We start from the raw sequence: 144179 nt of genomic DNA on the forward strand, positions 1-144179 counted from the left end.
AGTAAACCACTTCGCACATTGACACGTTTTACTGTATTCATTCTAAATAACCAAGCAGTAATCGCAGCTACAAATACAGAAACACACTAGAGAACTTTATTTTTATCAATCAGTAAAATTACGCTGGTATCAAATAGACACCTCGATGTGTTTTGTCGTGGTATTGAGTGTGGAAATGGGAGCCATAACCATACCACATCATAACTGGCTACGCATTATAATACAGGGAATGTAATTGTCTTCATCAGATGAAAATTCAGTGCGAGTATTGTCCAGTTATACCCAGGGTGCAGCAGCTATTAACAGGCTTGTTGTGGACCAATGGCACGCCACACATTCATGTAGTGTGTGGGTTAGAGGGAGGGTTAAGGCTTTTTCAGCTGCTTTGACTACCAGCCTCCAGGTAACAGGAGGACATCATGTCCCCTTCCTTTCGGTTTAAATTACTTTTATGTGTCTCTGGAAAATCCCCCTGTGTGTGTGCCAGTGTAATGACTGTATCTGCCAGCAGGTTCGCTCAGTGCTCAGTGAAGAGAAATGCGTACGAAATGCAGTCCGAAAAACAAACGCAGGGTGAACCAGCACACGGTTCTCGAAAGAGGAAAACCACAGCAAGTTGTTTTTATTTATTATCAAGCTCTAGAGTGAGGTGCAGTCGTCTTGTTTGCAAGAAAGCACACAGTCACGCTGATCCGGCGTGCAAAATGCAAAACATGCATGCAGCCAGGGAATATTTAAACAAAATGTAGAAAATGAGCACACCTTCAAAACCTGAAGCAAGCAACACAAAGTGCTTCTAGTTTGTTGTTTGATGTGCACAGTCATTATGCTTTCCAGTAAAAGATTCCAATCACAAGGGTCTAAATGCAAATGTCTGATTTGCACATAACATGGTGCAAAACACTTTGGTCAAATTCGATCTCCGCTCCCAGCTTTGAGTAGATTCTTGAGATGAAAAAAGATGGTTCTTCGCACACTTCAAAAGAAACTGACTCGTCAGATCTCCAGGCTTGAGGGAGGAAGCCATGCAGCCCTCTGCCGTGCTCTGTAACTCTTCAACAGCATCACAGTCCTGGGCTGAATACCTTTCATTAGCTTCGGTACCATTTTCACTGTGTTCCTGATCATTGTGGAGCATGAACTCCGATTTTAGTCTTTGAGCAACAGGGATTAACCCGTCAGCTAAACCTTTAGCTGCTTAAATTATAACTTCAAAGACAGAGAGCTTGGGTGAAGAAGGGGAAGTGCCAGCGAAAGGTTTGAATACAGCACAGGAAAAGAGGCGCAAGGGTTGTGATGCCGTGTGAAGGCTCATCTGTTAATGTGAATCAATAATCTGAATTTGTTCCCATGTCCTTCCTTTATTTCTTCCTTCCCCTCAATGCCAACAGTCCCTTACGTTCAGCTCAGCCACTTGAACAGCGAATCAGGTACCAAGAACTCGTGCCTTCAGCACTGCTGCACCAATTCCTCAGTGCTACCATCTTTACAACAAGCGCTGTTTTTTTTCAACCTTTTATGCCCGTGCTAGTTATCTTTTATAATTTCCATTCTTGTTTTGTTTGTTTCTTGTTTGTTCCTCAGCATGATCTGTGTGTTTTGTTTTTTTGTTTTTTTTTTAGAAATGTGTGAAACTGATGTAGAGATTGCACTTATTTCTTCTGGTTTATACATATTCATTTCTGTCTGGTTGCATGATGTATTATACATACCAGTGTTTTTTTTTTTTGTTGTATTAGAAGGATTAATGAGAATAAGTCCTAAGTTCATGTCAGGCTACCCCAGGACATGGGAGGCAGGTGAGATTAAGTTGGATCCTAGCTCTGTTTATTGTACAGTGGAGTCGGTAGTTTATATTTTAAATGCTTTCTGCATACTTTGTCCAATAACCAGGACTGATGTGCATTGAAGGTGTAGGTTGCAGACTGTACTACAGCCTTTGCACTTGTGCAGTCCAGTTACATCTCTGCAAACAAGCTGGACTGATCAAAACTGTGAGTGCACTAGTGACTGATCTGGAGAGTGCAGCGAAGCTGTGGGATCCAATTTATCTCTACAGGGTGGATCAAAAACAAGCCAGGAAACTGAATTAGCTGCCATTTTGATCCTCTTAAATTTGAGCGCCTCCTTTTTCTAAGTCTCTAACGCAGCTGTTTCTCTCTCCTCTGTCCTCCGCAGTGCCCACCGTGAGCATGACGCGTCTGAACCGATCACGCACCCACTCCTTGTCGAGCGCGGGCTCAGGGGAGGGAACTCGCAGGAGCTCACACACCAACAGCCAGCTGGAGGGAGCGGCTGCCGCAGTCAGCAACAGTAGCCAGGCCCAGACCATGGAGGTGTCCTGTTAAACACAGAGCCCTGCACTACCGGCCAGCACTCCACCCCCATCCCATCTCCACTTCTGCAACCGTTATAAATATATATTACAGAATGTAAAGGTTGCAGTTCAAGAGCTTACAACCCTCCACAATGTACAGCTTCCTGTTTTCTCGTTAAGTATGCATGCTTCTGGGAGCACTTCCCCAACACATCTTTTTTTTTATTTATTTTTTTGTCGTTGTTTTTTTTTCGGTGTTTTGACTTTTATTTCTGCAAGGAAAAAAGAGTAAGCGGGTTTGTGTGAATTATCAGAATGAGATTCCTGAGACCTACATGATTTAAATTTCTGCATTTACACATTTACAAAATAAAAAAAAAAAGCTGTTGCTTTATCTTTTTCACTATCTTCAGTCAAAATAGACTCCCTGCTTTTCTCAAATGCACTGTTTTTTTTTTTTTTTTGTTGTGGTTTTGTGAATTAAATAATTGCTTCCTTCAATTGCAAAAATATAGTGTGAAAATGGTGTTCTAGTACTGTATATTTTTACGCAGCATTTAGTACATTGATGTAAGTAAGAGCAAATTGCTGGGATTGTATGTAAACAGATTCTTGTAGCTGTCTCAGTTTATGATTTTTGATGTTTTAAAAGCACTAGTCAGGAACAATAAAAATAAATAAAAGATCCAATGTCTTTCCCATAGTTTGTTTTGAGTCGTTGCACCTTTTCTGAATCGGATTGCTTTTTTTCTTTCTGTATTTGCTGCCTGTATTGTGCTGTTACTGTGGGTGTGATGAACAGGGAACACCTTGGAAACTGCTTATTAAAGTGTGTATTAACCATATATTCATGGGAGAATCCTTTAGCCAACAGCAAAGGAACCATAGGACATTAACAGTGGGGGGTGGGATGGGGCTTGAATTGGGCAACCAATCAAACAAGGGAGATCAACATTCTGATGGGTCTTTGAGCTGTCCACAGACTATGGTATAGATCTGTACACTGTGTAGGCATGCCATAGAGTAACTATATGAAAATCTAAGGCTGTTCGTAAAACTTTCTTAGTTTGGAGGTGCTTTTGCATTAAAATACAAGACCTGTTGATGGCGTACCTTTTGAAGCTTTGCATTGCATTGCTGTGGTTCATTAAGGCAATTGCATTTTTCCTTTCGTAAAATCCCACATACTGTAGATTGGTTCCCATTAGTTGTTATGTGTGGGAGGCTGGGCATTTTGGTTTTACTGCACATTCCCAGCTGTAGAATTAAACATCTTCTATAAGATATATTCTTTTTTTTTTTTTTTTTTTTTTTTTTTAAATGCTTTGTTTCCCTGTTTATTTTTTGACAGTCATACTGTCACAGTCGTACTACATTTTGAGTTGAAGCAGATGTTCGCTGTTGTTTCTGGTTAGATTAAGGCCCGGGACTGTTTGTCATGGTGCGAGAAGGGTCCATCATAGCAGAGGGAACAGCTCCTTGTACTGTCTGCTGACGATATCAATTTGTGCTAATTATTGAATAAAGCTAGCAGTTGTAAATTGGCTACTCCTCAGTCTTGTTTCATCACCAAACTGTATGGCCTTTATGAAGTGATGACGCTGCAGTTGCAGGAGTCTGCATTCAAGGTGAATATTTCCAGCGGAGTGACAGATGTTCCAGATTGTGCAAGTCACACTTCAGGCATGTTTAAGACTTAAGAATAAACCCATTTGAGTAAATCTACTCACTTTTGTTTATATGCTCAAACCAAGATCCTTCATATCAGAAATGTTTTAAATAAATGAGTCTTTGTCTAGTTACATATTCAGGTAACACTGTAAGGAAACCGTGCCAAGCAGTCCAGCGTTTCAGGTGATGCATTGATCGGTCTCACACGATGGTCTTTTTTCTCGCGCTGTTTTTTTTGTAAGGTACTGCTGCCCCAGGACAGGCTTTTTTTTTGGCCAGGTTTGCTTGCTGGCCAGTAGCCTCAGTTTTATTAGGTGGTGTTTCTGATCCGGTCCTCAGCCTAGAAGCAGTGTGTAGTTCTAGCTGAATTAAGTGCTTGTGTAGCCAATACCCAGGTCACACTGCAACATTCTGGATTATTTATAGATAACTTTGCCGCTTATCCTGTATTATCAGGGATGCAAATCTGTCATACATATTTGTCTTTGCTGAGGAGTGGAACTTTGCTTACCATTTCAGTGGGGATACCAAACTTGACCAAGCAGATCTGAGTTCTGTATTCAGATTCGCTCGATATGTTCGATACTAGCTGTGGTTTTAATCTGACTGTGCACGTGGCACGTTTTTATAGTGTTTTGCTCCATTGCATATTTCTGATTAGGAATATAATATGGTTCAAAACTATGGACAACCCCCACTATGTTCGGGTTGGAGCTCTGTAACAACATATTGTACGTAGAGCACAAGCTTAGTAAATATGCTTAAGTTTTTGTTTCAAATCAGCCTTTAAAGCTGCACTGAAATGGAAGAGGGCGGGAGGCCAATAAAAGTAGAACAGTCCATCTATATTTTTAGCAGCATGCCTCTGTGTTAACAGCGTAGAGCACAAAGAGGCAGTTTGTGTTACAGCGAGAAATGAGACCCCAAAAAAGACCCTATAGGAAGCTTTAAACACATGTAATTACAAATCCAAAAATGTTTTAAACTTTTAACATAAGTGAAGTAATTTTGGGGAACTGTTGAATTGGTTATTAGCATTTTTAGCACATCTAGTAATATTGGTGTAACTTTCCGACCACAACCCCTCTTCTCAAGACAAGATATTAATGTAGATTGAACATTATAGAGGAGCTTATTTTTAGGCACTTCATGTATCGCCACATTTATCTGTGTATATTTCTATGTGTGAATGCAGCAGTGTATCATGATTTAAAAGTGCCAGGTCCCCAATTTTCATGTACAATTTCCCTTCGAATCTAAACTGCACACTCGAGAGAAATCAAGGTTCCTTTTTCTTATCTGAGTAAACACAAATATTTTGCCTTGCAACAGACACCTGTGCTGAAAAGGAGTCAAACCTCTACGCATTTAAGGCCATCACGTTCTGATGTCTTTCTTGCAAGGTGGTGACAAAATCACTCACCCACTTCACACCGCAGTCACCCATGAGCACTGCAAGTGCAGGTCAGGCATGGTACCAATCAACAGGCCTCAACACGCTAGGACTGCCATAAATCATAGAGATCAGCTCGAAAAGCTTGCTTTCAATGTAGGGAAACAAAAGTTACATCTAAGTAAGCTCTTAAAACTCTAAGGCACAAGAATTGTATTTATTTTAATTTTGGTTTCTAGTGCGTGTCTGTGACGAGGTTCAACTCTCACACCCTCCTACACTATCCAGCAGCCTGCCAGCCCTGGTCAACCCCACTGAGAGAAGCAGTCTGGTGAATTCTCTGGGGTTGTTGTTTGACAATGGTGACGTCAGTCCCTTGTGAAATGACCTCAAAGAAGCAAACACACATCAGTCACGGGGCAGACAAACTGCTGCCTCATCTACTATGGTTTTGTACAGCAGAAGATGACGTTGACCTTCAATTAACCTTTTACTGAACAACTGTTTGTGCTAGAGACTTGTGTTAGGTGCTATTTAGAAAAAAAGGTTCCAGCAATGTACAGGTCATGTCACCTAAATATTGTTTTTAGACTGCAATGGAAGGGATATGTTAACACTCAACACAATTCTCCAGCCCCAGCAGTAGTTGAGTAAAAGGTTGATTTAAAGGCTGGAGGGGTCACACATGGACCAAATTATGACCTTCCTATAACTTGACACTTTGACCCTATTAAGATGAAATTAACCCTAAGCATAGAGCTTGGTGTAAATGATTTATGTGCTAACTGTTGGGTGCTTTGTCAAGAAATGGCCCTGTCTGCACATGTAAAAATGTAAGCTTGGAATAGAGAGAGAAATGGGGAGATGCCTCGTGTTCTATTTGTATAGGTTTTTTTATATTAAAAAAATGAGTTTGGTGGACATGCACTGAATATTTTATGGTTCCCTAGTCGCCGTCCTATTGGTTGTCCTGAGACAAGCCGAAATTCTGAATTCACAACACTGCCTCAGATCAGATTAAATAAATTGTGTTTATTTCCTGTACAATTCTATACCATTTAGGCTATTGAAAACTGATTCTGACAGACGGTCCTCCAAACAATTGTGGTAATTATCTATTATAAGAGCGACCGTTTTCTATATTGTTGCGGATGTCTTTCAAACAGGCACTTGTGAGTGACTGAGTTTCAGTCTAAAGCCCTGTTAGTCATAACCCCCTTTCATTAGACTGTTTATTACCCCAACTAAACTGTTATTAACTGCAAACCCCTGTTCAAGGAAGCTGTGACACCAGAGCAGTGTAGAGAAAATGAGTTGAGTTGCAACACTGATAAGCAGGTGGTGCCAGTGTTGATAAACGTTCTATTTTGAGTTCAGACACTGCTTGTCCTGGTTCCACAGGATACCCTCTCAGCAGACCTCCCCTGTGGTATCTGTACGTTTGCTGGCTGGAAATAGTGGTGCGGCACATTACATAGCCAATCGGTAATATTTATCATGTACGAGTGTGTGTCATCAACTATTAGATTAAATTTGTTTCCAGAAAACAGTTTGAGTCATTAATTGTAAAGCATATTTTTTTAGGTAATTCTGCCTCCACACTAGCGTGCTCTTTTGTATATCGGGTGAAATTGTTAGTTTATTAGTGGTAAACCATTAATCATAAGGAAAGAAACCTTTTTTCCCCCCAGATTCCATTTATATAACAGTCTCATTTTAATTGTATGTGATCTTCAAATAAATTATCCCCCAGTAATACCCAAATGGTGAAGAATTACAATGGGGGACACTATATATATTTTGAGCAATGCTACAAGCTGGACAACATAAATTCAACATTCATTGTATACCCAGTATATGGCCTTTTCAATTTTAAAAGTTCACTTCCAATACAATATACAGTACAAATATATATTTTATAGTGCCCTTTCCACCATGGTATCCCAGAGCACTGTGCAAAATAAAAAAAAACTAAACAAGAGAGCTCATATGTGCAATACACTCCAGCTCCAACCAATTATATAGAAGTACATTCAAAAAGGTATGTGATTGACTTAAAAGAATCAAATGTTTCAACCTGCCTAATGTAAACCAGAATAGAGTTCCAGAACCTAAAAGAGAGTATTAAAAATAAATAAAACAGTAGGCTTGGATTTCAAATGTAAAGAGGGAGTGGCCTCAGCCCCCCCACCCCCCACACCTGTTTTTGAGGTTTTCTCTTGTGGCCTTGAACTTTGCTTCTAGTTTGAATGTACCAAACTCTAAACAACAGAGCTTTCTGTAGAACAAACAACAAACAGGTCTGCTGGTGTGTGGTTCGAGACACAAACGGCAGGATCCAAGCAGGAGGCGCGTGAAGGCACATCGCTCCTGTCGTCACAGGAAATTCACTTTGAGAGCGAGGCAGGCCCACAGATAGGGACAGAGAAGCAGAAACTAACCAGCCCCCAGCTGTACAAAGGTAGTGCTACTCTGGCTTTACATCAGCTCACACCTGCACACTGAACTCCACAGGAACAAGTAAGAGGACCACCTCAGAACTTCAGACAGTACACGAGGACTTGAGGGAGAGTGTAGAGCACACAGAGGAATACAGTGTCTACCCACTGAGGATAAAGGACAAGACAGCTGAAGAAACACAGCATCACACCCAGAATAACCGAAAGGGTACAATGATGTAAGTTTATTTATCTTAAAGCTTACTGATAGCAGCATGTTACACTAGTAAATTACTGCCACTGGCTATAAGAATGTTATAGATCTCAAACTACATCATGCTGGATCTGTGTGTGGTTTTATGCAACATATTATATAATCTTTAATATGTGGATATGCATACACATACACCTGTGTAATATTCTCCAAAACTTTGATAAAGTGTGCAGGCTTTTTTTTTTTTTTTTTTTTTGTAAAGGTGCTAGACTCAAAAGAGCCAGTGTTCTTGAGTTTTCAGAAAGCGTGACAAGTGGGTATATCTCACAAAAAGAATACCAGTGCCTGCTACAGGTTAAAATATATACCCAGGGCTGGGTGGCTGGGTAGGGAAGGAGTAGGGGAACTCTCTGAGGTGTTATTTACACTCTAGCAGCACATTTGAAAGCACTGTATAATTGCACAGAAGCATTACCCATTTCCAAAGAGTTTAGATTTGCAGTAACAGCCTGTTGTGTTCTATTCATTATTTCACCATGCTCTGTTTTGAATGCATACTAAAAAAATAAATGTTGCACCATCGATGGCTTGGTTGGCATTTATTAGAATTGATTTATGTTCAAAAACAGCAATACCTCTGGCAGGGAAAATGCCATGTTTTTCTAATGGATCTAACCTCCAAAGGGCTGTTCACGTGTTTGACTTCAGAACAAAATTGAATTTTTCCTTAGTGTTGTAAGAACAATTGGGGCTATTGTAACGCAAATAACAACACTTACATGTTTGTGGGGCCGGAAATACCCGTTTTTAAAATCCTTTTCCCCAGCAACAAAAATACATGTATGTGTTGTAACACTTCTCTTGGCTAAGATGCGTTGCACCCTTTAAAATAGCAGAACCAAAACACTTTAATTATTTACAGAAAATAAAACAAAAACTCCCATCAGAGTGCTAAACTAAACGTTTCTTCGCTCTTAACTGACTAAGCAGTTTACCAGCCAAAAAAAACACGTGCTTCACATCCAGTTTGCAAGTTATCACACTTTACAAGGTTGACACAGTACCCCCCCCTCCCTCTCCCTCTCCCTCTCCCTCTCCCTCTCCCTCTCTCTCTCTCTCTCTCTCTCTCTCTCTCTCTCCCTCTCTCTCTCTCTCTCTCTCTCTCTCTCTCTCTCTCAACTTCTGGTCTTTCCACTGAGACCTGAGCTTCAGAAAGAGAGCCAAGCCCAAACATTTTAACCTGTTTATATACCTGCCTGCTAATTACAGGCAGATGACACTAATTAAATGAATACCACTATTAAATAAATAATGAATTACACCTGTGGATGTGCACACACAGCCACAAAACCCACATCTTCACATTTATTTGGCAGGGATAGAAATTAACCCCATCCCTGCCAACCACCACCAACACATAACCCAACACTTTATATACAGGCAGGGATCTGTCACGATGTATTTAATTTTGAGTATTTTAAAGAATAGCATGTGATTGCTGTGGCAACAATTTTCCCCTTTACATGAAACAAATGTTTAAATAGGCAAAGTAAACTGCAAACTGTAATAAATGAGTAAAAGCTGCAGTTTAATATACTCTACCACTAGGGATTGGACAAAAATACACTACCTGACTGGGATTAGGGTCATTATTAATCTAGTGCTTCTACATGCATGCAGACAAGATCACTACAGCAACACCGTAATGCCAGCCCCATCAATTGAGCTAAATAAATCAAGATACTACTACTGCAATAGACGCACACTATTAATTGGTTGTCAGTGCTATAATAGTAATATTACCAATCTTACCTATTTGATGGCTATAGAATTTCTAGATAGTTTAAATTTTTAGCAACAGCCCTTCTGTTCAGGTGTCCCTTTTTTGTACCTCAGAGGTGACAATCCTAGATGGGATACATCAGGGATTACAGCCTCTTTCCAGGAATTTAATGTAAATCAGCATAAAACGCTCAGGAATCTCTATAAAGTCCTGCATTTTGATGCAGTCTAACTACAGCCCTTTCACTTGAGTTTTGTGGCAAGTTGTTTTACAGAGTATGTTCTAATAAACAACAAGCATTTGTCCGAGGTTTTCTGTTTGACGTAGTTAAAAAAAACAACAAAAACCAAAAGTGGGCCACAAAGCATCTAAAAAAGAGGTATTTTTGCTCTTGGTCATCAATCCAGAGGCTATTTCTAGAACTCCAGTGCTCCTCACCCACCCCCTCACATTAGCAGCTGTATCTTATAAGGCCTGCGGTTGGAAAACTCGGTTTTGTGAAAAAGCGTCAAGCAGCAGTTATCTACATCCTCCAAGCAAGTTCAATAAACATTCAGATTTAACACAGCCGCAATAAAAATATGCCATTGTACAGACCCTTTTCTAGAGTATACCTTTATACAACCAGCGTTGAGTTCTATTTGAAGATAAAACGGACTATTTTATACTGAAAAAAAAACATGTTGGCAATTACTGCACTGCAATTACACATTAATAACAATATGCTTATCTTTAGTGGTATCACAGCATCCAAAAATGTTCATTTTGTTTTTAGTGTTGAATCTGCATTCTAAGCAGAGCGGTATTATTATTATTATTGAAGCTCTGGGTGTCTCAATTCACCCAGTCTCCTGTGCAAAATGGTAGGGTCTTGGTACATGAAGCATGCTATATACTTGATGCACATGGTGTACCATGCTAGCTCAAAGTAGGACGTGGTAAGGACACTTCCCAGAAATATAAATATTCAACAACTTTTTCTTTATCTTTATTTGATGCCATTGTAGCAAAGGATGCAACCTGTCGTCAAAATCAGTCATTCACTTCAGTTTACTGATTGTAAAAGCAGGTCAGGGTTTATTTCAGGAGGCTGTTAATTAAATACAGCTGAATTGCTGTTTTTCGATAAAAAGCACTAATATGTATCAATATGCAGATATTCTCTGCTTTTGTTTAAATACATTGCAGTAAAAAAAAAGAAAATGCACATATTCCTAAATCAAATCAAATATTATACAGCTAGATATTTCAACAAAGCAGGGGTACAGCATGACATGCCCTGTGCTGTCTGGTCACATTGTGTTATACATGCTGTACATGTAAGTCATTGGCTAATCATACCAATGCCTCCTTTCTAACCTGTTATATTACATTATATACTCTTGTATAACACGTTTTCTGAAATAGCACATCAATCGAGTGCCAGTTCCAATGTAACTATTGCTCTTGAAGTCTCTGTAATGGAATTGAATCAGTCAAGTTTCCTCTTTTCACAATATTTCACCCAGATGTGTTGAATCAGGAGGCTTCAGCAAGGCTGAGGCAAGGTTATGAAAGAGCTAAATATATTCCAGTGAATCTCTATGTAAATGACAGCAGCCTCTTCTACTCTTAAGCTGAAATGTTTACCAACTAAAGACAAGTAGGTTTTTGTTTTCAAAGCACATGAGAAATTGGGTTTTAACACATTGCATCAAAGGTGCTAATTCAGTTGAAGAGTAATGTACAGCAGTTACGGTCAGTCTCAGATAAATGAACCCGCAGTTTATAACCTCACACTTGTCACATTTTGTCTTCGTAATATTAAGAGAAAAGGCACAGAGCTACAAATGGTGAAGACTTTTTAGAAGTTGTTTAAGATGCCTAATCGAAGCTCAAAGGGATCTAACATTTTCACGCATGAGTGCCTATTGTTTAAATATCACTGTTTACTGGGAATTGAAATTCTCCCACCCAGAGGTTTTCATGCATGTAGGTATATAAAGGATAGACATGACAAATTGAGGCTTTCGAATACATTTACACACTGCTGTGTGTATGTGTGTGTGTATATATATAGTATATATCTCGTACAAGAGATATGGAGGAAATGTCTGCTTTTCCTTCAGCCCACAGAGCCAGCGTCAAGGTGTTGTGAGTTTGTGATCAGCAGCCAGTGGAATCCAGTGTGAGATGGGAAGTCATCCCACTAAAGCAAGGTGCAGCTCTTCCTTACAGTCCAGCTCAACCAACCAGCAGACAGCCTCCACTCCACAGCAGAACAGCATGACCCTGCCCTGCAACACAGGTGAGAATCAGCCACTGCCACACACTGCTTATACCAGTCCTGGCACTCAGGGATCAGTATCCAAATACTGCAGCACCTAAACTCATAAACCCAATATAGTGTGGACCTCAAGTTAATGTATCTTATTAACAGTGATGCTAATAAGAAGGGGGTCAACACAACCTCCAGAATGGGAGAAACACCAGCAGAATGTGCTACAGACAAAATCTGTTTCTGTTGTCTCCGAAATAAAAGCAGGGCAGATTTAGAAATAGGCTCAAGGTTTTAATAGCATGCATTTCGATCAGATAAAAGATACGCATGAAGACAGACCACATATACAGATAGGTCAGCAACACGTTCGGTTTATAATTAGCTGTAACCTGTCACTCAAGATCACAAAGGACGAATGTTGACCTGGTGTTATTTCACCCAGAATGTAGATGCACATCACACACTTACTAATTTACCACGGCTTTTATTTTTATGACAAGGATTCGAAGCAAGAAGCACAGTGTTAGATCTTTTGTTGTCTGTTTTCTCCTGTTAGCTCAGTATGATGTCTCTAACCCGAAGCAATTGTTTTGTAGCTCTTAAGAAGTATGTGGCGGTGTCTCTTTACACCTACCCTTCTGGAGGGCCAGCAGAGCCTACTGTTCAAGTAGGAGAGAGGCTCAATGTTCTTTCAGAGTAAGTGCAAATAACAACAACCATGCACAGACACTTTGACAATTACAATTTGAAATGCATTCTGTTTAGTGGCTCTTAATGACTGGGCTGAAAAAGACTTTTACCCACCTCCTTCTTCTGTACAGCAAACCATCTTTATCTTAGTCTATGAATAATACACACAGTAGTTCAGTATGGTCTACCTAACTTTAAACCACAGCTGGTAAACGGGCCCACAGAATAGAGATCTCTAAAGGTACCGTAATTTTTATTTCCCATAGTATTAAGCCAACACTAAACAGTTACTTTATTGTAGGGAAGGCGACTGGTGGAAAGTGTCCTCTTCAGCAACAGGCAAAGAAGGGTACATACCGAGCAACTACGCAGCCAAAGTGCATCAGAGGTAAGCAGAACAAAAAGCCGTCCAATATAGTTCTGCTGTAGCATGGGCTGAGAAGCGTGGTTAAGCCTGGCAAGAAACCATTAGATACTGTAAATCCTAGGACAGCATACATCAGAGCACTGCGGTATAATGACCAGCTCGCTGTTTGTCTGTTTTCATTTCCCATAGTACAGAATGGTAATGATAACTGAAGACATTGACAGTTTTACACGCTTCCTTTGGTATTACTTCCCTTCCATGTCTACAATGATAAAATACCTCTTCTATGTTGGCCATTCGTCTTTTAACACCAACTTTCCCAGCCCTTTTGGTAGGTGTAACAGAAGTCACATGTACAAACATGGCCCTGGAATGGGAAACTGAGAAATGAACCTTAATGGCTGTATTCATTTACCAAGCAACCCCTAATTCAGAAAGAGGGGGAAATGTCACATCCAGCCTACCGAATGAATACTTACATGAATGCTAGCTAGTTCTTGTGTAAGTGGGATGAACTAGTTCAGGTAGAACAGACAGCTGCTGTAGTTGCTCAAGTGTGTAAGAGTGACATCATACGTTCCCCAGTGGGCGACTTCATGCCTGCCTGTTAGAGTTTCCATAGGCACTGTGCTCTATTGGGGATTCACAGCAGTGGAAAGAGCTCCTCCAGATGCTTCTACTACCCGCCAGAGCTCGCTCACACCTGTCTCCTCTCTCAACCTCCCCCAGGTGGCTCTATGAAGGAATCAGCCGCGACAAGGCAGAGGAGCTGCTGCTCCTACCTTACAACTGCGCCGGGTCTTTTCTGATCCGGGAGAGCCAGACTCGCAGAGGTGAGAGCGCCGCGCTGAGGGCAATGTAACTGCAGAGTAATTACCTTTGAACACATGTGATTTCCCATTAAGTGATTGCATTGCCTGTTTAATTCATATGAAGAAGTCATCAGTAATGATACTTTCAACATGCTGCTATCCACCCAGTACTGAGGAATTGATGTTAGGTCCGGGTTCATTATAATTGTCATGAATGTTTATTTCACATGAATATACAAGTGCTGTTGTATTGTTGAATGGGCCTTTCTGAAGTAATTGTATAGTGTTATGAAGAGGCATGCTTGGAAAGGCCATGGTTTGCATGATGCCACACTATTATACACTGAAGCAGAGTTTAGTAAGCTGCAGTCAGATAGAATTCACTTTAATTTACCAATTTTTAAAAGTGCTTCTCAGTTAAGCCAGGAAGTTTTGATGAATTAATTTAGTTACTATTTGACTAATTCTGTGATTGATGAAAATTATGTCTGGCCTGTTTGCTTTTGCTTACAGCAAGTCATAAAGACAAGTAAAGTATGATAATAAAGCACACCACCTCTCTCTGCTTGCTTGCTGCCTTATCAGTCAGAAACCCACTAAACGACAGTGACACAAAGCCCCTGCTGCCAGATTGAACACAGGATAAGAGAGAGAGAACAGAGTTATCAGGATAATAACAAAAGGAACAAAATGAATCGCTGATTTACTAGATAGTCCCCTCAGAACACAAGCACAAGTTTTTACTTAGTTAATATGAAATCAGCATCATAAAACTGTCGCACAGTCATTCTCCAGAGCTCACAGTAACAACAAGGTAACATCTGCAGCTAAGCGGCACAGAACAAAGGTTAATGCAGCAGAGACAATGAGAAGAGGAAACCACAGCACAATAACTGCTGAGGATCCCAGGTGCACACAATATTGACAAGGTTACAATTAATAGAGACGACCACACAAAAAAAGAATGCGACATGCAAGCTGATTGATGTAATGTGCAGAAACAGCAATGGGATGGCATGCTTCAAGCATTTGGCTGTGGAGATGGCATTTATCATCTCTTATATAGAACACAATGGAAACATTTAACACTAGCAGAGCTAACCTTCGTCAGCTCATTTCCTTCCTGAGAGATGTGTGCCACTTATGTGTGGATCGCGAAACTCCAGCCTACCAAACTACCAGCAGATAATAATAAATACCTGCTTCCCATTGCTTGCTCACATTTTATACAGACTGGGTGACATTATCAATGGGTATTAATTGCCCAGGTGGAAATATAGTTCTCAACTTTATTATACAGTATTTAAAAAGAGTCATATTTGAGTTTCTTTCAGATGTAGGGAAAGGAATGTAAAGGAATCACTTTTTTCTTTTTTTTTTTTTAGATTCTTATTCGTTGTCGGTGAGGAGGTCTAACAGTGCCACATGGGAGTCCATCAAACACTATCGTATCAACCGACTGGGGAACGGCTGGTTCTACATCTCTGCACGCCTCACCTTCCCCTCCCTTCAGCACATGGTCGACTTTTACACAGGTGAGTGTGAGCAAGGGACCCTGGGTGTGTCAGAAGATCAGGAACACACTGCACGAAACTAGAGCAAGAGAGACGAGAAGCTTTGTTATGATATTTCCAGTCATTCTGAGCATAACATCCGTTTGGGTACACAAGCTGACTCCATCTAGTTGATTGCGTTTTCTTTTGTACTGCGGGTAATACAGTCTGTGCGCACAATACCTGTTCACAAGCTGGAGAGCTGCTGCTGAATTCGGGGACCATATTCAGAGAAATGTGACCTTTTTAGAAACTCTTCAATGTTCCAGTGTCAGTAGGTAGTGATTAAAGTTCCAGATGTGGTAGATCTATCTTTTCGTAAATAATTTGGGTGAGAACCATGAGTCACGTCTACTTACAATGAAAAAAGAAAAATTCTGTACAAGCTGTAAGTCAATAGCACACGCACATACAGAAAACAAAGACGTATTCATGTAAAGGTTAAGATGGGTTAATACAGGGGGTGGAACATCTGGCTTCACTAACAGTCAAGCTGCCATACAGTATTGCTCTCAACCTCCTCCTCTGAGCGTTTGTTTTTAAGATGGGGCTTTTTCTTCACACCTTCCCTCAGCACTGGTGTCTTTGAGGCTGGAATGAGTCGGCCTGTCAGCCGCTGTGATGGGCGGAGGGAATGGAGTCTCGAGGAACGTTTTTCAGTTTTTAGTTACAGCTCAAGAACATTGAAAAATATTATATATATATATATATATATATATATATATATATATATATATATATATATATATATATATATATATATATATATATATATATATAAATACTATTAAACGTTTTGTGAAACTTTTTTTAAAATAGAAAACAGATTATACAAAGGTGCAGCAAGGAGCAGTATTAATCTCATTTATTTTGCCTCTAGTTTGAGTATTCGGTGCCTTTCCATTCTGGTGACTTTGAGGTTGTATGCCTGGTGGTTGTGGTAGCAAAGAATACTCATTTGTTTTCTGCCCTTCCCTACAGATTCAGGAGAGGGTCTGTGCTGCACTCTGAAAGAGCCATGCTATATCCAGGGCTCCAATAACGTCCCTGTTCAGAACATGCCAGAGCCCATCATGGTGAGGAAGCCCACCCTCAACTGGAAAGATGTGGACAGGTATGCAAACCCCCCTCTCTAGACACCACAAAGCTCATTACAGGTGATCCACAAACAAAACAACTGGGCCCACCTGCCCACATACAACCAACCTGTCCATTCAGTCACTGATTTGAAAAAAATCAGAACGCAAGCTTCTATTTGAATAATTTGACACATTACATTTAGATTTGACTTTGGTTAACAAAATTAGAGTAAGTTATCATCACAATAGAGTTAAAGAGGAAACTGAAATAACAGACAGTTAAAAAGACTTAAAGCAAAATGACAAAAGTAGCCTGTTCTCAAATGAAGACAATGGCACTTAATGGGTTAAAAGCTAATTCATAGTGAGATGCTGAACACATTGTTATCCCAGCTAGTTATAGCAGTTCTTTATTATTATTTTTTTTAATTTAAAAAAATGTTAAAAAAAATTCAAACATTTACAGACGCTATAACATCGTACAGAAAAGTGTTGGCTACTATGGCTAAAATGATTTCCCCTTAAGAAGATTTTTATCTTTTGATTCTAATGTGACTCTACCGGGGAAAGTCAAATGGTCTATACAGACTGCCTGTCTGATGGAACCGTGTCAAGTGAGTGTTCCTTTACATTCTCTCTTTGCAGCTCCATGTTGTTCGGTACAGACAAAGAAGACACGGAGGAGTCTCTGGTGAGTGAGGGTCTGCGTGAAGCCATTAACTCTTACCTGTACATGACGGAGCAGAAGGGCTCTGACCAGGGGGGCTGCAGCAAGAGCTGGAAGACATGCTGAGCAACGGCACGGTGCAAAAAAAAAAAAAAAAAAGCATAATTACTTATCATCATTTTTTCTGCATGCGCCCAGTGACCAAATTAAGAAACTGTGGTTCCTTAGATGAAGGAACTTTCAAGATGAAGCTGCTCATCCCAGATCTCCAAGACCAACAGACAAGTAGAGTGAAGCTTTGAACGAGAAGATTACAGACTGCGGAAAAGCTAGCTGCTGTTAGTTCTCATTGCTAGCACTGTTACTGTCCAGCAAGCCAAAGGACTCCTTAATATACCTGACAAGCGCTCTGGGATCCTCCCACCTCTCCTCTATACTGAGGCCTGGTCTGGAGGGTCTTTGACATTCACAAGACAGGAGAGAGCGCCATTGTATGGACACCTATGCACATCTTCATGTTTTTCTTGGACAGTTGCTTTAGGGTTCAGGTTTCCCCAGAGTAAGTCTGTTTCATATAATTGATCTGTATAGTGATTACATGCCTGTTAAACATAATGTGATCCAGGAGGTATGCAGTCCTTCTGTCAGTCCTTTAAAAGTTAAAATAAAAAAATCAGAATCAGTGGCTTTTATCTGTTTAACAAAAGGTTACATTAAAAGGAAGTCATATACGGCACACCATCCTCTTAGCTGTAGACTGGATGTTTTTGTAGATTGGATTTCTCGCTATGGCACAATCAGCTCTCTGGTTGAGCCCTGCTTGGCTGTTTGCTTCTTCAGAGATTGTTTCAGCCACAGGAAGCAGATCGATTCTCACAGGAAATGGCCGAGATACCATGTACTACTAAGTGGAAAGTCTGATGTCTTTGCAAGCCTTCAGGCCTTGGCGAGGGCAACCGAACAAACGAAGCAAGCTACCAGAGTAGGCCAAGTTTGGTCCGTTTTTTAAGCACAACTTTAGGGGTTGCAAATAAAGCCTTTTTGGTATTTTTCCTGGATGACTGCGGATGAGAATTTTAAAGTTCGCAGACAAATAAAATGCACACTAATTAAGTGGCACCACAGTGTTTAGCAATGATTCGTAAAGGCTTAGTTACAGGGTGATAACATCAACCGCATGTAATTCCTATTTGTTAATTCATAACTATCACAAAACATTTCTGTACTAGACTAACAAGTTTTACTTGTGAATCTGTTTTAAGGCAATGTAAAAGTGAAATGACAGAAGGGGGTTATGTTCTGTACTGTTGTTTAAAACCACAGCAGTGTGTTTGTTATGGGAAAGAATTCAATACTTTTTATTGTGTTGTTGGTTTTTTTTTTCATTTTATTTTTTATCATGACTGTTTTATTTTTGTATCAAGTGGGGCAGATACATTTGAAAATTGCGACCCTTTCTGGGGAGAGGTGTAAGCTTGAGATTATCTTGTGCACATATGAACTTGTATATAAACTAATAATAAATTATTTCTAATAAAAGGACACAAACTCTTCTTTGTTTTCAATAGTAACGTTTTATGCAAAAAGTCACAACTGAGAGCATCTGACTTTATTTTAGAATTACCGGTAAAAAAACAAAAACAAAGCAATGAATAGAAAATTATGCTTAATGACCGAATTAGACATCGTGAACTATTTGAGCCATTCCTGGTTTTACTGTGAACCTTTATGGTTTTTTGCCGCTGTGAATCATATGTTTTTTTTTACTGGTTTAAGCAGTGCAAATGTGATATATTTAACTCATGCTTCATGCTAGATATATATATATATATATATATATATATATATATATATATATATATATATATATAAAATAACATCAGCCTGGCTCCGTTATACTGTTTATATTTTTTATTAGTTTGCAAATGCATGCATACGCTATGCATTCAAAAACCATACTGGTAGAAAAAAAGGCAGCGTGATTAAGACTTTTTTTCATTCCATATCCTCACTAACGTTTTCCGATTCGGTACCCCTCAACGTTCTGAACTAAATATGTATGTATTGACATTTCCACTGCAACAACAGTTTTATTTAATTGAAATTATGCTCAGATATGCCCTATGACTCCTCGATGAGGCAACCTGGAAATCGTTAACACACAAAGTACTCTGTATTCTGTATGGAACCGCCTACCTTATAATTCCACCCACCACAGTTCCCTGTGCCTTGATCACGCGTACTCTTCTCCAACTTTCTCTATTCAGAGAGTTTACAATTCCACCATATTTTTATTTTATTATTCCTGACCTCCAGGGCACGCCTTGGAAACAAGAAGGCTGCATCCTTTTGAAACTCTTTTCAAAAATCACATCAAACTAATAAGACGCAAAATGTTCTGCTAAACTTTATTTCCAGTGTTCATGCATTAAGATTAGCAAACCTGCCTGTGTTTATACTGGATAGACGAAGGTCCAAACACTTCCCAAGATACTCAGAACTTTCATCCACCAATCGGGAAGCTGCACAAGCAAGCGCTCCCTCACAGTAGATGACCACCACGCAGTTACTTGTTTTTTTTTAAGAATATAAGAACATAAGAAAGTTTACAAATGAGAGGAGGCCATTCAGCCCGTCTTGCTCATTTGGTTGTTAGTAGCTTATTGATCCCAGAATCTCATCGAGCAGCTTCTTGAAGGATCACAGGGTGTCAGCTTCAACAACATTACTGGGGAGTTAGTTCCAGACTCCCACAATTCTCTGCGGTTAAAAAAGTGCCTCCTATTTTCTGTTCTGAATGGGAAAATGTCTTCATTTCAGAAACTATACCAGCTTTTGAGACACATAGGTTTCATGCAATAATGCTTCAGCCACAAGCAGGTGAAAGTTGTGTACAGACATTGCTTTTTTCATGGGGTTTCTTGTTGTGTAAGATTTGATTACAGTACTGAAATTTCAAGCAGTTTGCTGTTGTGTGCAGACAGTATAATGATCTATAGATACAACAAATATACGTATAAACTACAGTCCAAATATCCAAACAGTCAGACCTTACAGCACGGAATGGGAGGGCAGACAATAAGCATAGGAAACCTGTTTGGGAATGTGCCATCCCCACATTGAAGTGTACTCTGTAGCACAATATTTATCATGGTTTCATTTTTACACAAGGTTTAGAAATTATATTAAACAGATAACATCTATTGCTTTAAGAAGAATTCAGACATATCGCAGTTTAATTTCTGTAGTCATAAAATAAGGCTGCCTTCTGCGCAGTACTGTGTGCATATTGGGCTGTATTAATAAAGCAGTAATATGCCAGGAAGCACACAAGGCTTCATACATTCCCTGCCATGCTAATGTTTTACAGTGTACTCCAGTAGATAAATTAAATAAACCTGCATATCATTCCAAACCACTACAGAGAGCAACTCTTTCATTCAGCAGTTACCCCACAACAAAAGGACTTCCTGAGTTTGAAGAAGCATTGCTGTTCTGCACGAGGAAGTTACATACAAACCCCACCTGAACTGAACATACAGTACCTGAGCAACACAGGGACACTAATGTCAACTTCATCTCAAATGCTATTTTTACTAGCATGTTAAGAGTTCTTCAGCTGAGAAGAATTTGCAAAGGACAGCTATAAAGCACAATAACGCGTATTGCGAGAGTATGGGAGATGAAGATGAGACCACACCAGCCGAAGACGTGAATTAGCAGTTCAAAAGGAAAATAAAGCAAGGAGGACACTTTAGTTGTACTTTTTCATACCAGATAACCGCATACAAACAGTCTTGTAAGTTTGTGTAAATGTATCATAAAGGACTTTAAATCTAAACTAAATACATATGTTATCCTTGTCCCGAAGTTACTAATATAGTACAATGCCTTGTAAATTTATTTAGTGACCATATTCTGTTTGTACAATCCGTACCATATCTCACATCACTGCATACATGAAGAGGGTTCCTTAGAGTTACTTTTCAGCAGTCTGGTTCATACTCAGAACAGTCTTTGATACAGGAACGCTTTGACATTTCTTTGTTCTTTGCACATTTTTGCAGCGTTGGAAAAAACGTACAACTGACTGTTTAACACACAGGGAAGTCTCAATACTAAAGAAAGCATGAATTCGATTCTGCAGGTTGTGCAGGATGTCTAGTGCTTCATTTCTGTGACTCTCTTTTCTTAGAATCTTCCCAAGACTGCACACCTGTGAGTGGTTTACATGCAGTTACACTAGCACAGCAGCATCGCCCCGCTCCCCCCCAGGCCTCACACCCACTTATAAAACAATAAAACACAACTGAAGCCCATTTACACAAACTCTCCACAAAGAAGTATAGGTACTCAACGAGGACAGGCCAATAAACGCTCTTTAACAATTACCAACTGTTTTCAACATAGGAACAGATTGACAATTGGTTTTTAATCATTTTAATATATAATTCAATGCAATTCTAGCCGTGCTAGGTGTGTAAATGTACCTCAAGGTTTTTCTTTTAGCAAGCTTTGCTCTGCAGTTTGCTTTGTGATCGTTTCATCTTGTAAATTTTCCCCCTTTTTTTGCAAGAAATAATAAAAACACAACAGTGTCAAGCAAGCTTTGGTTACACTCTACAAAAAGTTGTAACTTAAAAGTAATGTACAACATTTCCATACAATAAGCTAAACTTTCACTTCAGTTACAGAGGTAGCTGATGATAACCCAAATGGTACGAATGATGACAGCAATGTTTAAGCAGCTCTCTCATGGAAACTCCCTGAATGTCACTTTGTTTACAGTTCAAAACCTTTACAGCGACATATTTGTACATGCGGCAAACCACATTTTAAGAAGAAAACAGTTTTTGTCTTTTTATAGCAGAACAAACGTAACAGCATTTGCTGAACCTCACAGGTTTAACCGAGATTAAAGACTGTTACTAGCTCTTATTGTAGGCTTCTCTGGCCGTTTATTATGAATCTCTGATCAGGGAAATGGGGAAACCCTTAAATAGAAGTTAAATGTCTTATAGTAATGCAATGCAATTATGGGAATTTGACACATGTACCTGGTCTTTCACAATAGATTATATTCATTACATAATATTTTAGGCTCTCAAATAAATGCAGTGGTCTGAGTACATTTCTCTCAAGCCTCTTCTCATTTTGCTGGAGACTCGGGTATCACAAGATCCAGTAGATTATTACATGAACAGGTCTTGAGCTCAAGGTTTTATATTTATAGAATAAAGCAGCACTCGTCAATAACAATGATCTACTCATATGTCATATGTGGGAGTTTCGCTGTGAATGTAATCTATTGTTCATCAAAGGTGAGTTACAGCACACACTGTTGATTTATATTGCAGAGAGCACAAGCTGAAAAATGTCAGTTACCAGAAAATATTTTGGCTCAGAATAGGATCCTTGTGGTTCTTGATCCAGTTCTGAATCCAACAGAGGTTGATGACAAGAAGACAGCCAGAGCATTTGCAATCAGCCTGTAAAGAAGAGTGGCTAAAGATCTCCCCGTGCTTGCAAATTCGAAGCCAAGCTGTCTAGAGCCATGATTCTCAACCTGGGGTCCAGGGTGAGACAGGCCTTGTGGCATCCCAAATGAAGAGTTTGAGAATCTCTGCTCCAGTATGTACAACACATAACATTGTGATTGTATGAAGCAAACAGTTAGGGTAACTACTTTAAATGTGTCTCAGTATATGTGCATTTATATTAGGAATGCATATATTTTTTTTACATTGCTCTATTAATTTTTTTTTGTTTGTTTTTTGTTTTTTAAATAATAAGGTAGCCAGGTAATGTGTAACAGGAATTAGTCTATCACTCCCTGGAGAGATCATGTTTTCCTTTAAGAAAATATAAAGCAATCTGGGATTCACAAAACCATGGTCTGCTGGGCAGTCGTGGCAGAGATCAATATAAACTGCAGTGCCCCCTTGTGGAAGTAAGACTAAATACAACTCATAGGATCCTTGTGTAGAACAAGCATCTATATAAACTGCTTTATCAAGCAAAGCAGTTTATATAGATGCTTGTACTACACAGTACAAAGTGTAGGCAATGACAGGCTGTTAGGAGATTTGCATCTTTATATATTACTTGGAAGCAAAGGGGTTACTCATCTTATGAAGCTGGGTTCAGCCTGCACAAGCTACAGAAACATCCTGTTTGCAAAACAGGATTTTGGAAAAAAAAAAACCAGCCATTTCTTTATTTCAACATTTCTTTTTAGAATAACCCACTCATTTTACAAAGGAAACCAGAAGTGCAAATTACAATCTTGGAAGTCCCACGAAACCCCAAAACCCCACTGTTTTGGTTTATTCAGTTTAGCCATACTGTCGTCTTCTTACTGAAAAAAGATAACATTTCACCCCAACGTCAGAATTACCATGATCGCCATGTAAGTGAACATAATACTACGACATTAAGTGGAACTCTTGTGGAAATAGCAAAAATAACAAAACACATTTTCCAAGCTCTCATGTACATTACAACGCTGGCAGCTCTGGTACAATAAACATGCGCATGGTTTGTATGAATGCAGCATCTACTTGTTACTCCAGTAAACATGATGACCACCATTCAGATTGTCCCAAGGAATTACCCTCTTCAGCAGCAAGCAACCATGTGAAGTTCTTCCTCGTTTTCTCAATTTGGTTGTAGGATATAAATATAAATTTAAGGGTACTGTCTTACTGGATTTGTCAGTCTAGCTTTATGTAGTTCACGTTCATCGTGCATCATCATTTGAGATTTTTATTTATAGTATGCAGTCTTTTTTTTTTTTTTTAATTCTTTACCTTCTTGTTTTTTTTTTTGTTAGCTATGTCTCTTATAAAATACCATAATAGTATCTACCTTTTTTCTTCAATCAATAAAAACAAAGTTTTTTTGATTGTTTTATGGGTAATACTGCAAGATATCTCTCCATTGTCGCAAAATGTCACTCCCCCCAGCTCCACTCCGATTTACTGGACATACTCAAAAGAACATGAAAACATGATTTATTTTTTTCATAATACAGCAGTCACGTCCATCTGCTTATGAATAGCAAATAATACACAGTAATGTTTTGCCTTCCATACACACAACCATACCTGCAACAACTTTATTATTACACCAAGATTAATGACTTTATTACCCGACCCCCCCCTAGGGATTATACCGTAATACCTTTATAAAAGGACGGAGGTGGTATTCATTTCATGCCAGTGGTTTTAACCCCCCCCACCCCGTTTTTTTTCCGAAGTGGGGGTGGAGGGCTCTTTAGCTTGTTATTTTATTACTAACGTTCGACAATAAGGTACTCCTCCGACCTGTACAAGAGCTCAACAAACCCCCCCCAGCTTCACATTACCTCTAACATATAGATACCACACCTAGGACCCATTTGATTATTAACTGGCCAAAAACATCTGGTGAAAATGTAAATCCTTACAAACCAGACCACATGTAGAAGAATATGTTGAACTTTCTGACAGGAATAAAAACAGCTGTTAACGTTATGAAGTCACCATTAAACCAGTTAGCAGGTAGTCGGAAAGCCAGTTAAGTTAGTGTTCCAAGTAGTTCCTTGCTAGTTTTATATTGTAAAAACTATTTTACTCCTCTCTGAAAATTTCCATTTGAATGTATTGCTCCCCCTTCTCTTTATTGCATGAGTTTATATATTTTTTCAAATTCTCCCCTGCCCCCATTCAAAAACCCCAGACTGTTCCACCCAGTACCACCATCTCCTGCAATCTCTTACAATATATTTAACAGCCCCCCTCATTCATCCTTAACGTGAACTGCTTTCTAACGACTGCAAAGAGAGGGGAAATGCAGCATTCCCCAGGGAAGCAGAAAAGCAAATAAATTAAGAAATGCATTAATAAATAAAGCCGAACAGGATGAAAAACAAACAGGAAAAAAAGGACATTTATAAAAATAAATGCAGAATAGAAATGACTTACAAGACGTTACATTAAGTGCTAAAAACCGAGAGAGAGGATACAAACAACAACAACAAAAAAAGAATTACAAAACTACAATAAAAGCAATTTTAAAAAAGCCTAAGGAACACTATAAACATTTTTTTGTCCTTTTGGCGACAGATTAGATCTGGGCTTGATGTATGAAGAGTTGCAAAAGTGCAGTGTTTTTTGTGAAAGGAACATCAATGGTACTGTCAATGCTACAAAAAGAGCAACGTCTTGAGCAAACGTTTGAAAATCAAATGGCACGACAGTATTTGCACTTGGGAGGAAAGACCTTGATAAATCTGGCCCATTGTCTGCTGGCTCTACGTGTCTGAAAGCCTGCACTGCACGACTTTACTGCAGAGCGATTCAAAAGCCTGGCACCATGAGAAACATCACAACCATCATTGAAAACAGGCGAGCACAGAAATGGCAGCAGCACACCGCTCCGTTCTGTCTGATACCATCATGGGCTGCACATCGTCCCACCTGAAATGATTCTTATCACTAATGTGTATGTATCGCATGTTAAAGGGTCATTTCAATAGGCACGTGTAGAACTTTTGAATAACCCTGTAAACTGAGGGTACAGTTCACTGCTGCAGGTCAGCTAGCCTCAGTATTTGAAAAAGGAACTGAGCTGAGGTTTTTGATAAACAAGAGAATGGAAAATCACAGTACAGTAACTGTGCCCCCTCCCAAAGTCTCAGAAAAGTTGCATGACACAACATGCTTTAGTTTAAACTATTTTCACATGATTATATATATATATATATATATATATATATATATATATATATATATATATATATATATATATATATATATATTTTTTTTTTTTTTTTACAACACATTTAACAGAAAAGTGTGGCAAAGGATTATTATAGAACTCAATTGGTTACAAAAAAAAAAGAAAATCATTTCAGTCTCCAGTATCTCCAGTAATGCCATAAGCACTCAGCCTTCGAAACTGTATTTTTGAATTTTTTTTTTTTTTTTTTAAAGCAACACATTTTCAGCGTCACCTACTTACTGTATATGATGAAAGCTCTGAAATAAAATATTTTAAAATCACTATACATTAATGTAAAACTGGTCGGTTATCAAGAACAGGAGGCATGCTTAACCCCATTTAACTGTTTATAACAACAAATTATAATGTCTCACTTTAGACTATTCTTTGTATTTTTCAAAAAAGATGGAATACCAGCAAACTGTAAGGTTAACTAAAAGTGTTTGCTTTTGTTCTGAAGTCAGCGTTTCCTTTCCCCTTCCTCTCCAATGGACTATGTTTGCCATTAATAAAGCAAAGTCAGATGGATTCAAACATAGTAAAGTTCCCGTCTGCATCACCAGCACACTTGTGGAAAGGGGGAACGTGTTTTAATGAGACTAACACAGTACTGCCCCCAGCAGCCCAGCCCTGGCTCGCTTCCTTTTAAAGTCTTTATGGGTTTGTTTCAGAGCTGGATCAGCTCGGCGTCTCTAGGGTAGGGCCGCTCATGTAGAGCAGCACAAGGCAATCTGCTGCACCTTCCCCAGCTCTGTCAGCAGCTGCTTGATCCGGTGCTTCAGCTGGGGTAGTCTGGCAAGAGGCTCTGGAGGCTCCAGCTCCCCTGTGTAATCCAGCCAGCTCTCCAGAACTAGGTGAAGAAAAAAAATAGATAAAGCAACACTACGCTAGACAGAATAATCAAGCTCAGCTATTTCAACATGTATGAATATTCTTAGTCCAGAACTTTCCTCAAATTCAACTCCCTTTTCAAGCACGGCCGACACTAAATGCATCGGTTTGTAATAGGGATGGGAATTTCGAATAGTTTCCAGTATTGATTACCCGAAATCTAGTCCCTGCTCTTACGCTCCAAAGAATAAAAGGGAAATGCGCATGTGTACCACAAACAGACAGCTTAACAGTGTAAGCCAGTAAAGTTTAAGTTTAGGAGTACAAATAATATCCCAGACATGATTTCTTCATTCAATGCTGTTCGTGTCCTTAGCCACAGGTTTTTCCTTTTGTTTACTGAATTAAAATACAAAGCTCAATGACACTTGCATCTCTTCCAATTAAAGCCAGTAGCATAATGCTGAGCAGTACAAAACAGAGTACCAAATAATCCTTTTAGCTGTATTCGGAATAATATAAGACTTATCATATAGCAACCTAAATATTCTATAGCTGTCTTAATTCTAACAAATAACATTAATAAAATAATCTGAACAGAGAAAATACTGTAACCTGGCCAAAACAAAAAACACACTCCAACATTACAATAGTTTGACATTAGTACCAATTACAACTAGCCATTGAGTACTGACATCACATGAATCTCAAGTCAAGTTACTTAGTTTATTCATTAACCTGTAAATAATTCAAAACAAGGAACATGTCTGCTTGTACTGTTAACAGTCAGTGCAAATGTTGACGTTACTCCATCCATTCACAGAAAGTCAACAGTAGATGTTTTACATTGCCGTCCAGAGTTAAAAAAACGACTCCTTTCCAAGCATATTCTTATCAGTCACTGCGTTGTTCTGTTTAGCATTTAGTATGTCTTTATGTTCATCATAAAGTTAAACTGCCTTTCTAATTTCAATGCTACCCCATGCTATATACATTTAATTTATTTCAGTTCACACATTTAAAGCTTGCCATGTCCCCGGAAGTGGTTTCTAGACTACCTAGCAACCGCGCACAGCTGCTGTGTGGAGTCACTACAGGAGAACAAGCAGCGATCTGTTAACATCAGCTAAAAACAAGGCAACAAAACTGGCAACAATTTCAAACAGAGTACGTTTACTGTAGAATTTTACTGCTACAAGCATTACATAATTAATTACGGTCCATATGTTTAATATGCAAATAACACTTGTCAAGCATTAGCATTTAAAAAAAAAAAAAAAGACACGTTTGCAAGTAGGCTTTTTTCGCGTACTCGAACATGTAATATGCTATTGAACGTTTTTTTTTCATTTTCGTGTAACCAACTACACTGACCCATCCTTAGTTTGTTTAAAAAAGATGACCGTGATGTCTGTTGTATGACATTGTTTAAAAAAAGTAATAACAAATAAATACATAAATAAATAAAGATTGAGATTACCATCCAACTCCCCCTCTATGAAGTCCATTCTGTGGATGACTTCATCCTGAACAGCTTCGATATGGTCCATCAAGTTGATCTGCCATTGCTGCTGGAAGTTCATATCGCCGTCCCTGTCCTCCCTGGCCACCTTCACATTGCAGCTTTCACCAGAAAAGCTTCTCTTGGAAACTTCAGCTTCCTGACGAAACAACGCGATTTACAACAAAGTACAAAATCATGCACCTTAAAATTACAGATACCTCATGGTGGCATACAAAAAAACCCTACAGAGTTAACTGCATCAAATTACAATTTATCCAATTAGTTTTTTCTTTTTTGTTTTTTTATATAAAACTAAACACGCCCGTATTTCAAGTATGTGACTTAACCTAACCGACTTGCAGACTTGAGATAAAATAAATACCACACAAATACAAACACGGTTTGCAGCTCCACTGAGTTTCCAGACCTTGTCCTGTTCGTTTTCCAGGCGAGGTTCCCAGTCTGCTTTTCTTCTGTCTTGATCGGGGCTCCTCCCGTAGCGCTGCTCCAGTGCCAGCAGGTCCTCACCAGTCTCCCTGACCCCCCTCACGCGCTCCTCCAGCTCAGAGCCCCGAGTCTCCACCACCAGCCTCTGCTCCACCGCAGGATAGTAGGTGCGTGGTTTCTGGTAGCAGTGCTCGCTGGCGATGTAAGACTCCTGAATGGAGGGAATGGATGGGATTGGACAGGGCTTCTCAGCAGCACTGATCTTCTTGTCCTCTCCTTCCTCCAGCCCTGCCGCGGTTGCCTGCCTCTTCCTGGGCTTCTCTTTGGAGTCCACCTGCTTCCATGACGGACACCTGAACTTCAAGTCTGGATGAGCCTGGCTTCTAAAACAATGAAGCAAGACACAGTACTTAGGGGTCACTACACAATACTGTTTTGCAGGACACCAAAGTCCCGCCTATTGACTGCAATGTACTGCGCTGCTCTATACTGATTTTGAATTGCTCAACTGCATGCTCCATCCTGATCTTTCTCATGGAGTTTTCACACCCACAATCCAGGGCAATGAAAAGCACCAAACTTTATTTTGCACTCTGTTGCACTATGCAAATGTTTGTTGTCCCGCCCCTTTAATCAAAAACAGCCAATGGGAATGACTTACTGCAGGATGCTCATCTTGAGCTGCAAGCCGTTCAGAACTTCAATGACTTTGTGGACGTCGCCCAGGAGCTGGTGTGTGGCTGCGATCTTCTTGGCATTTTGGTGGGAGTAGTTCTCTTCCAGGAAGGATAAGCCATACATGTGTCCATTACTGAGCCAGTCTTTGTCGTACCAGTATTTCAAACTCTGTCTCTGTCCTGGAACAAGAACACAAAGACAGCGGACTGTGAACAACAATATCCATTTGTCAGATATTCACTTAATACACTTTAAAATCAAAAGTATTTCAGATACTAACAAGCACTAGATGTTAATATAGAAGCCACATAACTTGCCTGTTCAACATTAAAATGACGCTCATTTCTGAGCCTGGCTCACCTGGCGGATCTCGACATATATAGCAGGTGTACTTCTCTGGAACATTGTCCTCAAGCAGACCCATACAGACCCCATGCTGCCAGCACAAGCACTCTTCACACTGTTAACGAGAAAAACAAGTAATAACTACAAAAATGTTATTCAAACTTCCCTTAGAGATGTTTAATTAAACTGCATTGATACTTTAAAAAGTGACACTATGTACCACACAACATGTATGGGTACAAATACAAAGAAGACAAAAAGAAGATCTAACCTAAAAAAATCACGCAGCGTTGATTTATTTTTCACCTGTATCATGAAGTCGTTCTCCTCCTGGACCTCGCAGATACAGCGGACAATCTCAAACTCTCGCCGCCCCTCGTTAAGCCCATCATCATCTGGGTTCGTCGTCACGTCGACGTCCTGACCCAGCTCGTCCTCGCTCCAGAGCAGGCTGTCCGTCGAAGAGTCGCTCATAGTGTCTTCATCTGCAATATCCAATAAACACACCATACATACACAGGACTCGCAATCAGATTGCGCATTCTCTGTGCTACAATCAGGGCTCAGAATGGTACACAACCCCAGTGGTGAATGGGTTGTGCTATCGCTCAGTGTAGATTATTCTTCAAACCACATTAGAAGGGTTAACCCACATTACCCTAGTAATAACAATTCAAACTTCCTACCAGAACAATTGGTCAGCTAGCTGTTTCAGCCCCAAGCCGGTGTAAAACTATCCTTTCCTCTTGCAATTGCAAAACATATACATCTCTTATTATTAAACAGGCATAAAAACATAAAGAAAAAAGTTTAAAAAAAAAAAAAAAAAAGAATCTTAATACCCACCATCCACTTTTATCTTTTCTGTGTATCCTGGGCTGGAGTTGTATAACAACTTGTGTTTGTGCGAGAAGGGGGATTTGTGAGGCAAATTCAATTTGGATTGAACGAATATTTTCTTGGGTGAGAAATCTCTAGAGATGTCAATATTTTCTTCACTACCTGTATACTCTGTTAAAGGGAAAGCAGACGCAGAAATAATTAAACAGACCAATTTGAACAACACTAATGGCTGAAAAGAAAAGCCATACTAAAAAGTTACACAAATATTTTATTTATTTTTTTGTCACTGGATGGCTAACATTATAAATCCGTAAATTTTATTTAGGGTTTGGGAAAATATAGCAGAAGCAAACTTAAATTTACAGTATAATAAACTGAACAGTGACTGAATTAGACAAATCAGATAGGTAATAGTTTTGTAAATAAACAGCATTGCGCTAGGTGATTGAATAAGCCGGGAAGATTTAATTAATTCATTAATTAATTTCTTTTAAATGGAAGACCCAAGAATTTCAATATTCAATTTCTATCCAGATCAAGCCCACCCCATCCCTCGACCTCTCATTGTTACCCTCTTTAATAAATTTGAGAGATTTCTCAATCAGTTCACACTGGACTCATGCCGTCGCTCATTTTCTGTTCCTTCTCTCAAACTATTTAACCTTGGGAGGATCTTGTTCATGTAAAACAAATCAAGTATTTCTACAAGCAGTTAAACTCAAGTCTGACATCAAGTGCAGGCTGGCTTATACAAACCCAAATAAAACACAGACCAGCGTGAACTTGAACTTGACCCTATAAAAAATTTAAATCTGCTGTAACATTGCCGAACCTTTTCCCCATGCTTCTATTCACATAAGAGTGCATTTCAATTATTAATTTTTAAAAGCATTTTACCATACTCCTCAATGATCTGATCCTACAAGCTTAACCTAATAAGCAACATTCTCACTGCATCCTCCCAGATCTGAAAAGGGAAGAACGAGGGGGCGGAATGAGTCCAGGGTACAATGATGCGCCCCTGAAGATTCGCTTACCAGATTTGGACTTCTTTTTTTTCTTCTTCTTTTTCTTTAGCTTGACTCTCAGGAACTCCCTGTGTTTCTTCTCTCTGACCTTCTCTTTTTCTTTTACTAACAGGAAAGGAACAACCAGATCACATCACATTACATTACTACATAATTCTTGAGGTCGTCCGAATCAGAAACAAGCTTAAAAAGCAGTGTAAGCTCTGAAATGAAATGGTGAATTTGTATTAAGAGTTAATGAAGAGTTAATCGCCAGGATATAAAAACAGGAGGTGGTGTGTCACCTGTGTCATTGGCACCCTTGTCCTTTTCCTTCTCCTGCTGCTTGCGGTTCGATTTCTCCAGCTGGTTCTCTTTGCTCTTCTCTCGGAGGGAGGGTCGGTGGTTGTGCAGTGTGTTGACAGCAGGGGGAACTGACGTCCTCCTCCTCTCGTGCAGTTTTCCAACCTTGCTGTCTGTGCGGGAGGAAGGCAAGTTTCTATGGGCAGAGTCCAGTGGTATATCTAAAATAAGAAATAACAGAAACAAGCTGTAAGTATGATAAATGTCCTGAGCTTTTATTGCTTTTAGACTTTTTTAAAGGCTCTAGAGTGAAAACACACACATACACTGGAAATGTTCACTGGGACCTGATAAGTCCACGTCCTGATGATTCTAGTCTAGCCTACAATGATATACACACCTGAATATAAATCTTGCAGGGCATACACTTAAAGAGCCCACTGAATAGCAGTTTAAGTCACACTAAAAGCTCACACTAAAAGCTGGAATGACTCAAGCTGCTACGCGACGGGCGCCTTTTAAAAGGTGCCCTGGGAAAGAGGAAATGCTTACGCAATGAGGCTGAAATGGTGCGTCGCCTCTTGGGGTTCTCCATGGCTGCCTGCTTCTCCGAGGCGCGGGTCTGGATGCTCCTCTTCGTCGGGCTCTGTTCGCTCTCGGCTGCCTTGTCCTCTCCGTGATAGTACTTCATGTGGTAGTGCAGTAACTTGGCCTTGCGGAAAGACTTGAGGCAGTCTGGTACCTTGCACTTGAAGGTGTGGTCGAGATCAATAGTAAGTGCTTTAGGGGACAGGGAGTCCTGCGATCGCTTTATAGCCGTGTACACTTCAATACAAAAATAAAATAAAAAAATTAAAAAAACACGCATTACCTACACAGAGTTGTTCAGTTATTTTGTCATTATTTTTTCTTTACTATAATTAGAAGGGTTTTACTTACAGGGCTCTCTGCTATATTTGTTAGGGTTTGGTGGCTGGGGCTGACGTTTCACAACAGGAGCTGCAGAAGAAACAAAACACAGGATTAAAACAAATCACTGAGATGCTGCTGAGCTGAGCAGCTACTCACACTACACCGACCGGAATTCAGGACTTTAACACGTCTTATTATCTGTTCATGCAACTCCTTTTTTTCCTTAGCTTTTCTACATGTTATTTACTCACCGTAGTTACTCTTTTGCTTCTTACCCGTTTCAGTGTGCAATTTGCCTGGCTCTGCTTTCAAAGCTGTTGTGGGAGTCTCGTTTGGTGCTGCTCCTTCCTCCTGTGTTTGTTTCTCACTTGACGGAGGTGCTGGGGATTCTGGAACAGCATTTGAGGGTTCTTGACTCTGTCCCGAGGAGTCAACAGCAGATTCGATCTCTGCTGATTCACCCTGATCTGCACAGAGAAAGCACATGACACATGTAAGAAACTTGGAGTTCTAACAAAGGCTTACAAAATTGCTAAGCACAGCTGTTATTTGTACAAAAGTAATTTAGAATCACATATAAACGTACGCACAGATTATTCTATTTCCTATGGTTTAAGAGACCCTGAGCTGTAACTGTTGGAATGCACAGGGGGGGTGTCTAATCATATAGAGGGTTGTTGTAAAAATGTAATGAAAAAATAAAGCAAAAAGCAAAAGACACTTAACCTGCTGCAGACTCCTTTTGCTTGCTGTCAGACAGTGTCATGTGTTTGGAGTCTACGGGCACAGGTGTGCTTTTAATGGAGTGTTGCCCGTGATCGTTAATAGACAGTCTTGATGACTTTCTCCTGCTGCAGTCTTGATCACTACTGCCAGTCTGACTGGACTTTTTGGTATCTGAACAACAGAACAGATCCTTATTAAAAATGGGGTGCAAACAAGTTTTGCATTGCAGAGCGTTTTTGGTCATTACAGATTTTACTATTGTGAACATAACTGGACAAACCATTAAGGTTATAACTAAACTCAGGTTTGTTAGTACTCTATCTCTGCTGATTCACCCTGATCTGCACAGAGAAAGCACATGACACATGTAAGAAACTTGGAGTTCTAACAAGGCTTACAAAATTGCTAAGCACAGCTGTTATTTGTACAAAAGTAATTTAGAATCACATATAAACGTACACACAGATTATTCTATTTCCTATGGTTTAAGAGACCCTGAGCTGTAACTGTTGGAATGCACAGGGGGGGTGTCTAATCATATAGAGGGTTGTTGTAAAAATGTAATGAAAAAATAAAGCAAAAAGCAAAAGACACTTAACCTGCTGCAGACTCCTTTTGCTTGCTGTCAGACAGTGTCATGTGTTTGGAGTCTACGGGCACAGGCGTGCTTTTAATGGAGTGTTGCCCGTGATCGTTAATAGGCAGTCTTGATGACTTTCTCCTGCTGTAGTCTTGATCACTACTGCCAGTCTGACTGGACTTTTTGGTATCTGAACAACAGAACAGATCCTTATTAAAAATGGGGTGCAAACAAGTTTTGCATTGCAGAGCGTTTTTGGTCATTACAGATTTTACTATTGTGAACATAACCGGACAAACCATTAAGGTTATAACTAAGCTCAGGTTTGTTAGTACGCCCCTCAATGGATACAATTATTGTGCAAATGCAGTCTTATTTTCACCCCACTATCAAAGAATGTCTGCAGTCTGTTATTTTCTACTCTTACTTTCAAAACATTTTTAATAGTAAAGATTCAAACCACTTCTTTGAGCCAACACTGACCTGCATTTGTATCAAGCTTGGTTCTCTTTGACGGCACATATGTTCCCAAAGATATTTTTCTTTTCCTCAACTCCAAGATGCCATGCTGGTTATCAGGTGATTTAGCTGAGAAAGTGTCAACCACAGGTGTTACATTTCAATAGTTAGTCAGATAAAAAAAGCATCTATTGTTATAATTTGTTCTGCAAAAGCGACCTAGTTTTAAACAAGGTGCACTATACAAACCTTTTGACGGGGGTCTCCCTCGTTTCCTCAGTGCCTGGTTGGGGCTCTGATCTGCTGGTTTCGAATCTCCGAGCTCTGCCGCTGCCTCTCTGTCCTCTGTAGACACCACAGTGGTTTCGGCAATTTCTTTTTCTTTCTTTTCTTCAGCTTGTCCCTTCTGCTCCGTTGTCTCTCCTCTGTCCTCATCCTTGCCTGTCTCTCCGGTTCCATCGCCAGACCCCTCTGCTCTCTTCGTCTCTGTCTCTGATATTTTCTCTTCTGGTTCGGACTGCTTCTCCACTTCTGTTTCACTGTTTTCCGCATCCTTGTTCTCCATCGGCGTTTCTTCAGGCTGCTGGCTCTTCTCCTCTGCAAGTCCGTCGTCTTCTTTTTTCGACTCTTTGCTTCTTGTTTCTTGCCCAGCCGATGTTACATTCTTCTCCGTTGTTTCCTCACCAGATTCCACGTTCTTCTCTTCCTCTTTCTTCTTTGTTTCCTCAACAGTTTTCTTCTTATCAACTGTTTTTACTCTCGACACTTTCCTCTCCTCTTTCACCATGTCGCTTGTGGAGCCCCGCTTTGGTCTTTTAGATTCCTCCCGGACCGCTCCCTTCACGGGCACGTTTCTGTCGTCTTCTTCTTTAGAAGCATCTCTTTTATTTTCTGTCTCGTTCCGTTTAGATTTTTTACTCTTTGGCGTTGAGTTCTGTTCTTTGATGTCTATCAATTTTTCCCTCACCTTATGTCCCCTTGCGGATTTCTCTTTATCACACACTTTTCCTTTCTGTTTGTCTTCGATCTTAGATTTCCCCTTGCTTTTCTGTGAATCACAAAAAAAAGGTTATAAGATGCAACATTTCAAAACACAATTTTCCTGGGAAAAAACACATTAAAAATACTTAAACTTACCTCATTGCAGTAAGGTTTGACATGGATACCCTTAACAGCCTGAACAACTCCATCGTAAAACTTCACAGTGTAGGAAGCTAAAGGAAATTAAAGGTCATCAGTTACAGAGAGCAGGTCACAGGTTTTAACAAAGCAGCTTGGAAACGACTCCCAAGTATCAATTCATTAATTAGCCCCAGCTAACACATGCAAGCACAGCTGTCTCAATAGTACACCACTTTAGTCACTGCAGCATGATAAATGCCTATAAAACATGCAAACCCATTCTGAGCAGAAACACAACTGTTAAATGATGCACTTCGTGTTTTCATTTGTATACAGACTGAAATAGCATGGAGACGCCTTAACCACTCCCCTGTCAATTTCATCTCCAACACTCTTCTTTCATATTATACAACTATACTTCTACTGCTTGGCAGAGCATAAAGCAAAACATTTTCAAACCTCTTCAGGTTTTAGTCCTCCTGATTTGTACATCTGTTCGGAAATTAAAACTATTACATTCTTCATGACGGAACTTTGTTTTTGTTTTTTTTTCTTTTATATGTATATTACCCAGTCACGTGTACTGAACAGACTGAGTAAATAATAGATTACAGACTTGTTCAACATAGAAACAGTATGTCTATACCCCTGTGCCCCCTTGCACTGTTTTAGTCAAAGCCCATCTTGAGTTGTTCTGGATGAATGACCATTACTCTCCAGCAATACTTACAGAGATCTCTGTTCACTGACAGGACCCTGGCAGGGTAAAATCGACAGTCAGTCCAGCTTGCAAGCACCTTCTCGTTCACTCGAAACTCCTGTGTGTGTGTGTGACAGATTGACACAGCTAAGAGCATATGACAGAGATCAGTTACAGCATTCCACTTATTTTACAGGATTGGGAGTTTATGTGATAAATACATCACAGGCGGTAAGCTAGACAGCGCTGGAGATGTACCCTGCTGCACTTAGCTTCTGTTGATAAATGCAAGCCCTGCCAGATTAGCAAATGACCAAGGCACAGAATGGTCTGCAAAAACTGCCCTGGCCTCAAAGAAAGCCTGCACATGAACCTGAAAGAACACGTATGGGATGAACTTCGTCACAGGCGACCATGGCCTGGTAATCTGCAGGAATTAAAGTAGGTTCACCTATTCCTTTTCCATAAACCTGGACCTTTGTTGATTCTATGTGATCTTTAGGCACTGCAGAACGAGCATCAGAGGTCAATTCTAGTCCTGTGCTTGCTGCATGAGTATGTCTTGAAGCTGCTGTACAGATTGTAGCTATACTCACAGCCTGGACCTCCCCCTCCTGCAGTCCCTCCTTCCTCAGCTGGATTCGCTCGACTGGCCTGAGATACGGGCTGCTCCACTCGAACCATTCATCATAGCGATGACTCCACTGTCTATAGTGAATCAGCACTTTCTCTTCCTCATAATCAATCTTTTCAATGTTTGCTGCATACCTGACCATTAAAAACACACACACACAGCACAACCATTCAGTTTTATTAATGTAAATAGCCTAATTCCTTAGTGTTTGTTAATACATTTCTTTCATAGTGAAATCTATTGTGGACCATTAAAAAAAAAAAAAAAAAAACCTTGGCTGACTGTCCAGTTTGTTTACATTTCCAAAAGGTAAATTTAGCTGAAGGGCCATCCCGTTGAAACTTGCTTGCTGCAATTCTATTATTAGATTAAACCGTCATGCTCTGCTGATACCTGCAGCGGTAGGAGGTTATAAATTCTCGAGCTCTGTTGTAGCTGAGGAAGCAAAACAGAGCCGTGTCAATTTATTAAATATCAAAGCATGCAAAGCACAGACAGACTCCTCCACTGCTCACCAGTTCTTGAGAGTGTCCCGGGCCTCCAGATGAGCTCCCACCTCAAAGATGATTCCTCTTCGGTTTGGTGGATTCTTGCTCATTTTGCGCACATTAAAAACCTAGCCGTTGAACCGAGTAGAATAAAATTCATCAGAATTTAAAGAAAGATTTAATCAAAGTAAAACAAACCAAAAACAACACAAAACACAACAGTGTAAATAAATGTGTTATCCCCCTTTTTTAATTCAAGATGATCTTTGAGCAGCGAAAAAAAAAGTCAGGAAAAGACTGAAAGAGTTATCCAAAGAATAAAAAGCAAAAGTGTGCCGACAGGCTAGCTTGATGCTGACTGTCTTGTTTACAGTCTGTAATGAACTCCAACATGCTGAATCAAGTTTGCTTGCAGGTATAATATACACAAGCCTGCCAAACCTATCAATCTCAAACGCACCAAGTTTCATCATAAATTGCATGACCAGTTCTCTAGATATGTCTAAAATCTTATTGAGCTATAGGCTACATACTTGATGTTGGCATACAACGTGCTACGCTCATCTGACTGCTGTGTGATTAGTTTATAATGCTTGATAAATCACTATGTGAATTTTTATTGAGGCAGGCTGGGTTGAATTAGTGTCCAGAGCCATCCAAAGAATGAGCATCTTGGATCCCTGCCTCTCTGAATTTCTGAGCACATCAAACTCAACAGTGATTCTAATTAGATATCACTGTGACACTGCCTGAAAATCTGGCAAGGTGGGCGAATAGGCTCTAAAACCGGTGTGATTAAAATGATGTGAAAGGCAATGGTCTGCAAAACTGTCATTAGAAACGACAGCTGCAACTAGTTAATGTGCCTGTCTTATTTGTGGTCTCTGCATTTGAAACACTTCTTTTCATTTGTACATAAGTTACTGCAGCATAGCTAAGATGCACCTCGCTTGCTGTGCTTTGCATAGTTCAGTCGAATCTGACTCACACATTGTTACAGTTGGCAAATAATAGAAAGTTTGTGCCTTGTATGTTCTTTATTTTTTCTTTTCAATAAGTATATTTTAGTAGTATGAACTGAAACAAACAAAAGAAAGTTATGTATTGGTTATATATCAACTAGTTGCAGCTAGTCTATTACTGTATATTAACTCCCAACTAGTTGTTGCTGAGCTATTGCACAGCATTTTCTCTGCAGTATCACATATCTTTTAATTCATCTATTCATAATGATAATAATGATCATAATACATTTAGCATTAATACTAATAATAATCACATGACCAAAGTGTCAGCCATATTCTGTTGAGGTCAAAATCACAGACAAAGAGATCACATTTTCACACTTAAAGAATTTATAGAGGCTTGAGAATTCCACTTCACCCTCACTGAGTAATCAATAGCACAGCCTAAGTGATCCAAAGGTTCTCGTCTTTACTGCTTGTTACATCAGATTTGCCAGCCCACACTGGAACCTCCCACATTTAACATTGTTGTTTGTTCCGTGATGGCTGGTAAGCTACTTACTTTAATTGCTTGCTTTAAGCAGAGAGATCTACTTGTCAGATCAGTAACCCACACACACTAACTACGCCATCCAAAATCAGCAGAAGCAGTTGTGCAATATTATGGTAATGCTTCCGTATTAAAAATACCTGAAAAGGGCTCATTATATACTATTTGAGATAACTCACATCAGCTTTTTAGATTTTACTAAAAATATTCAAAACAACACTTTGTTTATATTGGGAGGAGGGCAATGGGGGGGGGTATTAGGATATCTATGTGGTACAAAGCTATTAATATCCCTTCATTACAACAACAGCAAAGAACAGAAACAAGTGGATGCATTGCATAAAAACTAAAAGCCAAGTATTAAGCGTAGAAAATAGTCATGATGACAAACATTTGAAATCATGTTTTATTTAATAGCCAGACTGAGCATGAAACAACTGCATAGGACAGAACAGGTCATCCAGCTAATGCTTAGAGGATGGCTTCTCAGGAAATGGGTCACACAGTAAAAAATACTGCTTTCTTCCCAGAATTCCACTGGGGAATGATTACTCTTGCTCCTGTTGCAGCCTGCAGGCTAACACAGCACCCCACCTGATCCCTAAGGTCTTCATTGCTGTCTGTGTGCATGAACTGGGCCGTGATTGGCTAACAACAAAATAAAACATCCAATCAGGGCGTGTAAAACACTTGTACAAGATTACAGCAGCGAGGCTGTACACCGAAGTGCAAAGATTTGTACATTTAGGGTTTTGTTTTTTTTTTGTTTTTTTTTAAGTAAATCTGAATTTTTGAGGTTTAAGGAAAAATAACCTAGGAAATGTAACTCAACTTGAAACCAAACACTGCCAATTATTGTATTTAACAGTATTTATTATTATTTTGAATAGGGATAGGGACACCCCCTGTCACTATTTCTACAACTGTCAAACCTACCAGCCTGCCTAACTGAAATGAAGCCTGCACCCTGAATGTAAGAACTACCAGTATTAAAGGTTCTTGATACTGTTTATGTTTATATAAAAAAACATGGTGAGCAACATTTACACAACAAAATATCATCAGGATGTACTGGACAATACTGTAAACAATGACCAAAATCCTTGTGTGACCAGTTTATTTTGTATGCAAAGCTTTTTTTTTTTAATTGTTAGGAAGACTGCTGAATCTATTATGTAGAGATTAGAATAATTACTTGTATATAGGATACTGTGGGATTAATACACAGAAGGAGCAACAATGTAAACCCAAAAACGTAAACTAGGCCCTTTACATCTTGCGGCAGTATACTGTACAACTGAAAACTAAACTCTGACAGCAAACAGTTAGCACAGCTAGTAGAGCCTAAATCACTATGTTTACATTAGGTGTTACAGATGGATTATTTTTTTTAAAAAAGGGGTTTTGTTCCCTCTAAATTAATCCTTATTTCAGAAAGTATTCTGCACTTCCCACTGGTCAGGTCTACTAAAAACACATAAAGTACATATGAAATCTTAATAATAATAATAATAATAATAATAATTTACAATGAAACATTACAAAAATATCTGCAATCATACAAAGTGTTCTGGTTATTGAGGTGCAAAACGGATTAGGATAGTGGCTGGTGTTTAACTACATATATACTGTCTAATATATTTATGTTAGGTTTCTCAATACTGATGAGAAACTATAGGTTTTGGGATAGTTCTGTCTGTTAAGTAACTATACGAAGAAGCATGCGCTGTAAAACGATATACAACACAAAACAACAAAAAGAAAGACCCAATGTTCAACTTAACCCATTGCGAAAACACCCCGGGACGTTTCAACCTGCTTCAGCCTAACCTCCGCCTTGGCTTAATTTAATTTACATGAACACCATGTGAGCGGGCCTGCCCACATGTGCATTATACGCAGCTACCCGATTCTTTTCAACAGCGTGTAATTGAACTCATTCAGTCAAACGTGTCCACATCCACCTGGTTAGTGGGTGTTACTTGTTTCATACTAGTTAACGAGATACCAACACGCAACGAGTATTATAAAGCGCAACAGAGCCACAGTCAGCGGCAGTGATGAAACACAGTCACCGTGACACAAATGGCGCGCAATAACGCTCTCATCCGCGTTGTTTACCACACCGCATACTGGCACAAAACCAGATTTAAAAACTTTTTAAAAACTGGTCATTTAACGTACAAGCAAACTTCTGTTTGGTAAAACACGCAAGCTTTGTGTATCGATTAGATGTATTATCTTACGACACGAAACAGTCTTTATTTATTAGAAAAACGCGCATGCACCGTTGTATATCATGTTTTCCTGGTTGAAGTCTACAGCAGTTGCCCGATGTAAAGAACGAAGCGACCGGTTATACTGCGGTAACCCCATCAAGTTACTTGACTTAAATCGGAATTGATACACAATTGATAAAGAAAGTGAAATTACGTATTGGTACTATCAACCCCCGCCTTCTTGCCGACTCTGGACGCGCTCATTGGACACGAACTCTGCCAGTGAGGTATTTAAGACGCATGATAGGGTGGACAGACTGCCAATCCCACGCAGATTTCCAGAGGGCCTCTCCGGCCTGTTCTTGGTGCCCACCATAAATATCTCCAATGAAAAGGGCCAACACAGAAAAAAAAAAAAAAAAAAAAAAACACAGAGCGCCTCCGTTGCAGCAGCCTTACACCGGGGGACAGCATTGTTTCCTAACAGGTAGAGCGCAGCTTGCATTGAAGACAAAATGGTTTGCCTTTTTTTTTTTTTTCCACCCCCAAAGTCGTAGCATCACTCAAACTGTGAACACATGCGACAACTTTCTTGTATCTATACTGGAATTACTTGCACTGTATTTAGCTATAAACAATAATACAACAGTTATTTGTGCAGAACATCTTTAGAATCCGTGTTACACAAGCTCGTTACCTGTTTTGCACCCGGAGTGTCCCCCCGCTGGTGTGATGGCTACTATTGTTAATATTCCGTATTGCCTTGATGTTAATACCCCGGGTGCCCACGCAGTTTATTTTCCCTCTAGCTGTGTCGGCGAGGTAGTGTGCGCTGAAGCACCAGTCTGCGCATGCGCTCCAGCACAAAAAAAAACAAAAAAAAAAATAATTAAAGCTTTTTCTTCTTCTCTATCTTTCCCTCAAGCGGAAAAAACGTTTTGTAGGAAGGATCGGAGAATATATTTCAAGGAAGTGCTGTGTGCCAGTAAACACAGAGACGAGCTCTAGCAAATAGCCGCCAAGGTTGCAGGATTTTTTTTTTGTTTTTTCAGAAAATGAACAAATAACGTGTACTCCCCACAGAACTTCATATTTTGACTACATCAAATAAAACAAACACGACAACAGGTGACCGAAACAGCAATGTGATCAACTGTCGCGATAATGTTTAACGGTTAGTCTCACGTCAAAATAAAATGAAAGCCACGTTAGAATTCTAACTCGCTGAAGTAGCTGTATGCATGAAACAATTTTAAAATGATTGATCATGTGCGTTCAACGTCAATAAATAAGATATCTCATACCAACTCGGTGCACGAAAAAGTAGGTCAGCGTGACGTGGAGTTTAATCACTCGAGATCAGCGAATTTCATGCACCAAGTTGGAATCACAGTTGGAATTCAAGTTGGAATTCTATTTATATTAAGGGTTATGTTCCCAAATTCTATAATTAACTTCCGTTTTTTTTTTAAAAGGGGGAGTCTCATGTGAATCCACCACTGGGCGTGTTTAAGAGATTGTGAATTATATTACTTAGTTGTTGAGTTCTAGTTTTGCAAGAGATTAACATATTGTTAACTGCTGGAATAAGGACTGTATATCAAGCAAATGGTTTGTGTACATATAGGCAACACAGCATCATCTCGCTCAAACCAGTGATCTATTGCAGATAGTGCCGTGCTCTGCAAGCCCAATTGTCTTCATTCTACCACTAGAGGGCTTTATAAAAGACAATCATTCGTCTCTATATACAGCTACACAATTGGCTGCAACCCACCAAAATAGAACAGCCTTTGGAACTGTGCACTCTCTGAGCCAATTCTTCTGCAGAGCACTATTGTCATAAGAAAACCCCTCTGTTCCATTTCCTTTTAACAGGATAAAGGGTTATTGTAAAATAATGCCAAAGCGTTTTAAGTAAAGTTAAAAATCACCCAATACAATTTTAATTCGCAGGAACCTCAGATATATTGTACTTGAATTATTAAACTATACTCATAATCAAAATCATCTAAACCTGCTATCCAAACTGATAGTTCAAATTATTATTATTTAACAGACACTTTTATCTAAAGAGATTTACAGAGACTAGGGGTGAACTACATCAACAACTGCTGCAGTCACTAACAATAGGACCTTGGTTTTATGTCCCATGTTAAGTGACTTGCTCAGGGTCACACACAGTGAGTCAATGGCTGAGCTGGCTTGAACCTGGAACCTTCTGGCAACAAGCCCCTTTCTTTAACCACTGGGCCACCAAGCCTCTGACTAAAATTACCAGAGATTAGCAGTGCCACAGATTAGCAGATATTAACAGATTAGCAGTGCCAGAAATTAGCAGAGTAATGAGATTAGCAGTACCAGAGATTAACAGAGATTAATCAAAGTGTTACTGTATTGCCTTAACTAGAGAGTATCATTGATCTAATACATTGCAAATTTAAATTCACTTACAAAAGCTGCCCTGTGTAGGTACTATACTTTTAGAATTATCACATCATTATTTGCAATGCTTCACAAAGCTTTTCAATAATTCCAATGATTACTTTGCTAATCATTTACTTGATATATTTCAGAAATAATTAGATGCATTACTTTAAAAGGCAAACAATAAAAACTCTGAGGCACAGGGTAAAAGCACTTTTAAAATGTGTAGGATAGAATACAGGGTTGTATCTGTATTACTAAAACACGTGCCTGTGCTTCTTCCATTCATGTAAATGATAGACAATGAGAAAAGTCGTGGTGAACAAACATTTCCAAATTGTGCATAAAAACCAAAAGCACTGTATTTATAAATGCATTGTGTGAAGATAAAGCAACACGACTTGGTTCCAATGAGACGCTACTGGCACTATGTTGTATAACTCTTACTGCACTTCTCCAATTTGTACAGCAGAGGTCAGCACTCTCCTAAAGATAAAAACAAAAATGCAGCTTTGCAAAACGCTCACTGACTTGTGCTGTGGTGTGTTGCACAGGAAGGCATGCTTGGCAACAATGTAGAAATAAAGTGGTGGTGTGTGTTTGGAGGAGTGAGGGTGTCTATAGAATATAGACTGTATAATCACCTGGTATATCCCCTTCAGGCCCTGTGCTTTCTAATCTGGATTGAAACAATTTAAGTTAATTTAAAGTTAATTTTCAAATATGCAGAGCAACATTTCTTGTTTTTTCCATAGCATTAGCAAACTTTTTGCTTCATTTTATATGCCCAATTACATTTCATTCCTATGAAACAGGGGGTTTGGTGTTTCATGGCTAGGTGCCAGTGGAAAGGAAGATGTTGCACGATTCATAAAAATGATTTTCAACAAGCCAGTTGGTTTGCCCTACTGCCAGAATCTGTTCTATTTTAAAAGAATGCAACCAGTTCACTGCTGAGGAACGGTAATGCACACCTGTTAGCAATTGAAACACCTTGCAGACTTGTCATGTCAAAGCAGTGTCGTCTTGGATACTGTGCTTGTCGGTCTCTGTGTGGAACAGCATACGTTCTGAAAAAACATCGTCGTCATTCAAGTAAAGTCGTCTATCAAGTACTTTTTATGGTTGAAAGCGAATATCTCTTAAGTGGATTAAGAATTTTGTACAGGGCGACTGATAGAAAAGATACAAGCATTCACACCGTCTTTGTGTCTGTCACCGCCAGTATACCGTAAATATATGATGTTGGGGCAATCATGTTATCTGGCTTAAATCAGTACACCTATTTGAACAGAATGCACTGTAGCATCATGGTCTCAGAGGGTGGAAGGAGGATATATTTAGCAGGCCTGCACAACAGTCCCATATTAAAGAGCGAACTTTATCTTTTATTCATTACAAGAGCGTGTAGGCGGGTATTATAAAGCAAGAGCTCCAAACCGCAGTCAGGTCTGGATTCAATTACCAGACAATGCACTCAATAATTAAAGAAAGAGCTGCACTGGTGAAAAAATGAATAAAAAACCCCAAATTGCACACAAAACTATTTAAAAAAAACAAACATAACTCTCGATTGAACTTTTTTTGAACACTTTTTTATTATTATTTATGAAAATTACAGAAATGAAGAGTCAACATTTCACCAACTTTCACTTTGATCTCCTCACGCACATCCGCGGAACCTCAGCATCATTTACAGCAAGGGCAAACAAACAGCATCTGTAAAATAAAAACAGCAGCAAAAAAACCCCAAAAGAACAGAAGCTAAGTGCAAAGGAATGACCTGCCACTTGGGAAACTGTACGCTTTACAGTTAGTGTTAGTTACAAAGAAATGTACAAAAAGAAAAAGTGGTTGCATTATTTGTGAAACACAACAGCCTGTATGGCAAAAAAAAAAAATACTGGTACCCCTCCACCCCCCAACAAATATTATTTTTCTTCATTCCATATTACTCCAAAGTACAGTAATTAAGACATTACTATTCACATGTGCTATGCATATAGTGTGTTCTGTAATTCTGGCCCCCCTCCCCCAGATCTTGTTGTGTATTGTGTCACACAGCTGTGTTCAGGGAAATGTAACAAGCGTTCTGTTTCTGAGCAACTTCCAGCTGCTCTGACCAGTCTGCCCCACTGCCTGCAGCACTCGAAAGGTTAAACAATTACGCAATTCAAACAAACTCGAGATAATGGTTAGAAAAACACTTTGTCTACCGGAACAGCGAGACTGCCCTAACACTTGTTATACCAGCTCCAAACAGCATGCCAAACTATCTGACCAGGTCAAATCAATTACATATTTAAACACTATCAAAGCTGTCTGTTTATTTACACATACAAGTCCCATTATAGTATAGCATGCAGTTATCTGCTCTATTCCTGCATATACTGTCTGTTAACGGAGACAGCACAGTTCCCTACATGTCAAGGCTCCAAAATCTGGGTCAACCGAAAGCCTTGCTTTTATTGTTCAACTGAAGCTGCGTACAGCAATAGCTACTGCGCCAGCATTCACTTTGCATGGACTTTCCTTGGTGACTTCTATCTCATGTACAGCCACTATCCAGAATTCAATGATTTACTTATTTTTCCATTCGTTTTAGAATCCAAAGAGATGTGATTCAAAGTAGATTATTTTTGCATTGTTTTTCAGACTTGCAACAACTATACCTCTGTAATGGGGTATTTAAGTAGTTAAGTGGTAATTGGAACTTGGCGGTCATCAAGGGATTACCTCGTCCAAATAAATCACAGCCTGTCCTCTTTGTTAGGAGCTGGACAAACAGGGCATTTCCTCGTGTCACGCATGTTACTTTTTACAAGAGCCAGAACACAGGTGCTGCCTGCAAAGGGTTAACCCAAACAAACTAACCTCACAGAGATTTTTGGGGGTTTGAAACACACCCTTTAATTTCACAAGCAGGCAAATTCAGTTTAGTTTCCAAAAAACTAAAAAAAAAAAAAATGGTACACCGTGGAGCTGCAATGACTGCAAAAATAAATATGGGTTTAGCCCGAGAGGCAGCCACAGCCCAGTCTGTAAAAAAAAGAAAACAAACCCTCGACTGCAGAAAGCATGGACATCTTCCACCTATGGTTTACCACACTCCACTGGCAGGACCGATAGCAAAAACATCTGAAGCCATTCCTACAAAATGAAAACCACATCTATAAATAAGATGTCCTTGTGGAAAACCAGTCAATTCTGCATTAAATGAGGCAATTGAAATGTAAAATCTTAATTATTATTTCTTATGTATTTTTGGTTAAAGCAATCCTATATTTCATGGGTCCCCCCCTCCCCTCACTACAAACTATTGGAATAGTTTTAGCATGGTTATTTATTTTAAATCATAAAATCAAACCGCTGTGAAATTATCATATTTTGTAGTAATTTCTTTTAGGCTTAGATAACAATTCTGCTCAGTAGCTGCTCTGAATACAACATGTTTTTAAAACACACCAAAGAAAGTCTCTTTAGAAATTGCATACTCAATCTACAACCTCTATATTTTTTCTTTTAAGTAACACGGTGGCAATGATCTACCATCTTTAAGATGAACGACCACGTTTCATGATCAGATCATTGTGTACAGCTAGGCCTCGCACAACAGGTAGACTAGGGGCTGGTCGAGCAACATTCTACCCAACAACGCACTCCTTGAAAAGAACCCATTTCAGGGCTTGAATGACTGTCCAATAAAACATTGCTGGAACAATGCACCTGGACTGGAATGACCTTTATTGCAGATGCACAGTAAAGACAGCTTGTGAAAATCAGCAGGTTTCTATACTGCTGTGTTTGCTTCAGAAATCAACACTCCCATCCCGCAGCTGTACTGGTGATCACATTTACCATCCAAAAGAGGGGTTGTTTAAATGATCTAAAACATTTTAAAAAAGCAGCATGCTTTTATTATATTAACCCTGCTGGTGTGCTTCACCATCCCAGCTAGGAAACTGAATGACCCTCTTATTAGCATCGATAAATGCAAAATGAAATATGGATTGAGGTCCACGGATCTGGTTTAATGCAGGTTCAACACTCAGATTATTAACATAGACCCCAACCTGTTGTCAAAGGCAGTGAATTGCAGATATAAAATGGCATATTAAGGTCCTGGTGAAAACAAAAACATGGACTATTTACAAGCACCAGGAACTGCAGTTGAGATACACTGCTTTTTAGCTAATATACCAGATCTATACACAGATAATTGGACATGGCATTGTCCTAGTAACAGGTGACATTAAAATAATAGGATAGCGAACAAAATAAATAACTGTTCATGAATGACCCTGAAGGGTAAGACCAAGTAAAAACCAGAGCGGGCAGTGTCAATATTTATTTTTTTGGTGGAAGAAGCAGGATCCTAGTAGATCCAGTTTTCTGTTCTCATGTTAGCCAGTCGGACCAGTCCACAAAGAAGCAAGCTGTATTTGAAACGCATCAAGGGCACAGATGCCAGTAGTATTGAGTTGAACCAAAATTAAATAAAAGGCAGCAGTTAGTTTTCATACAGAAGATTACAAAATAAAAACAGAAAAAAAAAGAACAAAAAAAAAAAAAAAAAAGGTTATATTGACAAACATCAAGAAGCGTGCCAGAGGCAGTGTTCACACAATCCCTTCGATGAAACTGGTGTCTAGGTGCACGATCAGCATGCGCAGGAAGGACATCTCCTTGCGCGTGTTCTCGAAGATGATGCGGGGATCGTCCGACTGGCACCGCAGACAGTTTGGCGCCATCACCATTGCCAAGTTGTTGACGTCCATCTTGGTTTTACTCACATTCACCGGCTGTGTGAAAACCTGTTAAAAAATAAATAAATAAATAAACCAGAGCATTTACATTGTTAGTTAAGCCTTGTAAATAAACATGAAACACGTTCAAAAGGGAGTCTCTAGTAGTTTTAACAACCACCATTAAAATACTCCTAAATAATGTTGCAGCCCACTCTGAATTCTACGAAATGGACATATCCAATATTACTGCCCAACTTTACTTTGGGTAAATCTAATGCACTCTGAAGTACTGTTGCAGGATGTCCCTGACCATGCAAGCTGGATTGTAGGTGCAGCACGCCCATATGGCAGGTCTAAACCCTTCACACCGGAACAATGAATATCTCAAGCAGACAAACACTCCTCCTTTAGCCACACGCATGCTCTACCCGGCTGACGTTTGACACCGCAGAGCTCCGATGAAGTCTGTCTTTATTTAGAGCTGCACAATGGAGGGCATGTTCTGAGCGAGCCAGCTGCTTCCAATCACGCCCTGTCCCCAAAAAGTTGTCTACAGCGGCATGCTTTGTTCCATTATTGATCACTTTAAAAGGTTTTATTTGTGGCAGGTTTGTATAAAAACATGAAAAAAAAAAAAAAAGACCAGCCCAGACAAGCCTGTGATTAAAACAAAAATAAAATACTTCTGCAGAAAAGAAGTGAGGTCAGTTTTTTTTCATTTTGAATGCCTTTGAAGTTGCAGTAAACTCAAGCGTGACATATAGAAGTATGCACAAAGGCTGCTATAGTGTGCCAGGGTGTATGAATGGGCAGCTGAACTATGCCAGGGTGTATGAATGGGCAGCTGAACTATGCCAGGGTGTATGAATGGGCAGCTGAACTATGCCAGGGTGTATGAATGGGCAGCTGAATGAATGGGCAGCTATGCCAGGGTGTATGAATGGGCAGCTGAACTATGCCAGGGTGTATGAATGGGCAGCTGAACTATGCCAGGGTGTATGAATGGGCAGCTGAACTATGCCAGGGTATATGAATGGGCTGCTTTTATATACCAGGGTATATAAATGGGCAGCTGAACTATGCCAGGGTATATGAATAGGCAGCCGAACTACGCCAGGGTATATGAATGGGCGGCTGACCTGCAGGAAGTGGATGAGGTAACAGAGGACCAGGCGGTTGAGCTCGGGCAGGAACTGCACCACGGCAATGGCAGCCTCGGGGTTCTCGTAATTGCTGATACACTGCTGGTAGAAGCTCTGTGGGATGAGCGGCTCCTCCAGCTCTCTGTACCACAGCTTCAGCAAGGAGGCTGCAACAAAGGGATATATATACATAACAACCAGTGAGCAATTTCTCCAGTTATTATGGGAAACACGTGCTCATTAACACAAACAACGGAGTGTGACCCCAGCCAGCGCGAGCTCCCTAACACTATACAGGATATAGCAAGAAGAGCCAAACAAGGCAACAGCTCTGTTACCTGGGACGGTAGGATCAGAAAGATCGTCTGGGATTTTCCACTGATCCACTAGTAGCTTCAGTGCGTTGACCTCATCGATATCACCAGGCACTCTGAAAGCAAACACAGCAAAAGCCATGGCTGAACATTAAACTCCAAACCGACAGACACATGAAAATCGACCTCCACTCACGATTCTAACAGTCACTTAATGCTCTGGATCCTTTAATTCCATAAAAGGATCCTTTTGACATTTTAAACCACACAAATAATTAAATATTAAAAGATTAAAAACACTTTCTCGATTGGTGTAACTTTGGAAGGCCAATCATTTTGGTTAACAAATAAAGTAATTGTGAATGTCATGTGAATTATTAATAATAATAAATCAACAATTATTATTATTATTATTATTATTATTATTATTATTATTATTATTATTATTATTATTAATAATTTATTTGGCAGATGCCTTTATCCAATGCGACTTACAGGTGTTATAGGGTAATACAAGGTTACAGTGCAAAAACAATATTTAAACACAGTGTCGCACTAACCTTGGATTACCTGATATGACTGTAGGTAATGTAATCCAAGATCATAATATTCAGGACCTGTGAAACCAATTCAAGCAACTGACTGTTTGAATTTAAGCATGCATACATGTTAACGTGAAGCCTGCCTGCTTTCCAGGCAGGCTTCACATTAACAGCCAGGACTCTTACCTGAATATGCCCTCAGTCTGGGCTCCCCCAAGCGCTAGCACATATTGGGAGAGCTGGATCTGTGCCCAGGGCAGCTTGCGGTCGGGGAACAGCTGGTGCTGCCGCTGCATGATCTCCTCCAGAGCGCTGCCGAACAACGAGGGCGTCACGATGGCGTTCTTGGCGTGGTCAATCTCCTCGATGGTGGGCTTCCGCAGACCCTTGGGGTTAACAAACACACATACCAACTGAGAACAGGACCACTGAGCACAGCAAAAAACCTAGCCCCCCCTCCCCCCCCCCCATGAAATAAAACAACACCGCAATGACTTAGTTTAAAAGAAAGTGAATGAAACCATTGGGCTTGCTTTAACTGCCAGTACAAACCACTATTCAGTTCCCTAAAATCCTATATGCCAAACTCTTGGTATAGTTTTGAGACACTAAACACCAGTCAGTCTGCGCTCCGGCACAATCTCAAGTCTAGGTGTTTCTCACTGCAGTAAGGGTTGGGTGTTCAGCTTCCACACAGCTGTTTAGCTGAGTGGGCTGTGGCACAAAGTAGCCACTTGTCTTGCCTCCCCTTGAAGGTCACACAGTGAGCAGTGACTGCGAGTTGGAGGACCCTGCATTTGAACCCCAGCTCCGTCATCTGATCGTCCCAGTAAACCCTACTATCCTTCATAAATCAAACAGAACCATAGTATAAACACTGAAGGTAGAGCTTCTGCACCTTTGCTGCTTTTAAAAATGCAGGTTTTTTTTTTGTTAGAGACACAATTACCGAGCACAAACAGGAGTGTATAAATATTGGCACAGTACTTGCTGACAGACAAACACTGTCTATTCTAATTATGCTACTATGACAGTAAAGCATACTCCACCCTTCGCAAAAAGGCTGCCAAATCAGTTTATTGAAATGGCACCCGATCTCTCAACCTTGTCAGGTGCTGTCCTCTTACCTTCTTGCCTCCCGTGACTGCCACTTTCTGCAGTTTGCGGTAGCAGTACTGTGCATAGGTGCTGATCGGCAAACCTGTTTGTAAAAGAGAACGAGATTTTAAAAACAATAATGATAACAGGAAGATGACGACCAGTGAAAAAAGCATTCCACCATTAGGTGAGCAGATAAACAGGAATCAACACTGGGATCTATTCAATTGATGTAGCTATGCTAGTCCTTTAAATAACTAAAACAGAGCTTCCCTGGCACTTTACAAATTGTTTACTACAGAGACTTGCATACTGTTAGATGTTTGATCTTCATAACTTTTTGCACCACAAATCTGAATTATTATTCCAGTGACGGTTTTTAGCAGAACACTTTAGACTTCCCTGCTGGAAAGCACCTAGGTTTACAGTAACCTGATACAGTGCTCAATAACTCATTGTAAAATACCCATACATGTCTGATCAAACTCAGGTGAACTGTTCCAAAGAAATAGCCCAAGGTATATTAGTCAACCACAGGGATGGAAATAAGACTCCCATTGCATAGCAGTTTGATCCACTCCTGGTTTTACTAGGAGTTTAGTAAAACACACCTGCGCTTGTTAACTATACACTGGGGCTAATATCAGTCTCATTTTAAAACCTGGAATGGGTAACACTGCTATACAATAGGTCTTATTTCCATCCCTGCAAACAAGCCAGAACTAAGATGTACAAGTAGGTAACCATGACCAATACTCCAAATTCTCTCAAGAACATGTGCTAACAATGGTGGATGCATTCCCATATTTCATCAAAACCGAATTTCTCTAGAAATACCCAGTAATTCATGTACAGTACACATGCCTCTTGCGAATATGTATTGCAGCCAGCATTTGGCTGCAATAAACAGAAATACATTGTCAGAAACACCAGGCACCTGTCTTATTAAAAACACAATCGAGACTAGTGAAACAGAGGAAGGCACGGCTCTCCCTGTGTTTGTTCCACACTTTCATCGCTAGTTATCACCTCGGCGAGACCCCAGGCAGCACCACCCCAGTGTGAGGAGGCGGAGTTCACACCAGCGCTGCACACAGCTGCTGAAGAAATGGTCAACGCCTCGCAAAGACTAGGAGGCCTTCAACATTGAAAATCGATAACGTACGGATACAGTGGAAAGCTTGCTTCACTCACAGCCTCTGTACCAAAGTCTGCGGCTGGAGGTGGCGTGCTAATTGGAGCCTGATTTTCATGAAGATGTGAAGCTCTGGGCTCAGCATACTTGTGCGCACTTCCTAAAACATTTCACCTTCACAACTTGGGAATCAAACAGTGTTTCTTTGTTACATCTGACTGCTACTGTAACTTTGGCATTTACTTCAATATATGATCGGAACTGTTCCGTATTATTGAATTTACACACACATGAAAATTATGTGACAAATACAAACCACTTCTGTTGCTCTCCTGATAAATATACAGGAGATACCAAGAAGACCATATACCTGTATGCCAGCCCAAAAATAAAACAAAACTCAAAAAACAATCTGGTCTACAAAACTGAGTTCTACACACAAAATAAGGTCAGTACATCATCCACACTGATTTCAGGACAGGAAACAATGTTGTGAAATGAAGAATCCCTCTGGAGAAACCATATAAGAGATAAATGCTTGCACTTGGATTTCACTTCTATTCCAATAACAACCTTGAGCTTTAATTCAAACTGCTGTACTCTCTACTGCGTTCTTCAAAACTGCCTTCTCTGATGTCTCCCAAGGAATGAAAAACATGCAAGTTGGAACGGGACCCAACTTTTAAACAAGAGTCGAGGAGGGTTGATTTAAATCCTAACCCTGGACTGCAGCTCCTGTAATCAAAATGAATAACCACTTGCAGATGTTTGTCAGAGCCAAGCTTATACTGAACACTTAAAGGAGGACGGGCCTCTCGTAAATCCACCATGCACAGAGAAGCAGCGTGGACAAAGGCAGGAAACAAAAACTGGGAAGGACTGTACTTCTCTCCCAGGGCTGAAAATGACACCTCACTAAAATGTACTGCTTTGGTGTAACTGTACAGAGACCACCGCTACCAGGTTTAACTGTCCCTGTGACTGCCACTACAACACCAACTCACACCGAAGAACTGCATGTGACTTATTCTACATAAATCACTGAAGTGTGATGATAGGTTTGCAGTGTAACTTTACTGGAATGCAACACCACCACCAAGCTAAAGAACTTCACTCACTCCACAAACCCCCCCCACCCCCCACCAAAAGAGGGTTCAGTCCAACATTCTCTCCCGGTTACAACCCAAAGTGAGCTTACTGTGTCTAATGAGATCAGGCTCAGCGTCTCTGAAATCATATTTGCACACAAATGCAGGGCAGTGCAATTGCAGGGTCTAATCCCCAGCTGCTCTCTAGCCACACTGGTGAGGCAGGGGCTTGACAGAGGGGATGCTGTTCCCATGCCGTCAGCTCTGGCGCTGCAATGCCTCTCTGCCCACTCTGTATCCGCCTGCCTGCAGCCTGCAGCCGGCCCACTGTTAACAACAAGCAGCTTTAAATGGTGGCATTGAGTCTTTGAAGACAAAGACGCTTTCTTCGGCACAGATTAGTCCTGAAGTTTCGAACTGGCATATGTGTAAAACTCTTTTCCAACTGATAAGTTATTGTGCCACTGGAACAGATGGGGCAAGACAGCTCTATGCCAACGCCAACTGCACAGGGCAGATGAATTGTGCTTGTATATGTATTATTTTCCCTCCACAATTCATGTTCTCTGCCCACCTTGATTCTAGTGGAGGAGATTCAAGTCCTGTTGCAACTGATTTAGCTGGTTGGCAGGGAACGTCCCCCAAAAAAACTAACATGCCAAAAAAAAAATACCGGCTACTCCCCCTAGCACTAAAATCAGCGTTTGTTGAAACACTTAGTCTTTGCTGATAGCTGTAGGTGAATACCTTCAGGTTGAGGAGGAAGGGGACTCATGCACTCAGAAGGAGTGTGAATCACGATTCATGGAGGACACATGCTCGTCAACGTTTAGAAACATGACTCGGGAGTGGAAATTAAAAGATAATTACTGGTATTGTAGAGTTTCTCATTAAGCCCCCGGGTGCTGTAGCACTGTAACACATTCTCTCTTCATGGGGTGGGACAACGTGTCACTGTGCAGTATTTTAGGCAATTTGCAAACACAGGGTCTGCAGTGGAATGTCTGACTCCTTGACATACTAAAGCATTGTGAAGGCTCTGTATTGCCTCTGCAGAATACCTGTACAATATACAAATGATGCTTTTAGGCAGAAACTAATCCTGCTACAGTAGAATTCAAGGAATACAGCTGTGTACCAAATAATAAACCAATAACTTGAAGTGTTCTGTCTAGACCCCAGAGGAATAAGTCACATGACTTCAATATGGCAGTCACATTAGATCACAGTTCAAACTGTTAGATTTTGCCCGCAGTCTTCAAAACCTTGCAAATGTGACACCGGAATCTAAAATGGTTTAGCAGATATCGGCGTTGGTTTAATTATTAAATATAATCTCCCCTTAAAGGGATGCTCAATAAGGCAAAGTGTGGAATTACTGTACAATGGCAGGTAATAAATATATTGATGGGGATGGGTGCTACATCTCAGTAGGTGGCACAGCCCAAACTAGACATGTGTTGGCATTTGGCTAATATTAGCAGATGCACAACCTCAGCAATGGAGCACTTGCAATTCATCACTGGTGACCGCAAGTGGCTTTACAGAGCTTTAAAACCAAATGTCACTGCAAACAAAAAAACTGACATGGCTTATTTGCTTTGCCTAACAATAAAGAGGCCTGTCTGCTGCTAAATGCCACAGCTCTTGCTTTCTCTATCCAAAGATCACAGGTACGCCAAAAAAAAGCGTGGGATTTTATCCATGTTACGTCCTGAAACAAAATTCGTAACCCTCTCTATTTGTGAGGGTTGGGCGATGCTGAAAAAAGAAAAGGTTGACCTGTTAAATTTATGGAGTGTTCTTGGTAACAGATCAATTACACTTCTGTAGTTTCTCACTGAGCCGTGCAGAAAGTCAACATTTTTTCACTGTAGCTGGATCCCAGTGAATGGATCAATTGATTCATTCTTGCTTGGAGCACAGGCTGCGACTGCGATGTTTTGTATTCCTTATGTATATTGCATGAGCTGACCCTGGACCATATAACCACTTGGTGCGATACTGTTGCACAACAGGCATAAAAGCATGCATCCTACAGCAAAACCCTTGTGAGCGAGCGTCCCATAAATATGGGCTAAGCCTGGTCATTCATAACAAACAGCTGTAGTTCATTTAAGAACATTCACTGCACACTTTTTAATACACACAACCTAAGCATTTTAATGCGGGTAATGAAAAATATGCATAATACACTCTGCAAAGGTATACATTATTAAAAAAAAAAGGTGCCTGTAACTGTTTGTGTGCCATCTCTAAATGGGAAGTTGCAGAAGATTTTGTTTCTTCATGCATTGTACTTCAACACAAAAAGAAAGACTCAGTGTACTGCAATCAACCTTTCAGCTTGGGAACTAGACCATGTGTTGCTGTTTCTCGTTCTCGCACTCAATGAGATCATGGAAACTCACCCTCTTCCTTGTTCTGTTTTCTCTTTTTTCTTGATTTTGAGTTCTTCTTGTTTTTTGTTTCCAACTGGTCCTTGATACTCTGAGTAACTGTACAGCCAAAAAACAAACAAAAAAAAAAACGGAATATAAAAAGGGCCCTGTTTCACATTAACAATTACATTCTCGACAGTGACTAACTCCCAACTCTGAAAATGCCCCCCCCCCCCCCCAAAAAAGTATGTTACCGCTTTTCTAACTTCAAAACATGATCTGAGTCACTTGATTTCAATTAACAGGAAATTAAAAAAAGATTAACACTGAACGTTCCTGCTTAGTTACAAAAAAAAAAGAACAAAATAAATGATTATTATTTTATAAGCGTTCCAAGACATCTTTGCTTCTTTCATATAACAATCTTCTACGTCTTGTGGTCAACATCATCAACTCACGTTCTTTATCGTATGCCGGGTCAAGGTGCCTCTGGATGTAGCCCTCCAGGTAGCGGCGGAACTTGGGCGAGGGTGAGAAGAAGGCCAGGCTGATAGCCAGGAGCTCCCAGCCGGCCGCCATGCTGCGGTGGCACAGATTGTCCGTGGTCTGCCTAACCAGCTGAATGTAGAGCTCGTCCCTCAGGGCCTGCATGCTCCAGCACTTGGTGACGATGTTGAGGGCCACGTGGGGCTGCTCTAGCCTGGCCTGCCGGTCTCCCATGTATACCTGCACTAGCTTGAACATCTCGCAGGCCTCCTTCTTCACAGTCCTGTCACTGGTGATCAGCATGGGCTTCTTGATGGAGCCCCGGTTCCAGGAGAGCATGTTGGCGATGGACACCCTCCGGCGGAAGATGCCATGGGTGTGCATGTTGAGGTTCTTGGAGGCCCAGTCCGCCATGCTGGCCTCGGCCGGAGGTTTGCACAGCGTGGTGTAAGGGAACTGGTAACCCACTACAGCAGAGCCCAGGGTGCCGCTACCCTTCTGGCCGTTCTCCAGTTTTGAGTTGGATTCTAGCGTTCCTGCCTAAAAAAAAAAAAAAAAAAAAAAAAAGCAATACAATAAAAATAAATAAATAAAAAAAAAGCGACTTCCAAAAGGCGTTAGGCATGTTCAGGGATCGACAACTCTAGCCCTTCCTGGCAATGTCTTTGTTCCAATTAAAACTGAACAAATTAAACTTCCAGCTAGGTCTAAAGGAGTTAACTATTCATGTATATCTAGCAATTCTGTTGTAGAAAGACTCTATGACCAAAATTGCCTGTGCCTGGTCCAGCTGATTGTGGCTTCTTAGTGTTCAATGTTACAGAACAAAGATTCAGCTACAGCATGCAAAACCTTTAATACTAACTTTGATTCAAGTACCATTGACAAACAACGGAAAATTTTCATTTTTAAAAACACCGTAGTTGAGAAAGAACATCCAATCCATCAAAAGATGACTGTGTTTGTAATCATGTTAGTTACATTTCTCTGACTCACAACCAATTTCAGAATATGCAGATTTACAAAAGCATTTCCATTGTCTGCTTGACACAGCTGCAGAGAGAGGATCTTTCAAAAAATAAATAAATAAATAGGAAGTGATGACTACCCAGGTCATATATTTGTTTAGTTTACGAACAATTGTATTCAGATCATTAGGAAAATGTTAGCAGTAGAATTGTGTATAACATCACTGCATTCAAAACAAATTAGCCCCATTAAAATAAATCAGAATTCTCTGAAAAGTTCAACTGAAAAGTTAATCTGAAAACTACAGATGAAGTCACATTTCTGGAGGACATTATCAATATTAAGACACCTGATGCCTGAACAAAGCCCAAAACAAGAAGCTGTTACTGCAATATCAACATGGCTACGAAATGCAAACTTGCCTTCTTATCACAGCCCCTGCGGTCCTCCATACCCCGGGAGAAACATTCAGCATCTTCCCACAACCAGACCTCCTTTACTTCATTACGCTCAAATGATCAGAGCCCGCTAAAGACTGGGATATTCTGTGCACAGCGACAACGTCCTCTGTCCTCTATGCAAATTCCCTACAATGTCCAGACCATATGGATCCCAGCATTCCCCTTCCTATATGGTGGATGTTCAGATCTCCAGCACTGCTGTGAACTGGCACACACGGCTGCCCAGACTCATGAGACGTGGTAGTGCTGGGCTGGCCTTCTACCAGACTTGAGGGCTGGTCAGCAGCAAAGAACTCCACTGCATCTAGTACAGCATGCCTGATAATACACTGGCACATGCAATGGTTTTGCATGCATTTAAAAGGAGTGCTAACCCAGGTTTGGTTCACGTAATACAACAGAGATGTTTCATGTACCCATAGTGACATCACACGGGTTAAGCATTCCTAAAAGTAGCTGACTGTGCACATGTGTTGATAACAGGAGAGGAAATGAAGTAGTATAAAGTTCAGGGTGCAGGACTTGGAAAACACACAAGACAGCACTTCACCGAATGTCTGAAATAATTATTGTGCATCAGGGCAAGCAAGTCCCCAGTATGTTCACTGATGCCAGCTGGAGCACAATAAGTGGAAACAGCCTGATAAACTGCAATGGGACTAAGCAAGAGAAACTGAACAGACCAAGGCTGCATGAGAAAATTTGCAAATACTGAACTTTATTTTTTTTATTATAAATTATCCATATGTTGAAGCTATTTACAATACCACAGAACTTTAGTAAATTTTTTTCATGGACATTTCCTAAACGACTAGAGATTCACAGATTTACTGTAAAAGCATGAATAAAACAAATTTGTATGGCATTTTCTCCAAAAGCATAGTGATATACTGTAATACAATTGCATTACAGTACAATGTCTAAATGTTAATGGACAAGGCCAAGTCTATTTTGGAGAGAGACAAAAACATTTAATCCTTCATAATTCAAATACAAACAAAATTAGGCAACCCACCTGGCAGGTTAAACAAAACCTCACCTGTGCAGATCTCTAAACGATCAAAGCCTCTAGCATAACGTTTATTTTCCTCAAGTAACATACAATCAAGCTTGATGCTCTATATCTTGATCCTGTTTCAGCACCAGCCGTCAGTATTTCCATAAAGCATCCCGAGACACGGCACCTCTTCCACCGAACTGGCAGAACACTGAATAAAAGCATGGTGAAGGAATGCATTTCGGCAGAGTTAATTACAGAAGCTGCCACCTTTAAGCAATAAAGCCAAACACAGTAATTACAGCACAAGTTTCTCAAACAGACTACAGAAGTATATTTCAGTGACTGCTTGCTGTTGCACTGTACATAAAAGAACCCACAATATAATGGGAGCAGGGAGGGCTTATAGAAGCTTCACACCAAACTTGCTACTGGCTTGTGTACTGTAGTTTTCTGCATGCTAATTTGTGATTGAAATCATACACTGTGACATACTCGAACACCTATAGTAATAACAGTACGAGTGCCATTACACTGTATGCTTTTACCTGCGATGGAGATCTGGTTGGTTCAGGGGAGGACAGGCTGATCTGACTGGTGATGCTCTTCTCCAGGGAGTCCACTTTCTCGTAAGTCCGTTTCTGCCGGACCTGCCCCTCCGTCTGTGGCGTGGGGGCGGAGGCGTCGCTGTGGCAGCTGGCCCTGGCGTCTTGGCCAGGTCGGTACAGGGAGCGGTTGCTGGCTGTGATGTCGTCTCTGGACCCAACGCAGCCGCCGTACTTCTTCAGAGAGTCCAGTGGGGAGCGGGCTTGGCTGGCGTCGCGGGGGATGGAATTCTCTGACATTTCCGTGTCCAGGCTGACCTTGCTACCCCGAGTGGTAGCTGACCGGCCCACCACCACCCGCATCTCTGCCATGAGCTTCTCATTGAGGACGCTGAGCTCCCCGCTGCTTCCCACCGAGCCGGGCCGACCCTGCCCGCCGCCTACCATCTGTCTCCTCCGGTTCTTCCTCCGCAAGCTGGGCGAGGGCCCGGTGGAGTAGCCCGAGTCCTGATAGTTCACTGTGGCGACGGTGGGGTACTCCTGGGACGCCAGGCTGTTCTGCCGGCTGTGGCGTGCCTCGATGCTCTTCAACACGTTGGCCTCCAAGATCCTCCAGGACTGCTTCTTCTCAGAGACGTCTTTTTGCTGCTGGGCTGCCTGAAGCTTTGCGGAGGCCAGGCTGTCAGAGGTCCCAGCGGGGCTTGGGGATGACGACTGCTGAGCCTGTTTGGATGAAGACTCAACGTTGACCATGTGTTTGATGCACTCTCTGCCTGCAGGGCTGTACTCCGTTGACGAGGGGTTCCTCTTGTGCTTGGAGTGCTGTTGCACAGACGGGTGCTGCAGCAGCTTGGCTTGCTGCTGCTGCTGCTGCTGCTGCTTCTGCAGGCTGTGGGTGGGGGTGTAGTGCTGGGCGGAAGGCCCGTTTTGGAGGTGCGCAGCCTCCACCTCCATTTCCATGGGCGGCTCATCGTAGATGGGAGACTCTAGCGGCGGTTCATCGTAGATGGGTGCTGTGGAGGCGTATTTAGGGGACCCGGGTTGTGACCCTCCTCCCTGAGACCTCTGAGGCGTATCACAGGTCACAGAGGAAGAGTTGCTGTTGGACATTACCAAGCAGAAGCTGCCTTTGTCAGTCTTTTTGATCTGCCTGGCCTGCTTGGAGTCACCAGGGCAGGCTGGCATCTTGCTGGGCAGTGGGGTTTTGTCAGCCTGTGTGGGGGGAATGTACCCCCCTGTGGGTTTGCTAGGCTGGGAGCTCACTGGATTGTTGTTGTTTTTGTGGTACAGCAGGGTGTTACCGGAGCCTGCTGTCTGGTTCCTGCCAATGCTGTTCACTTTCACCAGCATAGCTGCTTTCGAACCAGGGGTCGGCTGCCATCTCTGAGGGGAGTCCCTAGAAGACCAACAGAAAAACAGTTCAAATTAAAATGATTTCATGAAAAGGACATTTGTCATGTGTCTGTGTTAAATCTGCCTTAATGTCGAACAGCGACTAGAAATCCGTGGTGTTGCTTTTGTCGTCTGCTTTTTTTCATTTTGACTGAATGAAGTGCAATAAAGATCACTGTTTATTATTTAAGGTTATTTATGGCCAAACCTTGTAGACCACCTTCACGGCCAATACTTTTATTCCCAGCAGTTAAGTGAGATGCCTTGAACTAAAATCACCAATGAGGATCAAGCCAGGTCACAGTTAATGGACTCTGTAAGCTGCTCTGTAAATAACCATGTCCGAGCCTACAAGAGGGTAGTGACTGGGATCCTCCTGATAGAGGGGACAGTTCACCATTTAAAACAAACCCTGGCCTTTATATTCAAACAGAAGGGTTTCATATCAATGTTTTTATGGAGGGGGGGTTCTCTTAACCTAAATAACAGGATTGATTAGAACAAAAACTGCTGGAGAACGTTTGATACGTTTTCAAAATAGGATATTGAAGTTACAGAATCTGGTGAACTCACTTGTCCAAACAATTTAAAACTTATTTCATTATCATCTTTACAACTGCTTTCACAAACTAACCCTTCCTGAAATACCACATCACACCTACAACAGGGCAGCATGTCAGCCCTTACAGTTTTTCCTTATTAGAACAGAACATGCACGGAGGCATACAGAGCCAAGAAAGGCCAGCATCAAAATAAGACTATTTTTCAAAACCTCATTAAAAACAGAATTTAATACACACAAGGAAAGTGCGGCAGTCTACACAATATCACTAAAATGCCCTTTACAGTCAACTTCCCAAATTACTAAATATAAAGTTCAATTCAATCAATGTACTCTATTTCTGCCCATGTTGTAAAAGTAGATTGCCGAGTGTTAATATGTCTTTCAGCGGTGCCTCTGCTAATAGTTTCTTGTCTCACTTCTCACCACAAATCCTCTTAGCCCAATTACTGTAATTAACCTTCACCTGTTGTTCACACCAAACCTGACTCTAATCCAAGTGAGTACGGAGCGGGTCAGGATGCTTGCACTTCTGAGGCTGCTGCCCACACCTCTTCATGCAGCCTGTGCGTGAGCATTGACACTTCAGACAGTTCAAATGCTGCCTCCCCAATGCCCTGTGAACATAACTCCCCTCACAGCCACAGATGAGAATCTACAATGGAAAACAATTTTCAAATGCTAAAAATCACCTGAGGTTCTTGAAATTTAACAACTCGCCCATCCTTTTCTTTATTTGTCTTTCCAAAGATACTCTCTCTACTTCCTGAACAAAAATAAAAATGACAAACCTTTCCAAAATCCTATTTCAGCAATCCATACTGTAACACTCAATATCTGAAATAGTATCACTGGACCGAAACAAAAGCAAATCTCTTGTGATTTATGACTTTCCGCACTCTAATGGTCTGCTGAAGGCAATCAAGACTAGCCCTGTTTTCCCAGTTACAGTAATGTGTGCCCACAGCACCCACCCAGCATCTGTCTGTAGCCTTTCAAAGCTAATTTTCAGTAAATTGAACAATACCAAGTGACAATGCCCTTGAGAATATTGACCTACAGTGTTTCCTCCCTCTCTGTGTGACTTGGCATGGCTGTCTGATCCACCCATTGTGGCTCCTAATGTGTTATTTACAATCCCAGCAGTTAGGAAACAGTCTACGAAAGTATAGGCACGTTCCTAAAATGTCACAGAGCAAATAAAAACAGCTTGGTTCAGCTTCAACCAAAATGTTATTCATTTATTTGTGGGTATCTGTACAATGTCAGTGTGGTGGCTCCATCAAAGAAAACCCCCAAAAAGACTGTGTATAAACAGCTACAGATCCCCGGACACACAGCGACACATCAAAACAAAACAATTGCCACAGAAGATCTTGTCCTTTACTAGACAAGGAAAACATTTAAGTTTAACAGAAAAAAACCACATACTTGTGAAAGCAATCAGAATATTCTTTGAGGTTTTTAAAAAAGGTCTTCAGACTGAGGACGGCTACTTTGTTCTGTAAGCAATATTTGCAGTAGCTCAGAGTGTTTTGATAATCTGACTGCCTTGTCGTAAAGTCCAAAGGTCGTGTACTATGTAAGAACACAGGACACTAGAAAGCAAAATCACCATACTGCATGCCTTGCTGGGATTTTCTTCTGAAGACAAAGAGGCCGATGTTATTGCGTACAGTAAAACATGAAACATTTGCTGGCAAGAAATAGTCATCAATTTCACTAATTAAAAATCTGCAAAATATACATGCCGCAGAAACGAGCAGAATACTCAATTCAGTTTATATACAGCGGATGTATAGTTTACATGCACACATATTTGTTGCTTTAGCGAGGCATAAGCAAAATGAAGCTACTGCAGATATTTCCTGTCTTTTAAAACATTTTTTATAGGAACCAATATATCTGTCAAAAAAAAAAACAAGTGAAGCCGACAGCTAAATCTGCAGACAAACACGAAACATCCTTCCTGCATTAGGTCATCCAATACATTTAAAAACAGGAAGAAAGGTCGGCTGGTCTTAGTTGGGTTATTATCGGCGAAACAATTTCATAAGCTCTGGGCTATGATATTTTGTTTATTTATTTTTGTCAATTTTTTAGCTTCATGGAACATTCTGGAGAGGCACTGTCTACAATAATTCCCACATTGAGTAACTTTGCCAGTGATATATTGTGATATGGTAAATACATCCATTACAGTATGTATAGTAGCAGGATTGTGTGCTTCCCTGTTAACTTGCAATTATCTGTCTATCTAGGCTGGTTGCTGCTACTTCAATGACTAGGCCTCAGGCCTGTAAACAGATGTTCTATAAACAGTATGTTATTGTTTTGAAGGTAATGCAGTGTATTGTCTGTCTTTTAAATATAAAAACAAGCTACTAAGTAGAGGTTTTAAAATATTGTTTTTATTATCCAGCTTCACAGGCCCATGGGGTAGACGCAACACATCTGGATTAAAAGCTGCTTCATCAGGGAGGATGCAGGGTCCATAGAGGGTAGGACCTGTGCAAAACATCTCAGGAGTACTCAGCCAATCACAACTTGAAAATCATTCACGGTTCAATGGGCTGTCAAAAGCTTTTTCCAGTTAAGGGGCTAACAAAGTGGATATTGGGACAGCCCTATTTCACGCTTACAACTTTTCAAAACGGTTCTGGATTTATCTTATGCCTGTGTTCCCAAACCACTGGATTACTAAATATTAAACTGAAGCGCAACAGACTGTCTCAGCTTACCCGTTTTTTTTGGTTTCACGCTTTGTAAGACTGGGAATGGCTCAAGGAATCATTTTCAGCTACTATAACTATACAAATGTGAGGATCTCTCAGCCTTCAGCTTCTTCCAGTCTCAAACTGACTCCTTGGGGGTGGGGGGACATCATTGATCTTTGGTGAAAGAGTATAAACAACTCGCTGCATCAGCCCCAAGACCTGTGTTTAATGAGCGGATGTCTATAGTTCTATGTATTCTGTTTGCCAGCTAACTTGTGTGTATTGTTCACTTCCAGAAAAAAGACTAGAGTCTGCCTGAGATTTACTTTCCTTCCTGAATTGGCAGGAGCAACGGTGCCCCCTCTCGCCCCCTTCCAGCCAACCTCATTGTGTTCCATGGTACTGCCAGAGTCCTTAACCCCTTCACTCCTGCATAACTGCATGAACTGTGCACCAAGGTAGGAGTAAAAGCACCAATGACACAGCTAAATACACATGTTGGGTTTCACCTTAAGCAACCAAACAGAGCTAAGTCGAAGTTTAAAATACCAGTGTAAACCCTTTCATTAGTGAGCAAACTACTCTTAACAATTAACAGGGAACTTGGTTTACAGTGTAGACTCGGTCCAGTTCTCTTCTAGTGCCAAACTATTTTTTTTTTTTTTCTGAAAAAGCCACTCTCAGAAGGAGCAAATGACCGTAAATGGTCTTAAGTCCACTTAAGTGGTTTCTTACAAGTTTCTCAGCTTACATTGGGGAAAAATTTGGCACTGCTGCAAAAGACAAAAAAAACCCCCCAAAACCCCACATACATTATACAAACAAGATACACAATTAAAACACATGCAGAGTTGCTTCAATAAAACTCCTTAGAAACACAAGCAACCTGTCACAGAACTGTAGTTCTGAAATTCCTTGGTCCAATGGAATTCCCAGTCCCACTGCTATTCCCACTCCCCCTGGAGGGCAGAACGATTATGCACAATTTTCCATTAGTAGAAGCATGACTTCATAAACAATACAACCTTCCAAAAAATATACACCATTTGCCATTTTAAACAGAAAAAGGGGTTGCAACTACTGTATCTGTCTGATCACAGTACATTTACTGTAAAGTTGACCTTGTTACTGTTGGCATCCTTTGTACTTCCCTGACTGTGTGGGAATGCAAGGTCGGGCAGAGTAAGGGCATCTCTCCTCAGCCTGTCAGATCACATGCCCATTAATTTTGCTTTAAAAAAGCAGCGATAGATGCATTTTACAGGTTTCCAAGCACAGTGGAATGCATCGCCCCAAAATGTACCCGCTTTGGATTTTTAGCTTTATGACTGGCTTCTGATACACCAAACTGCAGCACTCCCACACAATGTAAACTTCTTAAACAAAATCAGACCTGAAAGGAAATACAGAACTTAAACGTCACTGTTTTCAAGAGAAACCGCTACATAAGCACCAGCTTGTTACTTTTTGATCTATATACAAGTTATGAGCATAAAGTGTGGGAACAATTCGAATTTGTGTTTTAACGGAAAGATCACCATCTCTAGAGGTTGCTATCTGGTAGACAGTATCTAGTGAGAACGAGGGGTGTTGAGGGAAGGGGGTGCCAATACAGAGGAACCATGCAAATGCTAGGACACAGTAAGCATGTAAGTATTCAAGAACTAGCTTCAAGTAAATGAGTCACCAGTACGAGACCGCACAAACCACATGGGAAATGGATCCAATCCAACAACAACTGGCTCCTAACCCCTGGACACAGAGGCCCCTCCAGGAAGCCTGCTTTCTCCCAGCAGTTCATTACTAAAATCACCAGACCTTCGCTCGCATCTCCTTATCAGAAAACAAGACCGCCTTCATGGGACAAACCACTCTGCGATATACTGTTTTTGATACCCGCTAATGGATTTATCTTTTCCTGTTTCAAAGAGAGATAAAAAGCATCAACACAACAGGGTTCTAGTGAACTGGGGGTACCCAGATCAAGGAACGGTTTTCTAAAATATATTATTGCTACCATAATTCTAGCAGCATCCTGTCAAGGAGCCACGTGTGCCCCTTCTTAAACGCGGAGATCTTTCCTAACCCAGTTTGGTATGATTACTCGTGTGAAGGTGTTCTCATAATAAATGTGCATGCTAAAAAAAACAGGAGCTTTCATCCTCTCAAAATGGACCTGGCACGAGATGAAGTGAAGTGAATGTGCAGCTCTGCAAGTCAGCCAGGAATGCGTCTCTATAAACACTCACCATCCTCATTATAACTGCAGGCTCGCGGGTATAATGCTATCTCTAATATAAGGTTTCTGTGTCTTGGCTTGCAAAACACACCCAAGAACCACATTCATCAACACGCCACGGCCTGGACAGAGCGCTCATAAATAAGACAATACCAGAATGCCATTGTCTAATGCAGTTTTAACATGTTAGCGTCCCATATGATGTGTATTATGCTGTACACAGACCATTATTTAAATGTTTCTTCAGCATGAATAATGTACAACAAGGTTTCAAAAATCTTAAATGGTGCAGATTTTTTATTATTAAAAAGCTGTTATTTTCTGTGCGAGTACAAATGAAATTAATATATCTTTCTAAAACAAAACTGACAATTAATTAGATACATCTCAGTACCCTACTAGCACTGCAATTGTCCTTTCTTTCTAAATACTGCAGTCAAACAGTCTCTCTCTTTGCTGCTTTTTCTGATTTGCATTTCCAGATTCAACTGCACACCTGTCTGTTTGGAATGTCAACAAAAAACAAGCCTCCCGCCCCCCTCGCAACAGCTTTCTTCCAAACCGAGGATGTGAATGCATCACGGACCAGAAGGATAAGGCCCAGCACAAACACACCTTCCACACAAGCTTCAGCTGTACAACCAGCCCACAGCTGCACAGCATGGCTCTCACAAAACCACATGGGCACCACCATGCTACACACCTGCCCTTTGAAATGGAAGGGACTACTGTACCCACTGTAAATGCATTGCTTGTATCCAAGTGTGTTTGTACCAAAACATTGACTGAATCTTATTTTCTGGGCAAGGCAACTTCCTGCATGTTTGTTACAGTAAAAATCACAGCCTGTCTTATTCCGTACAAGTAGAAAAGTGTATTGTATTTTGATACACAAAACTGAGCTGAGGTTTTAAAAAAATGTGCTGCATTGCAGGCAAGTCTGACTGGGTTTATTCATTCTAAATTCTTCTTAATCGATTCATCCTTCCAAATCCCATTCCATTTAAATCTATTCTAGTTCAGATTCCTTCAAAGGAATTTCAATTGGAATCGATTAAAATGGAATAGGAATTGGAACCAGAATGGAGAATCCAGTATAAATGGAACTGGAATTGGAATAAAGGAATCCCAACCCTGACAGGTGCACACACAAACACTCACATAAATACACAGAAACATTTCAAATGTATTTCATTAACTTTGTTACTTACTGTACCACAATTAGTTCACATGTCATTGAGATTCAGCACGGATCTATAACACTAATTTTTACTGGATAACAGTGACACTAAATCTAAAGCTGAAACAAGCAGTTTAAATAAATGAGCAGTCAAAGTGCAAGGCAAGCCGACACGAGTAAACAAATCAGACATTTCATATGCCACTGAAGAATGGCCACAAACGCATTCTAAGCTGGCTTTGATACATGATAGCAACACAAGGGGCTCTATTCAGTACAAATTCATGACCGCAGGATTGTGAAAGCTCAAGCTGAAAAACTTCTACAATTAAAAAAAAAAAAAACAGGTATGCAGTGCTCCGTTTTATTATAAATGGAGTTGTAGTTAATAGTGAGATACTATTAGTACTGTATGCCTTCAATAAAATAGATACTCTCTCTTTAAATGTGTGCTCCTGGTCACATTTTTTTCATAGTATAAAACTAGTAAAAGTTTTGGGGTGATTACTGATTAACAAATAAAAAAAAAAACAAACAACCATGTGCACCAAAAAAACTAAGGCAACATGCAAGTGCTAAACTAGCCTGTTTCTTAACTTCTAGTTACTCTTATATTTCCATGTATGATTAAGCAAAACATGCACAACTTTACTTGTCTGACTTTTACACTTGTGTCGTCTTATTTCTGCACATCCACCAGTAATTCACTGGTATGTTCAGTTCCCACCAGAACAGAGCACTGGTGGTCTCGAAGTATTTCATGTTGTTATGAAAAGCACCTCTCGTGTGGCCTCCAAAAGCACATGCTGAATTGTATGGATACCTGCTTCACTGGATTGTCTCCACCTCTACTGTAGGCAGAGACACAAGCCTAACTGGTTTAAACAAGAAATCAAATCCTCTCTGAGCTGGTCAATACACTTCTTGCATCACTGCCAGACAGGAGACCGGATAGCCTGAGATCTATGTCACTCCCTGACAGAAACTAGCAAGACACAGCTCTGAATTATAATGTGCAACCGAGTCTACTAAGTACAGTATTATTATTATTTTTTTTTTTTTTAACCCTGATTGAAAGCACACATTTGCACTAGAACAAAAGCTGGAATGAGACTTGCCCGTTGTTAATAAGTCTGACAGAACACAGCTCCCACCTTCCACTGCTGAACTGGTTCCAGAGAGAGAATGAGAAAAGCACAGACTGGAGCAGGTTCGAGCACAGAGACACTGCGCAGCCTTGTCATTCTCCCCGTCGGTAACTCGATTCCTGTGCGAGGCAGAGGCTGGAGCCCCTGGTGGGCGAAATTAAGTCAGTTTAGTGACTCTATTAAGGCCTGGACTCTTGGGCTAAGAAATGACATCTCCTTTCAGTAGCACGCAGCTGTTCGTTGTTAAGGACAGACTCTGAGCCAGAGTCGTCAAGAAAATGCCATAGCAGCAGCTGCTTTTTGCGGTTTTCAACCCTTCAGTCAATCCGCCTGCAGGTTTAACTGTTAAACCAACTCCAGTACTAGTCAATCTCTGATACTGGTACAAAATTGTTTTGACTTGGGGAAAAAAAAAAAAAAAAAAAAAAAAAAACCAACAACACATCTGTACCTAGGAGTCCAAAATCTGCATTCAGAACTTTTCCTTATATAGTAAAACCCAGAAAAATAGTTATACATAATTCAAATACACCCTCCCACCAACCAGCACAATATCCTTCAACACCATCTTGTCTCAATACAGTTCACAATGAGCCTACTGTCATGAAATCCTTGTAGAAAAGTGTATTCTGTGCCAAATCTCTGATCGAAAACAACATTACGCAAAACCCACTGGCCCACATAATTATTTAAAAAACTGAAATCTATTATAAATATGAATCCAAATGAATAATAAATGCCCAGTAATGTAAATTATAACCCAGTATAAAACATGCTTTGCATTAAAACACACTTCTGTCTTTTGCCCCAGTGGTTCCTATGGAGATAGCTGCAGATCCATTCCCCCCATGCAAAGACCAGCTTCACATCATTAACCAGCTGTGAGATTAATGATGAAGCATTAGTCATCATAATCCACCACCCCCAGACTCAACTACTGATTCCAGCTCTCAATGAGGCACAGGGGACTCTGTTGAAAGTACACCAGTACTTTCACCATCTAATTTATAGCAACCCCCCCCCCGCAGCCTGATGTACGGTTGACAAAGTTCAGAGCCTACCTCCCATGATCCTTCCTGCTGTCCAGGCTGTCTCCTCTGCCCTTGGCGGGGGTCTCTCTGCCAGAAGAGTCCCACACCAGGGGCGCTGGGGGGGCAGCAATGCTGGGTCCGTGCAGGGGGGTGCGGCGGCCCTCGCTGCTGGTGCCGCTGCCCCTGTGCGCACTGGGGCGCCCGAGCCCCGACTCAGAACTGCGTTTCATGGCCTGCAGCTGCGCCAGCGGCACCACGTCGCAGTTCTGGGGCCTGTGCCACACGGTCTGCCTCGTAGCAGAGTTGTAGTAGTAGAAACGGTTGTTGTTTTGGTCAAACAGCTCCCACCACTGGCTGCCGTCGGACTGACGCACTGCGACGTTGGCGGGGGGCTCCCAGCCACACTCCCCTGTCAGCAGGTTGACGAACATGCGCTCACGGGAGCGAGGCTCGAGGATCTCCACCCAGTCAGAGCTGTAAAGCAACAAAACAGAGGACTTAATGAAACACCTCTTCACAGTTCAGAGGTGAAATGTGATACAGAACAACTCTTAACCTCAACCTTTAATATAAACTGCTTCAAGCAAGACTATTAACAGATGTTCATAAAACTAAAAAAAATGTGACAATCTTCAACAATGAAGGCAGTTCTAACGCTCACATTACACAGCGGGATTACAGGAAGGATTACACACTCCTCCAGAAAACATGTGAACTAAGAAATAACTTCTTGCATCACAGTCAACATGCTAGTATCCCTCTCATTTCTTTACTCCTCACAAACTAACAATAGTCATACTGTATCTGCTGGAGAGCATCAAGGCGTACTGCATTAACACAAGTACTGCAAAACAGCCAGACACAGTAACAGCACTCGAATTTGAATGAACAAAGATGACAGGGCATTATTGAATCTGAGTAAGCCCTTTGCGTTAAGAGTAAAAACAAACAAACTGACACAGTTTAATGGCTGGTCCAGATGGTAGAGTCAGGGGAAGACATACAGAATAAAGGAGTGCCTGATCCCAGCTCTCACACAAAAGCCAAACCGCAGTGGCACTTGCTATTATTCCCCACAGTTTTGTAACATCACTTTCTTTTGGAAAACATCTTTACTACAGTGAATAAGCTTAGAAAGTCGACCCCTTTGTCCGATATCCAGACAAAATAAAAACTTAACTGTCCCTAACTTCTGTAACCAGAGATTTACCTCAAAGAGTCAGCCTCTGTAATCCCACTACCAAAAGCTACATTCAGTTTAGTACAATAGAATAAAATGCAGTCGCACCAGACACTTACAGAAATAAAATCCATCCTAGCAAAATCAAAAGCCAGCAGGCACGCTTGTTGAGGCGCAGTTTGCATTCTAACCTTTGCTGCACGTCCTCTTTGCATCTTGTGAAGATCCTAAGAAGTTAGGAGAAAGCCTGCCAGCTTAAGCGAGCAGAGCATTTCTTTATTTTCTTTTTTCAGGAAAAAGGTTCCGAGTCGAATCTCCAACCTCTTTGCTCGTGTCATCCCTCAGGTGATTTGAATGCCCCTCTGGGTTTGAACAGCAGTATGCAGGAGGACTACAGTAGGAAGTCTGACAGGTTAGAGAACGTATTGTAGGGCTTGTGACTGCTTTCTGTGGCTTTTGGCTTTCAGTGCCTGGGCAAGAGGACATTACTGTATACAAAATCATACAAAAAAAAAAAACCTGCAGTGCAGTGTGCTTACAGGTCACGGAGTCCTGTGCTGCACTGCATGCTGAGTGCGAGAAAGGCAGAAGTGTCTCTCGCTGTAGGGTAGCCAATGTCGGTCAGCGTTGCTATTCGTCTCCCCCTGATCTGATAGTATTTCAGCCACTATCTGGACAGATGGCCACCCTGTCCTGGAGAGTGTGCTCTAGTCAGAGCTGCTTCAGTGCAGGGAAGAAACCCAGCGCAGCGTCCAGTGCACTCCCTTACAAAAGATTACCATGGTTTACCATGTTCATTAATATACTTTACCATGCCTTATTACATTTTACGATGGTAAACTTTTATAAGAGCTGGCACGTGATCTTGTTAGAGCAATGCCCACGTCTGTTTGCACAGTAACGCACGCACGCACACCTTTATTTCCTTGTTTGTCTTTAATTGACAGTTTAGGACAGGTGGATTCACCAACAGATGACTAAGCATTCATTACAAGATTCTGAGGATATATATACGCACAGCTGCTATAGTAGGTCTTTATAAATACTGTGCTCTGTGTAAGAAGCGTAAAAAACCGTATTCTTCCAACCAAAATATCTGAATTAAAAGATTTACTTTCCTGTCCTCAACAACCTCACAACAATTACAATAAGACTTTTTTCCAATTCTTATCCCCTCTAATTTTCCATGGTTAGGCTCACCCCCACCATCACCACCCAACAATTTACAATTGTTTTGTGTGTTTTATTCCAAAACTGCCAGTAACCCATAATTTTAGAAAAGTCTTTTTACAGCATATCAAAAATTGAGCATTATGACAAATTCCATAGCGTACTCGTGTTTATAGCGTGCATCCTGGCAACACCAAAACTGCACACTACTGAGCAACGCACTTTCAAGATGATGTTATCACGTGATACACTGAAGTAAACCTGGCTTCCCAGGTTAGTGAAAGAGAACAGAGCTTGCAGGTGCGTCAGGGATGTTAGGTCATCCAGACAAGGAGGTCTGTTGTACAAATCAGTTTGCGTGGCAGCAAAACATACGCGCACACACAGAACTGTGAAGTGGGTTAATGCGTTGCACTTGCTCTCTTCACCTTCTAGGGGAAGGTGAAATGAGTTTCGCGATCTCAACTTACAAAATCAACACACAATTTGGCCCAATAACACAGCGACGAGCCTGAAAACGTAACTGCGGAGAGGGTTTGGAATTCTAGAGAGACACGTCTGCATACCCAGAGACTGACTGCAGCAGGGCCTGCTGAGTTTGTTTTCTCTCTGTACACAGTTAACATGGCACTGCAGAACACAAGCACAGGAAGCCTAATCCAGACATTGGCTAAGTGACTCAAACATGTCAAGACATGCTTCCTGTTAGCATTTAACAATTGACATACCTTGAATATTTCAGAAAGCATGGATGCAGGGGGCTCGTACAATAGTAGCCCTCTTATGAACATCATACATTGACAAATCAAGGATATATATACAATTAGTTCTAAGGTTTTCAAAAATCAACTGGTAGGCGGAACAGAACAAGCTATCCCGAAATTTCCCAGAGGATCCAGTGAGAAGAGAGTGGAAGACGGCTGTGAACACTGGTGGTCTGGATCACACAGGGAAGTGCCTCTGATAAGCCTAATATTGTTTCCAGTGAAGCCAAGAGATTTTTTTTTTTTAATCATTTTTCCACTCTTGTCTTTTATGGATTTAGTGTACAGTAGATACAAGTAGATATCTTCAGGGATACAAGACTGACTGCAGTTTTCCATTAAATGCTGGAAAGAGACAGGCAGTACCAGCTCAGCTTCTCAACCCAGGACTGATCGGGAGAGAATTCAACCCTCAGCACCTTTGCACCAGGTGTGCTAAAGGAATCTCATAGCTATGATCTCATTGATGAGCCTAAACTTTAACCAACAAAATAAATAACTCCACACAGCTGTCATGTATCCTCAGGCGAGTATTAACTCTGTGTGTGCTGCCCCAGACAACCAGTCAGGTTAACAGCACCCCCCCCCCCCCCGTTTGTGTTTTACAACAGACTAAAAAAAAAATTAGGACCTATCATAGATAATATTACCTACTACTGACCATATACAATTAATGAATAAATCAAAAATAAAACTAGACTGGCGTATTCAAGCTGCTTTCTTAATAATCTCTGAATATGCCTAAACAAACAAATTAACCTTTAGAAGGGGCTCTTGGTGTCATGCTTTCAGACACCCGTATCATGCTGATATTACTTGGGTGCTAACTTAAAAATACAATTTTTTTTTCCCCCCGCCCTAAATCTTTGTCAAATTGTTGCCCAAAACAAAAAAAAACCTGAACGCTGTCAACATGTTAAAGTTCAGTCATGTAGGCCAAGTTTATAATCACAACACAGACAACGAGGTCAGATAGGAAAGTGAGGTCAAATGGGTTACTTCCGTTAACAATGAAACAACATTCCTTGCTCATTAAGATGCATGTATTTATAACTTTTTGGGATGTCCCCAAAATGTTTACTTGAACCTGAAAATAAAAACTGTAAAACAGAGGATTGAAACAGAGCGATTACTTCATAATAGTCCAGTACTCCAAAATCGGGCAAAGTTTCATACACACACACACACATATATATATATATATATATATATATATATATATATATATATATATATATATATATATATATATATATATATATATAATTTTACATTTGTAATCAAAAAAAGGTTGCTCAAATAACAAAAGCAAACATGGCAAATTAAAGGGGGATGTAGGTTACAGTATTTGTTCATTTTTATAGTACAGTTCAAACAAACAAAATAATAAACTGTGTTGAAATGCCCATGCCATCAACTATGGTATGCAAACAGAGCACCTTAGATCACTGATATACTGGGCAATGATAATCATTTACCACAGATTTAATGACTGGCAAAGAATTAAATTACATCATTATGTGATGTTTCCTCTTTAAACTGGAATACAGAAAAAAAATAAAAATAAATAAAAAAGTTTCGTTGCTATGGAGCTTGGCCCACAAATACAAAATAGTTCTGGCAAATTATACATGACTGCCCACCGACGACTGCGTTTTAACATGAGTGCTGTTTAAAAAGGAGAAATAAACTGCACGCCAATTCATTTCGATTCAGAACAGAAACAAATAAATCTGCGATGTTTTAGAACCAGGAGTTGAAATTCAACCTGCTAGACTAGAGATTGGATCCGATAAATATTTCACTGGCAATTTTCAGTTGAACATGAGATTATTTTCTTCCAGACAGATGTTTCTCAATTAAATGTGTTCCTTCTCCAGAGGGGATATATTGCCTGGCAAAATTAAATGGAATGTTGGTGAATCCAGCATTTTCATTGGAGGAGGGGGTTCTAATGACTGATTATGGTCTTATCAATTAAGGGACAAAGATCTGTACTAATCCAAGGCAGCTGGGGGCAGGGGCAGAGCCTCTCAGCCAGGGATGGACTCAGAAAAGCTGGGCTAGGCAGTCATCCTTCATTGTCCATACAAAAATCCTGTGACCAGCTAAGGGGGGGGGGGGCAAGGGATCTGCTTCAACAGAACTCGTTTTATTTTACAGTCTATTACAATGAGCATTACAAAAGGTAAACACCAAATGATAGACATGCACTCATCGATTACACAGACCAATATGTACAGGTGCTGCATTAAAACAAAACTGTGTATGACTATGATTGGGTCCTACTATAACCTGAAACGCCATCACCATGTTGTTACCATACTTTATGTGCCTGTACGCTATTAAAATATAATTTGAATGAGAGTTTAGGGATTTTAATACACGTGGATTGTGACAGTTATACTATACACCTCGTTCCAAAAGAAACTATTAAAAAAAACTGAAGATCTTTTAATAGGATTTTTAACATTGATAGCAGACCAATCAACACTCTTTCAGCCCCTCTTATGTCTTTGAAGGCTGAACCTGCTAGCATGTAGAGCTGCCACAATGCTGTAGATCTGGCCTCACTGAAATGCTTGCTGCCCTTGATGCTTTTCTTGGCATCTTGTCTGAGGGTTTTTTGGGTTTTTTTTTTGCACAGTTGTTAATAAAAACAGAAGATGGGGTTTTATAGAAAAATACCTTGAGCTATTTGGATTGCGTGTGGATGAGTGTATGTGTGTGTTAGGTGTATAGGAGGGGAGTCTTATTTATCACTTGCATCCTTGCTAATTTGGATTTATTTATTTTATTTATTTATTTTTACTGTAAAATCACCTCAAGTACAGGAGTGAGCAGCAAGGCTTGTCACTAGAATTCCATGAATTTGTGTTTGGCTTTCCATTAAGAGAAGCATCGGCACGTTCAAACACCTAAATGTTAAATACATACAACATCGGAATTGCAATTAAACAAACACTAAACCAAACTTTCAAAAGGGAAAGTGCTTTTAACCAGTTCTTTGCAAATCTGGCAGGCGGTAAATAATTAAATTTTAATGCATTTTAAATTGCATGTATTAATATCCCAATTGCCACGCTAGAAAGACACTGTCGCCCATTGCGCCCTGCCCCCCCCCCCCCCCCCATTTCAAATCACTATCTTACAAACACTGTAACTCTTTAGCAGAGGCGTAATTAAACAATCAAAAAACAAGGCAGGCTTGTTTCACCAAAATACAACATGCTGCTGCTGATTCTGATCAGCCACTGTTCCTGCGGGAACCAAACACAATGAGTGCAATTATGTGAGCCTAGCAATTCCTTGTCCAAGAACTCCATGCTCAAGGCCTCCATTAACCCTATGCTAACACCCCTACAAGGACATCTGTACTTGCCTTTCCTAAACACACAGCACCATTGGATACCCCGATGGCACGACTGCTTTCAAGATGAGGTCTTGTCTACTGCCCAGGTTACAGGACTCTGTGTGCTGGAGTGGATGGTGCACAGAAATGCACAGAAGAAAAATTCTGTAGTTTGAAGATGACTAAACTACAGAACCTCAGTTAGCCATCAAATGATTTTATTTCATTGGATGGAATTGCATGTTAATGTGTTTAAGAGGTCAAGAGCAGTACAACAACACATCAATAATTTGAAACTCTGTTGTTTCCCCAAGATATATAGGAGATTCCAAATCACACTTTCTTTTAGTGCAGAATGCATCCATGTGTCCAGTAACTATAACAGTGTTTGGGGTATTGCAAGTAAAACAAAAAAAAAAGGTTATGCCACCTAGACACAATTTCGACTAATGCATTCACCAGTAAACAAATGTCTATTGCACTCAGTCTTACCGTAGTGCAAACTGCATTAGCCAAAATGTCGACTTGACTTGATAGTTTCACCTCAGGTTTCTTCAATATTCTAGTGCCTTCATTCAACTGTACTGCAAAACTGAGATGCAATCTGCAATCCATCAAACTGGAATCTACAGCAGGTTCTCAGGTAAACAATGCAGTGCAAAGAAGTCAAATATCCTTAACCTGATTACAAAAAAAAAAAAAAAAAAAAAAAAAAAAACCACGATGCAAATCAGATCACAGCAGTAAGGGCTTGAGCAAATGGACGAGCCAATGCATTTGTGGAGCACAGTAAACAGAGACAATTCTTGGACATGTTTGGTCGGTACTAGCTGTCGTCTCCCTTCCTTTTCCTCTCACCTATTTATAAACTAGCTGGCAGGGTAACACAATATCCTGATCAGGGTTACACCTTCACAAGCCAGGAATGTGGGCTGGGCTGGAGAGCAGGGATGCAACAGTGAAGCACTTTTTTGCTTTTGGAAAAAACCTTCCACAGAGGAAAGCACAAATCCAAACTACTGGATAATTCAGAACAGCAGGAGAATATTTTCGAGATAAGATAAACAATTAAGGTTGACTGGGTGACCCCATTGCTGAGCTCCTGCCATTGTTCTCTCTGAGCAGGAGTGCTCTTGGCTTTACTTGAGAGCTATTTTGGTGCTGGGAGAAAAAAAAAATACAAACTGCAGCTAGGTTTGAGGTGAGCGCCCCTGGCCAAGTTCTGCAACTTTCGGCAAAGTATCCTAAAACACGCCCTATTCCAGGATCCTCTTCATAAAGCCTGGAATTTCAGGCTGTCGAAACCTGGATTAAAAATAGCACCTCCTGTTTGGTACGATAGAAATAACTTCTTATAGTGCTTTGAATGAGTTTAAAACCAGATAATTGTATTAAAAGCGCTTTTAATAAAGTCCATTACAATGACCGGAGAAGGTTAATGCAAGCACCATTGCAAACTCAGCAGCATCAAATAACTTTCTGCCCGTTGTTATAATTGTGTTATTTTATGATTTTCTATTGAATCTATGCATTCCAGAAGCAAAAGCACTGTATATCTAAACTATATTTTGTTTATAGGTATTCTTTGAGGAATGTATCGCTTGTAAAGGCTGGGTCAAATAATTAAAAGGCAGACATTGCTAATGACATGCAGTAGTGCAACCTTAGCCACATAACCATTAGAATCGTTAGTTTAAACTTACCTAATAGCTCCCACATGCTCTGGATCAAACAACACATTACTTGGTTACAGTAGGATAGTAAATATAGTGAAAACACAGCAAGCCTGACAAAACTCAGGCGAGCACAGAAATTATAATCAGAATGAAACACTACTTGTTTAAAAACATCTACTTTGAAGATGCATAGTTTCAAATGTTTGATGAGTGAAATCCTAATCAAAATTATCCTTATGAGCAACACCCTGCTGTTACAGTACCAAGTGAACCAAACCCAATCCTAACCCCAAACCTCAAAGTTCAGTGTAACCATCTAACAGTTAAGCGTTACACACACTTAAGTACTTTCACAGAAAGCAATGCATTTTAATAATTCCAATAAAGCAATGCTGCAGTATAGACACGTCATGCTTTGCATAGCAGTCGGTTCCAGGTTTTAAGGTCTTAATTAGACTGCCACTTGTCATCTGTTGCATTTCAGTGGACAATGAATCTTATAATGAAAACGTGGAATGGGGCTCTGCTATGCAATGGGAGTTTCACTTCTATCCCTGGGGTAATGCATTCCACACGCGGCTGTGCTTTGTGAATTACTGTTTTTGCAGCGCAACGAGAGAAGTTGTTGTTTAAAGCACGGTTCTGCTCATTCTTCTTGCCCCTGCATCTATTCCAGCCAGTCTGAACACAAATCATTGCCATCTACTTGTAGGGTTTTAGTGCCAGCTTGCAAAGGTCTGTGCCAGCTCAGTATTTCATGCCAGCGCTTTCCTGTCTGAAGACAAAGTCCTTTCTCCAGTGAAGGGTTACAATTTAGAAGTAAAAATAAAACGTGCCAAACATCCTTTCCAGTCGGCTGCCAACAGCAATTACAGAAGGACCAAAGAAAATAGAACCCCTGTCTCGAGTTACATTTCCAGCGTTACACACAGTTTTTAGCAGACGAGGTGTTCAAAGGTTTAAGATACAGAGATTTATCTGTCATAACACCAGCTTTCCACAACTTCAGTTGCCCCTAACTTTTCTTTCATGTACTGAAATTTTCTGACCATTAACTGACCATTTTCACTGTAGCTTGTGCCAGAGGAATTCTTAATCTTGTATTTAAGCGAAACAGGTTTTTTGTCAGCACAACATTTAAATCTTGGATATCTGGCGTGGACCTCGTCCATAACGTCAAAGCGAAACTAGAACTTGAAATAAGCCTCATAAAGTAGGCTTGCGGTCAAAAGGAACGCTTGAATTTTGGGGCTGCATCATGATGTAACTTCATTGGAACTGCAGCAAAACATTTTTCATCAATTTAAAGCTGACAAAGAATTACCACAATTTACTGTAAAGCGTACTGTAAAACTATCACAAAAAAGGGAGAGTTGTGACGACTCCATGTCTGATGCTTTATCACCCTCTAAAACATGCATGAAAAAAAGATAAGATATACAGGTGCTCATGCTGCCTGGATTATAGCACTGCCGTTTACTGACAGTGGTACGACAGACAGGCCAAGCAGTTATCACCCGGCTGACCTGTTTGCTTTGCTGGAGGAGTTAGTGTGCTCTGTTGCACATCTCTATAAAAAGAAAGTACACCTCCGATAGCACAATGCAAGCCAGAGACAGGGTGAAAGGCTATCTGATACACAAAAATCAAGATTCCACTAGCCGGGAAACATCCTTCAGAAGTGTTTTATAGCAGCACCACTAAAGAATCGGCACACAATACTTATTTGGGACCCACCGCCATGATTTCCTTGTACAGTATGGTGATCTCTCAGACAAAAGTTTTAACAGTGAAACTCAAGTGAGAGCCCACTTCCCCACCCATTTACACTGTATATAACATGGCAGACTGTTCGTCTAACACGTGTGTTTAAGACCTATAAAACATTTCGCCCTGACCAGAAAACAAGCTACTTTAATTTGGAAAGCGGTCTTTCGAAAAAATCCTGCAGCAAGCATATGCACCAGAAACTGAAGTTCCGTAACTTTCATGGGATTGAAAATACTGTGAGGAGTAATCTTTGTCAAACCTCCTGCGTGTTAGGTCATAATCACGCCCCACAGTCATTCCTGGTTTCATTAGTACACACAGACTTCTCCCTGAAACAGTTGTACTAGTGAAAGAACAGTAAAATGCCTCCCAGGGGCCCTCGAGATGAATCCAATGGCACCTTAGCTCTTTGTTTTGACCCCAACAGGCCACAGCCTGATTCACCCTTGGTAACAGCATGGGAAGATGGGACAAAGTTAGCTACGTCACAACCCAGCCCAGGACACACACAGTCTCTTTGGAAATCCACCACTCTCCTTTCACAGAGGACTAAATTAGTGCATGAGAAGAAAAAAAGCCCAGAGAAAGCACTTAGCGGATTTGAAATACCTCAAAAGAGAAGAGTCAAGCAAGGTCGCAATTTACAGCAATTAATGCTCTTCTAAAAGGCTGCAGTCTTCCCCTGGTCTCTACAGACCTCTCGTTCAATCGGATCATCATGAAATTCAAGCCATTTTCAAGGAAGCATTTGTCTGTTGATGGTGCAGCTGTGCCGCAAGGGAATTGTCTGATGATCCTTAAAAACAGCAGTGTGTTTGTTAAGTCTAGACATCTCTCAGGCTTTTTTTGGACCTTCCTCATGTTTGTGTTCTGTGATGTGCCCTTCACTGTCTTACAGTGGATGCCAACGCCGACGCTGTCACTACCATGCCTCTTACTCCAAACCTTATATTGTGCTTGTGTTTAAAATACATGTCATCTGGCTGTCCAGACAGAGAGCCCATTTCGTAAACACTAAATGTTAAACAATGCTCAGACTAACATGCGCTTTCCCCATGTTGGAATACTTAGATATTTATTTTACTATTCATTATAAATTAGCTGAAGAAACAGTAATGTCAACACGATTACAAATAAATAAAATATTGTTACCCCTTCAAGTTACCATATAAGCAAGAGAGAAACACTTCTGTACAGTAGCACTATTTTAAGATAGGCGTACAATCTTTTCATTGCCATCAGACTGCACTGTATGTTGATCTTTCAGTAACAAACAAAGCTTTTGTGAATTCTGATGATTCCATTGATTTGCGAACAATTTTTGCTGTGCTGCGCAAACTGCATGCAAATGCAACGCTGGTTTGATCACTTGGCCAAAACTTCTCGTCAACAATCGAAAAAAAAAGATACTCAAAGTTAAAATATCCATTTCTGTGTATGGAAGGGCAGGGGCTCAGAGGGAAGAAGGACTATGGGAATATAATATAGGGTAAGTCTTCCAAAACAAAGATGGCAGTGTTTTGGTTTGGTAGTCATAAAGATCAGTTTTTACTTTTCCCAGAATTCTGATCTTTAGAGGCTGCAGCTGTCGGTGTCCATTTGGACAAACTAAGAAATTGTAACAGCATGAACAAATGCAGGCGTTATTCTGCAAAGGACAAACTGCCACAAATTATTAAGTGTGACTGGTGTTAACAGATCCTTCATGGAGCTTGTACAGGAATCTGGCGAGTGTCCAGAAGGTATCAGGCTGGTGCCAGCGATCCTATCACTACAGCGCGCAGCCAGCACTCATCAGTTCTTCACAGCTAAGGTAACCTTTAAGCCACCAGGTTCCTTTAAAGCTGCTGCAGCCCCCTTTCAAATTGACCTGACCTTCGACAGATCCTCTGCAAAACCACCAACTGAAAAGGACAGGACTGCTGTCGGGCAGCCCGGTTTGATTCATGATACACTTTGAAGTGTCAGAAATGAAAAGTCCCTGTCTAGGTACTCTTGCTAAACTACTTTTTTTTTTTTTTTTAAATAAGTTTCAGTTCGACAATTTCAAATAGGGGAAAGAAAATATCAAAACAAAGCCTATTGGACAGTGCCATTTCTTAACTATCCAAAGAAAGTTTGTAAATCAATCTAAATGTTATCCTCTTCTGTGGATGACAGTTGTGTTTAAAAACAACGTTAATCTCTCATCAGCTACAAGCTCAATGAGACACTTTCATTTGTTATTTTGTTCGGTAATTATCCTCAGAGCCGTAGCTATTGTTGCATAGCAAACCTTTAATATACACTATCCAAACCAAATGATGTTGAAGTGACTTTTAGCCCTCATGTATTGTGCTGGCTTCATTAACTGCATTTCTATGCTCCCCCCCCCCCCCCCCCCCCCCCCCCCCCGGAAGGAAAGTCCAGGACATTTAGAATTTCGGAAGTTTGGAACTCTTTTCTTTGTTCCGCTGTACACCTTTACCCCCGGTCAGCTTTCACATTCAACTGCAGGCTCTAGAGCTCTTAGAACTTCACTGCGACACTTTCTCAAGTTCTTATCACCCCCTGCCCTCCCTCACGTAGTTTGGAGTCCTCCAGAGAAGGTGAATTCCTTGTCATACACCCATTAAAGATAAGGTACACCAGCTTTAAAACTATGAATTACACATGCAGCTGGCCTGAGTAATGCTTGAGCTCATGCTTAGTCATGCAAGTTGCCTTTGATCAAAGCATCTGAGTCAGAAAAACCATCTCCTCTCAAGTGGCCCAAGGCAAAGCACACTCACTTGAAATTCAGCTGGCAGCCCTTCTCGTTGTACTGTTTGTGTGCACTTATTCACTACTGTAGTTCAAGCACATTTTAGTATGTACTAAACAAGATACAAATTAAAAAAAGAGAGATATCGTAAGTGTTAACATGTAGTAATATCGAACTATTCCAGCTCTATATTCCTGCTGTGAAATGTCAACAACAGTGAGGAAGGTCAGGTGCCATCAAGCACTGCCTGGGTAAAAGAAACAGGGACCAGGCTGCCTGCATGCAAATTATCCAGTGATTTCCATAAAGCGATTAGTAACTGTTATGCAAATGTAGGCAGGGCTGAAAATGAAGACAAGCGTCATAATTGGGAGAGGCATCTCAGAGCAGAGAAGCAGAACCTCAACAAGAATGAACCGTAAACTAACAGACAACAAGGCAGTCAGCTCCAGCAATGCAGCTCAATAACTTCCCTGTCGGACCACCCTACCAAACCCCAGGCTATTCAGTTCTGGACGCAAGCAGAGACTGACACGTGTGATGAACTGCAGTACTGTACACAGCACTTCTGTGACAAATAAAGGGTCGTGCATGTACGCAGCACCCAAACAGCTGGCATTTCTTACATGACGACTTCTGTCCTCAGCACTTTTTATTTAAGGTTTTGGATGTTCTGCTGTTTGACAGCCACCCACTGTTTATAGCATTCTTAAAACACTGGAGTGTTTTTTTTAATTGTGGCCAATTCTGTCCTCTAAGGCTCAGGCCAGTTCGCTATGTGAAACCCTGGCAATGTTAAAATGTTAATAAAATCTGCCTTTGTTTAAACAGCCCTGACAAACAGGACACCTCCGATTGCCGGTACAAAAGGGCTTTTATCCACTGCCCATCGTTACAGGAATCTGAAAGGCCACTGAGCTGCGAATGACAGGAAGGAAGAGGGTCATTCCAGCTTGCCGCTGTACTACACAGACAGAACTCTCTTCCTATCAGATTGCTTGGTCCACATGAATAGTGGAGGAAAGGGATTTGCAAAATAAATATATTCCTTAGAAAATATAAGTGCTATGTAAAAGAAACCACGGAGAAGCTTCTCTGAAGGCTAAAACTGTAGATATTTAAAACAAAAAAAAATTACAATGATGAGAGACGGAAACGTAAACCGTTTATGCAAAATAATGTAATGCACCAAATCTTAAAGAAAGCACACAATGGAAGCAAAATAAAATGACATCCTGATAATTGTTCTAGCAGCCAGCAGAGAAACAGGAGGAGTCTACATGAAGGGTAACAATAACAAAGGTGGTTTTATCCTGTTGCCTGCAAATACAACAAGTGTTCAGACAGTAGCAAACAGAGTGAGAGAGAGAGAGAGAGAAAGAGAGAGAGAACAAACAATCTCAGTTGTTTTTGGTGTGCGGGAGACAGAAACAGACAGGTGTGTGACTGGGAAACAGAAAGCATGTGATGTTACCAAACTATGCAAGGTGGAAAGGTCAATTAAACTGTTCTCTATCACACCAAAATAATCAGTATGCAGTGGCTTGCATAATCCCCTTCACACAGTAAAATAGCCTGACATTGAGCATGGCCATTATATGTGCAGTGACACACACAATACTTTAAAGTTCAAAAACTTAACATCGTTCCAGGGTTACAGAAGCCAATAGCCTTGGTTGTTTTTTTAACTGAGGTTCACCTGCTCTGGGCACAAACACACTGTATTTGATCAATAACTAATTGGGCCAGGCTTGTGCTGCAGTCCCATCCTGGCTGCAAAGATCTGGTATCAGCAGCAGCAGAAACAAAAAAAGAAACAAACAGGCTGCATAGAATCAAAGTTTTGCTGATGTTTATTCAAAGGGAGGAGCTTCATATGGAAATTCCTACTTCAAACCTGCCTGCTGTCGCTAGCTTACAGTAACCCTCCACAATGCAGGCAGGCTCCCCAAATACCCAGCCCTTGCTCAGTTTTCATTCAGACCATCTTAAATGCCATGGTTTTAAACCTATTTAATCCAAGTGTACTATGCAGCGGATACAAGCACCTTCTTTACAGTATCATAATGAAAATACAGGCAGGCATCTAGATGGAAACCACCAGGTGACCTACACTACCCTTCAGAGTCAATGGTTCACGAAGGACACACTTTCGTCAATGAGTCGAACCTGAACCTCAACACATATAGAGAAAGGATTCACGCAGACGCTTAGAACTAGTGTCCTTCTTGAGCAAGGCAGACCAAAAGATCAGTTCTCTGCCTTGCTCAAGAAGGATACTAGACACAAGCCATCAGCTGTGCTCCTGAAAATAAACAATTCTAAATAAAACAGCCTGGTGAAATATTACTCAGGACTATAAGGGATGAAGAGATGACAAAAACAATCCCAAGCTTATGACTGCGTACTGTACCATAGTTCCAACTACTGATCTCGACAGAATCACTGACACTTCAAAACAGAGGTTTCTAATTCCTGTAGAAAGATGGATGGGATGGATTGATACCACACCAGTATTGTTTTATGTTTAGACAAACCAAGTAATGAATCATGACCTTTGCCTGCGGTATGTCAATCAATCACCACACTGTCTGTTTCCGTGGAAACAGCATTTTCTTTCACCCCACTTGAATAGAGGCCTACCTGTTTGTTGGATGTGCTTTGGTTTGGTTATACAAAAATATCTTGCCTAATAGACAGTGACGCAGCAAACAGACACTGGAGAATAGATAGGAATGAAGGGCTAGCACAATGTGAAGCAGATAATGACAAATTCCAGAGGCGCTTAGTCCAGGAGATGCATCTGGCACAAAAGTCTGGTGTTGGTAAAGACTGGGCCCTCCATGCGGAGGAAGACTTTGGCATTGTGGTTCGCAGCTCTGTTTCCAAACTATCCGTATTATTTAAAAAAACTCCATCAGAGCAGATTTCACAAAGATTGGTTTAATGTGACCCGGCAGGGGTCTCTTAGAACAATAAGATCAGAGAGAAATGGAACGACTGCACAGCAATAGTTGCCAGTATTAAGCCCTTCTATTCATGGGCTCACATCCCCTCTGGTTTTAGGCTTTTCAGCACAACTGGACTCAGCTCCCTTCAAGCGTAAAGTGAATGAGATGTACACAGTTTCCTGGATCTAATGAAGTCAATGAGGCTGAAAGTTTTGGGATTCTGGGCTCTTTGTGAATGTCTGGATTATAACCTCTCAAGTCTTTGCTGCCTAGCTTGCCCGGGACCAATTTTGAAATACGATGTACAGATCACACAAGGGAAGAATAAAGTGCACACTGATTTATAATTCAAAGTTTTTGCTCAAGAGCAGACTTTGCAAGAGAAAAACCTGTAAGTGTAAATTAGCATACAGGGTCAAGTGACATTTTCTGTTTTTAGGAAAGGATCCCATAAGGATCTAGTCAATAGGCTAGTACAGAACGGTACACATTCTTGTCTACCTACGGAAGAAGCCGGCTCTGAAGATTTCTTTGTTGCCACTATGAATAATCAGCAATGCAACAAGTGACAATAAAGCAATCAATCAGAAAGTCAAACGAGCACTAACTACAACACAGATGTACATATTACACCCTAACCCCCATCCCCAGAGTCAATACTGCAAGCTTTTAAAAAACACATCATTTAACAGCATGATAATCGTTATGCAAGCAAACAGCCTCCCGATTCAAGCAGCGCTGACAAAACTTTTTAATTAATCAAAGCAATACCAGCTAGGCAAAGCTCAGCTGTGAGGGTCAGATTAATACATGTTTAGAAACAAGCAAGAAACCTGACTACAGGGAAACAAAATGTTACACAGACAGGTCTGCTACTAACATCAGCCTTCTACCACCAACCAGGCTAGAACAAACCCCTGATCGGAAGTCTAGTGCCGACCACTGAACTTAGTTCGGAGGGTACAATTAATCACAGGGGCTTTTCCTTCCTGCACACTTATTTCCAAGGCAAGGAAAGCTATGTGGCACTTGGCGTTTCACTTCACACGCAGGATTGTGAGATCCGAGATCCCGGTTAGCCCTCAAAGCGATAAGCCAACCGATGTAACTTTAGGCGAGTGAGTAAGCTAAATGTAATACTGCAATAGCCAGAGGGAGAGGCGCTTGTAAAAGCAGATGTTGCTGCATTCTGGGGCTATGGCCACCTGTCCATTTGCTGCCGCAGAACGTTTCCTATACCTCACGTGGCAGACTGCGGTTCATTGGTGTGCATTTCCACATGCTCCTGATAATGCACGCCAAGTGCTCTGCAGGAAATAAGACTCCCTTTGCATTGCAGTTTGAGACATTCCAGTTTTAATAGAGATCAGCTAGCCACAGTTTACAGACACCAAACCCAAGTGATTAATGTCCTTAACCGAGTTCTAACAGGGGTTTTGAAAACCATTTGATTTTCTCTTGTTACCTTCATTAAACAGGAAGCAGCAGAACCTTGAATCTACGGTGAACAGAAGAAAGGGGAGGGAAGTGAGATTATTGCCAGCGCTAAAAGGAACATAAAGGGATTTTAAAGATTGGAGCACTACTGCTTGACTCAAACACATGTCAAAAGGTTCATGTTTAACTGGTGTTGGTTTATACCCTATAAAACTGCAAGGTAGAAAGAACGCGATCAAATGTAGATTTAATGTTGTATCCAGCTGGGCTTTCTCTGAAGCAATTTAAAAGAAAAGCAGCCCCCTAAAAAAAAAAAAAAAAAAAAAACTACAGGTGAGCATATGGAATAAGGATTATTAATGGCACATAAAAAGACCTTGGGCTTAGTTCTAAGCCAAGCACATTTGTTGTATAGTCGCTGTAGATTCAGAAAAGGAAACCGGTAATTAAAAATTAACTGCAACCAAAAAGACTTTCCAAAGCCACAAGAAATATGGTCTATGGGAATAAAAAGTCTGTTTACCCCATTGCTTGCACAGGAAAATCTATAATAGACTTACTTGAAAACTAATGCATGAAATGGCTATAATGGCCAAGTTCCTTAAAAAGCACCTATATTTTCTATAGAATTATGTTTCTGTCGACTGTCTAGTCACCTACATTAATCAGTAAGGTTACAGCAGTCGTGGGGTTGGTGGAGGTGTGGGGGCCATCCACTGAAACACAGCAGATCAAAAGCACAATCGTGTGTCCTATGAGACTTACGTGTAATGTGTCAAATCACACCACTGCTACAACAGCCTGACACCTAGGCAAGCCGAGCGTGCAATGCGCAACAAACGCTGAAATAAACGTGTTTTTTTTTTTTTTTTTTTTTTTTTTTTTTTTTTTAAACTGAACTACACTAATCTGTTTAATAACATACCGATAGTGGCTGCCCAGTTGAAGGTCGCTATTGACAAGCCATCTAAAGCATACACGAACTGCAATTTTGCCTCATATTTCCTCCAAGGGCATATGAATGATGAGAAAACAATACGCAGATTGGACCACATTGATTGTTTTGTCAGTATAATAATGCCACGGTCGATGCAACAGATTTCTGCAGCAAAGCAGACTTTAATCTATTTCTGTAGTAGAATGTGGCCTGTTGCACAACCCTACAAGACGTAGGCTATCAGTATTCTCTCTTTAAAAGGGAAATGTCAAAAATAATATTAAAATGCTTCGTCTTTTTGGAGACTGCCTTTGTGGAAATAACGCAATTAATTAAACTATTTAATTAACACCAAACGCAATAAATATACCAACAATCTACTAATTTTAATGCCGATTATATTTAACCATTTAAATGTTTTTTTTTTTTTTTAAACTATTTACAAACTTTCTTGTCAAAATTAAAACAATGACTACAATAAACAAAAACAAAGGCAATTTCAAATGGATAAATAAAGTGTCAGTTGAGACCACATTTAAACACAAACATTAAAAATAATAACTGTGCAGTAAATTACGGTAGCTGTTCGAGTCCCATGAGTTTCTCACAAGCAGTGGCTAGGGCTAGTGTATTTTCCACAAGTGTATTACTTAAGAGTTTTACTGTATTCTGGTCCAAAAAAAACTTTTCCAAAAGTTGCATCATCCCAACGTTATGTTTAGAACACAAATCCAACAATAACAATAACGTTCAAAGTGAAATTTCTTACCTCGTCTCACTCATTTTCCTCACATTATCCGAGTAAAATGTACACGAGAGTTTTCCCTATTTCAAGTCTAGCTGTGCTGGCAATAGTGTGACCGCAGCAAATGCACTGTTTCCACACCCCTGTGACTCAAAGACTCCCTCCCCCAGTCACCGGCGGGATGTGTAATCTGATCTTCACACTATCTTGCATGAGATTAGAGAAAAAGAACTACAATTTCCCATTCTTTTTTTTCCATGCTGGTCCAGCGTACTGTGGTTCAGTGGCCCTCTACTGGGATGGAGGAACTATTGACTTTAGCAGAAATTTGGGTTTGTTTTTATTTATTCGTCAACTATGGGGCTAGATTCTCAAAACCATTTGTCTTTAGCACGATGTTGTTTTTAAACGTATAGAAACGCAACAAAACATGAAACTGGATGCATGTAATCTATTTTGTTTTAGTGCGCTTCGGTTAGGAAATCGAAAAAAACGCAATAGAACATGGGGGAGGACTCCAAAAACTCACGGTTTCTTTACACACTGCGGATTCACCATGCAGCCGCCCAGGAGCTACAGTGTAGGAGGACAAGGCAGCTCCCGGGCGTCCGGCCAGACTACAGGGGTCGCTGGTGCGCGGTGAGCCGAGGACACCCTGGCCGACCTTTTATTGTGTGTAGGAGAGCCACGGCAAGCATTTACGCAGAATTCAGCAAGTATCCTTTAATGATTAATTACATCTCACTTTTACAACATACTCAGTATCATAAGGCACAATAATGAGGTCACTAGTTAGTTATTAGCAGAAATCACATAATGATCAAGTACGCATTTCTGGGAGGATGACGGACCGGCGCTGGTGTGTGTACATGGAGGATCTTGAATGCTTTTCAAATACATTCTCAAATGCCTCTCTTTAATATCTTGCATGTTAGTCAGTAATGAGGGAATAAAACTAAACACACCAAAAAGAACTAAGCATAGCATAGCCTGAGGGAAAATAGCAAACCGAAAAAAAAAATGGAATTAACTATTTCAAATCAGAAGAGACTGGCATCAAATAAGTGCCCTTTACGTCAACCCAGACTATAAATCTAGCGTTTGAATAATGGAAAGCAATAATTTAGTAGAAAAAATAAAATTTGTAGATGTCTAAAGGGGGGGGGGTGACTTGTAAAATGGTTTCCATTCTGCTAGAGCTGTCTAACTATGAGATTGAACCAGTGTTTGAATGTTTATTTTCTTTTAAACCTCTGCTTACATGCCTTAAAGATGAAATACGTTTTTAAAAAGGAGTATAGATAGGTATCTTTCAATAATGGGCAACAGTGAGAATGCTTAGCTGTTTTAAAAATAAACAAAAGTTGCGATTCAATGTAACTGAAGCCAAATTATTCAACCCTAAAAAGTCACAGGGTCAGAGAAAAAAGATTAAAATACCACATGGGTTTATGCTATCAGGGGTCATAGGCCATGCCTTCATTTAAAACAATATTTAGTTAAGTGTAATTCATTAGCAAGGTCAGTGTGGGTCAACTGAACGCCCTCACTCAATTAAAGCTAAGGAGAGGAAATACAGTAACACACTATGAATCCTACATGCTTGTATGTATGTATCAAATGTATTTAAATGAGCTTTTATTGAGCATATTCCTTTGTATGGTACTTATTTTATTGGTATTCACCTTTGATTTGTAGTATTTAGTTCGTTATGTTTGTACGACATTGAGTTGTACAAAATAAAAGTTTGAAGACGCACTGTCAGAATGAATGCAAAGTAACATTTAGCATTAAAATGGCAGTATGTTAAAATAATAATTTCCATTTGGATACTCAGTGGAAAAGGAACCGACTACAATCATGTTTTGCAAACAAACTGCATGAGTAACTGAGTTTACATCAAACTAGGTCATGCTGATGTTAAGTTAAAATATATAGCTCTTTTTTCTTTTAAAATCATAGGTTGGTTTCCAAATGATGTCAAACCTGCCCCCCATAATTAATGATTCAATTTGAAATCTGAGACAGCCTACAGATCAATCATTGTTATCCTCACTTACCAAAGCACTCAGATTGATAGGATACCTCCATGCCAAATGCAGGCTCCTTCAGGCACTGGGGCCACAAGTGTGCTTTTAAAATCTAAAGGGTACAAAGTTATCTCAATAGGATTTTAGCACTGTGACGTGTGGTATCTACAGTATCAATAATTATTCACAGAATGTTCACTTTCAAGTACACAGAGGCCTCTGCTGGTCAGTTGAAGTACTACATTTCATGGTGGTCCTTGGTGGCATCAAGTCACACATGAGTGAATGCAGAAACAAGACTGACCTGGGTGGGAAGGTCTTTGCCTAATGCACTGTCCTTCACTTATAGATTCAGAAGAGGGGCTAGAGGTAAAATAAGCAGACTGGTAACCCAACAATGCCTGGGTTTTGGTGAAGCAAGTACAAAAAGGCAGTGGGAAACTGAACATGAGTGTGAGACTCTGCAGCTCTGAATGACTTGTCTTCTGTGGATTCAGAGTACAGGGTCTCACACTTTAGTTGCCTATATGGTTGCTAGAAAGAAAACCATTTCTAGAGGCTACCAGCAATCTGCGTTACAAAGCAACCCCAATTTGCACCAATTAACATATGACAGCCTAATTAAAGGCAAAGGTGTGTTTTCCATTAGGAGCCCGCCTCCCACAGTATGCCTGTGCTACACCCATCATCTAAACACCATTACAAGGACTGTGATGCAAATTTAATAGCAGCATCTCTGCTACACCAAAAGTGCAATACACAAGGAAAGGATCCTTCACGTTGGCGTATAATAACTTAGTAGACAACAGCACCCCCTGCTGGTCAAAAAAAGGAACACATTCTCGAACAAAAATTGGGCCCATTTCACACTGCCTTACTGAGGATTTTTTTTTTTTTTTTTAAGATGCCGCACAGGCGCAGGTGAGTCCGGTAAGGTCTGCTCTTTCTTTGTGATTTGTTACAGCAGCACAAACTCCTTTAAATACGGCCAGACTGGTGGTTAATTACCACCAAAACAGGTTTACAGGAATTGATTTTAAAATGTTGTTTTAATTCCCTAATGTCTCACACACGCACGGCACTGTGAAATAACCTCGCCAATATTAAGCATTTTAAGAACATAAGAACATAAGAACAGTTTACAAACGAGAGGAGGCCATTCGGCCCATCTTGCTCGTTTGGTTGTTAGTAGCTTATTGATCCCAAAATCTCATCAAGCAGCTTCTTGAAGGATCCCAGGGTGTCAGCTTCAACAACATTACTGGGGAGTTGATTCCAGACCCTCACAATTCTCTGTGTAAAAAAGTGTCTCCTATTTTCTGTTCTGAATGCCCCTTTTTCTAAACTCCATTTGTGACCCCTGGTTTAAAATCAATGTGATAATATATGGTGCACTGTTTACACAGAAGATTTTGAATATATTCAGCTAGTACTAGACACGATGTCTTCTTTTGTTTCTGAAGACTGAAACACCAAAAGAGACGCAGATAAAGTTGTTATGGGGAGTGTTTCGTGATTTATTTACCTCACTTCCTGCCCTCCCCTGCAATTGAATGAAACTGCGCCGGCAGTGATGTCAGTTCCAGGAGTGGGTTAAGAAACGTGGCCTTAGTAAAGAGACTCAGACTGATCCGGAGCACGGCTTGAGGCAGGGGAAGCACTGTAGCACCTAAACACCTGAGAAACGCGCAGAAATGGCCGAAGTTGAGCAGGGATCGGCTTTCCCCGGCGAGGCTGCACCGCCAGCGATTGACAGCCTCAATGCCACCGACTCGAACGGGACCGACTCGGCTAACGCAACGGTGGCCAAGTTCGTCTCCACACCGGAGGGTACAGCGTTGGCTTACGGGAGTCTGGTCTTCATGGCCCTGCTGCCAATTTTCTTCGGAGCTCTGCGATCCGTCAGCTGCGCAAAGGGCAAGGTAAGAAAAATAAACAACGTTGCATTGCAATTTAAGTCATATTTTTTTTTTTTTAAGGTTGTTGTTTGTTTTTGTTTGCCATACCGGTAAAGTAAACATGCCCGTGCAATTGTGTTTGAAAAAATAAAAATGACAACCCCGATTTTGTAGTGGCACTATACAACAAATGTAATCGATACCCGGCCATATGCTATGCAATGCTAATACTGTTGTGTTTGTTAATGCACCGGGCCTTGCACGATATAGTGCTTGCGTTTAGGCAGACAAACATCCTTAAATATGCGTGTTGGTTATAAAATACGGCTAAACTATACGGTTATCGTTGTTTCTGGTGTAAATAACTACTGGCCCACAAAGGAAGCAGTGGTCTTGGTCAGTAATGTTAAGGAAACGTCATCACTGTATCCAGTACCAGATTACACCGGGCGCTTCACTGGGTGTATTTATCTTGATGCTCCAGATGTAAAGATGGACTGAAACTGGGTATTCTAGTAAATGCAAAATCACATTGTTGATTTTGTTTAGGCTTATTGTGTATATGCAGGGATTGAAACAAGACTCCTATTGCATAGCAGTTTCACCCATTCCAGGTTTTACTACGAACTTGATCAGCTACAGTGTATAAATAACAAGCTGAGGTGTCTGTCATTAAATCCGTAGTAAAATCAGAAATCTCTCAAACTGCTATGCAATGGGAATCTCATTGCCATGCCCGATATGCATTTTAAAGACAGTTGCGAGGTATACCTTGTGATTTTAAAGGCATTTACATCTTGTGCCAGCATCACTTAAAACTATATCAAAACTTTGCATGATTTTGCATAGCCACTTGGATTTGCATTTTCTTCAGTTAATATAACTGTAGCGTAATTTTTCCAAACAGTAGTACATTAGAGGTAGCCTGCCCTTTCCTGCAACGGAACTTTGCACAGCGACACGTTTTCCAGATGATTTAGGTGCACGATAAGCAGCCTGTGTTCTGTTATTTAACCAGGAACCAACCAAAACAGCGGCAAGTGAAAACGTAGTGTTAAATAGTATTCGTTTCGCTCAAGACAGACGGTTGCAGCTGGGACTGATTTTAAACAAAATTATATGTATAAATTAATATAAGCAGGTTACTCTTGATCTATGCCGCATCGTCCCGTACATGTTCGCAGATGCATATTCCCTAACTTTTAGAAGCAACACAGATTACGTTCTTGCCAGTAAGTAGGAGCAGGAGACACTGGTGTCTTGTATATGTGAAATTATGTGGCGCTTTTTGCTGCAGGTTTAGACATTGCAGAAATCTTTAGCACCTAGTCAGTCCTGTTGTTGGATCAGAATCACCTGGATCTTTACAGTAAGACCCAACTTGAAAAAGTTCTGAAATCAAAAAGCTACTAAGAACCAGATGCGCTTAGATAGCTCGAATGGCCCCCTCCCTTTCATAAATTCTTGAGTCTGTAAAGGGTAGACAACTCCTCAAATTATAGGTTAATGATGTGTATTACCTCTTCTCTATTTTAGTAATAGATTTTACGGCAGAGAGAAGCTGCGGCATGCAAAGTGCGTATGGGTGTTCTTGAGTACTGACGAAGCCTTCCAACATACTGTCTGCAGTGTTGAATTTCCAGGGTTGCTTCATTATCACACAGAGATGGCCTAATTAACAAGGGGAGATGCGTTGATCGCCCGGGAGCAACCCTTGATTGAATAAACCCATGTCTAGGGATAGTCGCCAGAGGCATAATCATCATCATTGCTTTTTATTTTCAAACGGTTGCATATGGATATTTCATGTGTCGCCCCCCCCCTGTCTGTTACACAGAACACCTCTGATATGCCGGAGACAATTACAAGCCGAGATGCTGCCAGGTTCCCCATCATTGCCAGCTGCACCCTCTTTGGATTATATCTCTTCTTCAAAGTAGGTGTTTGTGTTTGTGAAATTCTTTCATGTGCAAGTCCCTGACGGGTTTGAGTGATGTGCACAGTGCTCCAGATAAGCTGTGTACTTGGTATTGAGTTATGTATGGTATTTAAATGTAATGTGTAAGGAATACTCCTAGCAATGTTGCTGCACACCTTGACCTTGCATGCTATCAAGCTTGTACTTCGTTGGTTCCTGGCATCTCACCGGTCAGTCGTCAATGTACTGCATGTGGTAGCTAGAGAGTGGATCATAGAAATGTCAGGACAGCTAATTGTAGCCTGCCTGGGAATTGCCAGAAACACGTGAGGAATAAATGAGGGTTTCTAATTAATGTACAGTTGAATCCACTCCCTTGCAATGCCTGTTTGTGACTGGCGAATAAGCCACTGGATTCTAGATTTTTCAGGATTTCTCTTCACCGCCTTAGTCCACCATGTATCGGTCTGTCCCTAAGCTCACAGTTTCTAGTTGAAGTTATCGTGGAGATGTTCTTGCGTTTACTAACCATTTTTCTTAAATATCCTCTTGCTTCAGGTATTTTCTGAAGAATACATAAACATGCTGTTATCGATGTACTTCTTCGTGCTGGGTATTTTGGCACTGTCACACACTATCAGGTAAGTGATACTGAAACCAGGCAAAACTCCTTTTCCACTATTGTAATCCCTTTTTAATCAACTCCAAAGAAGTTTGTTTTCTTAAATTACTTTTTAAAAGAATATTTCCAATTGCTTCCTGCCTTGCAGGTTTCAGACACGAAACTTATCGGTGACTGTAATCGTAGCCCTACTATGTTTTTTTTTTTTTTTTTTTTTTTTATTTGCTGGCTTTCAATGAATAGCAACTCTAAAAATGAAGAGCCACGCACAATTTTACAATGGTTGCCTATATCAGCCTTCAGTGTAGTTATTGAGTTATCCAGCCCTGCTTGAACAGTTATCGTTTTTGACTCTCTGTTTTTCTTTGTTTTTGACTCGCTGTAATCATGCCCATCCTTTTCTGTTTCAGTCCATTCGTGAACAGACTGTTCCCTGCAAACTTTCCCAATAAGCAGTACCAGCTGCTCTTTACCCAGGGATCTGGGGAAAACAAAGAGGGTACGAAAATTGTGTTTTTAAATGTCGAGTTTACTATGCGGTGTGTATCCACTGACTAAATCATTGTTGAATTTAATTGAAGTCCTATTTTCAGCCGTTCAAAATGTGTACTGTGTTATAGTTGGTTTAAAGTGAGGTGCCTATTGTATGCAAACAAGCTTCTGTCACCACTTGTCATCCTTAATTATGAGAAATGCATAGTGTGAAATCTGTTGCTGGAAATGACTTTAATGTGCAACTTGAGACTACAGTCAACCATGTTCTCTTAATTGGTGCATGCCAGGCAAAATGCGCCTTTAGCAGGAGGCACAGATGGGCTGGTAAGCATAACGTTGGCAGGCCTTTTTTATGCTCTTTGCTGCTGATTTGTTTTCATAACTTCCAGGTTTAACATGCAGGATAGTAATCTAACAATCCAGTGGAGTCACTTATGACACTGCTAACACGACAGTCCTTATTGACTTATTTCTTTCTTTTTATGCAGAAATTATCAATTATGAATTTGACACCAAAGACCTTTTGTGCCTTTGCTTCAGCAGCGTGGTTGGAGTTTGGTACCTTCTCAAGAAGGTAGGTTCAGCTTAAAATGACGCATCCATTATTACAAAAATTAAATACATGCAGTTGTGTTCCTCAGTTTGAACGCTTCTTCCCACTATGTTGAAATGGTACTCTTTAAATTGTTTGCAATCAAAGTAAAGTACACCAGAGCAGCACTGGAAATGTATTCTTTTTATGATGTGCAAATGCCCTCCACTGTTGTCCAGCTTTCCTGACGCAATGCAGGATCGGGTTAATATCTGCAGTTTGACTGATGGTCAGTTCGTGGATGCCCAGATTAACGTTCGGATTGATTCTCTATCGCAGCACTGGATTGCCAACAATCTTTTTGGTTTGGCTTTTGCTCTGAATGGAGTTGAGCTGCTTCATCTCAACAATGTCAGCACTGGCTGCATCCTGTTGGGAGGACTGTTTGTCTATGACGTGTTCTGGGTAAGCTTGTCTACTTGTATATACCGAGCAGGGTTATGTGCTTCTTCACAAGTTGTGTGACTCCTATAACATTGACTATACATGAGGGTTCTTTGAATTACAGTCTGCTTCTAGGCATTGTAAAAGCCATAGGCTGTTAACACCAAGACCACCTCAGATGTGCGCTTTCTGAATGAGTCAGCCGAAGGGTTAACAGATAAATTGCAGTGTCTGGTTTGTCCCACAATTTGTTAGCAAACCCCCCCCCCCCCCCCCCCATTCCTTAATTAAAAAAAAAAAAAAAATCTGTTTTAATGTTGAAATGAATTCCATTTTGTAAAACTATTTAAGGAGCTGATATAATACTACAGACTCCTGGAGTTTTTGAGGATGCTTTGTAATGTTGATTCCAAGGGTTAAAAATAGAAATGTCATATTGAATAGACAGACCTTCTTTTGAAACATGATGAGGTATTCATGGTATGTTTTGCAGGTATTTGGGACCAATGTTATGGTGACTGTGGCCAAGTCCTTTGAAGCCCCAATTAAACGTGAGTTGCCTAAACTTTTTTCCAAGCAGTTCCACGCTTTACAAACCAAACACCAAATTAACAGGCGTTTTCATTACATTAGGTATCGGGTTTTACTCTTCAGTTCCGAAATGCAGTTGTTTGAATGATTTTTTTAGAAACTTGTGCTGCTCTCACCACACTGCAGAATAGGTCCAGATTTGAGTTGAGAAACATTTGGTTTGACACATCCAGCCCTGTCCTATGTGCTGCTGTGAGCTGCAAAATGTAAGGCTTCTTCAGCAAGACGACACTGATTTCACCTCAGGTTGAATCTTTTCTCAGCGTGACTCTACATGAGATGTACAAATGTCAAAAGCTTTTGCAGGGAACAACATGGTCCAGTCTTATCTCTGCATTCGATAGTCGACTTTTGCATTACTGCTCAGCAGATTAGGCTAAACACTAAAACAATTCACTGGGATTTGCTACAAATGTTTATTGCGAAGCCACTATGTATTCTTTTTTTGTTCAGGTTAGCATTTCTGTATTCATTCTGACCTCCTCTTCCAAGTGTTGTATCAGTTGTGCTTCTTAAAGATCTTCCAAAGTCAAATATGTGACCTTTTCTTTTTTGCCTTGCTGTGTGTAAATGTCAGGTCTCTTAGACATCTTTTGACAAACAAGGAAATAGCAGGCACCCTGTCTTGTTTACTTCGTGCAAAATCTTTCAAACATTTTTATTGTGGGATACAATTGTGTACAGTCTTCTCGCATGTGATGACATTATTTCAAATGGCAAAGTTAAGTTGTTTTTTTTCCCCTCACAGTGGTTTTCCCTCAAGATATTTTGGAGAAGGGGCTTGCAGCCAATAACTTTGCTATGCTGGGACTCGGTGATATCGTTATTCCAGGTAATTTGGAAATTTGATCATCTTTTCTGGTCTAATTTATTAAAACTCTTTTCAGGACTAAGTATCTTTGTGGGGGGACGGGACGACAACAACTTAACTATAAATAATCTAATAGTTTCAGTCTCTTATGAGAGGGAAATAGTCATACGCAAATCCTATATGGACTAATAACGGGTCTGCTGTGTTTAATGTGGACATCTTTTTCCTAGAATGCCTTATCGGTCTGCTGTAACTGGTGTTTTTGTTTCTTCACCTTCTCGTTGTTGAAACAATCAAGTATGTTTCATCATGAGCTAGCTGAACCAGCAAACTAAACTAAACCGTCATGTGTTAATGTTGATCAGATTGTGTGCAGACATGCTGTTTGTTCTGCTGTTAAATGGAGATGTTGTGAAGGTATTTGCATGAAAAGTTAAACTTGTAAAGAATTTGGTTAATGTTTTATCTTTTATTATAATCTCTTCCAAAAGTCTATTCTGGAAAATGTCCCAATCAAGACTTGCTTGACAGCTTTTTACATGCACTGTACTGTATTGTTCTATACTTCCACCAGAGGGCTCTCTTGGTCGTCTATACTCTGTCAGTTGTTACCACGAATGGACCATTACTCTGTGTGTCCAGCAGAGGTCCCTACAACTTCAGATGGGTAACCCACCCAAGGAATACTGATTTAATGTAGGCTCTCTAAACATGACCATTAGAGGCCAAAATGTACCTGGGAGTTCTACTTTTAATATGAACTAACTTGCATCACTCAGTTAAAACCCTGATATCAAGCTATGCATCCTTATTCTCAAAGGCTGTGTTCACACCTCAAAGCTAAGCCTTGTAATTTGTATGGATTTCTTTCTTTGTAGGTATCTTTATTGCATTGCTCCTGCGTTTTGATGTCAGGTGAGGTTTTTTTTTTTTTGTAACTGGTTTGCATAGTGCTGAAACTTGGCAGTGCCATTATGTAAGACTGATTTTATGTACATGCATTTACAGCTAACGAAAATTGATTTCTACCCTAGAACTGTAGTGTGTGCGTACAATACAAATACTTGCATTTACCACCTTAAACGTATAGAAAAATGTGTGATGTATGTGTTGAAGATCTTGGTTTAGAGAATACTTGATGTTTTTCTTTCTTTCTGGTAGCTTGAATAAGAATTCCCGTACCTATTTTTACACTGGTTTCCTTGCCTATATCTTTGGACTGGGTCTGACTATCTTTGTCATGCACACCTTTAAACACGCCCAGGTGAGTAACCGTGTTGCACTATTAAACATGAACTATACTCAAAGTGGAAAATGTAGGAACTGTGTTCGTGAAGCGTTTGAAATTAACTGTACCTTTCTGGCAAATGTTTGCCTGCTTTTACATTATAAATTGTGATGTAGATGTAGTTGCTTAAGGCATCTGAGATTCTCTCATGGTTGATTTCAGCTACAGAGGTACAGCATGAGTTGACAGGTGAAAATGATCTTGTAAGAAATGCTTAACTACCCGTGCATGTGTTCTTGTTTTCTAGCCTGCCCTTCTGTACCTGGTCCCAGCCTGCACCGGGCTTCCTTTCTTTGTTGCTCTGGTTAAGGGAGAACTGTCTGAAATGTTCAGGTTAGTCGTACATACTGTGAAACGCACAATATTCTACATTGTGTTTTCAAATTGAGAATCCTGCTGCCAGTTCTAATATAATGTGAGGTGGTAGATGTTCGTGCCCATGTGTGTTTATATTTGGCTGCTGTTCAGTCATATCTATCAATAGCCACAAGTACATATATGAACCTATTGGCAGGTGGCAGGGCTGTTGAGAGACCCCCCCCCCGCCTAGCTCTTTTGCATGTGGTGTGGCACTGACAACTGCAAGTGTGGCTGATAAAAGACCACGTCTAAAATAAGCCCAGACCACCTCCTGTGACTCCCAGGAGGCTTGAAACATCTGTGTGTCCTAAATATTTTTGCAAGCATAAATCCTCTTTAGCAGTTAGCACTGCTCCTCCTAGTCTCTCTCTTATACAGACACACACACACACAAGCCACTCCACCAGTGATAAATGTTGAGCATTATTAATAGTAATTCATACAGTGGTCAAACACCCTTGCAGTTTCAGTGTTACCTTGTCCTTCACCAAAACCTGCCACCCGGCTCCTTACAGGGTTAAAATCTGCATACATTATATCCTTCCGGAAAGAGTATTTAAAGGGGAAATAGTCAAAACAGTGTTTGAAAAACAGAACTGTCTGACAGATAATGCAGAGGAATCTGTCGTTTGGCGCTGATACTGAGCAAGTTGCCCAGCTGCGCAAGGTGGTGGTGCTGCTGGGGGAGGGGGAGGCGAGTTTGCATTCTCTAGATCACCCTTGTGCCAAAAACGTGCCTGCTTCCACTGATGTTCCTCTGATGGCAGCCATAGCAACAGGGAAATGGTGACCTTGCATGAGCACCTGGGACCCAAAATCACCAGCTAACCCTGATCACTCTGCTGCTGAAAGTACAGAACTTATTTCTTTCCTCCAGTTTAAATTAGATGTATTTTTTTTTATTTTGTAAGTTCAAGACGTCACATGTCAATGCGTTTTCTTTTACGTTCCTCATTTACTTTGCGCCACATTGGAAAATTATTCACACAGTTGGCCCCCACCCTCCATGATTTTTTTAAAAAATGTATTAAATTTAATTTATTTATTGGATGCTAATAGCAAATAAAGAAATCTGAGAATCCCATAACTATGTAAACCTAGCTATTAAAATAAGGCATTTATTTCAAATAAGTAACAATCCAGGAATCCATTTCCTAAGCCTCACAATATTCTTTTATATAACTTTTTTTTTCCCGAGAAAGGCGAGCTGTGCTGTGATGGACTTGATAAACTCTACTCTCTCTGAAATGTTCTTTCTTTCCTTTTCCTTGTGCCTTCTTTCTCCCTGGTCTGTGTTCCTCCTTGTTGTTGTTGTTCTTCTCTCTGTGATCGCGCTCCTTCAGCTATGAGTCTTCTGCTGAGGTCTTGCCGCACACTCCAAGGCTCACCCACTTCCCCACTGTCTCCGGCTCTCCTGCCAGTCTCGCTAACTCAATGCAGCAAAAACCCTCCTCTCCCCGTCGCCGGCACCACAACCCCACCTCTATGTAACGGCCAGAAAAGTGCCAGGCGTAATTCGCTGGTCAGGTATATTTCCTCTCTTCCCAATTGCAAGGACACATTGTAATCTTAGGCCTGGATTAAATCTGTATTATAGTGCTGCTATAACTTGTACCTGGAGACGTTGGGCTGGAGTCGCTAAACAAAATGTCAATGCTACATAACTTAATGTTAAGGGTGTTTTATTTCAAAGCTCCTTCAGTACATACACATTCTTGTTGGGTGACTCTGGCCAGTTTATGAAATTGCAGCCTGGCTGTAATAATTTAGTTCAGCTCTTGGCGTATCTTGTAGCTCTTCTGTGAAGCAAGGGCTAGTGATCGTTACTGTTGTCATGCCATCGTTATTTTTTCAAAACAAAATTCTTCCCTCCCACTTTTAATTTCAGTGTTATTTCCCCTCTACCTTTTCATAACGTCAGCTAGCTGGTTGGCAGTTCTAAAATGACAACTAACAAATCAGCCTTCCATTATCATCCTGACCAAAGCAGCGAGCAGAGACAACGCTTGGGGCAACGCGCTGGGTTTTGTGGCAGAGGGGAGCCTGCTTGACAAGGCTTACATTTGCTGTAAAACATGAGGGTCATGTGAAAGTAGTGGGAGAGTGACCTATTCCACAAATAACAAGATTCACCAAACAAGTTAACCCTACCCCCCCCCCCCCCATCACACACACAGAGCTGCTTTTTTTCTAAAATAATACAAATCTGCAGGACTCTAGTTTTGAGTAATAGCGTTTTGTTTCTGGTGGATCTGTTGTGCGGGTAAAGCTTAAATAAGTTCCTCTTGTTGCGAATTGGAGTTTAGGGGAATGGGGCAGGTGTGCTTTGGAACAGTAAGTGCAGTTCAAACACAGTACCTTATTGCTGTATGTTGTTTCTAGTATAATACAATGCATACTTGTCTGTCTGTTCTATTGATGGTTAACTATGTACAGTATTGTATGGGGGTACTGCATTGGCTTTCTAGTAAGGAGAATGCATGGGGATATTTAATGCGCACTCAAAAGTCTGTGAAACAAAAGGTTTACTATTAATAGTGCTGCTGAAAGCAGTGCATTGCCTGTGAAACCTGCTTCCATAAATACATGCAGGCAATTTGTAGACCAGGGAAAGCTTGGGAAGGTTATTTTTAATTGGCGGCAGGTCAGCTGTACCAGCAGACCAATCTTCTTTTTGTTTTGAGGTTATCAAATGTAAGTACATCTTAGTTTCCCTGTTAATGAAAATGAAGTTCACCTTTTATGTGGGAAGTTTGCATTGGGTAAATGTGGCGATAGGTGTAATTTTGTAATTGCATTGAGATCTGTACTCTACCTAAATATCCCAGCAGTTGAAGTATTGCCTGCCATGCAGAATTCATTTTCTGACATGTACCCACCAAATGGCAACAGTTATACCTTCAGAGAAATGTAATGCTGATCAGTGCATGGGGCAGTGGAAAGGCTACAGAATCTAATTAAGAGTAGGAAAAAGGACCGGAGTGATGAGAAGAATGTTGATCACAGCTGGTAGAGCACAAGCATGGTCACCTTAATCCAGACCCATCTTCAGTAACCCGTCCAGACAGACTTGAATGTGTTCTAACACAATCGTGAGTGTTCAACTTGTTTCGTTCCTCGTCCAGGTATGAAGAAACCCCCCCTGAATCCAAGGAGGAAAAAGAGACCGAGAAGAAAGAGAACTAATTGTCCTCACAAAACTTCAGCTCCTCTTTCCTGCCTGCCAGTTTCACACCCCTTTCTGATGAAGTCCATTGTTTCTGTTGCGGATGTGTTTTTGTTGTACAAGGAAATTACAAATATATATTTAAATACCTGTTTTTCATCAGATATTTTGTAATATTTGTGTATTTTTTTTTAACAATGTGCAACAGTGTATCAGTGCCAGTGTATACCTCTTTTGTTTAAATGTATTCTGTCTAGCCTGATTATTTTGATGGGCTGTGACACTTTTACAAAGGCCAGAATTATTTTTATCCCCCCCCCCCCCGAAATACAGAATGTGATTTCCTTGTTTACCAAAGACGACAAGGAAAACAACCCTTTTTTTTTTTTTTTAGCTTATTTTATACACACTGTATAAGTCTAATTTCTTATGGTACACGTTTCTCCTCCTCATCCTCTTTGTTCAGTATACCAAACATTTTACACTTCAAACTGACCACACTGCCGTCGGCCAGAGAGAGAGCCCTTGGGTACGGATGTACAGAGCACTGACCGTTCAATATTTCGCGGTCCTAAATATTGGTCTCATATTTTGTATGGTTTTTATGGTCTTATGTAAAGCAGATAATGCGTTTCTCAGCCAAATATCCAGTTCTCTTAAATTTGGTCCAAGTACTGATGAGGCTACAGCATTGTTCTAGAATCATTCATTCATAGCTGACTGACTGGACTGATTAATAATCTTTGTCATTGAAAGTGCATATTAAAGCAAGAGACTTTTTTTCTGTTTTATATGTAACTAATGACTTTTTTTTTTATATATATAGCTTGAACTGGTAATTGATTCCGTTAGCGTTATCAGTGTTATTGTTTAGGTAATATTTATGTATTTAACATAATAGTTGAAAGAAAGGGAATACAGGCGATTGCTGTATATTGGACCAATAGGTAGAACATTGGCAATAAGACATTTTACTTTTAACCACCAAATTAAATCTTTTATTTTTTTGTTTTGTATGTGATGCCTGCCTGCTGGCTTGTAAATTTTTTACTGACGAGGGGTTGTTTGTACATTTGCACTGTACAGTAATAAAATGGATGTTTCCAGAGAAAGGGTCCTTGTTCTCCATCATGAGTTAATCTTGCGTGTAGAAGTTTACATGGTGTTTGTAGAGCCTTTTTTTAATGGTTTTTTTTCCATTGTTGAATAGCACAGAGTTTATGTAATGTCATTTTAAACAGAGCTTTGTAAATTAATTCTCTGAATATTTGAAGAAATTCTGAAGTCTGTATCTCTAGTGTTTTTAATATACACAAAAATCACCTTCCCACTTAGCTATTTTGTTAGAATAGCTGTTCCAGTGTATTTCATTTTTAAATCCTTGTGTACATTAATAGATGGATCCACCCTTGCTCTAACCAGGAAGAAGTTAACTTTCCTAGCTATTCTGTTTCAAGGCCAACATTTTCTGAAATTCGACAGTTTAGTGTTTCAGTCTGCTTTCCAATCAATTGTAATCCTATAACCTTTGCATTATTACCTGTAACTAATGTCTGTTGGAAAATGATAGCCCAGCATTGCATGAATGTAGATCCTAGCATGGATATGACTTGCACACATATTGCAAGTACTGGGCATTATAGGGAAAACAAAGGAGGGCAGGTGTATTTAAACAGGAATCGAACGTTAAAGCCACAATTGTGCAACACCAGCAAAAACAACTTTAGATTAGGGATATGAAATTTCTACACGTGTAGTAAAGGGAGCCATGTTGTGTACCTGTAATCACCTGTCGCCTTTCAGCCATTATAAGCATTGTGAAAAAGATAAAAAGAATTAAGATTCTGGCCTTTTTAAAAAAATATATAGATATATATATATTTTATTGGCAACTGATTTTTTTTTTTTTTAATATAAACACATGCTTTGCTTTATGTGCATTTATGTATTCCCATGTTGCTGTTTTTTCTGTTGTAGAACTGCAAATTCAAGCTAGCTTCTCTTCGGAGGAGCGGTTATATTTTGCAATAAATTGTGGTGTACACCACTGTAGAGATGCATAATACCCTGTTGTCTACAGGTGTGGTTTTTGTTGTTTTGGAATATATACAGTGTGGCTATGAAGTTACTTGAACACTTCATAACTTGCACTGCGCTTTTCTTGTGGAAAGCATTGAAGGCCTTTTGGAGTTCTAATTGTGCTGGCTTCATCCGTGCCAGTTCTTTTTGAGTGTGCCAGATCGTCCACCTTCTTTGATCTTCCTCTCCATCTGAGCGGGGCTTCTTTGATCGCTGAGGCTGAGCCTTAAACTGGGCAGCTTTTAGCAACAAGTGTCCGAATGGCAAACAGGAACAGTGGGAAATGTTACTTGCAGAAATACAGCATCTGATTACATCCACTCCCCCGTGCTCTCATTCTGAAAATTGTTGCAGTGAAAGGGAGGATTGAGACAGAGTGCCAAAACTCAATTTGCAAAGTAACTCACTCAAGCATTTGGAGGCCAGTAAATTAAAGACATTTAAGTTGCAGTTGCTGTACATTTCAGTTTTTGTTCAGCGTTCAGTTAGAAACTTCTATTCAAGTTAATTTAACCAGTTTATTTTCATGTGGATCGTTGTTATTATTATTATTATTATTATTATTAATAAACAGGTTTAATCAGTAGTGTGACTGCATGTACCCTACTAGTCGAGACCAGCATTCTTAACAATGTGTCTGTCTCAATGTAGACGTTATCAAGACGTGACTTTACCTTGACCCTGTGCCATACTGTGCATGAGCAGTGGAGCTGTGGCATAGTTCTTGAAAAATTAGGGTTACAGGGACTGTTCGTTGAGAAGGAAATGCACAGAGACCAATAGGGGCAGAACATTTAAAAAAAAATTAAAAAAAAAAAATTAAAATCGAAACAAATCTGCCTAACATGCTTTTTGTTCTAGTTAATGAATCTGGGATACCTGCAGACTCCTGTGCTGGTGGCTGATAAATAAGGAAATATGACTAGATGATGAAATTAAATCTTGATTGCTATTGAGGGGTGGTCTCTAAGCTTATACATGCCATCTGTCATTAATACATGCATGCCCAATAGAGATACCTGCAGATAAACTGTAGATCGTTTTTAAACTGAATAACATTTATTTGGTACCTGATTACCTCCACGTAATCCTAAACCAGGGCTGGCCAAAGCTGGCCCTTCCACTCCTGGTCTTTGTTCCAGTCCTGTTCTAAATTGTTTAATTGAACCAAAGAAACCTCCATCCACACCCTGAAGTAATTGCTGATCTCATTATAATCCATTCAACCCGGCGTGGAATGGTTCTCCGTGACTGTGATTGGACACCCCTGTTCTAAACAAATCAATATACTTTTAAGCATGTACTTACAAATGGACAGGTTGCAGATTTTCCCCAGGCCAGAACATGTCTCTTAATGAAGCAAAGCAAACAAACCCAAGGCTGCACAGATGAGTGAAATTGCAAAGGAATCAAAATCTGTCAAGCGTCTTTTCCAAAGTGACTGACAAATGTGCTAGCTTCTACCCCTAGCCCTGTCAAGAAGGAAACAACAAAAAGCTTTTTTACATGAACCATCCTGTATGGGGTTATGAACAGTTCAGGCAGCCGTGGAGCGCTGCAGACACACCTGTGCTGCAGTATCTCGTGAGCTGGGGAGTGGCAGGAGCTGGAGGGATTGCAAGGTACCATGCAGAGATTATCCCACCGCTGATAACATCACATTCTGATCATTAATTCAACTTTCACCCGATCACATGTTCATACCCCACTGCCGGACCGCTCGTGCGCACCAAGACACACTTTGCTAAGTTAGAAACAAAACTTTCAACTCTGTGTTTATAAAGCAGTGTCAATATACAGCACTGGATGTCCAGTGGACAAACATTTAGAGAAAAGAATCTTCATTGGTTTATGACTAACAATGTTTAAATGTATCTCTGAAGGAAATTTCAGCAATGATCAGCACTGGTGCATGCTGGTCAGAGATAAAAACATATAGTTTACAAACGAGAGGAGGCCATTCGGCCCATCTCGCTCGTTTGGTTGCTAGTAGCTTATTGATCCCAGAATCTCATGAAGCAGCTTCAACAGGGGAATTGGTTCCAGACTCCCACAATTCTCTGTGTGTAAAACCAAAAAAAAAAAAGTACTTGTTGGTTTTCAGCTGGTAATGCTGGTCCAAATAAAATGGGTCCATTAAAAATCCCTTTCGCTGTAAAGTTATATAGCCAGCTGTTTGTGGTCTGCTATCCTAAATGAATCCATTTGCTGTAAACCTTCTCTGGAATTTGATATATCTGCTGGTTGACCAGTAGGAGACCAGTACATAGTTATTCTGATTCCCAACTATTGACTGGAATTTTCAGCAGGCACAGAGAAAACAGTAAGCAACTAAACAGCAAAGTGTTTAATGCTGTCATCAGTGTAATAGTTATTTTTAGCTGTAATGTTACTTCAGAATTGATGATTGGTTGTTTGGTGGAGCCCTCTGGATTGCACTCAATAGTAACTGGACTTGACCTCATCTGTACTACTTCTTCAGATTAATCTTAACTCAAAATACTAAAGCCTGTCTGTGTTTTTGTAACAATCAGTAATTCTCAGAGTGACTGTTAAAGCATTTTAATAAGGCTTTGATAAGAACTATTCATGCAGAGATGCTGTAATTACAAGTCAACACCTGCACAGTGTTCCAGCCAAACAGAAAGTTTCTGATGAGATGAATAAAGCTCATTCAGTTCTTGTTCAGTTTTCTGCATCTGAAGTTGGTAAGAACTAAGCTTTCCTGTAACCCTGTGTTGCCTGCAATGAGTCAAACTCTGCAATACCTACATTTTTTTTATACATAAAAGTCACCATTAGGTTGCGCCACCAGCCTGTAACACAGAGGGGTAGCAAATTAAGTTTTCTCCCATTCTGGAATGTAGATGATTCAGGGTTCCAAGTTCCAGGGCCCTGCACTGAACACTGGAAAGAAGTGCAGCAGAAATGTAACAGCCCCCGAAATTCTGGATAACAGCAAGTGTATATTCCATAGAAATCAGATTGTATTATTATTTGTGTTTTTATTTGTAATTCTGGTAATGACTGCATATTGAAGAGGCCAATTAAACCATGCTTTGAATTAGATATGCCTTACCTTGTTTTTCCATGTTTTTACTATTCTATACTACATGGGAAGTGATTGTCTATGTACATCAATAGTGTAATTGACTGAAATGATTGTTTATTCATTTAAAATGAAGCTCTGATTGACACATGTGTGATTGAGTCAGAAAGCTGCGATCACACTTGGAAGTTGCATACTGTACATGGATGCAGGTCAAATACAGCAGCTAAATAACTATACAGTTGCTTTTTATTCTTGTTTCATTCATATGCAGATTATTATGCAGAAAAGGCACTGGTTTACAAGCGATGTTCAAAAAGTAAACAGGACTTTTTGGAAAGTGTATTTGTGCAGGTCAGACGGCAGGGGGCGCTATGGTGCACTGAAAGAGCTCAAGGAACTGATCCAATCTAAATCTGACCCACAGCTCTGTTTCCTAGTCCTCACACAAATGACTACTACAGCAAAAACTTTACTGTGTATCCTGTCTAGGGATTTCACATGTAGATTACATGTATTTGTTTCTGTAATGTAAAGATGTAATGGTTTCATCTGATCACTTGCATTGTGCACAGTACAAGTGACTCTACAGAGGAATTGTTTAATGTTTACCTTAAGGAATTAGAGATTGCACTTTTTAAGTTTTCTGAGTGCATATATTATTACTACAATGTGTAGCAGCATGCTTGTGTTCATTCGTATTTTAATGTTTTTGTGAAGAGTATACTCGTTTTCTTTTGCTTCTTACATTTGAATAGTAAAGTACTCTCAGTGCATTGATTATTGATCATCACCTGTCTGACATTCAATCAAGAAACTGGTTTTGTGATTGCTCCTCTAATGTTAACTGTGTTAAACACAGTGCGTGCATAGCACCAGTATAAGAATGGGAAAGTTTGGAACTGCAGAAAATGTGTCATGGGAAACTTGCTTTTAAGGGTCTTCATTGTAATTCAATATGAAATCATATTTTTCAATGCTGTTATTCTGAAATCCTAGTGTTCCTTTTGGGAAATGTCCATTATCAAACCCAATGGACTGGTACAGCAATAACTTCATTGGAATGTGTGTGCTTTATAAAGAGCCACCAGCAAAAGCTGAGTAAACACTGTTGTTTGCCGAGTCATAATTCCAGCACACACACATGCCCAAGCGTCCTCTAGCCCAGGTGACTTGGCCCAGTGTCTAATCCAGATAAGGGCTGTTTGTTTGCTCCAAACCTGTATGTTCCCCTCAATCTAGTCCTAACAAGAAGCCAGTGTTTACTCTCCCTGTGTGTGTGCCATCGGCACATCAGCTGTTTGCGTCCTGCAACTAAGTGCAAGTTTGATACAATTTGCTATTCCTCTCAGAAAAACAAAGCAAGCCCAGGTGCTGTTGTTTTGAATGTTTCAATGTTTACCATTAAAGGGATCACATCATGACTTATAAGTTCATAATGTATGTGAATGTAGTTTATATTAAATTATTATGCTGCTTATTGATAAATGAATGATGTCTGTGAACTTGAAATCTGTCCGGTATTTTGGGACAACCTAAATAAACAAGATGTTCCGTCTATAGGTCTGCGATGGATAACTGCAATTACACAGCTGGGAAATGCCATGAGAACATCCCCCAACCACCACCCCATGGCCAATGACTATTTCAGGAATATCCTTGCTGTCACCCTCTTGATTGCAATACTAACTCCTTGCAGGTTTTTCTTCCTCAAGGCTGCTAGCTGCATGCTGCTCACAATGACAAGCTCCTTTATATTTCCCTGACAATGGGATTAGGGCTGGCACCCCACCGAGCTGGGACTGGTTGCAGCATTGCACCACTGGGACCCATTAGCAAGACAGAATGGGATGATCTGCCATTGTCCTGTCCCTTTCAGTGGTGCCAGCTTACTAATGAAACGTGACAAGTACATCAGACATTCATCACCTAGGTGTTAAAGAAACAGTGTTTTTAGAATGAATCCTGGACAATTAGAGCAGAAGCGAAAACTGCACTTTTCAACATCTGCATGACATACCTCTAGATACAGCATAGGCAAAACCTAAACCCATTTGATCAGGTTTGCATAGAAACCTAAACCCATCTGATCAGGCTTGCATAGAAACCTAAACCCATCTGATCAGGCTTGCATAGAAACCTAAACCCATCTGATCAGGCTTCTAATGGGGACAGGCGCTCATATCTGTTTCTCAAGGCAAACATTCTGGTTTTGCATATGTGGGACACAAATGCATGAGTGTTTTTTTTTTTTCTTATTTCAAATGAAGGTTCAGAGTTTAGGTTTCCATAAACACCAATACAAAATGAAAACAGAACACCAGTGCTAGAACCGAAACGCTTCCCCTGTTCATTCTTTCATAGAGATCCCGTTTCTCTTTGCTGCCAGATGGAAGGCTCATTTGGTTTTGCAGTCAATTGGATGTAATCACATTCAGCTTTGACAAATTTGAAACGGGATTGTGAGAGACACCCGTCCAGCGCCTAAGAGAGCACCTCACTCATTTAGTCCAGCTCGTAATTTTGATTCTTTTCCTGATCTGCGTTCAGACCCCTTTGCAAAGAAAAGGGGAATTGTTTCAGAGGAAAGGAGAGATATCAGTTACTAAGAAAACAGCGTAGAAAAAATAGCATTTCGGAAAATACTGTTTTGGAACAGCTGACTTTTAAAGCCCTGGTTTGTGACATTACCATAACAAGTAGCCACAAGTGGTTTGGCCAGGGCAATGCGATCACTGAACAGGGCTGTGTGTGCCATTAAAAAAAAAACATATTGAAATCAAGAGAAGACCTTTACAAGCCTACACTAGGGGGAAAACAGTGTGCTCAAACAAATCCTAAATACAACCACTGCTTCAAATGTTATTCTTATGAATTGCTGGAAATTACTTCTTATTTAACAAAAAGAATAGTGAGCAGACACCAAAGGTACCCATTGAGCTTCAGATGGTTAATGACGTTTCCTTTGAGTCAGGTAAATTTCCAAATTGTAAATGATCGGCACTTAATGTCTTGATGTGTTGTTTTATTTGTGCGTTTACTTAAATAAAGAAACACACAAATATTGCTAGCAATTGCCATCGATAAGCTGCTTAAATCTTCAGGTCGTAGCTATCTATGCAAGTAGAAATTAATTTGGAGTTATCGTGACTGTCTTGACTAATGGATTCCTTGGTAGCCGTAGAACTGAAGCTTCATGCGTCAAAGTTTCAAACCACTCCAAGCCACGGTGTCCCCTCGGAGCAAGAACCTGCTAACTTCTATAAAGAAAATGTGAGAGGCTTAAAACAAACTGGTTTTCTCCTTTTCAAAAAAGGTGGACTACAGATATTTGCACCAATGGTTTCAATTGCTGTTATTACTTTCAATTACTATAATTACTTGCAGAATGGGCACGTTCTTTACTGTTTTTTAGGTAATTATAATAATCCTTTTAAGTAGTATAATTTTGGCCTAAGGAGTGTGGGTACCCCAGCGGTAACCATGTGCGTCTGTCTCTGGGGGACGTGCGACCTGAATTAAGACACCTGCGATGTCTAATAAAACTCCAGGCCCTTCCCTGCTGGCCCTCATATAACAGGCCCAATGCTCCAGTGCTTGAGCAGTGTACACAGCCTCAGGATAAACGCAAAGTGATTTTTATTTGCCTTCCTCTCTGTCTATTAAATCAGCTGTGTAGCTGTTTGTTGACACCAGCACAATGTGTGTCAGGCTGCTCCTGACACCCAGGAACAGGCCTCCCTACTCTTGTGAAACACCACCTGCAAGCAAGGCTCTAGGAACTACCATGGCAGGGCCAGAATCACCAAATTTTAACGTCCATAAGGAATGAATGATAATTTGTTTTTAGAGATTTATTTTGAAAAATGCATTCACTAGCATGTGTTGTTTGTTTACATCCTGCTATATGGGTTAATTCTCTTTTAAGGTTTTGTAAATTTCCCCTATAATCTCCTGTTGCTTGATGTTTGTTCATTGTTGTTATCTTTACCTTTACTGAAGATTCATCCATGTAATTCATTTATACTTCCTGGGGGGCAAACAATGTTTTAAAATGCAGTCTATGTTCCAATTTCAAATGTTAATTTTTATGGGATCAGAGATTTCCTTTAATCTGAGGACAGGCTACTTTGTCATTTTTTTTAGCATTTTTAACTGACAGCATCTACCTCTTATTTAAATTTTCTCTTTAACTATATCGCTGTGATAACTCTAATTTTGTTAACTGCAAAAGTCAACTCTAAATGAAATGTATCAAATTACATAAATACAGCTTGTCTTCTGATTTTTTCCAAGAAAAATATTTTTGGAACTTCATGGGTGCAATGCAGGTGTAATATGAATAAGCACAGATTGGGTTGAATTCCAAAGGAAATCCAGTGTTAGGTTATACACAGCTATGTTTGAATTTGTTTGACTTATTAAAGGCTTGACCCATTTCTTAATATCAAAGAGTCATGGGAAATGTTAAGTAGCTGATCTAAAAAAAAAAGAACCAGGACACTTGATTATGCTTCATCCTTCAGCACAGAATGGGGGACAATGGGACAATAATACACAAAGGAAAGGGGGCTGCAGTGTTAATGGAGGGTCAGATTTCAAAGCATGAACATCTGCAGGCCTGTTGCTTGTGTTCTAGTTGTCATGTGCCGTTTCCCTTCTTCCTTCAATTCTTTACACTGTATGTGTATCTATATGCAGGTGTGCTTTTAAGCCCTGCTGAGAATGCTCTCCCCCTCTGGCCATGTCATGCCCCTAACAAGATTGATGCTAGGCCCAGTGCTAGGCCTGTCGCCAGGCTGCTGCTAAGTGACCCCCGACTCTTAGCGACCACGGTCAGCTGTGAAAGGCTGTCCAGCTGCTTTGACCCCCTCCTCCTCGACCTGACCGCAGGGACAGGACTTTGTGTGGGGGCACTGGAGGGAGAATCTATTTAAAATCTATTTAAAAGTCGATTACAGAGTCACATTATTTTTTTTTGTTTGGATGAAACAGAGGGGAGAGCTGAGAGTTGAGTTGAATGTGCAGCTGCAGTTGTCAAATAGAATCTCAGTTTTTTTTGTATGTGTTCTTATTCGTGGTAAAAACAAACAAACAAACAAACAAAAAAGGGACAGGACACAATTTACATTTTCTATTCTAAATCTTTCTTTTACATAGATTAACATATTTATAAAATACTGATGCATGCGTTCTAGGGAACAACTGTTAGTAGTGTGAAGCGAATGGTTAATATAATGAACTTTTTAAAAGCTGTACAGAATTCAAAATTGACAAGCTCTTAAAGTATCTAGAAATGCACTCTGATTAACATATGACTGATTAATTAGTTATTTAAATAGAATCTCTGATAGGCATTCTGTAATATATAAAAACTACATCTTCCTGTAGCTAACCAGTTTTTTCTCAAATCAATGAAATGATGTAATGTTGACTCATCCCATGGAATGCTGATTTAGGAAATATAAGACCATTTATCATATGAAGATGGCCACTTGAAGGCTCTATAAACAAGTTACTGTTGTGCTGCTTGTTGGAAAGTTCTTCAGGGTGTGACTGGGGGGTGGAATGCAGTAATGAACTTCCACACTGTGGAGCTTGTCAGCTCACAATGTTCTGAAGAGCAGTGAATGACATCATACAGTCCTGTGTTAACCTCTGAGTGGATAAGGGCAGCTGTTTGTGATATTGCATTATATTACCGGATCGTGGTGGTTTGATTAATGCGTTTTCCCTCTTTGAGTAATACTCAATTGACCTTTCCTGTTTATTTTAATTCTTTTTCCTATTGAAAACTTGTTTTTTGACCAGTTACCAAATTACACAAATAAAGAAAACACTATTTCCCTGGATGCTTATGCAGAAAAACTTTGCAAATTTGACCCCAGACATAGTAACACATTTTAATATCTTGAGTGGGGGGACAGTGGTCACTGCATGCTGTTGCAGGAGGAGTAAGTGTATTTCTCACATTACAGTACACTGGTGGGTATGTAGGTTTGATAGTGAAGTATGGGGCACTAGTGCGAGGAGGGTGCTTGTCCCTGGAGGGAGGGTGGGGGAGAGTGCTGGGAAAAGCCCTCTTTATCGGCTCTCACTCCAGTGGTAAGTATTTAGACAGAGGTCTTGTAAAGGTGAATGGCGTGTGTTGTGCAGGGGGAGTCGGAACCTAATGCTCTGTGAAATCTTTAATTAAAAACTTCCACCATTTTCTCACGCTTTCAAAAACAGTCACCACAGAAACCAGCCCGGTGTGGAAAAAACTTGTATCCTCTTTCGCTGGAGGGCCGTGATGTAATTGCTGAGTGTTTTCTTCTCCCCCAGTGCTGTTTACAGAGCTCTGTCCCTCGTGTCAAGGGGATTAGCTAAAGAGGAGCTGTGCAATGCTGATTGTCCCCATTGAGATTAACAGCAGCCAAAACAGAAACAGTAGCCTGTTTTAAATGATACCATCTAATTCACTCCCCATAAATATCTAAATTCGTATTGCTTCCTGCATACTTACTTTGGACTCCAATCAGTTGCCCAGCTATTTGGAACAATGGAACTAAGCATGGGGTTTGGATTCTGCTCCAGTGCTCTGCTTTTCAGTCAAGCAGATCACTGTTTTTTTTTTTTTTTGGTTTTTTTATTCTTGCTCCACATTTACGAAGCTCTGGAGAGTTTAAAACCTCAATTAGTCACTGCTGGAAGGGTTCTGTTTGTAAATCTGTGAGTTACTCAAAAAGTAACCAGTCTGTGTCTTCAGCATTAGACCATTACTTTGGAAAAATAAAAGGCCTGTTTCAAAATAATATACCATTATAAAAATGTACTGCCATGATAATACCAAAGAGGAAGCTTGTATAGGCAAGCATGATAGAGTACGGGGGAACATATAGTGAGATGTACATTTAAACCTGCGTGACTTTTAAATTGAACAAACAGAGAGAAGCCCATGGTTTGAGAGGACATGCTCAACCGGCTTTGTGTGTTTATTGTGTGTTGTCCATTAATAACAGTCACGCATCCTTGAGGCGCTGTCCTAAATTACATTGAGTGTGAGACTGCTTGCGTGGTACATCCAGAGCTCTGAGCCCTTGTCAAGCGGATGGCACTTCAATTCGGAGCCCTTGTGCGGAGGTCAGAAGCCTTTAATTTAAGGTTAACAAAGTTAAGTCCCTGGGGGTTTCCATCTCTCCCATTTAAGCCCTTCAATCAGAAATAGTAATCACTTGTCAAGTTCTAATTACTAGTTTATGACTTTATTAAGTCTCGACCTCATGAGAGCTAAAAGTAAAGGAACAAAAAAGGCTAAGGTACAGTATAACACATCCTTTCAAGACAGGCTCTGATCTGGAATGCTAAACAGAATTTAGGAAGCCACTTCCCTTTCTACCAGGAACATGCTAAATGCATAGATGGAAAAGCTTACAGGCTCTTCACTGGGGCCAGTTAAGCATTTAGAGGTGACCTCAAGGTAGCAGTGTGCTAACAAGGCACGAGACTCAATGAGTCAGACACACAGCCCTGCCCAGTATATTTTTTACTGCTTGTACCATGAATTTACAATGGTGCAGTATTATGGATGGTGCTGTTCCCAGTGTAACGTTAATCATTAAGCAGTCTTGGATGCAGCTACCATCCAGGACTGCTAGAATACCTACAATCAGCAGCAAAATCTATCTCAATTGTACTCAAACAGCAGATACATACGTTCATGTACTGCAGAACACATTCCAGGTGTGCCCTTTGTATAACAAATTATTCAGCCATGTGAGGGACACCCCTTTTACAGAAAAGTGTGTGCTACATACTGTCCGACCCCGTGCATATCAAGAGTGAACAGACTGGGTGGTAACGAGGTATGCCTGTTGCATTGGGAGTTACTATAAGTAGGGCAGTGACGGTGGAGCAGTTTGGGGGTCTCTCTTTGAAGTCTTTGGGGAATCTGTGATGAATATGAAAGGAGAATCACCTCGTCTTCCCTGGAGTGCTCCCCAGCGTTCAGGGATTAGTTGATCAAACTACAACAGAGCAAGAGGGGGAAATATCCACCCCGTGATGACGGATAGCTAGCATTCCCACTCGACAATCTTGCCTTGAGGGAAATACCATTGTAGCATGGAAAGAACTCTTACACCTGTGGAACCAGAATTTAACATGCAGGCGAGTGTTGCAGTATTTACTGTTGTTCCTGAGGAAACTTTTTAAGAGGTTAAAATAAAAAATCAAATTGTTGTGCAAGGTTAAGGTAGCAGTGATGATTAAAGGCTATTAGATTAGCCCTCCTTGTTTCTCCACAGTGCTGGGATAGCATAAAAATAACATTGAAGTGTCTCTTCATTGAGAGCCGACAGAGCTGCTTAGTGTTACCATTCAAATGCACTGTAAGAAACCTCTATTTATGTTAGCCATATAGTCAGCTGGACAGCCCTGTTATCGTTACAGTTAAAGGGGCAGTCTGTCTCTAAGGACAATCCTGAATGAGCTGGGGAGAGTTTCTAGCTCAGTCAGGGTTTCTGCTCACAATCTTTCCATGCACTCTCCGCTCTTGAGCAACAGCAGAGCGTGGATGCTGGAGAGCCAGTGAGCCAGCAGCATTCACAATCACAGGCCTGCGCACGGTCCCTTTCCTTAAAGGACTGTTTATAAATTGTCCATTTGAAAACACATTTGCAGTTAAGTACAGTAAATAGGGAATACGAGAGCTGTCGCTGGCTAGAGTAACAAAATACTGTATCAAAATGCTGTATATGCAAAGTAGACGTATGTGTCCGTGTGTAAAAGAATGTGTACTCTTTATCAGGCAGCTAACAAGCTTTGCTAGTTCCAGGTTTTCCGTGAATAAAGCTACATGTACAGTATATGGTACACATGGTATAATAATTATTGCACCCTAGTGTTGCTCTTTGTCATGATCAAATGATATAACGCTCTGAAAATGTGTGTTTTTTTTTCTTTTTATTTAAAATGTTTTCATTCTCCCTTGTTTTGAGCAGAAATACAGCAGAGTGGGAAGGAGAATAAGAAAAAAAGAAAGAAGTTTAGGGGTCCTATCTAACAAATTACAGGGTCGATTTGTGCAGACTCATGAGTTTGCACATGGAAGCGAATTCTCAACAGATTTTGTCTCTTGTTAATGGCTTCCAGAAGACAGAAACAGCAGCACTGGGATCCAGATGTGTGAGCTGTCTACAGGCAAACATTTGATTCATTTTAAATAAAAAGTGTCGGCTTCTTGCTCTAAACTGTTTCTGAGCCCATTCTTTTGCAGCAGAGGTTTTACTGAACCAAATTAACTAGGGGTCTCTTGCATAATCTGGCCATGAATTTCAGGACTGAACAGTGGATGGTAATAATATATTTTGTCACTGCATGGAGGATAAGCTTTCAAGCCAGATCATGATTTATAAGAGTTAAGAAAGAATCCCACAAAGCTAAGGCAGGGAAGGCAGTTAATCCTGGCTTACACACACACACACACACACACACACACACAATGTCAAAGCTTATGTCCTGTCAGATTTCCTATTATTGCAAACTCCCCACAGCAATGGATCACCGCAACTTTACAAGCTGGGGATAAAGTAAATACTGTTGCAAGTATTTAGATACCATCGTTCTGAAAACATTGATGGATAAAGTGCAGCTCGCAATGGATGCATATGTACACCACACGCACACACACACACATTGCTGGAACCTGAACCATAGAGGTGGTGTTGGGCAGAGGGATTGTTTATTCAGTGAAGTGAAATGTGATGCTCATTAAACAGAACAACAGAGTATGGTAGTGGGCTGGGCAGGCATGGATATATATGTGCCACTGAACTGCAGAGCCGGGTAAAGAAGGGTTCCACAGAACAAAAAGAGGTACACAGAACTGGGGTAAGCAATGACTTATTAAACAGAAACAGGATTCTCTCCCACTGGATGAGTTGATCCAGTTGCTAAGGATTGTGGGTGCCAGCATGCAGAAAGGTGGAGATACACCTCACAGAGCCATCCAAAATGGGATGCTGTCCAAACTGATAAGAAAATAAGGCTTGCTGTGTGCTGTGGACTTAGTCCAAATAGATCCAAAAGACCCCTTTCTGTGTTGTTGTAAGTTATAGTCTGACCAGGGCAAGCCAAAGGTGTTGGAAGACCTCTCATCCAGAATGGCAATGATCCTGTCGACTGTAATCCGTCCAGAGGGGGTTGACTGGTTTAGAGGAACAGCAGGGATTCATACATCCTTCAGCTTGTCCATTCACTGGATCTCAAGACACCTAAAGACCTGTAGGATGGACAGGGGCCCACAACATCATTGCTGTCAGTTTTGTCAGTGCATATAGGCATGTGTATAAAGAATATGATTTTGTTACTTTAATATACCGGCACAATGATGTGAAAAGCACAGCAAAACAACAAGTGACTGTAAAGATTCATTCTATCATTTCAGTTAGCAAGAAACCTACTCGTTTTAGTTGGAAAAAATATTCTAGACTGTAGACTTTTATGAGAGAGAAAAAGAAAGAAAGAAAAGTTAATAAGAATATGTTGTTCATTTCTTTGCTCTGCAGTCCATAAAAGTTTGTTTCTGAACTTTCCATTGCAGTAAACATTCAGATGGTTTATTACTTGACAGCCTCATGCGCAAACACACACAGCACAGAACAAAAATGGAAAGCCAGTATAATTTATAGAGTTATGCAGTGAAGAAAACGTCTTCCAGATCGTGTGGTGGAGCGACACAGTTATCCATTGTGCAGCTGCGGTATATATAGCCATGACAATGTTACTGACAAATAGCAGGGATTACTGATTGTTTCTTGTGGTAACGAAGATATGATGTAAAAATAGCCATGGCGATGTTAAACCACAAAAGAAATGCAAGCAATCAGGAGTGCTAGTTTAACCCTTCTCTGTGATTTAGCTGCAGGGAAATCACTATTGGGAGTGAACAGTATTTCTTTAATAATTAAATAGAAAACCTTAATCTGACACTGTTGGGATATTTCTATGTATTTCTTTTTAGAGGAATTCCTACATGAGGAAAAGATTGCAAAAGCTTTACCACTGCAGCGAGAGAGCGGTAAGCTGAAGAATACAGTATAGATAGACATTAGACTGCAGCAGAGCCGTCAGAGAGGGAACCAGACGTTGGCATTGGAACTGCAATTCAAGACCAAATGTCTTAATATCTTAATTGTTATTATACAGCATCTAACTACGCAGCTGTTGTTGTGTCAATTTACTGTAACAAACACTTAGGCAAATGGTCCAGCTTATGACTTCAGTGTACTCACCAAAACATGTCTCCACTGGCCATTGTGCTCCTAGTTTTAGTTTAGTATTCTGATTAATTGTTTTGAAGCTGTTGTTTAAGAACGTACATTCCAAGAGACAGCGGTCTGAATGATGCATGTGTTGTTTAGAATGCCTTGAAACCATCCATTGCCTTGATAAGGCTAAGAAAACAAGGCCAGTTACTTCATAAATAGTCAGAGCAATGTGAGAAACAGTAGGGTTCATTGCTGCGCCGTTTCGTTTGACTGTTTCAAGTACAGGGCACAAGAGTTTGGTTGGTGCTTGCAGCCAGCTGGCTCACTAAACAATATCCACAGTGCTGAGGCAAAACTAAAATTTGAACTGTTAAAAAGTTAGGACCAAGTTGTGTTAAAGTTCTCTTCAAAACATATTCAAAGAGACTTCAAGCTTCTGTATAGTTTGCTTGGCTATGCACACCCATGCAAGCAAACCACGCGACAGCATGTTCCATTATACTGTATCAAAGTGAAGGCGATCACAGTTACTCTGGAGCCCAAGATCATAACAGTTCTCATAGCTATACATCCAGGCTGGTTCCATATGGAGTTTCCAGACCACAACACGCAATGTACTGTATCTATATCAGTTGAAGATTTACATTGTGTTTTTATTTAACCTTGCAACACCATCTTGCAATAAATGGTGACTAAAATGTGACACAAATGTGGAGCATAGTTTTGCAAGTTCTCTGTTCCTTAAAACTCTACCTCGTAATTACATTTTGCTCACAACTCACAAATTGAGAGCAAAATGAGAGAAAATTGGCATAGGGCACCAATTTATTTAATAAAGATTTCTATGTAATGATAAGATGTATTATTATAGTGTTTACGGCTGCAATGGGTCTCTCTTGCTAAATGAAACACTTGGGCCGACTCTTCAGCAGGACAATGTAATGCTGCACAGATGGGAATCTTTATTTTTTATTTGACTTTTGCTTCTCACTCCAGCAAACAATCAATCACTGCGGCTGAATATTACTCAATTAATCCACCTGCTTTAAGCCCCCTTTACCCAGCAGGTTAGGTGAGGGAAAACAGAGGTGCAAATTGCTCATAGTTAGCTGTTTCTAAACATTTACCCTGAGTCTTTGAAAGGGCTGTGATTCCTACAGAGGAGGCAGCAGGAGCAGAAGAAAATGGTACTCACCTAATGCAATTTTCAGGACTGTCAGTCACAGCTGTCCCGTACTGGAGTTTACACAGGAACTGTCTCCCTGCTGGATACAAGATCACTACAGATGCTGGCTATATAATGTAGCTTTCCTGTTAGGAGGAATAAGAACCTCCCCCCAGCAAAAGGACTGCCATCGTTGCCGGGTGCTTATTGAAGGTGAAAATACACTTTTGTGTTGGGAATGCGTAAAGCTCAATGGTCATACTCCTGTATTCTAATCCTCAGAGGGGATGAAATGCCAGGGGTTGATTTACAAGAGGCACCAATATGTCCATCCTTCTGAAAATAAAGTACCATAAGGCACACTGTCTTTAGGAACCCTGTGGTGATATGTTATGGTGGGCATACCTTAGCCCAAAATCGTGAGGGTACAAGAATCTTTAGTGTGGGGTCCTCACTAAATATTTGAGGTGGTGCACTGCACAACACTATGACTAACTTTATTGCCAAAAAGTTTAAAATGACACAGTTTTTCAACCTTTAGCTTTTACAAAAGTCACAGGATCCTGTCCCAAGCCGCTCTTTCAACAGCTTTGTCACAAACGCTTCCGATCTGTAGGTTATTTAAACTGTCAGACTTTCAGTGTGCTGTGCCCCTGGGGTTTGCAGGGGAGAGATGCATGCCTCTTTCAGTGTGCTGTGCTCCTGGGGTTAGCAAGGGAGAGATGCATGCCTCTTTGAGTGTGCTGTGCCCCTGGGGTTTGCAGGGGAGAGATGATTGCCTCTTTCAGTGAGCTGTGCCCCTGGGGTTAGCAAGGGAGAGATGCATGCCTCTTTCAGTGTGCTGTGCCCCTGGGGTTTGCAGGGGAGAGATGCATGCCTCTTTCAGTGTGTTGTGCTCCTGGGGTTTGCAGGGGAGAGATGCATGCCTCTTTCAGTGAGCTGTGCCCCTGGGGTTTGCAGGGGAGAGATGCATGCCTCTTTCAGTGAGCTGTGCCCCTGGGGTTTGCAGGGGAGAGATGCATGCCTCTTTCAGTGTGCTGTGCCCCTGGGGTTAGCAGGGGAGAGATGCATGCCTCTTTCAGCTTGTGGTTCCTGGGAAAAGTCTGGGAAATAGATAAACTTAGCTCAAATCATTTGATTTCATTTTAAGTGGTTACTGCTCATACTCTAGCTCTCAGTAAACTACTCACAGGACTGCCCTGAAGTGAGGCTAGTTAAGTAGGGTGACCAGGATTTCAAAGCTCCAAACGGGGACACATTGTTAAATAATTGATAAGACTAATTGAACTCTAGGCTATTTTAATGGTTATTTAAATAGCCATCCTCTTCTCTTAGTATTATCTTTTCTTTAATTATTTTTAAGCAGCTAGCTAATTTCAGTCCACTCCTGAGTTTATAACTTGTGGTGAATTAGTTTAACTTGCCATGCTGTGTTAATAATAATAATAATAATAATATAATAATAATAATAATAATAATAATATATAATAATAATTTGTAGATCGTCATTAAAAATACATCTACTTTTTGGCCTTTTTCTTTCTTGTTTTTACTCACTGTGTCAGGATGCTTTCTATTTATGGACGTTGTTGATGTCTGGACTAAACCTCGCCAGAAGTAAACAGCTGCGAAATGATCTTATTACACAATTGCAATTTCACATTGTATATAAACTAAATGAAACCGCCTGGCACACTGAGGAATAAGCACGTGTATCTGTGTTAATAGCTTTATGAAAATAATGTCCTTGATTACCTTTTCTTTTGTTTTTAAACTATGTTATATAAGAAACGGTTGTTTACATTATGTTGACAAAACTGGTATTTTTAAAAGATTTTGAGAAAAATGTCAGGACAACTAGTCCTTTGATGGAAAACTGGAACTCTCCTTGCTAAACCGGAATGTCTGGTCACACTATAATTAAAGGAGGTTGGATGGCCTGGCCTGGCCTGATCAGCCTGGGACTAGTAGTGATTGCAGCAGGAGAAAGTTCACTGTAGGCTGGGCAGAAGTGGTAGGTGGTGGGGAGAAGTGAGTTACCCAGCCTCTCTGCTAGTGAGGGCGGCCATCCATCCAGCAACTTTTGAAAGTCACTGCCAACATGTAAAGTAACTAACAATGGAAAAAGAGGCAATTAACGAAAATGAGGCAATTAACAAAAATGTTAACGGCCTAGCATTAAAAAACAACTCCAGCAGTCCACCTTTCCAGTAGGTACTTTATTGCTTTTGATAATTGATACTGGCAAGCTTTCTCATGCTTGAAGTGGAAATCCTTGACTGCTTGATATAAAACAGGTCAACCGAAACAGTGCAAGTGTATGTTGTTTTTTTTTAAACATTATTGCCTTGCACTTTGAAAGGTTAAAAGACATGCATTCTTCTCCCTGCTGCTGCAAAAAGTACAGGAGTTCAAGACTAAGGATAATCTGTGGCTTGAACACAGGAGTGGAGGCCCAGGCCAAACTAAATGAATCCTAAACAGGGACACGTTTCTAGCTTTCGCTGGGCTCATTTTTGCTGTCATAGCAAAGTGTAGAAAGGCAAAATAAAACCACAGTGAAAGTAATTGTAATTATAGTGAATCACATATAAGCACAGTAACAGATTGTACAAAATAACGGACAACCATATACTGTTCTGTTAGCACAGTAAAAACAGCACATTACTGTTAACATTCACCATGGTAACAGTAGGGTTTTGGTTTGTTTGCACCTCATCGAGGCCGATTTTCTTGTACAATAACAAAGCGTAACATTTTTAGTTTGTTTTTGCTAGTTTAATGACACGCAGAGGGTAAACAGAGAGCAAAAATATAAAATATTATTCCATAAGCAGTGCTAGAAATGGTATTTTAATATTAATATTAAGGTCATTTCGCGATTGACCAGGTCTCTTCTAGTCATGGTTTTCACCAATGTATTGAGATGATAATACAAGGGGTGACTATACAATATGTGAAGGGAGCAAGCCTTTCTCTTTCATACAGGCGCACAATCCTATTAGTCATTTGCATATCTTTTGCATTTGGAGAGCCTCTCTTCTCACCAGCTGCCAAAGGAAATATGGACAGAGGGCTTTTTTGGTTTTGGACTATCCAGGAAAAACTTTATATAGAACTATTCTGGAGAGATTGTTTTAGTGTCTACTGTGGATACTAAAACTGGCGCCAAGATTTTTGGAATAATAATGACCCTTAAACGTCCGACATATGTTTTCGATGAGTTACAGCGATTTTTCCACTTAGTTTATCCTTCGTAGAACCGGAAAAAAAAAGAAAGGCACTTTAATTTCAATTAAACACAACCAGCTATGCAAACACTGGACAACAGGGAATGGGCAAAGCCTAGCAGTGGAGGCCTACCCATAGAGTCAGTAAGTCTAGACTCCAGATGTGAGCCTCTGGCCCCTATGGTCCTCTGTAAATATCGCAAGCAGATGTCATCAGTTCAGCAGTAAATTACAAAGGGGAGGATTGCGGCAGCAGAGTGGCCACAGAAATCCTGTGCCCGGGCTTTGTGTGCGCTGGCTGTCGACAGCCGGACGCCACTTTGCCCGCAGTGCACCAGAGAACCAGTAACTTGAATTACAGGCTCCTACTCATCAGAGACCTTCCCCTTTAAAGGGTCTGATGTGCGCTGTTAAAACTCCTATATGTCTTTTTTAACAACACATAAGAAATAAGGGATTATACGCCTGAGTTTATCTGTTCATTATTTTTGGGGGCGATTTCTTTAGTTTTTTTTTTTTCTTTTCATGGTTGTACAAAGGGTTTAGTATGAATAGCATAGAATACAAACTCGTGTTTACCTATATTATAACTGAAAGTAAATTCAACAGGCACCATATGTTAGTTTGTTAGGTTTGCATTGTGTTTATTCAGTGTTGGAGTTGAAGTGGGAAGTTCTTATACTTGCCTAGCAGCCTCCCTCTGCTCTGTGGTGGCATCGCAATTGAAGCCCTTTTCCACATTCGACAGCCTTTAGGACTGGGTTATTATTTTCTTAACAATTTCCCACCTATTTTTAATTCACCTGCCAGAGAGAAAACAGTGTGACCTGAATCATTTTAACAAACTTCATAAAAAAAAAAAAAAAAAAAAACACAACTTCATCGACACGTTGACTGGGAAAAGAGGAGTGACAACGGCACAAAAGCTAACGAAAGAGAGGAAGATGTCCTACAGAATAGTGTAACCTTTAACTTCTAAATTATTAAACACAGTGATTGCTAACAGAGCCAGTAACCAACAACTGTGCTCCCTCTTTAGTGACAGGTTAATGTTTATCCTAATCCAACAGACATGAAGAAATTGCAGGCTAGCAGCCCACAGCTCAAAATAGGAGAATATTTGCTGCCTGGCAGCTGTATATCAAGCTTGTTCAACTGCTGATCTCTTGATATCCACGCTGGTGTAAATATATAAAAGCTGTCAACAAAGACTGTATATCAATTGTGAAAAACGAGCCCTGCTCAATGTACTCTGTGCTGCTCTGGCTCCCACGGATTCTACAAGAAATATTTCTGATTGTTAGCACTCGCTCCCTGAGTTATTCTGGGGCAGGCAGCTGTCTTCTTGTGCTTCGTTTGCCACACAGGTGCTAGGAAACAACCTCCCTGTCAGTGCAGAGCATGTGCCATGAAATCAAACGCACTTTCATTTATTTCCCTCTGCGCTGTGTGAGGAATACGTGCCTCAAGCCTCTAAAACAGGCCGGAACTCAAACTAGTACAGCAGAGCAGAGGACAGGAGAACAGGATGCATGGCATCCATATACAGCACCACACTCATTCAACTGATGTGACAGGATGCACACTTTTCACCAAGTTCCCTTCAACCTGAGCATTGTATTGTTTTCATGGCTTTTTTAAAATCCTATTTTGTTGACGTCCCAAAGAGAAAAAATGTACATAGTATTGTTTTTTCTCCACTCTGTTCCACTCTAAAATCCTGTGACCGTTTTGTGTACTCTCTATGAGCTCTACTGGTAGTGAAGGAATGAACGGAGCAGGAACACACAGGGAATCACAGATAAAGCAAAGTTAAAAAATAGAGGGTATCCTTGTTCAAACGTATTTATCTCTACTGAAAAACAAAGAGAGCGTAGCGTAAGAATATTTATCACAGCTATAGATCTGTTCTCTTATTATTAGAAACAGTCTTGTACAAACAGGTGAACAAGCTGTTCATCTCTTCACGGCTTGATTTAAACTGTAATGTTTGTAAATAGAGTCCAGATTATTCATTGCTAAGATTTAAAACCCATGACCTGCCTGGAGACAAACCTTCCCCCAGCTGAGTACCTGGCTCTGACATTTACTGGACTAGATGTGTGCACAACACCCCCAGTGATGTACTCCCTAGGTGTCATTTTGTTATCTGCTATTTGTTAATTGGTAAATCTGAAAGAGAAAATGGAATACATTTATGTTAATAGCACAAGCCATTGACAAATAGATTTTAGCCTTTTTGTTTTCTGTATTGTTCTTCTTAATTATATAGATTCCTATCTGCGTTCGTTACAACCAATGCTTTAAAAATCAATTTTATTACCTTTTATTATTGGGATTGTGCATATTTTTCAACCACAGCAGAAGAAAGTTTACCTGGTGCTACATCACTTCCTGTGGTAAATCATGTGAGTGATCGTGACACAGGAAGTAAAAGAGCACCACGAAGCGCACTCTGAGTTTCAAGCGTGGTTGTTGAAAAATAAAGAAGAAAAAAACAAGCAAAGAATCTATATTTTTTCTACCTAATAAGAGGCATGGACAAATATTTGACCATCTTGATTATCGCTTCTTTAAACTTCAGTTTTCTATACTGTGGCTGGCTCCCTGCATGATATTGGAAATGAATAATTTTAAAACAGCTGAGTGGTCTCCCTTGAGAAAGTGCATTAACACGGCAATGTAACCCCTGAACCGCTCTGGGTTGGTGGTGACGTCACGCTGAGTTAGTTCAGGAACAGGCTGCTCTGACAAGGAGAGAGCCTGCCTCTTAACCACGCTGCAGGACTCCAGCAAGGGATCATAAATTACACCAGCCGTGTACATATCAATAGATACACATCTCAAGGAACATGCAGTTCCTCCTGTGCGTCTTTGGGGGATTATTATGTTTGATAAGCATGCACTTGTCTGTGTTGCAGCTTGAATATAGGACTGTTTCTTTTGGAGTTTCCTGTTTTACTTTTAACTTCAATAGATTACTTAAAGTTAATCTAAGAGATCTAACAATGAGCTTTGTGTGGGTTGCAGGTGCTGACAGCTGAACGCATTCTTTCTTTTTCAGTGCAGGCAATGTGGGCTTTATACTACTACAAATTTTAATTTTAATTTTAAAACACAGGCTGTGCCACCGAACCTGCAAGCCTAGATAGTGAGCAGGTACTCCTGCAAATGGAGCAGGCATTGGAATATTTCTCCTCCCTGCAGCGCACAGGCCTGTTTCTGTGTATTCAAGGTCAAGGATGCTATGGAAGCACTGAAGCAGGGGCAGTGCATGATTCTCTGTGCTGTGTAATGTTCTTATTGTAGATTACCTCATCCACCTGGCTTGGGTTAGCGCACTCTGCTGGTGGAGCTGGGAGCTACTGATCTGTTGTTTTTTTAAGTTGATTCCTCTGCATTTTGAACTGGACAACTAGACTGAGAACAACTTTCTTCACTGTGGTGCTTTGGAAAGAGTCTGCTGAATATTATTATTATTATTATTATTATTATTATTATTATTATATAAATGGACAAATTCACTTAAAACATTATAGTCTTCTATATACACCTAAGTAGTTTCTTACAAGTTATGCAAGATCACTTGTTTTTCTTCCTTTTAAAAAAAAAAAAAGGGGCTGGGAGTTTTGTACTGACGCAGCAGCTTACTAACTCTGGCCCAAGGTGTGCAGGTGAGTAGCCTTGAGACACATTATCATCTCCTGCAGGTATGGTAATTATGCACAGCAGAAATAAGACTAAGCAGGTATTTCATTTTAACCTCCTCGCCTCCACTCACTGACAAACTGTAGCAACAAAAGCCCCCCCCCCCCAACAGCCTTTCAGCCCCCAGCTGAGCCCAGCTGCAGCACAGCAAGGGGCTGTCAAAAAGGTCTTTGTGGTCTGCTACTTTGTGGTAGGGTCTCCAGAGGAGCTGGCCTGGGATTGTGGGATGCAGACCACTTCTGTGGTTTTGCCCTGTTAATCGTTGCAAATCTGTGTGATAAAGTTACCCAAGCTTTCCACAGAAGTGATTGTAAAAATAAAATGATATAGCATTCATAAAAAAGCTACATACTGCACCCCCCCCCCCCAATTACAAAAATATATAGTCTGTGTATAGAGTGTTTACAGTTTTTTCATACAGATGCATGTTTTATAATCCTACATTGGAGGTAGTACTGTGCTTGGGGCAACACAGAGACCAGGGTACAACATCGAAAGAGTTAAATCACAATGTATTCTTTACTGCTCACTTTTAACCTCTTCACTCCTAACCATTAACCCATTGAAATTGCATAATCACTTAAATTACTAAAATTGCACACTGGTTGGTATCCTAATTAACAGCATTCCTTACAATACACTTATATGTTTGTGATGATTGGATTCTGTCATTTGTTGCATACAACTGTAAGCTACTGTATATATTTCTAAAGTGTCTTTCTGAAATGGCTCTAGCCCCCTAGTGTTTAGGCAGGATCTAGCCAGCAACTAGCCATGCAGGGGCTTGCTGGATAGATTCGATAATAAAGCTGTAATTGTTGTTGTTAACAGCCCCCCATCACCCCCCCATGGGTGTCCCCCTTTATGCAGTGTTGACACAGCCCCCCCCATGGCTACAGATCAGAAGTTGGCCTGCCCCACACCTGGGCATGTTTGCATAGGAAAACAGGGTGGGTATTGCTTCATATCTCTTGATGACTGGCTCCAGAAAGTCTGGCCAGCTGTGGAGCTGGGACGTCAGTTTGAGCTGTTACTAGCTGTGGGGCCATGCAGCTGGGAAAAGCATGTTCTAAAAGAGAGAAAAGAAAGTAGAAAAATGCTAGGGCTGAACTATTTCAAGACTATAAGCATTTTTTTTGTGCTTGTTTTAAATGTTTAATTTAAGGACCTTTCTTTTTTAATTAACACAGTTTTGAAGTTTCCCCCCTTATGAAATAAAACAACAAAACAAACAAACAAAAAAAACACAAAGACAGAAAACAATGCAAGGTGTCATGATTATCTGTCATGTTGACAGATTTTCTGTAGGAATGTATTAAGAAAATCACACACTGCATTTTAGTAAAGCCATTTCATTTCAAGGTCTTTTTTTTTGTGAAGTGAGATTTAATTCAAGGACTTTTTAATTGGAAGCGTTTTTGTTCGAAGTTTTGCTTTGAGTTTATAATTATATCATTTTTAAGATTATCTGGCATATTTAAGGGGCTTTCCTTGCCAATTTAAAAAAATATGCTTTTTACACACAAGATATTTTATTGGTAGATAGATACACAAGTAAAAAAAACAGTGCCATTGTTTTTCCATAGTTCACAGTATTGTACAATCTTACCTATTTGAGGTAATTGTATTTGAGTAATTTGAGCTATTGTAATGACCCAAACACACCCCACCACTGTTTGTGTCATTACAATAGTCCAGTTCACACTGCAGTTCACTAGTGCTAGCACACTATGCAAATGTTACCGTGGTAAAAGCATAGCAAAATAGTAATGCATAGTGCAAGCATGTGCATGCATGGTAATGCATAGGGACGCAGGTAAAGCTGGCTATAGATAAACACAAACTAGTCACAAGTAAATAGGATGGGATCAGGAGTGTTTGTTTACTTACTGTACTCATGCCTGGAAGAGCATTGCAATAATGCATTACGATAAACTTAAAAAAAAACAAGACTCAGGCAAGTTTGCCTTTTTTGTCTCAAGATTCCCATGTTTCTTAGTACAGTGTTTGAGATACATTGTGTGCAAGGTAGGGTTCAGTTTTATCTCTTTGGGACACGGCTGTTGCTACAATTCAATAGTCTATCCTGGTGTGATTATTTTAAATAACAATTTAAAAAAAAATGGATTGGCTGCTGAAAAGGCTCATTTTTCAAAAGCATTTCTTCTTGTCAGCTTCCTAAAACATGTGCTGTGGAATGTGGGCACATCCTCTTCCAGAGTTTATGCCCAGCGTCAGAGGAAGCGGTTTGCATGCTGTCTCACTGTTTGAATGTGGTTGAATGTTATCAGGTTTTATCAGAGTTGTCCTGCAGAGCAATGAGGAGCCTAGAAAAGAGAGCCTGTCCCAAATCGTTGAACCCCGTCGTTAAGTAACCACTAGATCAGCGTGGCCGCATTCTGAATCAAAGAGCCATCCGATATTAGAAAACCACGAGACATAATTAACTGTCTGGGGCTTACAGTGCTTATCATACCTGAGCAAGGGATGGCAGTTATATGACACCAATAGGAAGATGTGCAAATTAGTATATTATATATATATATATAATATATATATATATATATATATATATATATATGTATTGGTAACCCTTGACAAACTGTATTCTGATTAAGCCAAATTGAACTGATTGAATTGTAACCTTCAGGTTGCCCTTTATTACAAAATGAAAAAGAAAAAAAAGAAAAAAGTAAAATTATTTTGATCAAATAAAAAATGCAAGTGTTCTGGCAGAATGGAGAAGATGAGTACCTTGTGTTTTGGAAAGTGGTGGGCTGAAGCCTGACCAGATAAAGTAATCTTAAAGTAAAAAGAATTGTCTTCGTCAACATGCTGTCAAAGGTTTAAGCAGACCTTTTTTTGACATGACATTAAGACCCATGTGTTTACATTGTTAAGTGAAAAGAAATTTTTCTTTGCTGTTTTAATCAAGGTAATAATGATAGATATGATAGATATTAAGAAAAACTAGCTTTCAAGACCTCATAAGTCTCTTTATTTAATAACATTTACATCTTTATTTTCCTTACTGCTAATTGCACTTTGGCTTAAATGAGACAGCAAGAAGCCCGAGAGCACATCTGAACGTTTATATCATTAAGATACACACACACAGCTGTGGCAGTGATAACACTGCCACTCTGTTTAAAAGCACCTCAGGCTGGTGAGCAAGGTTATCGGGGTATGCATTCAAACTAGAAGGTAATTGCAGAATAGAATTGGTTAGCCTGAGCCTTCGTAGCTCTGTGATGTTCACAACGTAATGTATAATTGACTTGTATGAAGCTGAGAGCATAGCCACTGGGGGACTTTGTTCAGTCAAGCCATCACTGGCCTGCATGCCCAGAGTGTGTGAGTTTAGTGAGTGTTACTCATTCAACAGATACAGTGGCTGTTGAAAAGGATGGAGGGCACCAGAATATACAAGATCTGTGTTAAATCAATAGCGTAGTCAAGAGTAAATGAAGGGAAACTGAGTTTGCCCATTTCTCATTTGGGAAATATGGCATTTACCCACTTCTCATGTAAGGAATAAAGCATTTACTAATTCCCTCTCCTGTAATAAGCAAACCCTGGCTATGTGAAGGGTTAAAGCCAAGGCATATCACAATGTATTATATAAAGAGACTCAGGCTCATTTATTGATGGGCAGAATCTCTTCCAATTAACCTTCAGCCCACAGTTCTGCAGGACCACCACGACGGATGTGCACATAATCTAGAAGGGCATCTCTGCACACCTTGAGTGCCTACCATGCCACTGTCTGGCTTACAACACAAAAAGGTTAATTTACTCACTCTTTTTTTACCACTTCAGCACCATGTTAAAGGACTTATCGGTGGTTATGGGACTATGGAGGAAGCTAAGATTAGCAACGATCCTGCTGCTGCTGCTTTTTGATTTGAGTATTAGATTCTAATCGTTGCTAGCTGCTTTTTGAAAAACTAAACTTATAGATCTATTAGTATATATATATATATATATATATATATATATATATATATATATAATAATGAATAATTATTATTGTTTCCGTGCCAAATCCATATGAATACTGGGAAACAATTAAACTCCAGGTACATTAACAATAATATCAGGTTCATTAGTATTACAAGATATATTTCTAATGAGTTTTTTTGTAGTGATGGATGAACTTCATAGAGTAACAGCAGTTATCCAGATTTTTATAATATATAATTGAGATGCTGTACTATATTTATATGGGTTGAGTAAATATATGTTGTTGTATGTCTTGAGTCTAATTTGCAGTTTCAGTTTTAGAAGAGAAACCCACATTTCAAATTGACATTAAATTGGGAATCAAAAACAAACAAATAAACAAACAAAAAACCCTTACAATAAATACAAATGTGGATATTATCACCCCGCAGCTGTCCTCAGTGAAGGCTGCGGTGGCCGCTTACAGGAAGTAGGCCCGAGCTGGTGCTGTAAAAGGCCTAATCACAGAGGTGTGGCAGGATGCAGCACAAAATCACAGGAAGCGAGCCGCGGCTCCAGTAGGTCTGAGCCGAAACGGGATGGAGCCAGTTGGAGGAAGAAATAGCCCATTAGGACAGAGATTATCACAGATCTAGTGTAGCTTTCCCAGGGCAGGGCAGCTGCAGGCCTGGTCACTGCCAGCTGTGCGCAGTTACTCTTATTAAACAAATCAGTGAAGATCAACATCTGACAGCCACCAAATGATCTCACAGTCCATTTAACACTACAGCACTGTTACCCAGTCGCTGTTTTTTAGTTTGGGGAAAAATAAGTAAGTAAATAAAAAAAAGAACAAAAATAAGAGCTCAATGTGTATGTCATAAATACGTAATATTTAATCACAGGCTTATTATAAATGCACATCAAACGTTTTATCACATTTGGAAGAGGTACTAAAAACAAAGCACTATCCTAGGTGTTGTTATTGGATCACTGGAGGTCTTCTGATTTGTTATGCATCAATCCACTCAATTACTATAATTCAAATATAGCCAAACCTGCTTGGAACTCCCTACAACCTGTAATAAACAGGATTTAACCCAATGGAATATGTGGAGATGATTCTTTGTGGGCTTTTCAGTCAGTGTGGTTTTGCATCTTGAATTCACTGGAGTCCTGCTGGTAATTTGTAAGCCTCACATCATAGCTATTTAAAAAGCAAAATTCAGATATGAGAAAACAGAAAATTGATGCCGATTTCTAAAACCCAATATGAACTTAACTTCCCGTTTTCAAACCTTTGTATTCCCTTTACTGTAATGATTATTTGTACATTTAAAAAAATAATGTTTTATTTATGAATTGAACTACAGTTAAATACGTTTCGAGTACTACTACCACATTTAATATTTTAAAACTGTATACCTAGCTACTGTTTTCCACACAAAACGTATTTGCCAAACAGAAACCACAGTATAGAATTTGTAACGTAGGTATGATGTGGAGCTCTCAAAGCTCTGTGCTCTTTCATTTGTTATGGCTGGAGGATTGCTTCTTGGTTGACCTTCACAAAGCCTCATTACAAGGATATGAGCTGAAGAAACCATGCAGCTGTCCTGGAAGGAAATTAAGCCTTTAGGTATCTAGATCTAGTAGAAAGACTCTGATCTGCATTAGAACAGGGTGTGCCGGGTGCTGAAAGGTGAATGATTCCTTGCAAGACGACAAGACAAACTTCTGGTCCAGAGTGTGAAAAACACCAATAGCACATTGGCTGGTAATTGCTGGGCATTTAGGGAGCATTTACCAGGCAACAGGAAACGTGAGTTGTGCTTCACACATATGATGATATTTAGTTGATGCATTTAAATGTGTTTATAAGAAATTAAAAAAGTGTAAACACTGGGTTTTTCTTTTCTTGTCATGCAGGTCGCGTTTGGTGTTTGCCTCCTGTGTGATTTTAACCCAAGAGCTTTTTTCACATTGACCTTTATAAACAGGTCAAAAAGAGGCAATGGGCTGGTTTAAAGAGGACTAATTTCATCTGGGGTTACTTTGAAATGTGTACAATAGTCACTGCGAAATGACTGATTTTCTAGCATATATTCTTACAGTCTGTTTACTGGTCAAGGCTCACGATCCCATGCTGTAAAGTGTTAGTTGAGGGGATATATATATATATATATATATATATATATATATATATATATATATATATATATATATATATATATATAACTGCTATGCCGTTGAATCTAATTGGATTTAAAGGATAGCTGTCATCTTTACATTTGATCAATTAACACAATTAATGGGTGACAGTTCCTCTGGAGTCAAGGGACTGTAAGAGTGTGAACGTTCAGGTGGAAATACACACCCTACATTTATAACTTGTTTGGGTGTTGGTTTGTTTCTATGAAAGCTTGTGTGGCTTATAACTTCTGAACATCTGGTTGGATTGATTTGAGTATTTATACAGAGCTGCATAATGAAACAGGCACGTTGCAGGGTTTTATTCTCAACAGTTCCTCAAAAACAACCCAAAAACAAATGCGCTGACAATGAAGAGATGAGCAGAATCCTTTGCGAGCGCATATTGGTGTGATTGGCCATGTTAGGCAAAGACTGCTGTAGTTGTGAAGACTGTGTTAAAACTGAACTGGAATACTTGAGTGAGGGAGGCCTGCCCTGGGCGGAGAGAGACCGTGTGCTGAGAGCTCCGCCATACGCTGGCACCGCCCCGCAGAGCTGAGGGAATGGAAGGGCTGTGGAGGGTGGTAGTGGAGGAGGAGGAGGAAGAGGAGGAGGAGGAGGGCTTCTTGGCAGGTTGAAGGACAGTGATGTTAAGGAGAACAAGGCTTGACCTGACCTCACCCAAACCGCGGAGCTGAAAACCCTCACGTTCCAGAAGCCTCAAGTTAAGTCATGTTTCCCGAAGCTGTGATGCTCTGGGACTGGATTCAATACAAACATGCTGAGACATGGGAGCTGAGCGTGCACTGCACTGCGGATGTTCACAGTTTGAAGCAGCTTGAGCTCTTGTCAAATATTTCCTTATATTCATTACAGCCTTGGTAATGTCCTTATTAAATAACAAGCGTGTGATGGGGGAGGGGGTGGTGAGTGTGCAGGGCTTTTAGTTCAGGATTCTTCCAACCACTCTTGCATGGTTACCTGCTTACCTCTACGGCAGTCACTGATTTGGAGGTTTTGACATCTGCAAGCTGAGGTTTGGACAATGATATGATCTGTTGCTAGAATGGTACTACAGTGGTAACATTGTCATCTTTAAGGTTTGAAGCAATGCACACTGATGCACCTTGGTTCCAGGATTGGATCCAAGTCCATGATGTTGCCATGGCTGCGAATGCTGTGGCCTGCTGATGGATCTGTTCATGTATCTTTAGAGTACTAGATTGATATTGTAATGATATCCCAGTGGTAATGTTAACATTTTTATGGAACAAGATAACTTGCTTGCCACCACTAAACAGTAGACTGTAGCAAGTTGCCTGACAGGAAACATGTGACAGTCTCCCTGAACCCCCCCCTACCCGAAGCCAGTCTGGAGAAGCTTTGAAGGGGTTAATCAATTAAGTGTCTCACCCTGGCTGCACACCTTCATTGAAAGCTACCCTTTTGCCTGGTAACTATTCCATTGCTAATCTGCAGGAATGAAAGACCCACAACTGGCTCCAGTCTCCTCTGAGGTCCCTTCAAATGCTTTCACTGGGTGGACAAAGGGAGAGTTTAGGTCTCCAACTTTCCCAGCATTGTCATGCTAAGAGAGCCGGAGAAAACGGGGCCATTAGCATTTGAAGGAGCTGAACATCTGAAGAAAACAGGCCTTGGATCTGAGAAAACAGCTTCCCTCTCACTCATTCACTTTCCCTTCTCTCCCACTCTTTCTCTCCCCCTCTCTTGCTCTCCCTCTTCTGCTCTGTTCCTTTAGAGGTTTTGCCATCTGCTAAGGGGTCTCATCCCCTTTTAGGAGAGCAGAAAAAAAAAACAAAATAGAGCAGGAAGAAAAGAAAGCTTATTGAAGAGACCGGGGAAGAGAAGTGGGTTAAAAAAAAAAAAAAAAAAAAAAAAAAACTGGAAGTGTTTAAAAAAGTTAATTAACGACTTATTTTTCTCCGATGCCAACATGACGATTCCACTTTTAATTAGCTACAAGAGTAAATGATTTCTCTTTATCTGTTTTTTTTTTTATTTTTAAGTTGGGTTTATACGAATGTCCTTTCATGTACCGTGCGGAATTGAGAAACTTCTTTCCAGAAATTCTTTTGGATACGAGAGAGGATTGATTATGATTTCAAAGCCTGTGGTGGAAAAAAATAAAATAAAATCCATTCAACCAACACTTGCAAATGGTCTCACGTTTTCACACTTTTTGTTTGTGTTCTCCATTGTAAATCTGTTTAGTTTCAAACATACCCACTGTATATAAAAGATATCAGAAGGTTTTCATCGAATAGGTAAATCATTAGATATTCAGATAATACCTATAGCCATTATAATGAAACACCATTCATTTGAAAGATCTGTACTATAACACATTGTAAGACTGCTTGGCAAAAATACAACAATCTGACTGGATGACATTCTACCCTTATCAACACACCCAGACTGTTGAGATGTTTTTGAATAAATTACTGTAAAATGAGTCAGTACATTTGCAGCAGTAACGGAAATACACCTACATACTGTATTCCTGTCAACACCATAACACACGTTACTCACTGGGGGCCTGCAGCCTGTAAAACAGGAGTTCTGTTAGAAAGACTCACAACTTTGCGTAGGGTGCCATTTTTCCTACGATAATGGTGTCAGTTGGTTTTTCAACTAGGCCGCTGGCACACCCCCCCCCCCCCCCCCCCCCCCCCCCCCCCCCCCCCCCCCCCATGCCCAGATGGAATAACTGATATGCAATGTTCAGGCATGCTTGAGTCACAGCACAGCTGCTTCGAATCGTGATGCTCCATCCCTACTTAGTGCTTTCTTCACCCAATAAACTCCCTCACGCAGCCTTAGAGAACAGGAGGCTTGGCTTCTCTGTTTAGTTAATAGCAAGCACATTTACTGCAGTAGTAAAATGGATCTGCTAAGCTGTAATCATAGATGAGTTCACAGTCCTCCTGCTTTATGGGCTTGTCTCCTGTTACTCTATCCCAATGAAAACAACGGTTCTTCATTCGAATAATGTGTACCTTCTTGCAAATTGGTTGGATCTCAGATTTGATTTATAACTTGATTGAGACCAGATAAGATAATAAAGTACATAGTGTGGCTTTTTATGTGCTTCCATCTTACAGTAGTTTGGCAATATTACTATTCTACTAATTTAGGGTTCAATCAAAAACAAAGAGAGCTGCTTCAATCAAAGTCATTCCCTCATTCTGCATTCAATGTTATTGCATATTTCTGCAAACATGCAGACACAACACCCATGCAATAACAAGACTTGTGACTATCTATCTATCTATCTATCTATCTATCTATCTATCTATCTATCTATCTATCTATCTGTCTGTCTGTCTGTCTATCTATCTATCTATCTATCTATCTATCTATATATATATATATATATATATATATATATATATATATATATATATATAATTTTTGATTTTTATTAAATCCACCCTGTATATACCTAGAGAATAAATGTATGAACTTGTACAGATCTCTTTAATGCTGTATCTCTTTTTACTCACTATGGCCATATCAGAACCAGGTGGCCTGTATGTCTGTGTGTGTGTAGATTTCTGGAGGTGGTAGTTTAATATTCTCAAACATAGTTTAGGTGATTAACTAATCACTCACTCACACCTGCTGCACGTCTGTGGAGTTTCAACAGAGCTGAGTCTCACACCACTGAGGTCAGAGGATGCTGCAAGATAATTACATTGCATACAGTATAATGACAGCTGAGTGTTTTCACACAGTAGAGACAACGAGTCACCTTAGAGAATGACTAATTCATATTCTTACAAGTTTTTCAATAACAATACCAGCCCTCCGGCATGTCTATCGACAGACATGGTAAATAGTGTAATGGTGCTCATTGGTTTTGGCACCCTCATGATAACACAATCAACTGTGTTTATTTTTCCTTCAAACATTAATACACAAATACACGCTTGCATAGACCAGTGATGACTTGCACTACTGTATACTGAATGCTTGGATAATGAATATATGCTGCATGTACAGGCTTGTGCATAACAATGCTTGTGATACAGATACAGTAAGGAAGATGTTACTTTCATTTGCAATATATTTCCTTTGCAGAAGCATCTCTGAAGCTACCACAGTCCTCTCTCCCATATGTCCCTAGTGCCTTGTGCTTTACCTACTGGATGCAGAGAGTCCATTTCCAATACATTGTAGAGTCGAAGCTTCATACAATGGAGGGAACTGTGAATAGGGACTAAAATAAGCACAGGTAGAAACTGGGGGATTTTGAATATCTCTGTCCAGCCGAGCCCCTATGGAATCAGTGGTCCCAAATACAGCAGGAGACCGTCTAACACTGTATAGCTCCATAGCCAAGCGAGCCCAAGCTGTCACTACAGAGGGTTTCCTTGCTACAAGTGACGACCACACGAGACACTATTTTTTGGCAAGACAGTGTTTATGTTTTTGCTATCATGAGAATAAGCCAGACTAACAACACAGCTGGATAACTGGACCGTTATCCAAAAAGAGACAAATCATGGGACGCCTTGAAATAATTTATATTTATTACTGTTAAGCAGTACAGCCAGTCCAACATTACCCAATATGAATAGCTTGGCCTATTTCAACAGCAGTGATGCAATTCAATTGCATCTTATGTGCAAACTCTGGTAATGCAATGCTGATAGAACTTAACCTTATATATAGCCTTTTGCTGCAGTGCAGCTGAGGATGTGTTATTAATAGAAGCACAATAGATTTATATAGAAAGTGTTTCATCTATTTTAGGCATCGTGTAATTATTTTTCTTGGAGTATTGTGGACAGGACTTCCTGTAAACAACACTGGACCCCTGGAGGGCTTTATCAGATAGTTGAATGAGTCACCAAAGACATGCAGCTTTGCAGAGCTGCATTGTATCATACTTGTGCGTTTACATTAGAAAACTATAAATACATACAAATCCAATTCTTTCACTCTGTATAAAATGAACGGGTTTCCAGTAACTATGTAATAGTTTGTGGTAAACTTGAACATACTGTAGATTTTACAGTATTTGTATTTGTCCATGCTTTGCAATAAATACTGTCTTCTTCACCATACCTCCACACTGCTTGAATACATTTTTACCATGTACCACAGCCAAGTCTCGCTGGGAATACTGGTCGGTTGATCAACAGTAATAGATGGCAACCAGAACAAACATTTAGAAGCCTCTGATTCATAAAATAAAGACATCACCTGAAACAGCCAGTCACTTGTTTTACAGCAGTGAGGAACAGGAACGAAGGGATTATAAAAGTTTTAGTAGATGTGCCAGAGCTGGAGCCACTGATCAAATTATATCTCCCAGAGTTCTATGCATTCAAATATAACAACAGCAACAACAACAACCACAACACCAGTATAACTGCTACTAATATATCTTTTGAAACCCTCTTTTTTAAGTTCAGTGTTTTTGTGGCTTTATTCTTTAAATAGCCCTGTCGATATGTGTACAGGTATATGTTTGTACGTGTGTGTGTGTGTGTGAGCGTGCATGTTTGCCATATTGCTAAACCATTGATAAACCAGCAGCTGGCTTTAGAATTGACTACTGATGCACAAACCCCACTGCAGTTTCTCCTGCTGAGTTCAATGTTCCCTTTGGCAGGACATCTTGTGGGCAGATGTCCCTTCAAATAGGTGAAATCAGCAAGGGGCATATGAGGGACTGCCCACTGGTGCTAATCAAACAGCATGCACTGCCACCTTCCAGCCTTTTGCTTTAGTTTTTAATATTCCAGACACCCAACTCATCCTCACGCAGAGACTGCGATCATGCTTTTATATATACTAAATAATATTGTTACGTGTTTGCAAAAGGACTGGGTGGAACATCTGTTTGATTTCTTATCGGAGGGTAACCTATGTGTGAGAGGAGTTCTTTCTTTATAAAAAATGACTTTAACACACAAGCATGAAAGGAATCACTGTCCTAGTTTTCTGCATTGCTGGTTCCTTTGTATTTTAAAAAGTTACAGCACTGGTTAATCTATATTAAATGTTAGTAGAGCGACAACATGCTTCAATACTGTAGAGTATAGAGAGAAAATAATCAGTTTGCTGGCTTTTCTTGAAGAACCAGTATTGTAGTCATTTGAACCTGCACAGCTGGCTTATAAGACTTGCATCAAGAACAACACTGAGCAGCTGAAAAGCAGGAATTAAAATAATAAAATTAGGTTATTTTGTGGTTGTTTATGCTTCAGTACAAATTTAACTTTGTTCATCATTAAAAAAATAATAAATAAAAAAAATAAAACAATGTAATTTAGATTACTTACGTGGGGGTCATTTTTTAAAATACATAAAGTATAAAAGAGCATTTAAAAGATTAAGGTGTGATCATTTAAATAGAAAATGTAAGTTTGCTAGCCCAGTTTTGCAGCCCAGCAAACATCACATTCCAAAATAGAATTCAAGTGACTGGCCTATAGTGATACCCTTTGTGTATGTCAAAAGAGTCACTAAAAAAATGACAAAATCAATCAATTTATATCAGTACATAAAGACACACAACAGAAGAAAACACACTGTGAAATGACATGAATAATGTGACCTATATGATAAATGAATAGATCAAACACCACACGAAACACAACAACACAAAACAAAGCACATCAAGTTAACCACTTCTTTCCCCGTCACTGAAAAAGGGGGTTGGAGCTGTAACCTGTAAACTCAAAAACTACATCCACAAAAGTTTCCTTTTAAAAAGTCCCCCTTCTTATTGCTCATTAAAAAGCAGAGTGTCAGCAGCAAGTAGCACATTTGCCTGTGTGGTCCAGCCCTACCATAATAGAACAAGTTGCTAAGACTCTGCTCCATGCTGGACGCAGTGTACCCTCAGCCTTTGATATCAATAGCGGCACGGCGACCCTATGATCTCTGAGAACCATGATCTTCTTTCGTTGCTGAGTGAGTGCCATATGGAGCAGGGCTTGGTGTTACTAGGAGCTGTCCTCTGTTCCCAGAATTCACATGATAATTAAGCCATTAGTCTTTTACTCAGCACAAGTCTAAGGCTGGATGGGATGCTTTTGATAGTCTCAGCAACCTTTAGACCTTCCCACCGCTGGCTGCAGCAGATTGCCAGCCTTGCCTAAACCACCTGTTTGATTTTCCCATGGGCTAGGCAAAGCTTTAGAAGAACAGAGGAATTTATCCCCGCCACTGCTGGTACAGTTTCAATTCAAGGCGGTCTCCCCTCTCTCTCTTTCTACTTCATTGATGCCGGAACAGCATCCGAGAAAAAAAAAAAAAAACTAGGGCACCTTCTGTTACATTCAAGTATTCCTTTCAATTAAAGCTAACAGGGCCTCTCTCTTGAGACACAACAGCAGCATAAGAACTGTGGTACCAGAAACAACGTTCAATAAAATCACAGCACACCTTGTGAATCCTCATGCCAGTTACAATGGGGTTGGACAGAGGGTTGTCAGGGGTTGGGGGCAAGTATGATATTTATTCCACAACTGTATGAGTTCCAGCAACTTCTTTAAAACAAATTATTATTATTATTATTTATTATTATTATTATTATTATTATTATTAATGCTAGGATTCGCATTTAGCAACAGATCAAAATTTAAGTCCATTAATGAAATGCTTTCTACTATTATACTATATACAATTCAAATAAATAAATACATAAATACATAAATACACAGATAAACAAACAGTTGTTCCCACGTCACTGAAAGAGATTTTAGTTTCCAATCAGCGGTCGCTCCCATGCATAAACTAGCTGCTGGTTGATGAACATCAAAGTTTCTATTGACTCATAAAGTTCCAGCAGCTTCAAAAAGCTCTCCCACTGCTGCAGGCACAGGCTGCTAGTCTGTGGCTGAACACCTGTTCTATTTTCCCAGGGTTTTCTATGCAGGGTGGGGTCTATTCACATTGCATAAAGCAGTCAGCTAACAAAAAACTCATAATGAGCGGACAGGTGGCATACACGCCATTACAAAGCAGGGCTTTTTAGTTAGCTAATTTTCTTACACTTTGTTAGGACCATATAAAAAAAACCAAAACAAGACCACTGCCCCTTTTTCTCACAGCCCACCTAACCACACTCATACTCCAGTCTTGGGAATGCCTGACGCAACACTTACGACTAAGAGTAGCGTTGAAGGCACTGGATTAGCAGGAACATATATTAACCAGGATTTAGGCAAGTAAATTCATCATTTGATGCGTGTAAAGCACAGTTTTCATGCTGGTGCAAATCCTTGACTGATTATTTGCAAGTTGTAAAACAGGAGGTTGCAACAGAAGTGAAGGATTAATGTCTGTTCTTAAATTGGACCAAAAACGCATGAGTGGTGTTTGCAGTGAAATAATAATAATAATAATAATAATAATAATAATAATAATAATAATAAGGGATAACTATATGTTAAAATAATACAAATTTATTTTTATATAGCGCCCTTCACACCAAGGCACCCCAGAGTGCAGTGCAAAGTTAAAAACAAAACAAGAGAGCTCATGTATACAATACACTCCAGTTGTAACCAATTATTCAAAAAGCACAGTCCAAAAAGTATGTTTTCAATTTAGATTTAAAAGAATCCAGTGTTTCAGCCTGCCTAATGGTAATTGGAATAGAGTTCCACAACTGAGGAGCAAAAAGATCTGGCTCCAGCTGTTTGCAGATAACTTTTTGGAACAATTACAAGTTCTGAAGAGAAAGAAAGATTAGGAACATACAGAGTTAGTAGTTCTTGGAGATAGGATGGTCCTGATCCATGAAAGGCCTTATAAGTTATCACAGCGTCTTTAAAATCAATTTGGTAGATCACTGGTAACCAATGAAAGGACCTGAGCACTGGAGTGATGTGTTGAGAAGGACGAGTGTGAGAAAGCAATCTGGCAGCTGCGTTCTGAACAAACTGAAGCCTTCTGAGTTTAGTGACAGTTATACCAACAAACAAGGAACTGCAGACGTTATAAATGCATGTGTCAACATCTCTGAATCTCTCCCATCCAATACAGAGTTTAATTTGGCAACATTTCTCAAATGATAAAAAGCTATTTTGATAACAGAATTAATATGGAAATCAAAAGAAAGGACAGGGTTCACAGTAACACCCAGGTTCTTCGATCTAGTGGAAGGTAAGATGGATTTGCCATTAAAATGAATATTGATTGAATTACATCTCGTTAAAAACTATGGTAGAACATTACATTAACACATACCAAACTTTATTATTAATATAATAATAATATTAATTATATTAAGTTATTAATATTAAAAATTTGATTGCTAGTACATGTACAGCTAAGGCCAAAAGTTTTGCACCACCTACAATGTTAAAATTGATACATAAATATTGCATATACATAATAAAAAAAAAAAAAAAAAAATATATATATATATATATATATATATATATATATATATATATATATATATATATATATATATATATATGAACATAATTTAGATATTTTATTTAACATCATGTAATCAAATTGATTACAATAGGATACTGCAAAAGTCTACCGGAAGCCATAATTGTAGTACAGTATTTCATGTTAGATTTCCGAAGTTTTTCAATTTCTGTCAGTTTTTTGTTTATATTTTTTGTTTATATGGAAAACTACAAAGCGGTATGCAATTCAATATGTTAACATAACATTATTCATCAAGTTTCATTCGACTTTATGAAGCAAAATTAGTTCATTCTATAGGGTGATGCAAAACTTCTGGCCATAGCTGTAGAGCACACACAGTGCTGTACATAATCTCATCACACATTAACAGTATGGTATGGCATGGTAGCTTATTTCTGTATTTCTGTAGCAGACACATGTAGTGCACTATGAAAAAGAGAATGACAAACCATAAGAATGAGGTATTAGGTTAAAGGGTTCAATCTGCACTATGTTGTAATAAGAACAAAAATGGGTGGGCCTGCCTTAATGCATCAGCTAAGGGTTGAAAAGGGACAGACCCATTAACCAAACAGCGATCATAGACAGGTATACAATGTAAACTGTAAACACTGCATAGCTGTGGCTAAATCTTCATATCCTACAGATTACAGGCATTGAAATACAGGTGGGACTGGATATTGACTGAATACAGTATGTCAGTGTATGTGCTAATTCATTATATGACAACGTGGGAGAGAAACAAATGTCAGCCACCTGTGATACTGTAAACCCCCTGTCCCAACCAAAGTAAGCTCTAACTCTGGAGCTGTTTGCTTCGCTGCCCGCCTAAACACACTTAAACTAAACACATATTGAGTTGTGATTGGGCAGAGTCCGATCATTTTTACACCAAATTCAGCCTTCGACTAATTTGATTGGATAACGCGTGTGCGTGTACTGTTCATACCCACTTGCAATGAGACGTCGAAGGCGAAGATTAATAAATTAGTTATTTAAACCCGGTTCATTATTTACAAATCATGCACAAAATTGCATTCTCTTAAGTCACATTTAATTTTGAATTTACCAACCTTTGTTGATAAAAACTAATTCACGTCTGAGAGGTTACTAGACGTCCTCTGTTTTTGATAAACTCTGGGGACACCTGGTTTTTAGTCCTGTGCGAATCATTCTTTAAATGTAAACCTTAGACCTATAAATACTCGACAAGTTAGCAATGAAAAACAGGAGGATGGACTTGGGGATCTAAACATCAGGTAAGGTAGGGTATTCTTTCTGTTATTTAATTTGTATGTTTGATAACTGCATACTAGTGGTTCTAAATGTGATT

At 40.2% G+C, this 144179-nt stretch overlaps 5 protein-coding genes and 1 long non-coding RNA gene across 23 annotated transcripts in view; 4 read left to right on the plus strand and 2 right to left on the minus strand.

The window, feature by feature from the left end:
• The window catches only part of LOC121297862 (protein NDRG3-like), a 37113-nt gene extending 34111 nt beyond the window's left edge, over positions 1-3002 (plus strand). For 2 of the 3 annotated variants that reach the window (XM_041224418.1, XM_041224416.1), the window contains 2 exons: positions 1392-1430; positions 2179-3002. In XM_041224418.1, the coding sequence (XP_041080352.1) occupies positions 1392-1430; positions 2179-2348 (209 nt within the window). In that variant the 3' untranslated portion in view covers positions 2349-3002. The remainder of the gene's footprint in view (positions 1-1391; positions 1431-2178) is intronic. The other variant, XM_041224417.1, reaches the window with a different exon arrangement.
• Positions 3003-7794: 4792 nt separating this feature from the next.
• LOC121297691 (src-like-adapter 2) lies at positions 7795-18782 on the plus strand. The gene is made up of 8 exons (XM_041224136.1): positions 7795-8058; positions 11925-12103; positions 12673-12772; positions 13068-13154; positions 13863-13966; positions 15331-15480; positions 16480-16612; positions 17223-18782. Exons 2-8 carry the CDS (start codon positions 11989-11991, stop codon positions 17368-17370), a joined length of 837 nt encoding a protein of 278 aa, XP_041080070.1. The 5' UTR covers positions 7795-8058; positions 11925-11988; the 3' UTR covers positions 17371-18782.
• Positions 18783-24240: 5458 nt separating this feature from the next.
• On the minus strand, positions 24241-42430 carry LOC121297868 (PHD finger protein 20-like). 14 transcript variants are annotated; one of them, XM_041224437.1, is made up of 22 exons: positions 42018-42430; positions 37614-37714; positions 37492-37533; positions 37061-37232; positions 36495-36582; positions 35780-35856; positions 34892-35690; positions 34667-34771; positions 34203-34373; positions 33604-33774; positions 33129-33344; positions 32905-32964; positions 32518-32790; positions 31968-32138; positions 31693-31788; positions 30659-30823; positions 30119-30297; positions 29828-29927; positions 29451-29646; positions 28740-29172; positions 28319-28499; positions 24241-26857 (listed from the first exon to the last, which is right to left on the minus strand). In XM_041224437.1, exons 2-22 carry the CDS (start codon positions 37694-37696, stop codon positions 26715-26717), a joined length of 3921 nt encoding a protein of 1306 aa, XP_041080371.1. In that variant the 5' UTR covers positions 37697-37714; positions 42018-42430; the 3' UTR covers positions 24241-26714. The 14 variants fall into 14 exon arrangements, with proteins under 14 accessions (XP_041080371.1, XP_041080367.1, XP_041080366.1 ...); XM_041224433.1 differs by having other exon boundaries at positions 31693-31782; positions 31968-32186; positions 42018-42281; XM_041224432.1 differs by having other exon boundaries at positions 31968-32186; positions 42018-42280.
• A 2918-nt stretch (positions 42431-45348) lies between these two features.
• On the minus strand, positions 45349-88783 carry LOC121297995 (rho GTPase-activating protein 39-like). The gene is made up of 10 exons (XM_041224667.1): positions 88672-88783; positions 69953-70396; positions 59657-61049; positions 56654-57221; positions 56226-56312; positions 51621-51694; positions 50680-50879; positions 49976-50067; positions 49635-49804; positions 45349-48561 (listed from the first exon to the last, which is right to left on the minus strand). The coding sequence occupies exons 1-10, from the start codon at positions 88683-88685 to the stop codon at positions 48367-48369; spliced, it is 3237 nt and encodes a 1078-aa protein (XP_041080601.1). The 5' UTR covers positions 88686-88783; the 3' UTR covers positions 45349-48366.
• Positions 63651-68097, plus strand: LOC121297996. Of its 2 annotated transcripts, XR_005947253.1 has the most exons (4): positions 63651-63790; positions 64030-64108; positions 64621-64782; positions 67046-68097. It is a non-coding gene; the product is annotated as an uncharacterized LOC121297996 (long non-coding RNA). The 2 variants fall into 2 exon arrangements; XR_005947252.1 differs by having other exon boundaries at positions 64030-64782.
• Positions 88784-92217: 3434 nt separating the features above from the next.
• Positions 92218-104867, plus strand: LOC121298059 (minor histocompatibility antigen H13-like). Of its 2 annotated transcripts, XM_041224824.1 has the most exons (13): positions 92218-92599; positions 94413-94511; positions 95052-95134; positions 95526-95614; positions 96099-96184; positions 96482-96607; positions 97080-97137; positions 97926-98009; positions 98867-98903; positions 99150-99252; positions 99524-99609; positions 100980-101163; positions 102762-104867. In XM_041224824.1, exons 1-12 carry the CDS (start codon positions 92372-92374, stop codon positions 101125-101127), a joined length of 1227 nt encoding a protein of 408 aa, XP_041080758.1. In that variant the 5' UTR covers positions 92218-92371; the 3' UTR covers positions 101128-101163; positions 102762-104867. The 2 variants fall into 2 exon arrangements, with proteins under 2 accessions (XP_041080758.1, XP_041080759.1); XM_041224825.1 differs by lacking the exon at positions 100980-101163 and having other exon boundaries at positions 92230-92599.
• Positions 104868-144179: the final 39312 nt, after the last annotated feature.

Source organism: Polyodon spathula, chromosome 23 (assembly GCF_017654505.1).
Source record: "Polyodon spathula isolate WHYD16114869_AA chromosome 23, ASM1765450v1, whole genome shotgun sequence".
In the NCBI taxonomy this organism is placed as follows: domain Eukaryota; kingdom Metazoa; phylum Chordata; class Actinopteri; order Acipenseriformes; family Polyodontidae; genus Polyodon; species Polyodon spathula.

What these genes read in the sequence shown, in the direction of transcription:
- LOC121297691 (XM_041224136.1), top strand. Translation starts at nt 11,989, where the DNA reads ATGGGAAGTCATCCCACTAAAGCAAGGTGCAGCTCTTCCTTACAGTCC. An exon ending in GGAGAGCCAGACTCGCAGAG is followed by an intron (nt 13,967 to 15,330) that starts GTGAGAGCGCCG and finishes TTTTTTTTTTAG; the next exon opens with ATTCTTATTCGTTGTCGGTG. An exon ending in CATGGTCGACTTTTACACAG is followed by an intron (nt 15,481 to 16,479) that starts GTGAGTGTGAGC and finishes CCTTCCCTACAG; the next exon opens with ATTCAGGAGAGGGTCTGTGC.
- LOC121297868 (XM_041224432.1), bottom strand. Translation starts at nt 37,696, where the DNA reads ATGAGCAAGAATCCACCAAACCGAAGAGGAATCATCTTTGAGGTGGGA. An exon ending in CGGGACACTCTCAAGAACTG is followed by an intron (nt 37,534 to 37,613) that starts GTGAGCAGTGGA and finishes TTGCTTCCTCAG; the next exon opens with CTACAACAGAGCTCGAGAAT. An exon ending in CAAGCTTGATACAAATGCAG is followed by an intron (nt 34,374 to 34,666) that starts GTCAGTGTTGGC and finishes TCTGTTGTTCAG; the next exon opens with ATACCAAAAAGTCCAGTCAG.
- LOC121297995 (XM_041224667.1), bottom strand. An exon ending in CAGTCACGGGAGGCAAGAAG is followed by an intron (nt 50,880 to 51,620) that starts GTAAGAGGACAG and finishes GTTAACCCCAAG; the next exon opens with GGTCTGCGGAAGCCCACCAT. An exon ending in CAGACTGAGGGCATATTCAG is followed by an intron (nt 50,068 to 50,679) that starts GTAAGAGTCCTG and finishes GTTTGCTTTCAG; the next exon opens with AGTGCCTGGTGATATCGATG.
- LOC121298059 (XM_041224824.1), top strand. Translation starts at nt 92,372, where the DNA reads ATGGCCGAAGTTGAGCAGGGATCGGCTTTCCCCGGCGAGGCTGCACCG. An exon ending in TCAGCTGCGCAAAGGGCAAG is followed by an intron (nt 92,600 to 94,412) that starts GTAAGAAAAATA and finishes TCTGTTACACAG; the next exon opens with AACACCTCTGATATGCCGGA. An exon ending in CGGTGATATCGTTATTCCAG is followed by an intron (nt 98,010 to 98,866) that starts GTAATTTGGAAA and finishes CTTTCTTTGTAG; the next exon opens with GTATCTTTATTGCATTGCTC.